This window comes from Schistocerca piceifrons, chromosome 5 (assembly GCF_021461385.2).
Source record: "Schistocerca piceifrons isolate TAMUIC-IGC-003096 chromosome 5, iqSchPice1.1, whole genome shotgun sequence".
NCBI classification, from domain to species: Eukaryota; Metazoa; Arthropoda; class Insecta; order Orthoptera; family Acrididae; genus Schistocerca; species Schistocerca piceifrons.
The window spans coordinates 134665222-134807228 of record NC_060142.1 but is presented as its reverse complement, the minus strand read 5'-3'; the positions used below and the strand labels follow the sequence as shown (position 1 = coordinate 134807228).

Below are 142007 nucleotides of genomic sequence, written 5' to 3'. Positions count from 1 at the left end.
TACTGCCTACAGGAAAATTAAAGAGACCTTTGGAGATAAGAGAACGACTTGTATGAATATCAAGAGCTCAGATGGAAACCCAGTTCTAAGCAAAAAGGGAAAGCAGAAAGGTGGAAGGAGTATATAGAGGGTCTATACAAGGGCGATGTACTTGAGGACGATATTATGGAAATGGAAGAGGATGTAGATGAAGATGAAATGGGAGATATGATACTGCGTGAAGAGTTTGACAGAGCACTGAAAGACCTGAGTCGAAACAAGGCCCCCGGACTAGACAACATTCCATTGGAACTACTGACGGCCTTGGGAGAGCCAGTCCTGACAAAACTCTACCATGTGGTGATCAAGATGTATGAAACAGGCGAAATACCCTCAGACTTCAAGAAGAATATAATAATTCCAATCCCAAAGAAAGCAGGTGTTGACAGATGTGAAAATTACCGAACTATCAGTTTAATAAGTCACAGCTGCAAAATACTAACACGAATTCTTTACAGACGAATGGAAAAACTAGTAGAATCCAACCTCGGGGAAGATCAGTTTGGATTCCGTAGAAACACGGTTGGGAAGGGAGTAAGACAGGGTTTGGAGAAGAAATAAAAACTTTGAGGTTCGCCGATGACATTGTAATTCTGTCCGAGACAGCAAAGGACTTGGAAGAGCAGTTGAATGGAATGGACAGTGTCTTGAAAGGAGGATATAAGATGAACATCAACAAAAGCAAAACAAGGATAATGGAATGTAGTCTAATTAAGTCGGGTGATGCTGAAGGAATTAGATTACGAAATGAGGCACTTAAAGTAGTAAAGGAGTTTTGCTATTTGGGGAGCAAAATAACTGATGATGGTCGAAGTAGAGAGGATATAAAATGTAGACTGGCAATGGCAAGGAAAGTGTTTCTGAAGAAGAGAAATTTGTTAACATCGAGTATTGATTTAAGTGTCAGGAAGTCATTTCTGAAAGTATTCGTATGGAGTGTAGCCATGTATGGAAGTGAAACATGGACGATAAATAGTTTGGACAAGAAGAGAATAGAAGCTTTCGAAATGTGGTGCTACAGAAGAATGCTGAAGATTAGATGGGTAATCACATAACTAATGAGGAAGTATTGAATAGGATTGGGGAGAAGAGAAGTTTGTGGCACAACTCGACCAGAAGAAGGGATCGGTTGGTAGGACATGTTCTGAGGCATCAAGGGATCACCAATTTAGTATTGGAGGGCAGCGTGGAGGGTAAAAATCGTAGAGGGAGACCAAGAGATGAATACACTAAGCAGATTCAGAAGGATGTAGGTTGCAGTAGGTACTGGGAGATGAAAAAGCTTGCTCAGGATAGAGTAGCATGGAGAGCTGCATCAAACCAGTCTCAGGACTGAAGACCACAACAACATATTAGGAATTGAAAGAAAACTCGTCAAAATTTCTTGATTACTTCAGAATGTCTGTGACGTCCTTTGGTGGCATGTCTTGTGCTGAGGGCTAATCTAACAAAGGCAAGCACTCAGGTACGTAGTGGACCACCAGAGGAAAGACTGATGATTACTTTAAGCGAAATATTGTTTTAGATAATTATTTTGAAAGTAAATTTCTTAAAAGTAATTTGTTCAGATGATTATAATATTACAATACAATTAACTAACTCTTTAACAATAAGCTATTCAGAGAATAATATAATCATCACCGACAAATAGGACGGTATAAGTGAAAATGTAGCACGGCTGTTTCATGTACTTGGGCTTGGACTGGATGCAAGTCCATGGGATGAATTGAATATACAGGATCCGTTGAAGTGAACTGGGAATTACAGTTTTCTAGTAATCAGTATTACTTTCTGTACTTCCTCAAAACTGGCATTATTTCAAATTTAGTGTCTGTCTTCAAATGCTGTGGCACAGATTTCAAATCTTCTTATAACGACAATAGAAAATGCTTGTCAGGCTCATCTGATTCATGCTTTGACGAATTTTTTCTCGATGTTTGTCTGCAACTACCTACAACAATTTCTCTTCCTTTTTCATTGGTTGTTTCTTACCAAACTTGGAGGCAACTTCTTCACGAATGTCAGAATAATATTCTCACCCACATGAGCAAGCGCTACTTCCAACTCTGCTGATTTAGTGGCAGTTACAGGTGATAGAAATTTAGGATATAAAAATATACACATATTTGTGTGGTTGTGAAGGAGAAAGACTTTTTCAGGATTTCCTCTTGTTGAGTTCTCATGTGTAACAGCCACGAATGTTCTTCCACTTCTTATGTAACTGTGTAGCTACAATAGAACAACAGTCTCTTATTTCAGCTACTCGCTACAGGCTTTACGTTTACAGACCTGCATTATTCCTTCAAATGTGATGTTTCCACCGTATTCAACATCATTTGAGACCTTTCTCAGGAAATACTGGATAGGTACAAAAGATTTTTATTTATTTATTTATTTATATATTGATTTGTTTATTTATTTATTGGCTTAAGCTTACATGATCATACAGCCAACCACAGTTTACACATTTTTGTATCCCGCCTGGATGGTGGCGCGTGGGTCTGCTCTTGTAAACTGACGGGTAGTCCGAATGTAGTAAGCGAATAGGAGCAGGAAAAGGTGTAATGCTTCGGTACTGCGTGTGAATATAAACCACCTTTACTTTAGGAAGAATATGAATACATAACCGAGCCGTGGTAAAAACTGCTGTTTTGAAAAGTGTGCCGCAGCGCGTAGTGTGAAGTAGTCGCCCTCCGTTTGTGGCGGTGGCGCCGCTGTGGTAATCGCAGCTTTGGTGTCTCCCTCTGGTGGGAAAGGGGAAAGGTTGCCTGTTCACATGCATTTAAGGAGCGCTATGAGCTCGCCAGTCGGTCAATCTGGGTCAGTCTGTCGTCCACAGCTTGCTAGTCTGTCTCTCGTCCGCATTTGTTAGGCAGTTAGTGTATGTCTGTCGTTTGGATCAACCTTTAAAGCCGGCAAAATGAGAGTCTGCGAGTGATCGCCCGGTCGGCGCTTATTTCCTGCACCTGACTCTGCGCGTTAGGCCGCCAGTCTGCTGGAGTTTGCTCAGGCAGTGGTCATTGGCGGTTGGATCGATCAGTTGGTCGGTCGCGCACCGAGACACAAGATGACTTGTCCGTCTTGAGCGTCGGCATATGTGAGGTCGCCACGTGAGTCCAGTGGGCCGCGGCGTATAGCGAGGGGTAGTGGCTTCGCGGCCGACACGAGAGCAACAGGAGTCAACCCTCGACATCGGTCTGGCCGGTGCGAGCTGCGACGCCGTGAGACGGGAGATCGGCGTGCCTTCCTGCGTCCGTTGAAGCGGACGTTTCGGGAAGGCGATTTGGGGGTGCTGCGCCAGGTCTTCTCGAGAAATCGCAGTTTATTAGAAGTGATTGGTGATATGTTGTTTGATTTACTCTTGTTAAATTCTACTTGTTTTCTTGGTGAGGTCACCAGCCGTTTAGCTTTGGGGTCGTCCCACCATTCTTCTCCGTTTGCCCACCTGCGGGAAGGTGGTTGTTTATAAATTGGGTAGGCGACTAATGACCTCATAAGTTAAGTCACATAGTGCTCAGAGCCATTTTTATAAATTGGGTGGTCCGTTTTTCCCTTGTAGAGTAGGGGCAGGTTAGAGCAACCTGCGGTTCGGGTTGTTCGGTAATCTCCCTATCAATCTACCGTACGTTAGTAGCTGCCTCTGTCATGTTTGTCGGATTTGGTGTGTTAACGAATTTATTGCTTGGAATGTAATGGCCTAATACCTGAAATATGTTTTGATCTTTGGAAACTTTGATCTTCTTGCCTATGATCTTGAGAGGTGGTATCTGTGTACTGTAGAGCATCTTAACTATTGTTTGACCAACCTTGTAGAATTTTATATAAGATTGCAAAATGGTTCAAATGGCTCTGAGCACTATGGGACTTAACATCTTAGGTCATAAGTCCCCTAGAACTTAGAACTACTTAAACCTAACTAACCTAAGGACATCACACACATCCATGCCCGAGGCGGGATTCGAACCTGCGACCGTAGCAGTCCCGCGGTTCCGGACTGCAGCGCCTAGAACCGCAAGACCACCGCGGCCGGCTATAAGATTGCATTTCATGGGCTTTTATTTAAATGATCATAAGACTTTTCTTAGAAGTTAAAATCAAGTTGAACCTTCGGTGGCAAGGTTAATATTTTAACTGTTAGTGTTTTGTAATATTTCTATCCCTCCTACGGGGGGGGGGGGGTGCATAGTTTGTGTGCTTGTGTAAATTATTAAAACTCATAGTTTAAAGTAATCTGGTGTGTTGCAGATTTGCACCAGTGTAATCTTTCAGAGGCTGTTGTGAGCGGTCGTAACTACGGCCGTGTCAAAAGGGAGCGGCAAGGTTCTCTGCCCGAAAGCTCATACAGTCTGCCTCTGAATAAATTGTAACTTTGATATTTAGAGTGTGCTTTCTGATTATAATTTTAAATCTGTTTCTTTTAAAAATGCTTTTAGGCACTATTAAAGTGAATAAAATTCCCGTTTGTTAAAAGGAATTTGGTTGTGATTTCATTAGTTACTCCCTGGCAACAACTTCCATGCTTACATAGTGTGATTGAATGTGTTAATGTTCTTGATGAATCGCTGGTAAATAAAATAAATTCTTAAGGATACTCTTTGAAAATAAATCACGGTTAAATAACTTTGCACTGAGGAGCACGTAGGTATGAAGCTGGATGGCTCAAAGCTCACAAAAGTTATACAGGCAAAATCTGTACTGGCTGGCCCACTATGAAATAGAACCAATGTTGATTGGTCGTCTGTTCGGAATCAAATGGGCAGAATCTGGAGCGGCGCTCGTAGAGCTGCACAGCGCCGGCTAGAGGTGGCGTCGGTGTCGTAGTGCCAACCTAAGAACTTGTCCTACGCCGTGGCATCGTAGCTATCGATACCACTGTTAGTTTTGACTATTACCTAAGGAGAAATTAAAACCTAGTTACAGCAAAAGAATTAAAATTTTAGTAGAACTGGTATGTATACATTACGTTTATCTCCCTACAAAATTTAAATTAAAGTAAATAACAACATAAGGTCTATTATATTTAACTAAATAAATGTGTACAAATTCACTTCGCTTTACATGTACGATTTGTCTTTTGATTCAGTGTGTATTTGGAGCCTGCCCTTCAGGCAATGCAGTTCTGGTTTCTGTTCTGCGCCCTCGGAGTGTGTGGTCACACGTACAGTACTGCGTTGCCAATCTCCTCCTCCCCCTGCTGTACTCACGGGACTTAGATTTTTACGTGGTTGATTATATGCACACTCCTAACTCGTTGACAACGGTGTTAATGAATATGTGTACTCTAACGTCTGTTGTTCCTAAAAGAGTGATAACACAGTGGGGGCCATTATACCTAAAAGCACTCGCATGATCTAGTTTGCCATCTGTCCTGCCTGTCTTTTCACGATATCCTAATATTATGTGGTTCATGTATTCTTCTCATCGACAAGTACAAAGAGGTTGTCGATAAATTCCACGTGATGTAAACGTTTTTTGAAACGACCATGACTGAATTTCGTTCGTGAAATGATTATATAAAAACCTCTTGGCATCATGTGCTTCAACACCAGAGGATTGACTCCATAACTTTCCCTTTGTCGTCGGTTCGTATGCTCCACTCCTCATCCCACCACATTCGCATCATTCTTTTAAACATTGTATGACGTCGAAGATGAAGAGATAGAGAATGTATATTGAAGAGGTAATTCAGTTTGTATAGGAAGATAAGAATCTAATAGTCAAGGCGAAATAGAATGTGGTTGTATGGGAAGGAGCAGGAGAAAGGGTTACGGTAGAAAATGGGCTTTGCACTAAGACTGAGAGAAGGGAAAGACCAATTGAGTTCTGCAACAAATTTCATCTAGCAATAGCGAATACTCTGTTCAAGAATTATGAGATGAGGAGGTAGACATGGAAAATGCCGGGAAAAATGGGTAGGCCTCAGTTAGGTTACATCATGGTCAGACTGATTCCGAAACCAGATAGTGCATTGCAAGATGTACCCAAGAGCAGATATAGACTCAGATCATAACTTAATTGTGAAGGAGAGGAGCCTTAATTTAAAGAGATCAGTCAGGAAGAACCAATGAGCGAAGAAATCGGTTAAGGAAGCACTAAGGAATGAAAAGATACATGCGAAGTTCTGTGATAGTATAGACCCTGCAATAAGGAATAACTCAAGAGGCAGTTCTGTTGAAAAGGAATGGACAGCCCCGTAAAGGGCAGCCACTGAAGTTGGAAAGAAAGACGTACGTACAAAGAAAGCAACTGCAAAGAAACTGTGTAACGGAAGATATACTTAAGTTGAGCAATGAAAGAAGGAAGTACAAAAATGTTCAGGGAAATTCGGGAATGCAGAAATTAAGGTCACATGGGAGTTACATAAATAGGAAGTGCAGAGAAGCTAAGGCGAAATGGATGCATGAATAACGTGAAAAAATCGAAAAAAATTCAGTGTATGGAAGAGTCAAAGCAGCGTTCTCTGATGATTAAAAGCGATAGCATTAAGAGTGCAATAGGAATTCGTCAAAAGCACAGGAGATTGCAGATAGGGGACAAGAGTACATTGAAGGTCTGCATGAAGGGCGAAGAGCTGTCTGATGACGTGACTGAAGAAAAGAGTCGATATGAAAGAGATAGGGGATCCAGTATTAGAATCAGAAATTAAATGGCTTTGGAAGACCTAAGATTGAATAAGGCATTGGCGAGCATATGTGGCCACATTGTATTTTTGACAACAACATCCCCACTCCTGCTCTCTCCCCTCTCTAACTTGTGAATTGGTGAAAATAAGACTCAGTCTGTACTGAGCTGCTGGATAAGAAGGGTGTAACGTACAGTCTTTTTTATATACAGGGTGGTCCATTGATAGTGACCGGGCTAAATATCTCACGATATACGCATCAAACGAAAAAACTACAAAGAACGAAACTCGTCTAGCTTGAAGGGGGAAACCAGATGGCGCTATGGGTGGCCCGCTAGATGGCGCTGCCATTGGTCAAGCGGATATCAATAGCGTTTTTTTAAATAGGAACATCTTGTAGTAACGTCGGTAGAACATTACATAAGATATCAGCATACATTGCACCATTTAGATTGCCATCGATAAATTGGGGACCAATTATCCTTCCTCCCATAATGCCGCACCATACATTAACCCGCCAAGTTCGCTGATGTTCCACTTGTCGCAGCCATCGTAGATTTTTCCGTTGCCCAATATTGCATATTATGCCGGTTTACGTTACCGCTGTTGGTGACTGACGCTTCGTCGCTAAATGGAACGCGTGCAAAAAATCTGCCATCGTCCCGTAATTTCTCTTGTGCCCAGTGGCAGAACTGTACACGACGTTCTAAGTCGTCACCACGCAATTCCTGGTGCATGAAAATATGGTACGGGTGCAATCTCAAACCTACGTTTTTGAGATTCCCGATTCTCGCGCAATTTGTCTGCTACCAATGTGCGGATTAGCCGCGACAGCAGCTAAAACATCTACTTGGGCATCATCATTTGTTGCAGGTCGTGGCTGACGTTTCACATATGGCTGAACAGTTCCTGTTTCCTTAAATAACGTAACTATCCGGCAAACGGTCCGGACATTTGGATGATGTCGTCCAGGATACCGAGCAGCATACATAGCACACGCCCGTTGGGCATTTTGATCACAATAGCCATACATTAACACTGATATGAACCTTCTCTGCAATTGGTAAACGGTCCATTTTAACACGGGTAGTGTATCACGAAGCAAATACCGTCCGCACTGGCGGAATGTTACGTGATAACACCTACTTATACGTTTGTGACTATTACAGCGCCACCTATCACAAAGCGAAAAAAGTGGTCCAACTAACACATTTATATTTCTTTACGTACTACACGAATATGTAGTAGAAATGTGGGTTCCTATTTTTTAAAAAAACGCAGTTGATATCCGTTTGACCTATGGCAGCGCCATCTAGCGGGCCAACCATAGCGCCATCTGATTTCCCCCTTCAATCTATTCTTTGTAGTTTTTTCGTTTGATGTTTATTTCGTGAGATATTTGGCCCGGTCACTATCAATGGACCACCCTGTATATGCAGACTGTCCTACAGCTACCTATCCTCCCTCACTTGTGAATTGCTGAGAAAGGTTCAGTCTGCGTTGAGCTCTTGGTGAAGAAAGTACTGTGTGTGTGTGTGTGTGTGTGCTCAGTGTGATAATTGACGACATGAGGGCACTGACCATATTGGCGTTTAATAACCACATTACAAGAAAACATACAGTCGAGGACTGTGATCATAGCTTCACACTTGATGGTTAGAAAGATTAGGTTATGGAGGAGCAAAAAAAAAAAAAAAAAAAAGCTTTTCGCTATATAATCGCTATGCGGCAGGGTGGCATGAAGACGCATTTCGCAACTCACATAGACAGTAGCTGGTGCTCGAACTATCGTCTTCCTCCCTTGAAATGGCTAGTCAACCTGTCTCTTCCACTGTGCAAGGGGCGATTGCCACCACCAGCAGGTATGTAATATTATTCTTACATGCAAATTTTTTTGCAGATGGTAGCACACACGCAGTAGTAATATGCTGCACTAATAATGATTCTCTCTGTAACCAAAGAGACGGGTCTTCAGCAGTCTGCCCTCATCAACAGCCCCAGACCAGCTAGCCTAGTTGACAATGCAGGAGCCTGAGGGTGATCGAGATTGTGATATCATGGGTGAAAAGAAGGCGGGAACCAGGGGCACGACGTCGGGGATATGAGTGCGGCACCTCACTGGTCTCATTCAGTCAGTTGAAGGACCTTGAGGCATCAGCAACGACTTAGATCGTCATCAGCCTCCGCCTCACAGAAGAAGCGCAAAAGTAAGAACATGTGGTTTAGTGACATGTCTTCGTTCAACTCCGTCTTTGTCTGTAGATTGTTATTGTTTCTTCTTCTTCGTTCAGCGACCTCTGGCTTGTCCAGAAGGGGAGCAACCTTCAGCTTGCAAAGTCCTGCAGCTACCTCCAGCATGTCCGAGCCAGCAGTAGCCATTGTTGGCTCGTCGGGACCTGTAGTGACCTCCAGTCGCTCTGGGGCAGCAGCGACAGCAGGACCATTCGGATCTAATAGTGAACATGATCAGCATGTTGGAACAGGAGAAAGAGCTGATATTATCCATCCCACTCGTAGAGTTGTGTAATGAAGATAATCTGCCAATCCCGACTCTCAGAAGAACTGTTAAGGAGGGCCTACATAATACAGTGCAGGTCAGTACTAGTCTCTGACATATGCACCATCCCAGAAGATTCCAGCGTTACTGCAAGGTCAGACTGTTGATGTGGTCGATGAGAGCTGCCGGTTCTTCCCAGTGCTCCACTGCTTTTCACTTCAACTTATAATTTAGCAACTAGCGGTTCAAAGCGTATAATGTTGGTATAGAAGCATCAGCGGACAGTAACTGGCATATTGTATTAGAGATTGAAAATTGCTTCCAGAAGTGTTATCATGTTCGGCTTATGGAATTGGATGGGATGAACTGTGTCATGTAGAAAATCAATAGATGACATCTGAGTATCGTCCATTTCATTCACCACGGGACATTTACTGGACTGACCTGACACTATCTGTAACATCACCATACGATGGCATCGCACTCATGATGAGATATGGAGGTCGATCCACTTATCTGCAACACTCGACCGTTACAAACTTGTTTGGGCTGTAAATGGTGCTATCCGTTGTGTCAGAAAGACGGAACAGATGGCTGCCTTGTGTTCAAACTTCGTATAAAGACACTGTGAACTACCTCTGTACACATAGTGTACACACAGATGCTTTCGAACACTGCATCAATACGATGTCAAAAGAAGAGGCTACAGGAACACCCATCAGTTTGATGGAAATACGCGCTAAATTCTGTGCAGAGAAGAAAGCATTTGCTAAAGTCTGTACAGGTGTGAAGATAAAGAAACAACCAACTGATTATTTTGATGTAGTGACCCAAGTGTATGGTTGTTGAATAAAAATATTGTGTATTACTGCACACAGTGTTTTATTTTATTCGTATCTCTTATAATAATGTTACCGCTACCAGTATTTTCACAACAACTTCTACAATACCACAGCAGCACTAAGCTATCTCAATCACCTCACCAGTTTCAGCGTCTTCAGTCTTCGTTAAACTGAGTAACTGACAAACTTTCATGTGTGTGTGTATTCCCTGCGACCATTGCAGCTCAGAGCTCAGTTGGTGACACACACACACACACACACACACACACACACACACAAACACGCGCGCGCGCGCAGATGGAGTCCACTTTAACCATGTATGTGCATTTTCAGAAACGCTGTTCCCGCTGCAAACAATACTGCAAAGAGTTGATGGTGTAACATACACGTCATTGTCAGAGCCGTGAAATACCCCTGCCAGAAAAAGTAATGCCAAACATCGTGTTCATACTTGACGATGTTGCTGTGGAAAACTAGATCAGTTTCTATGATATTTCTGTTTTAGTCGTCATATGGATGTCGACGTATTGTATTTGACTCAAACATATAAACATATTCTAGAATCCTGAACCAGTTGGTGGGGGATAATGGGAACCTCATTATAGCCTCCAAACAAGACAATTTGAATTCAAAGCACATTCACCAAGCTCATATAGGAACTGATATCTGATTCAAGGAATTTGTAATGAAACGTGAACATTAATAAAGTGAATATATATCGCGATGTGGCACATTTCGTCTGAGCGAGTGAAATATTTATTCTGTGACTTAGAGTTGCTCCATGGTGAGCGAAGAAAAGTTAGAAAATCGGACTGTCACTGCACTGTGTTACGAGACAGGATAACGAGAGGAGGTGAAGGAAGTTTGTGCAATGGAACAGTTATTGTTAGCCGCCATATTGTATAATTTGTGTTTTTTGAGATTCATAAGCGATATGTAATATTAATGTGGAGTTTAGTAGCTGTCATAATACTGTCTATTGCTTTTCAAAGGTAATTGCGCGTATTTTTGATCAAAGGGTTCTGTGATGAACTTTCATGTACTACAAGCTTGTTTAGGACTTCTAACATTTGGTGGTCGATGTTTGTTGTAGAACCAGCTTCAATAACACAGTCAAAAGCATAGAGAAAGTTTTCTCTGCTAAGACAAACTCATTCCACTCGCAGACAATCATCAAATGACGAAATGCGAATGGCAGTGTTCCAATTCGGGAAGTTCCTATAGAAGTTTTCTTTCTCTTACATTTCAAGAATTTTACAGGCAACCATCGAAGTCGGCAGGTGTTTCTCCACCGCGAGAGTGTCTGAAACTACGTACGTTGTGGGGGTCGTTGACGCCGCACGGAACACTACGTGACAGACATACAAACAGAGACACTACACATACTAGTTTAATAACAACTAGTTTAATATTACCAGCTTCAAAAACATTAATTTCTTCTTTTGAGTAGCATCCCCTATTTCACGCCCGCAAGAGAGGAATTTCCGACAATCCTTTCTTGAACAATGCCTACGGTATAAGATCCACCCTATCCGAATTTCAGATTGCTATCCTTAGCGGTTAGAGCTGGGCGATAATGAGCCAGTGCATCAGTCTGACCCTATTTCACTCCTTAGGGGTGAAGAACACATTTTTTTAAAATTTATAACTCAGGGGCCAAATTTAAGCTTTCACAGATTTAGCTTTAAAAATGCTTTCATATAAAAATACTTTCACAAAAAAGTCTCTATCCCTTAGGGATTCAGTTTCCGGAAATGTTGAAACAAGTATTTGTTTATTTCTGACCAAGAAACCAAATACCAATTATCGTAGGTCTAGCTTCAAAACTACCTTAGTGCCGACACTTTTCAAAATAACGTTTATCCTCTATTTCACTCCTTTATGGTTGGAAATTCGAAAAATCCGTTCTTAAACGACGCCTACAGCATAAGATCCACACCTTCACCAAATTTCAAGTTTCTATCCTTAGCAGTTTGGGCTGAGCGATGAGTCAGCCAGTCACTACATTGCCTTTTATATACGGAGTTTTAAGATGCTCGTTGATACACACTCTAAATTCTCATGTGCATTACCCGTTGAAATGAAAATGGTGTGAGATATCTCAGAGATGTTTGAGCATTTGTTGCAGACAGAGGCGAATCGATGCCCACACAACCTCCAAACCAATCACGGTCGAGAGTTTTACAATAGATATTTCAAGAACATGATGTGGCTGCGTGGAATACAGCACTACGCAACATTCACCCATCTGAAGGTTAATATCATGCAACGTCTGAACAGAGCAATAAAAACTCAAATGTGACTGCATTTTAATCTTCGTGGTTCATACAAATGGATGGATATTCTCCCACAAATTATTGCACAGCATAATCGAACCAAACATAGCACAATAAAAATGAGACCAGTCAATGTGCATGATAACGGACTCATTGTTATGGTATTAAAATATTTGCTCAACATAAACAGAAATTTTATGTGACCGATTTGGTGCGTATCTCAAAACACAAGACGGAATTTGAGAAGTCATACCTCACAAATTGATTTAGTGAGATATTCACAGTTTCTAGAGTGCAGAGAACAAGTCACAGAACCTACATCATAAAGGATAGCAGTGGCACTGAAATTTCAGGGTGATTTTACACGGGGAAATTGCAGAGGAGCTCCTAACCACATGTGTTGCTCATAGAACCGCATCGTAAGATGTCGAGGGAATAGAGCACTTGTTAAATGGCTTGGTTTTGCTGCAACGCAAAACAACTGGATTGACGCTGACGATTTGCTGTATAATGGAATGCACAGAGCACAACCAGCACAGTGGCATAACATGCACGATAGGAGATACATTGTAGGAGGTGAGGGTATTCTCGACAAATTTCCAGCTGAATTGCACATTCCATGGTTTAATTACCGCAGACCTGATAGAAAGCTTCAGAAACTATTTTGGCTCTTGTTGATAAGGGGATTAGCCTGCTTGATGAGGCGCGTTTGCAACACGACATTGCATACGCAAAACCTAAAGATCTTCCAGGACGTCACGCTGCCAATCGATTTTGACAAAGCCAAGGGAACATGTTCAAGGAAGGATACTGATATCGGGCTGAGCACTGCAGCATTTATAGTTGATAAAACCATGAATGCTAAAATTAAGTTGGGCTTGGGTGTTAATTTCAAGCAAGTTACAAATGCCCCACGTCGCGCACTGAAGAAGAAACAGAGAAAGAAAAATAAGGAGCCATGGCAGGGGTGTTTAAAAATCTACATCCTGACAGCGATATATGCAGCTAAAAGCGCCCAGAAGCATGAAGGACTCGTTAAAGCACCCCAGGTTTTGCCAATGTCCAAGACGTTAGGTGGAATCATCACCTTCCTCATTCCCGCCTCGTAGGTCTCTCAGCAATGGGCTCAGTGGGTGGTGGTGCATCGACTATTGCCGGATCAGCCAAGGGCACACAGAAATCCCTGGAGCAACTTCAGAGGGCAGGGAGACATAACCGTATTGCTCTCCAGTATCAAAATTCCCTGGAGACAACAGGACTCATAAAATTAAGCGGCATAATGATTTACACAAGAGCTAAATATCAATTTCGTTGTATTGTAGCCTCTAATACAATAAGCACGTGCTTAATATTTTTCATTTTTTTCGGAGAGAATGTTCAATATAATTTCTTATCCTTCTAAACTACTTTACCGCGAATTGTTCTCCATGTAGTTGTTATTATGTCCCACAGTCCTTCATATTTCCGATAAATGACAAACATTTTGATATTGCTTGCCTGACTCTTGCACACATTTCATTCCTGGTTTTTCATCATGACGACAAGGATACACAAACAAAACAAAACAAATGAAAAGATCAAAAAGTTGTGCGCCAAGCCTAATGAGACGAAAGCGGCTAGCGCGTTTGCTGTCACACAAGGCGACAACAGCGCTGCGTGGCGGTGGCAATGTCATATCACCGTTACACGCGGCTACTAGAACTAACGTGCTAAAAACAGTCGCCGCCAGTGGCACATTTAAAATTTTTGCGCCTCTGTGTACGCCACAATATAAGTTTTAAACAATGACTGCATACTTTGTATATCACAATGTATGCGCTCTAAGATGTTAAAAAAATCACTTTATAACGTGAAATTTTTAAAACTAATGTAAGCAATAAACAAAACACACACAGTCAGCAATGTTTGTGTCCGGCTTTGATGGCGGTAGAGTCGTTACTCATATATTCATTGTTGATACGATCATCTATTAGGGGGTCAGCTTCGCTGTGAAAACTGGACAAGGCATCACTCAACATGTTCTGTGTTCGACAGCAGGAAAATGCTGCTTATATCTGTGTCGCTGGAACTTTCAGATGACTTACCGATCGCATTAATTAATTCGTAAAAACTATCTTCCAATACATATTCGTTCTTCCTTGCACCCTGAATAAAACTTTTTGTATTTGCCGCAACACTGCTCTAGTTTTCCACAGTTACTTCAGAAACAGCGTAATATAAAGGCCTTTCCAATCCTGAAAGCGTGAATTTCTTGTTTTCTAGTGCTATGTACGCCTTGATTTTGGCCCATATGAACTCTGTAGCATCGAAGTGACAACGATAGGGCGATAATCTAATTACAGAATGTCCGTGCCTGTTGGCAACTTCGTCTACAACTTACTCGAAGTGTCGTGGTTACGTTGTGGCACAAGTTCTAATAGTTCCATTTTCCTCATTCCGTCAACTAATTTTATATCATTTTGCCTTAACCACTATGTCATTTCTTAGTTTCTAGAAGATACCGTTGGGGCTTTGTCCTTTACAACAGTGTGGTATGACGCATTATTCAGTTTTTCATTTTGTTCATGTTTGCTCTTAATGCGGCCACAGTCCTCTCAACTACCTTATTAACTGAAACAACAGGCCCTCCATTCTCCCTTTCCATCTCAGAATATTGTCTTACGCTGCAGACGTATTGACGTGATCATCCTCGCAATAGTATTATTTGTTCGAGATGGTTCTGAACTTGGTTCCACAGTGGCTATTTCGTTTATCACCATCTGTGGAGTGTGTGTTTTAAGTGGTTTTCATGCAAATTTGAACTTGTCTTAGGACATATTGACCGCTTTGGGACTGGTTGCGGTTGTGTACGCGCGCGGCAGCCGTAGAGTTAATGGTTTAATCATTAGTTACGGCAGGATTTGGTATGTTTATTTAAAGTGCCTTAAGGCAACTGGAAGTAATCTCTAAGTTTCCTACTAATTTACTGGGAGACGGGTAATGTTAGAGTATTGCTCCATAAGAATTTGGGGACATGCTTATTATATATTTCAGTGTGGCTGTGATTTGACTTTGTTTTCGTTGTGCCGGCCGGAGTGGCCGTGCGGTTCTAGGCGCTACAGTCTGGAGCCGAGCGACCGCTACGGTCGCAGGTTCGAATCCTGCCTCGGGCATGGATGTGTGTGATGTCCTTAGGTTAGTTAGGTTTAATTAGTTGTAAGTTCTAGGCGACTGATGACCTCAGAAGTGAAGTCGCATAGTGCTCAGAGCAATTTGAACCATTTTTTTTGTTTGTTTTCATTGCAATCTATTTGTGCTGCAGGCCATTTGTTAAGTCAGCTCATTTCCTGGCGTCGGTGTATGAAATAGCCGCCAATAGTAGCACTGACCATCCAGATATACGCTGTTGGTATACAATAACGATTGTCATTGTTGAATCATCAAATACAACTTTTCCCTTTATTGTCACACTAAATATTTATCACAAATTGAAACATACGTCTTTATCATTGTTAGCTACTTTAAATTATTGATCGTACACGGCCAGTATTGTGATGTAATTGGATATTTATGTTTCAGTCCGTTAATAATATACTACTGCCACCTGCTAAAACAAGAAGTGAAAGTAGGAGAAGAATTATTTCATAATTACTTGCAAGTACGTAAATCAGTTAAAAGGCTTGACAATATTGCTTGGACAATACATGAATGTAGTCAGTCTCGTGAAATCTAAGTGTTACGGACTTTTCCACTTAACTCTAACGTCCTTCGAATGAATTACGTTATCATCTCAAAAGAACCCATTTCTGTTATCAGGTGACTACCAAGTTTGTTCGTTCACTTATCACAAAAGTAAGAATAAAGTTATCAGAAGCAGTGCACTGAGATCCGAGATGTATGACGGAGTTCAATGTATTTGTTTTCAGGCATGTGCACGTACAGGACAGAGTTTAAGAAGCGTTTCCTGAAATCGATAGCAGAACACAGTGTTTCAGGTAGGATGCAACACATTGCAGTAGACACGTATGTACTGTTCTCTCCATGTTGTGCTTGTGAACAGCAGCTCAAAAAGGTTTTGCTGTGATTAATATGGGTTTCAATACGTTTTCAGCTCATAAATCGATAGGAAAACCATCAAAACAGCCACAAAGGGTTGGTTTTTCCGAAGGTAGTACTGTGTCCGTCCGGATAGTGCGGAACATCTGCATAACGTGAGGAGACGCTTACTTCAGCAACAAAACAGGTATCGCCATCTTAATCCTGTGTGGAAATACAGGTTGATCTTGGGCTTTTTAATAGCAAGTCACTTCATAGTTGACAGTTTAACAGTCTGTGGTTGCAGCATGTCTTCGACACAATTCTCTGCCTATAACACAGCGGCAACTTTAGACGTTTTGTAAACACAAAATAGCTCTAGTTGCAATTTTGTTTATTTTCACGGCAATTTTTGAGCAGCGACTGTTTGTCAACAGATTTATTGAAAATTGTACCTACTGAAAATACAGAACTATTTACGGTCATACAAAAAAGGAACAATTGCTTATACATGTGTGACCTGTGAATCTAAAACCTAACTATTGCGTTTAGTGAAATACATTTCCTCATGGACTGCTTTTATTTAAATATTGTTTTTTTTGTTGTTATGGTGATGTATGTACTATTTATGTTTTGTGTTATACGTATGATTATTTTAAAAGATATGGATGCGCAGCTGTTAGTATCCTGCAGGCTTACAGGGAATCTGCTAGTTGTGGGAAGTAGTTAAATTACGTCTTTGGTCGGTATTGGGTTGTTTCAGCGATTTTAACTGTTGCGCCAAATGTGATTAGCCATTAAGATTATCCCAAATTGTCGACGTATAAAATCAGCAGTTGTGAAGGCCCTGTTGATATTGAGTTGTATTACTTTTTTTCTTTTCTTTTCTCATTTTACACCACAGAAATATAGGTACATTACACTTTTCTTAGCCGGTTTACGTGTTCGTGTTGTAATAAAGAGTACTATTAACAATTCATCACTTTTATTATGTTAGGCCATATATTGATTATTAACATGTTTACTTTTGGCTGGGAAATACTTTGATTGCATTAAATATTTGTGGTATCTATATTAAGTGCAATGAATAAAATGAACTGTCATAGGAGATGGAGAGAGCGAGTACTAAATCGACAGTCGGAGAGTTGAACAGTAAGTGTATGTGTGAGAGAGAGGGTTCGCGTGAACGCGCAGAGACAGTAGCATGTCGAAGTCGTGTCGGAATGAACCGTATGCCAAGTAGAGCCCAACATCTACATTCTGAATACAGGATGGACTTAATATTGCCATGAACATTGTATGAAGAAAATATCAGATAGCTTCAAATCGTATGAAAGGCTAAAAGCTAAGCTAACAATTTATATGCGGGGTTGCATTCGCTGTTGTGACGTAAGTGACGAAATACTGATGTTATGTATTTTTCATTTATAAGCTAATGCGGTTTCGCTCGCTTAAGACCATAAAAGTAGTTATTTAAAGGGTGTTCTCAATGTGAGTTCACGGAAGTGACCTGTGAGGAAAAACGAGACGCAATACATTTTCATATCCGGCAAGTTGCCGTGGTTCTGCATACTTTAAAAACTGTAAACCTGACATGTGGCGGACGAATCTATATCCTTCGTACATCCATAGTTGAAATGGAGGACAGTGGGACGTCAGCTGGTATAAATTTATATTAAAAAAATGAAGAAATTCCTCCAGCTGTATTTAAGGTGTCGATTTTATTTTGGCAACTAGTTTCAACGTTGTAACAACGTCATCTTCAGGCCTATACACTTGTTGACGTCAACTGCGTGCGGCTGATACTAGAGGTCAGTGGTGAGAGTACGGACGTGCTCCGTGTGGAAGGTGGTTAGTAACTAGTATGAAGTTTCACTTCACTGACTTCTAATATCAGCCGCACGCTGTTGACGTCAACAAATGTATGGGCCTGAAGATGACGTTGTTACAATGCTGAAACTAGTTGCCAAAATAAAATCGACGCCTTAAATACAACTGGAGGAATTTCTTCATTTTTAATATGAATCTATATCCAGCGCGAGTCAGAGGAGGAATATTATATCCACCGTATGGATTAGGCATACGTCAAGGTGCACATATATATGTTCATATTAACGAACAATTTACAACTTCGCCAAATGGCCTAGCTCAGACGACGCAGGAAGGCATCATCCAGCAAGCACAAATAAGCAACATTATATTTTCGCGTCACTATATAGCTCTCTCTCCGCAAAAGCTCTGCAAACCGACCAAGTAACTGTTAACGTAATTTTAGTTACACTGACTTAATGAAATACGTGCCGTTCAATAAATGTAGTTACATACTAACTAAGTTCAAGTATTTATCTTCACTTAAAACTTCCGGGCTGATAGGCCGTGGTCAAAGTATAAAACTCTCCCCTGATGTTTCGTCTCTGACTGCGGGAGAGATCCTCGGAGATACAGCGGCGAACTGTTAGCCACATAGTTCCCTACCACTACTATTTGTAATCTTTGCCTGTTTTTCATTTGTTTGGCATTATATGTGCCTCTACGTGTTTTTCTGGGGTATGTGCACCGGCATGTACGTGTTGGATAATGAGGGAGAATTTTACGTGTTTGCAAGTTGCTTTTTATGAAACTTGCGCGAGTTGTGGGTCCGCCATTAGGTTTCTGGCTCCGATCAATCAGTATAAAGTGTGTTATTTCTAACTGATCCAATTGACAATGTTACGATGATAGGAACTTACGTTTACGATCTGACCCTCGTTTTATTGCAACATTCCCCAAGGCATGAGTTTACTTAGATTTTGAATTATCTAGGGGCTATGTTACGATCTACTTATTTTATCAAAGGATTACGATTGCAATATTTTTTGGATTTTGCTTATTACTTGTGAACATAACTTTTACAGTATCTGGTACCAAAACGGGCTTTCCCTGTTCTCCAGTGCTCAAATGTTACTTCATTAGAGTTCTGAGATAAATACTTTGGCTTACTCATGCTATAAATTCGGTAGTTTACTCACCATAAAGTTTCTTTACATAAGACTCTGGAATAACCAGGTTTGAAGTTGAATATCGTCAGAGCCAGTTCCGTTACACAGTCTTACAATGAATGACAATAAGAAGTAATACAATAACCACTGGTATAAACTATTAATTAGGTATTATGATATTCTGAGATTACCTTTTTTAGCAAAAATGTATCTGATTTGTTTTACATGAGCTTTTGCCATCAGTTCAAGAACCTTTGCGTCCATAATTCGAACCACATCGCAAGTGGGATTGATTCTGTCGACCGAAGGAAACAAGAGTTAAAATTTTAAGCCGAGCCTCGATGGGTTTCAGTTCTAATGCGGACACAACTTTTATACGATGATTACTCACTAGTCGAACTACTTGTGGAAATAAACCAAACTGAAAGTCCAAAAATAATCGCCCACCAAACAACTACAGTGTTATTTAACGTTTAAAGGCCATCTTCACGGCCTCTGCCACAGTTAGCTGCAGCAAGAAACGAAACGGAAGACTGAAAACAACGCCAACAACGCCCGCAATAAGTCACGAGGAAAGTAAATATAGTTCATGAAAGCTCACAATATTACTAATTATTAACTTTATTTATCTCTTTTAATAAGTAAATTGTTGCGTGTCACTTTCAGTCTCCTGCGCTGATTTTTACCTAATGTCTATAAAAATGGAATCATTTTGTAAGAAAATATGAAAAACTTTCTTCAGTTACAGGCACATCTTATACACACTCCGCGTCGAAGTTCTGAGAACGAATGAAGTTACGTAACTCTCTCCTGTTTTGTGTAGAGTTGCGATATAAATGGTTTTCTACTCTTAAATGCATAGTTTCCTTTGTTAGTTGTTTATTTATCCAGTTATCATTTTACATTAATAGTAGGCGTGTCAGCTGAACACAGTAATGAAATGTAATTAACAAGTTGCACGTACCGTTGCAGTTATCTATTGAAATTAATGTTAAGCTATTTACCGACATCTCACCAAGAGTTGTCATCATTGGACAACACTTTAGACACTTGATTTGGGACTGACATAAGGTCCACAATAATATTCCTGCCTCACCATTTAAATATTTTTGTAGTCAAACTTGTCTGAAGAACTGAGGCACCGTTGCTCTATATTGAACAAGTTTTTAATAGATCGATCTTAACTGCAATCGACAATTTGCACTTTCGTGTACCTGTTGCATACAATACGTCATCTTCAGTGAGTTTCACAATTAGAAGGCACTGAAATGTAATTTTAAACGCGTGAATACTTACTTTCACACGCACGTAATTATTAAGAACGAACTTCTGTCAACAGCAATCATCTGAAGCCACATTCCGTGTCGGTGGACGCTACTGTTATCGCGCGAAATGGCTCCCAAACACTCATGAGTGCGTTGCATATGGCGGCTAGCGCATGGCGTTGTTTATTTCACCTCGCAAGATTTCGTCGAAATTCATGGTGTTTTAAAAGAGTGCCGCATTTCCCTACGAGTGTCACGTTCGTTTAGAGCGTTGTTGCTTCTCGTGTAACACAGTGACAGTGCTCTACCGTCGTCTACAGCGCAAAACTGTCTAAAAACAGCTGTGTGGCCAGCTGGCAACGCGCCGAGATCGTAGCAGACCTTGGATGACGTCACTAGCTGTGGCAACGGTTCCCGCCACAGTGGACGCGCCGGGATCTGGGTAAGTGCGGCGTTATGAGATCCACAAATGTCTGCGTAACCCTCTGAGTACTAATGATTACTACAGTTGTTTCCGCCTGAAACCACCATTTTATTACTTTGTAGTTTGAAGTACCAGTGCCTTTCGTATGAAACCGCCGATGCTATTGCAAGACAGAGACATCTAACGGTACCCTGATGCACTTCTGCGAATGCAGCGCATTGTAGCAGCAACTTGGAGTGTTCAAAACAACAGTGTGCGCGGAGCTACGTTGTTATAGGAAATTATGAGGTGCTTTTTTTTCTTTTTGTAGTGATCATATTGAGGAGATGATAAGTATATGTAAAGTTAAACAGTGAGTCCAAAACGTATTCGTCTAGCTGCATATCTTTTAGAAAACAAAGTCTGTGTAACATGAAAAGAAATGTATACAAAATCTAAAGAGCCAGTCATGTAAGAAATACCTCAGTAAGTCACTTTTGTTGAAAAGCAAGGAAAGAAATACTTCTACATCGACAGCAAGGTTAACAAATTGGAGATGTAATACAAAAGCTAGTTCATAAAGTATTCGTCCACCATCTGGACATGTCGAAATTCTGCGCGCTGTGATTAAACTATAACGCTGAACCACGGCACACACTAGAGTCAACCATGCTCGGCCCAATTTTATCGCCTGTTGTGGTTCTGAAAGGCGCCGATACAGTGCAATTACCGCTATGGGACGTAAGGGTAGTGAGACAACGCTGACCGAAGGGAAACTTATTCTGCGCTTACATAATGAGTTTGAATCTTCTTACCAGATTGGTAAAGTAGTCAATAAACCTAGGTCGACGGTTCAGTCGATAATAGGTCGATTTTAAGCAAATCATTAAGAAACCAACCACGTACCGGACGCCCTCACACTTTGACTGATGCAGACGTGAGATTTATCATGAGGGAAATGAAGAAGAAATCTAAAATCAGCTTTCCTAAGTTAGCTAGGAAGTTAGAGGCTAGGGAAAGAAGGTATGTGCCAACGCAATCAGAAATATCAGGGCCGGGTAGCGGGCAGGAAACTTTGGGTTAGAGAACAGAATCGAAAGAAATTTCATTTTGCGGTGGAACATAGAGTCTAAACGGAAGACTTCTGGAATAGAGTAATATTTTCTGATGAGAGTAAATATAACGTATTCGGGTCGGATGGCAGGCGAATGGTGTGGCATAAGAAAAATGTGCCAACGCTTAAACACAGTGGTGGCTCCCTGATGGCGTGGGGCTGTATGAGTGCTGCAGGTGTTGGAAAATTACATTTCGTAGAAGGTAAAATGAATCACCATATATATATATATATATATATATATATATATATATATATATATATATATACACATGGTGATTCATTTTACCTTCTACGAAATGTAATTATATACATATAAAAATCAACATTTTAGTCAAAATTCCAGCCTCTCTGACGGCAGCCTAGATCAAGTCGATGCCCAGACGACTACAAGCAGTGATAGCTGCATGGGGAAACTCCACTAAATATTAAGTTCGTAATTGAAATCATATTTTCAGATTGTAAAATTTTTATAAATATGAATGAGCGATTACTTTTTGTAGTAGCCTTTGAATAAATTCTCCATTTTGTCGAATTTGTTATCGCTATGGGTGTTCAAATGATTCAAATGGCTCTGAGCACTATGGCACTTAACGTCTGAGGTCACCAACCCCCTAAACTTAGAACTACTTAAACCTAACTAACCTAAGGACATCACACACATCCATGCCCGAGGCAGGATTCGAACCTGCGACCGTAGCGGTCTCGCGGTTCCAGACTGAAACGCCTATAACCACTCGACCACTCCGGCCGGCGCTATGGATGTATTTATTTCGTTGTCCATCAATAAAAATTACTTACTAAGGTTCGTTGCATGTGACTGGATGTTCACATTTTATGTTCCCTTCCTTTCACGTGACATATAGTTTTTTTAAAAAAATTACATTGAAATGAGTACTTTTTGGACTCACTGTAAGTCCTGGAAGGCTTTCGCAATGTTATGCTCTAGTTAAATCTTCTTGGTTTACAAGCCGCGTCGCTTCAAATAAAGCGCTCTAGCTTCCGATAGCTGTCTATGCCATTGTCCTCTCAATGACTGCCACGGCTGGCAGGTTGTTCTGCTTATAAAGATGCAATGTCAATGTCGGGACCTTCCAGAGAGGAGCCGGAGTCATACGTGCGCAGAAGGCAAGTTGGACAGTTAGTAGCGGATCAGTGCCGAGCCGAGCGGTCTAGGCGCTGCAGTCATGGACTGTGCGGCTGGTCCCGGCGGAGGTTCGAGTCCTCCCTCGGGCATGGGTGTGTGTGTGTTTGTCATTAGGATAATTTAGGTTAAGTAGTGTGTAAGCTTAGGGACTGATGACCTTAGCAGTTAAGTCCAATAAGATTTCACACACATTTGAACATTCAGTGCCGTCGCGGCACCGTCTGACGTCACATACCGCGAGGGGCCGGCGACACGTTTGAAACTTCCGCTCTTGCCTCCCTACAAGCGTCAAGCCTACGTCTTTGCTTTCGCTCAATGTCCAGAGCCAGTCCCCATGGCCTGCTAAGTGCGTACTCCTGGTATCTGTTAAAACAGTTGCTGTTGATTCTTATTCGGACCGCTTCTTTTATAACAGAATCCAAATATAATGGCGTTTGGACAAAAACTCTCCGTTTTCGAGTAGTATTTTAGCCCAGTTTCTAGACAATATTCAGCCGCGGCCGACTTGTCAAGTTCCCTTTGTCTGATATGTCACGAATGTTCTGCACAACGCTCAGGTACAGTGCGAATAGTTTAACGTATGTAAATGCTACCACATTCACAGGGGCACTATACAGGGTGTAAATTTTAATTTGACAAACCAAATAACTCGAAAAATAAGCTTCTCACGAAAATATGTTTAGAATTCAAAGTTGACTACTTTCGAGTGGGACATCCGCTGGTGCTAAGATTAGCCCCCTGGGGATGGGGCTGCAGGCAACTTTAAACTTACAAATGGGAACCCCCACTTTTTTATTGCAGAATATGCCAGGAACTCGAAAACCTATGTTGTCTTTAACGGGATGTAACATACCTCTTATTTTGGAGACGGGTCCGAACACTGGTCTCTGCACATGTATCTTCAGCACGTATCCTGTCTTGCTAGCAGTTCCTCCGCAGTATGGAGGGAATGCAGCTAGCTTGGTCCCTTCCGCCGATTCAAGAGATGTCTTTCGGCAGTGGCACCCGAAAACTCGGTTGTTTTGTTCGAAGTGACGCGGCTTGTAAACCGATAAGATTTAATTATATCTGAAGTTATTGTAACTTAAATCTGAGTGTGTACAGCAGCTTTTGTGAGTGGTTTCGAAATTAAATCATTGGAACAACACGTACTTTTGATACAGATTTATTAAATTTTAGGTCAAATTTTTGCTTATTATTTACAACTGCAATTTGTTTTATGAATTATAAGTTCATGGAAGTTTCGAGATGGGGATTGTGTCTAGGACTAATCCGAAATTACTTTCAAATATATCTCATGAAATGATGGGTGGGTGAAAACTGTAAATGCCAAATGTATCAAAGTGAAATCACCTTGTTAAAAAAATTAATTGTTAATTTTTTGCCAGTTTCTTCTTGAATCGATTAATTTCGTGAAAAATTTTTTAATTAGCTATTTTTTTGTTTATTAGTGGGGCTCGAAGGGTTAACATCTGCAGGAACACTCTGCAAACCCACATAGGGTTCACGTCACTTTATTACATAGTTCACTTTATTGTCTCCAGGATCGCACTGTACTCAAAACATCTTGCCAGGAAAAACATTGCACGTGGTCCTGTATGCAGAGGCCTTCAAATACACAGAAACAAATTTCGCGTGTGCCTTAGCGGTGATCGATAGTGCAACAACCTTGCATGATCCGCAGCACATGGTAGCGCACTTAAGATTTTAGCCTCGTATATCCTTTCACCCAGTCTGAAGACTAGTTTGATCCATCTCTCCACGCTAATTTGTGCAAGACCGACCGACTCATCATAGCTGCTACAGCCTGCATACGTTTGAACATGCTTACTGTGGTCAAAGCTTGACGTTCCTTCACAGTTTTAACCTCCTACGACCCTGCACTTCACTTCGTTATTTATTTCACTGATTATGTAGGATGCGTCCTATCAGCCGATTCCTTCTTTTAAACAAGTTGTGCCATAAACTTCTTTTCTCTCCAGTTCGATGCAGTACCTCTTCACTAGCTACAGAATTGACCCAGCTAAGCGTCAGCGGTCTTATGTAACATCACTTTTCATACGTTTCTTTACTCGTGTTGTGTTAAATGTACAAAGCTATGTTTCAGGCAAGTACCTTGAGAAAAGACGCTCCCTATCTGTTTTCACCTGGGTGAATAGCAACAAGAATATTATGAAATAACGACAAACAAGAATCCGCAATCTTATCAACCACTCAGATTAAGACGACAGTGATGTGTCATCAAAGGTAGGTACTGTCTTATTGACAGTAGCACTTCTCATACACGATTTTCTGCAAAATATTTTTTTCATTCATTCTCTTGTATAGACATGATCCCACGCCACGATGCCATCTATATTTTATTTCTCGAAGTGCAAGAGTTAAAAAAAATTGTTATGTTGTTCTGAAGTACATAGACTGATAGCATGTTATCTTTCGAGTCATATTATGCTTCGTTAGTTTGTTTTGTTTGATAAACTCTTACAAGGAGATCCCGCCATAAAGCGTTCTCTGATGCAAACGGAATTTAGCAGGATGAAAGAAGGATGAAAATAACGACACACATATTTCGACTTTGGGGCCAACACTCAAGACTTTCCGAGGAAATGACGGTGAAAGTTTCGATGCCACTGCGTCAGCCATTTTGCGCAGTGTAAGTGCAAGTGAGCTTCTAGCACAGTGGCTAGGAGCCTAGCTGTGAATTGTTGCGCTCCCTGTTCAAATTCAACCTTATGTTGTTTATTCTCTCATTTCTTGCCGCGGAGATATGACATCAATATTATTATGACATAGCAAATACAGAGGAATTGTTGACAAAAGAAGTAAGCATTTCAAATATTATTAAAAATAGCTTCTATAATCCGAATTCAGGCGGGTTAACAGTCTAAAGAAAACTCTTACCAACAGTAGTTGTTTCTGTCTAAGAAGTCGTTGGCAACTTCGGTCCTCGAGAAACAGCCACAAAGTCAGGGGAGCTCACAAAATAAACTCACACAATATTGGAATGGTTAAAATGGCTCTGATCACTATAGGACTTAACATCTGAGGTCATCAGTCCCCTAGAACTTAGAACTACTTGAACCTAACTAAGGACATCACACACATCCATGCCCGAGGCAGGATTCGAACCTGCGACCGTAGCGGTCGAGCGGTTCCAGACTGAAGTGCCTTGTAGACATGAACAGTAAAGCTGTATAATGTTAATAACGTTTGATTTGTTTAACAAGCTTTAGACAAGTTAAACTCTAGGGAAAAGAAAAAAAAACGATAGGTATAGACTGGGACGGGAGACTACTGCCTGGGCAAGGAAGGGAAGTTCTTGGTCACCCTACTTGTTCACCACGTGTATTGAAATGCCAGAAAAGCCTTTGAATCAGAAACACCACTGCAATAGTTGCTGAGAACGAAAGTAACATGCATAAAATGGTGAGTAAATTGTCAAATATTATAGAAGAATATGAGTAGAGATTATAAAAGGAAATGTTTTGGCTAAAAGAGCATTTGCAAACAAGAAAGAGTATTGAACAAATAAATTTTTAAGCAAGTTGGAAAAGATATTTGTCAAAATATATATCTGAGCTACGTTATTGAATGGCTGCGAAAGTTGAATAATTATAGAGGATGTTATAAACGTATAGAAACAATGGATATATGGCTACGGATGAGGATTAACCAAACTAGTTTCGATGGTATTAAAAGGGTTAAGTGTACAGTAAAACCACGTCAAAACAATCGGAAAAAGTAAATAATTTCGGCTGTACCGTCGTTTAGTCAGCAAATGTCCGACACTGTGATCTGGTTAACTGGCACAAACAGCGGTACTGCTTGAGCTACGCATAAATGCTGGCGTCAGATAAGCCAGTAGTATCCGGTTTCCTAATGATATCGGTTACTCTTAGGCTCAATTAGAATGAATGTGAGTAGAAAAACAAGGAGAAGCGCGCACTATACCTTCTGTACCAATTCCTCCGTTCACAGACTGTTCAGTACCTATCACTACATACAAGATATGTTACCATTATTGTAATGCCGTGCATACATTCGATGACGGTGGCTGACGCCAGACGTGGCCTATACTCAGATAACATTGAGAAGCAATGGCTAGTGTTTGTCAACAGGTACACTTACCTAGTGGACTTCCCTTTAATTGAAGAAATTAGTTCAGTAAATGGGTAACGAAGATCAGAGGGTCCATTGAGAGAAAGTAGATAAACCGCTGGCAGAGACTGTGGTTGACTCTGACTCTGAGAACGTCAAATACACATACAATAAATAGAGATGCTTGTTTACAATGCGCTTAAATATAAACGTAGGCTTCTGCGGCCATTGTCACAGTCAATAAACACCCTGAAGAGGGTCACTTAGTGACTGAAACGCCGGTAACTTTACATGCTGACAATGCGGTCACAAACCCAGAAAAGTTTTCTTGACTACAGTGCGATTGTTTGCTTAATTACACACGAGAAACTTTATACAGATGGAAGGAGTGGTCATTTGTCCCAGACAAAATATTTCATGCAAGAGTACCGATATTCTGAAATTTGTGTTGGACGAACATTTAAAGGCATTCTAAGGTACTTTCAATTTTTCAAGGATTGAAGCTCAGTTATGGTCCTCTATAGCTGTGCCAGATTATTCTGTAATAACTCCAGGTTTCTCTTTGCGCTTAGCCCAGCCTTTGAGAAAGACATTTTAAGATACCCCTTCTGTTGAAGCCACAAAAATGTTCAAATGTGTGTGAATTTTTAAGGGACCAAACTGTTGAGGTCATCGCTCCCTAAACCTAGACACTGCTTAACCTAACTTGAACTAACTTACGCTAAGGATAACACACACACCCATGCCCGAAGGTGGACTCGAACCTCCGACGGGGGCTGTTGAAACCACATTTTATTTCCTTATCTTCCAGTTTCACAATTTCTTATCGCCTTTGCAGATATCGCGTAGCATTCAGTGAGTAAAGCGGCACTGCAGAATGCACACAGTCGGGACTAAGATTTCAGTTCACACGCTGGGTGAGGGAACTGGTGGATCAGAAGGCTTTGCCAGTGGACGGTAGTGTGAGGCGCTGAGGCTAGACATGAGAACACCTGTTACGTCAGCAGCGAGGTACGAGGGAAAAGCACAGTTATTCTGGCGTGAAGCAATTACATTAACCTTGCTTAATAAGTATTTTCTAATAAAAGTCGTTTTTTCCATTACGGTTGCTAGGAGGAGCCCTGAGGTAATAACTACATTCTTACAACAACATTAGAACACCAGGAATCGATCTCTTAATAAAAAAATTAATAATGTTTAAGGTAAGGAAAACGTACGAACGGCTACGAAATATCACGAGTGTAAGCCGCGCGCCATAATTGCCAGTCGCCAATAGGACGCCTTCAAATCAAGTGGCTCTAACCACTATGGGACTTAACATCTGAGGAATCAGTCCTCTTAGACTTAGAACTACTTAAAACTAACTAAACTAAGGACATCACACACATCCATGCCCGAGGCAAGAGTCGAACCTGCGACCGCTGCAACAACGCGGTTCCGGACTAAAGCGCCTAGAACCGCTCGGCCACAGCTGCCGGCTAGGACGCCTTTCGATCTAGTTTTGTCGTAAGACCATGCTCTCAGGAAATTGTTAGTTTTCAGTTACTAATTATTAATATGACGATATTATCACTTTAAGGTGTTTTGTTAATAAATAAATACATCATTATGGTGTCACTTTCGAACGTTATTCCCTATAATATAGCTACACGGTTCATTCCTTAGAATCACAGAAAGTAGAATTGCACTTGCACTTTACAGACGATGCTGATTCTGCAAGACACACAACGTAGAAAACATAGGAAGAATCTCACATGGCGACTCACTAAGATAGTCCAAGAACGGATTGTCTTAACCCCCGCAAGACTCGGATGGAGAAACACGGCCAGTCATACTGTACACCTCTTGTACCATCCTCTACGGACTCACTGGCTAAACTGAGAAATTTCTGGAGATTTAGTGCTAATGGGGGGTTCCTGCAACATCAAGTTAACTTTGTGCGTTGACCTCATTTTAACTTTTTTACTGATTCTCGTGAAAAAGGATGATTACTGAATCAAACTGAGTCGTAAAGTGCTATACAAAATTTTATTTTCTATCTTATAGACAGAAATCAGTAGCACTTAAATGACAAGTAGCATACATCTGGGAATGAAAACTCAGCACACCTAGAATGAAGACAGATTTTTTTTACACATTTATTCGTTTCAGCTGAATTTAAGCAATATTGACAATAAAGAACAACTGAATTTCTGAGAAGATAATGGAAGAGCGATCGTTAAGTTACTAATGAATCTTTTATTAATTTTACAAACAGTGTGAGACTTGATATTAACAGGGTTTACAAGTATCACGTGGCCGGCCAATGTGACCGACCTGTTCTAGGCGCTTCAGTCTCGAACCGCGCGACCGATACGGTCGCAGGTTCGAATCCTGCCTCGAGCATGGATGTGTGGGATGTCCTTAGGTTAGTTAGGTTTAAGTAGTTCTAAGTTCTTGGGGACTGATGACCTCAGATGTAAAGTTCCATAGTGTTCAGAGCCATTTACAGGTATCACAAAAATTTTCCTATTTTCAGTAGATGAGTGAAATACCAGTGTTAAATCACAGTTCAAGAAAATGAAAACAAATGTATTTGCTTAATAATCAGGCACTGACATAAGGTTGTGGCGTTAATGCCACATCCCGCCCACGTTTATTACATTTTTGTTGTTACGTTTTTAATGCACAATATAGGAAAATCTTGTTACGGGAGGATATCGAGTACGTGGGATCACAAGGCAGACTCACAGAACGACGCGCCAGATGGTCATATGGAGTGGGAACGGCCGGGCGAAAAAAATCAGAATCGCAGTGGAGCAGAGAAAGACTGTAAGATTCACCTACAACGCTGAGCGCCAAGTAGCGAATATTAATACACATCTACAATCGTTCTGATAATGCTACTTGCACAGACAACTTGATCATAATAATTTCAGTATCACTCAGTTCGTCACCAAATGCTAATTACGAATTTTAGTTATCGTAAGTGCTTATTGATGGAAAGGATGGAGCAATCACAAATGCACCCTAGCAGGGCAGGCGCCAAACTGCCAAGATAGCTCACTACTGGACTACGATCGGTTTCCGAACAGGTAATACATGAATTCGTGTACAAAATCTGCTCTCATGTAAAGACGGAACAGTTTGCTGAAAAATCGCTTCTGATGACGTACTTGTGTGATGTATTAATCAAAGGCAGTCTACGACCGGTTTTCAAGGTGGCAACACGCGAATTAGTGTGTGGTGCAACTCCGCGCATAGACGAAATTAATTGTTAAAGTTGCCTAAGGAAACATATTTGTGCCGCGTGGGATTAGCCGAACGGTCTTAGGCGCTGCAGTCATGGGCTGTGCGGCTGGTCCCGGCGGAGGTTCGAGTTCTCCCTCGGGCATGGGTGTGTGTGTTTGTCCTTAGGATAATTTAAGTCGTGCGTAAGCTTAGGGACTGATGACCTTAGCAGTTAAGTCCCATAAGATTTCACACACATTTCAACATTTTTTGAAAACATATTTGTGCGATCTGATGTTGATTCTAAGATAACGTGGGAGATTTTTACGGTGTCTTTTGCGAGTGATTATCATGCGGAAAGTTTGCCATGTGTAATGATTCACCGTCTCTCATAATTTTACTTCTTTTTTTTTTTCGTTCTGTAAACTGAAATTAAATCCATACGCGTCAGAGCATGCGGCCAGCGGAGAAGAAACCAACTGGGACGATAGCTACATCTTTACAAGACGCGAGGTGAGCAAATTGCGTCTTGCTATGCTAGGGATAGTGCATGCTGACACTGTTGGCAGTAATCGCCGTATTTGTTAATCTTGGCATATCATTTTTGTGGGAACTGTTATCTATGTCTACTTCTATATCTATATTGGTACTCTGAAAATCACAATTTAGTGCTTGGCAGAGGGTTTATCGAAACACCTTTACAATAATTCTATTATTCGACTCCCGGAAAAGCGCGGAAAACACGAACACCTACATCTTTCCGTGCAAGCTCTGATTTCCCTTATTTTATAATTATGGTCCTTTCTTCCTAAGTAAGTCAGTTTCAAGGAAATATTTTCGCATTCGGAGGAGAAAGTTGGTGATTGGCATTTCTTGAGATGATTCCGCCGCAACGAAAAACACCTTTGTTTAATGGTGTCCGTTCAAAATCCTGCATGATGCCCGCGTCACGCTCTCCTCTATTTCCCGATAATATAAAACATGCTGCGAAACAAAGTTTCGTTGTGGAAACTGCTATGCGCACCTCGCATTGATGTCCGCGCTAAATTTCGAGCTTCTGTAAAAGATTACCAATCTTGGAGATTTTGCGTTCGTTTGAATTTGAACCCAGTGTGTAGTATTTGAGGATGACAATTTACATCTTTTGGGGATTATACCTGACGTACACTCGTGAATATTTTGCAAGGCCAGCAGCATGAGCTTAGTCCAGACATCGCTCGGTTCCTTCATTCAGCTCAGATTACGTATTCTAAAACACGCACAAGGTAATATTTAAAAGCACGTAGCTACAAGGCAAAAACAATAGAAACAAACTGCAGATCGGGCGCCGAAAGATCTCATAAGGTCCTCTCAGATTTTAGCCGTCAACAATATAACTTTTTATGTGTCGGCTCAGGAATCTTGGAAATAATTGTGGCAGTTTAACACATAACTATTTGAAATGAGTCAGACACTTAAAAAAGCAGTTTTAACAGGTTGATCTTTAAAAGAAAACAAGCAGTCAAAAAATATTAATTTCTTATTGCCCAGCCATGACTGCACCAAACAGTAAAAGCTTTTGAAGTAAAACTATTGCCTTTTACAAGTAGGATTAAAATAACTCAGGCATACGCTACCAACTTGAAATGCTGATCCATATTGAGGACTCAGACCAATACGACTGTCACTAATCTAAGTTAGACAGCATTACGCGCAAGAACCAAAATTAAATCCGAATGACATAGCATCGCTCAAAGAACAAGTGTTTCGCAGATCACAACCAGTGCTTTACTCACACATATTAAAGGTTCTTACAGTATCTTTCTGCTCCGGTCCTTGGCTGCATCCACAAACCAAAGCAGTAGAAGTAAGAAATGTGGCAACTCTAAAGACGAATACGAGGGCAGAGGAAAGCGGTAATTTTTCAAAAGTAGCTCTCACACTTTCCGTAGTTGAAGATCTCCATCCATAATACGAGGAACCGTACTTTCAGATCTCGGCGAGCAACTCCCAATTACCTTGTGAAACAGCAAGCAACGAGCGAGCTCAGGATAGAGCAAGCGTACGCTTAAATACACTCACCATGCGACTACGTAGATTCTGGCGGGACACGACGAATCCGTCACTATAACATAACGTATAGAGAAGTTTAATGACAAGCAGATATGAAGCACAGGGGAAGACATTTTCATCATTATATTGTGCTCTAATTGAGGCAGACAATCTGAGTAGTTAGCTTGTGAGTGGCCCGTCAGATCGTAAAGCACACATAATAACACTGAAAATAGTGAAGAATGTCGTATTGAAGAAAAGGACTTACAGACATGAATGAACTTGGAATTCAGCTATTCGAAGAGAATATCAAAACACATCCGAGTGCAGACACCCATTAAAGTTAGAGACTAAGATAATGTAGATGCTTACACATAAATATCGTTGTACCAGTGTTATTGAAGCTTTTTTGGGGGAGGGGGGGGGGGGGCGGAGAGCTGCGTTCAAGGCAGTTGTAACACATGATACGCGTTAGAGATTCGCGATTTGGCTTCAAAAAGGAATTGAACGGAAAATACAAATTGCTCTGTTGGCCCAATATAGGGCTACATGAAAATTTCAGATCAGGTTTTATTCATTTATTTATTTTGATTGTGTTGACTACACTATATACGAGTACTCTTACAAAGGTTAGAGGTTAAGGAATTGGCGGAAACGTTCCTCCCATATCTGTAAAAGAGAACGAAAGTTTATATCCACTGTCATCAGAAAAAAATCCCGTTCCACTCTTTATCTTACTGGGATTCTACAGAAAAAAAAAATTGAAATTCGCATGTGGACCAGTGCAAACAAAGAAACAGTGGGAACAATTTTAAATGACTCTGGAGACGGGCACAAGAGACAGAACACTCACAAGCAGCAGAAATGAATAACTAAATACCAAATGCAGTCTCACCCATCTACTCCTCAATTCCAACCCAGATGAGTAGGTGCAGGGTAGCAGCACTTCCTCCTTCGCCTTTGCTTATTTCCTGCATATTTGGATGTGATTAAGTTGTGTATATCGACCCCCAGGAAAGTTCTTGCGCTCAAATCATTCTCGAAACCGAATGCTGGATGAAAACCGAAGTAGAAAGCTCCGAAATGTTTAACGATACCTCGAACGTATAACAGAAAGACGCCATAGAAGGGGAAGTGTTCGGGCATGGGTGTGTGTGTTTGTCCTTGGGATAATTTAAGTCGTGCGTAAGCTTAGGGACTGATGACCTTAGCAGTTAAGTCCCATATTATTTCACACACATTTGAACATTTTTTGGGGAAGTGTTCCTTGCAGTCGACAAGAATATTGTCTCCACTGTGTTGAAATTAGGTCTAACTCTGAAATTATCTGGACATGAGTAACCGGCGTAGATAAACTCAAGATAACCTACAGGTGTTTGTACCGGCCACTCGATTCCGCCGTAACAGTTGTAGAATCAGTCAAAGAAATTCTGTGCTCAGTAGCGCGGATGTAATATTAGTTGAAGGCGACTTTAAACTACCGATTGTAACCTGGGACATCTATGGATTCACTGCAGGTGTTGTATACAGACAGTCTTGTGAGGTGTTTTCCGAAAAAGTCTTGAGCAACTAGTTCAACAACCAACACTAAATGGAATATTTTAGACCTTGTACCTAAAAACGGATCTGACCTCATCAACATTGTCTGTATAGAGACGGGGATTAGTGATCATGATATTATTGTAGCGACACTCATTACTACAGTCAATAAATCCACTGGGGTGGCTAGGAGAGTATTTATGCTGGAAACAGTAGATAAGCAGATGTTGCCATCCTACTTAGACAATGAGTAGGGCATCATTTTGTGATCATGATTAGTGCTTATGATATTATTCTAACGACGCTGATTACTACAGTTAATAAACCCACTAAGATGGTCAGGAGAGTATTTAAGATGGAAATGGCAGGAAATCAGTTGCTGGCATTCTACTTAGACAATGAATGGGCACCATTTTGTTCCGGGACAACGAACCTTAAGGAGTTACCAGTAAGGTTTAAACTGATTGTAAAGCTGGGATTAGCTCGGTGGTCAGGCCAACACTGTAGGTTTAGAAGATCTGCTGGCACACATATAACGCTGTAGAGGTCATAGCTTCTCAGTATACTTGTAGAGTAGATCAGTAGCAAATACTAACCTTGTCCATAGTATTAGCCATTAAGAAAGTATATAGCTGCAATTGCTAATGTAGTAATTTAAGACCCACTAATTAGCTTAGGCAGTAGGTTATGCTGTATGATTGTTATGTTTGGAACTTCAATTTAACTTCAACAAAACTCATTGGGAATGCCCGGCTTGGGAGTGTGAAATTCCTCCATTGAAAGAGGGTGACGAAAAAGAGGCCGGACACGCCGAGGAGCTGGTGGGATCAGTAGTTAGAGCTGTGAACGATGCTGTACCAACCAGGAGCAGAGCCACTGCGGCCCCTCTATCCCCATGGTCTGCCGAACTTGGACGTGTGCATCAGGCTGTAAGAAGGGCGAGGAGGTACTTCCAGCGAAGTGTCATCTGGCATGAAAAACAGTACTGGCCACAAAGGTACCGAGATGCCAAGGAATTGTTCCTGAAGGAACTAAAGGCAGTGAGAATGAAGAGCTGGGAAAAGTAGGTGGTGCACCAGCTAGACACTGAGCCCTGGGGAGTTCCTTACAAGCTAGTAAGGGAAAAGATAAGATCTCCCATGGTTTTGTCGACTATCACGGACGGCGGCCGCGTGACAGAGCTCTGGCAGCAGACTGCTGAGGTCCTCCTTCGGACCCTGCTGCCAAATGACGACGAGCTAGAGGACACAGAGGTGCAGCGCCTCATCCGCAGGGGCAATCTTGTTGAGTACACAAAGAACACCGTGATGTACTGATCCTCTGTGGAGGAGATGGCGATTCACATAAAATCCATGAAAAGAGGGAAAGCGTTGTAGCGAAGATCGGGTAGTTCCTCGCCCCTCAGCTAATCGCACCTGTTACTGGGCTGTATAAGGAATGCCTGAGACTTGGCAAGTTTCTTAAGTTTGGAAGCAGGTAAATGTTGTTATCATAAAGAAAGGCAAAGACCCAATGGAAGCCAAGTCCTGTAGGCCTATATATATTTTTAGACGTTTTGGGGAAAATATGCCAGAGGCTATTGGCTGACAGACTGGGGGCACACAAGGTACTGTATGGGATGACTGACAGGCAGTTTGGCTTTAGGCCTGGGCGATCGGCGACTGACGCAATCGCCCTGGTGGCAGAGTTTGCAGCTCAAACCCGCAGACGTATGTGGTGGGCATCATGGTGAACATCACTGGCGCCTTTGACAACCTGTGGTGGCCTTTCGCTCTCCTCCTGCTTGCGGGAGAAGCAATGTCCAGGGCTGCTATACGGCTGCCGGAGGAGCTATTGTGATGAATGGAAGGTCTGGTTATCATCCTCTGGCGGAAAACAAAAGAATCACCAAGTGGTGTCCACAGGGCTCTGTCCTGAGGCCACTGTTTTGGGACGTGAATATGGAGCCCTTGTTTAAAAATCTATAACATATCAATGACGTGCCAGAGGTGACAGCGTACGCGGACGACCTCTTCCTGCTGGTTGGTGGCCGTAGCCGCGAAGACTTGAACCAAAAGTGGAAAGGCCCGTGATTTTACTTGCTGAATAGTGCCATAAAAAAAAAAGACCGCGAAGACAATAGAAGAGAAATTAGTGTTCGTACGGAGGCTTATAAGCAGTCGTTTTTCCCTCGCATCATTTGTGAGTGGAATAGTAAAGAAAGTGACTAGTAGTGGAGTATGGTACCTTCCGCTGTACACCACAAAGTGGCTTGCGGACTATGTATGTAGATGTACAATTGGGACTTGCAAGTGGACATATGCCTTCTGCCTTTTGTCGACAGTGATCAATGATTTGCCGTTAAATACACAAATTTAAATCCTTTTTCTATTTCCAGATGCCACAAATAATGTGGATTGCAATGTAAACTATATGGGAATAAGGTATAGTGTCACATGACTGCATTGATGTTTCACTAATAAGACACATTCAGATAGTCGGTGGAGGAAAACATTTACATTTTTGTGACTGTAGATAAATCAAAAGCTTCTTGTAAATTCCACCTTAAGAGTCGTGCACAGAAATTAATTTCTGTTCTCTTGATCTCAAGGATAAGGTCCAATGACACTGAAACGCCCACGTGTTGTGCTTTGACACTTCTATTGTTTTGTAACCTATGGTGTCATTTTTTTGTAGGACACAGTACATCCAAAGACCGATAACAATTCGCGAATTTCATGTTGGTCGTCTTTTAGGTATCTCTGCGAAGCACAGTGGTTACGACAGTGGACACCTTTTAGAGAGACGCAGGGATCAAGTCTCAGTAATTTGCCATCCTGATATACGTTTGCCTAAATCGATTAAGATGAATGCTGAGAGGATTCTTCCAAAGGACGCAGTCGATTCCTTCCCCATCATTGCCCAATTCAAGCTTCTTCTCTAATGACCTCGGACATGCTGGAAAGAACAGACTGCACATTTATAATTAAGACGATGACGGCTAATGAGCCCTTCAGTGGAGATACACAGTGCCGCAAGTAATGAGGCTACTGAGTAGAAGCACTAGGTCAGTGGTGTGTGGTATAGTTTGTGAATTCGGGTCTGACTGGAGGCGTGCTAGGGCAATCCATGCTGTTGTGTGGACCACTGTGTCCGGATGGCGTAGTGCTCACAGCATCTGCCTAATATCAAATCCCAGGTTGGCACAACTTTTCTACTTGCTCCACTGATATGAATCAATGTCATCTGTTAATTCCTTTGGGTCTTACTTCTAATTGTCCAAGCTGAAGCACATTGAATATAAATCAGGTATGAAATTGAGGACTGTTGCTTATGGGTGTACTGATGGACTAGACAAGCACACATAATCTCTTAATACCCCTCTACTTCATGAGAGGGCATACGTCACTGGTAGGGCTCCAATAACGACAAAAAAGTGAATAATCTGAAAAACTTACACTAATCATTCCTCCAGGATACAGCGAGTTTTAGGAGACACTTTTCAAACGACCCACTTCGTAAACAGAAGAAGAGGACTGTGAGTGATAAGGAAAGGTGTCTGTAATCACTCTACATATGTTTTTCTGAAGATTGTTGACAGTTTTGCTCACTTATTAATTTTATGTCATGTGAAATATAGATAAAAAAGTTTTTCAGGCAATTTATTTCATTACAGTTTCTAAACTTCTCGTGACTGGAAAATTCACGCTTTGCGAGAAGGGCATATGTACCAGTTTCCTTATATGTCACATGTCGAAGCAGTTTTCCTTTCACTACTAACACAGAAGATGATTGCAAAGCTCCAGAAACTTTTCCTGTTCAAACTTTGTGTTTGAAACGGTTTATGAGTTTTTTTGTGTCTGCTGAACATTTTAATTTATGTTATTTATGTGCTTTCTTCATCTTGGAGTTTATGTGGGAAATACTTTATCAGAATGAAGGGGATGCTGACTTCGTCGAACTCAGGTAAACATAGAGAATTAACGTTAGTGAAAGAATGTGTAACTACATAACAGCTTCGTCAGTATACATCGCGTAGTGTTATTGAGATTTTCTGTCGCTTAAGGAACCGTAAATACAGCAATTATTCCCTCTCTCCATGCAGGCGATGGGTAATGCTTGTACAAAGTATCCTATCCCGTGTGCTGCACAGTGGCTATCGCACTATACATGTAGATGTAAATATTCTGTGAATTCAGTTCCATGATTTTATGTTCATTTTATCCGATAATATGGAGTATTTTGTAGGAGAAGCATAGTACTTGTGTCCTAGAACTGGCAACTTTTTTCCTATTTCAGACACAAAGATGGTGCCAAGAGCTGCAGAATATGAACTTGTTCCACCAGATGGAGGATGGGGCTGGATGGTCGTCTTAGGAGTAGCACTCAGTAATGTAAGTATAAACAAAGCGCCCAGTACCGCCGAGCAGTATTTTGTCGTGAAAAAAGCGACGCTGAATCTTGTAATCTGCAACTATTTTGACCTGTAGATGGCATCTATGAAAGAGAATCTTGAAAGGCAGAAAGCGGTTTCGGAACAGCTACAGCTGCATTCCTGTACTGCAATATAATATAGGTGAGGGAGGAAGAAATATGAGTCCTACCTCACAAGATGAAACCCCCAAGTGACAGGCCATCTCGCCTGCCATTCTTACCGTCAGACACACCAAAGTACGATGGTATCGTACATTAACAGTCGCCCGAAAGCGACACTTGTGTGCAGCATACACTGAAGAGCCAAAGCATTACGACCACCTGCTTAATATGAAACTTCCTGGCAAATTAAAACTGTGTGCCGGACCGAGACTCGAACTCTGGAATTTTGCCTTTAGTGGACAAGAACTCTGCCGACTGAGCTACCCAACCACGACTAACGACCCGTCCTCAAAGCTCCAATTCCGCCAGTATCTCGTCTCCTACCTTCCAAACATCACAGAAGCTCTTCTGCGAACTTGCAGAACTAGCACTCCTGGAAGAAAGGATACGGTGGACACATGGCTTAGCCACAACCTAGGCGATGTGTCTAGAATGAAATTTTCACTCCTCAGCACGGCACTTCGTGTTCGTCGAACAAGAACTGTATGTGTAAAGACGGGCTGTGTATAGATTAGTCATAATCACAATGTGCAGGGGATCTTTTTTTTTCAAGCTCCTATCGGTCGCCAAATCGAAGCCACAAGGAAAAGCAAAAATGTTATATTGCCAGCATTTAACTACTGCACCCAGTTGATTCTCTGTATAGTCCCCGCTCAGATTTAGACGTTTATCGTAACGCAGTACCAACTTTCCAGTACCCTCGTCATAACAAACAATCGCCTATGCCATCCAGCAAATCCCTATGCTGGTCTGCAGCTAGCTGTTTGTACAAAAATGCTGTCATAGCCTGCTGTTCATGCGAGCAAAGAGATGAAAATCTCAGGGAACCAAGTCCCAGATGCGTGGCAGGTGATTCAGACCCTCCCTTTAGAAATCGCTGCAGAGTCATCTTTGATGCAACAGCAGTGTGCGACTGAGCATTGCCATAGACACGCATGACAGTTACGTTATGTGGGCTGGATGTGAGCAGGGCTTCACACTTGATAAGAGGTACTGTTGTTCTAGGTGTCTCTACGCCATCAATGTACGCGATCGAGGGGCATACTGTACAACATATCTGTGCAAAGCTTCATTGGATTTTCACTTCGTATCCTGGATCATGATCACGGTAACCTGAATGGGTAGTCCCAAGTCAAGTTACAAAAAAAAAAAAAAAAAAAAAAAAAAAAAACACCCCACATCAAAGAACCACTTTCGCCTGAACTACACACTCCATACGCTACAGATACGTACCATAGTCGCAACTGTCTAGTTTCTGTGTTGTTTGGTCAATTGAAAAGGTGCATCTTTTTTGTGACTGTGAGCCATCGCCTTTTACTAGGTATCTGACGCACCGTTCCCTTAGGCCAATATGGAACTGCATTCAGTGACAATGGTAATTCCTGTCGGATATGGAACCAGTTGATACGGAGAAGCAGTAACTGCCCCTTTCCGTTAAGATCTTTTTACTACCAGTGTTTTTACCCCCTTTTACGGGGATGACAATGGTACGAGGCGTGTCCATGAAATAAGTATTCAGTACAGCGCTCTAGGAATCCTGAGGCTGCTCCACCACGTTGCCAGTTAAGATCTTCGGTGAATATGTTGGGAACCTACCTCACACACGCGTTGCAATAATGCAAGCGTTGGGTCAAAATATTGTCAATCATACTTTTACTGATTTTCAGGGACCAATCTGCACAGCTCACCAATAGTCACACGCCGATCTTCGGGCATTTCTTTCAACATTTTTGCAGTTGTTTCGGTCGAAACCGAAGGCCGACCAGAACGCAGTTCTCATGGACGTCTGTACGTTAGTTCTAGAACTGTCTGACCCACTTCCGCACGTTTTTGACGTCCATGTACTGTTGCCCATAGACTTCGCATATCTGACAATGAATGTCAGTGGGGAGAGTGCCTTTCGCACTCGAAAAACGGACCAAGCGCCTGCACCTGGCGGGAAAAGCGATGCGGAGCTCGATCGCGAACGTCTGTCCAGTCAAGACTGAACGTCGCAGTGGGCTGGGGATTTGAAGAGGGCGAGCCAAGTTACACGAAAACGCTGCCGGATCTCAGGTGAAAGGTTCCTCGCGGCTCCAGCGTTTTGGAGACGTTATTTTATAGACGAGTCTCATACACCATTCCTGGTAGACATGTAGGAAGGTCTACATTGAGACACAAGCAAATAAAGACACCTTCACTGACAGTGTGGTCAATCAACAAGTTGAAACATAACAGGTCCTTTCTAACTTTCTCTCAGACCTATACATCGCTGATTCCATACACCCAACGGACATATACACACCACTTCACTGCCATGAGTTACGTCACCGGTGGATGGTCACATGACCGCTATTGCCCAGTTCTACACCATTTACAGCGCTCCAAGAATAACCAGTGTATTTTTTTAAGGGTGGGAGCGAATGTTGACCTTACTACCCACGTAAATGGAAAAAGCTGTAGACTTAGGCGCCTCCGCATTATGCCTTACCCGCTTCAGAGTCGGTAGTCTCTCACTGTTATCATTCAGGCAAATGGTAACCTCAAAATGGGCTCACCCTGCTGCCTATCAACATATCCTTCGATGACACTGATGCAATATTTTTTGCTATCGGAATAGAATCAGTCACAAACCCTTACATAGCTTGGTTGTCCTATGCAGGAACCAATATAGGTTCCGCAAACAACGATCGTGTGGAACGCAGCTCGCCCTCTTCGTCCACAAGACCTAGAAACCACTAGGTACAGGCACCCAGGCAGATGCCACTTCCTTCACGTCTGGAAGCCATTCGACAGAGTTTCACACTGCTGCCTAATGAAAAAATACGAGCGTTCGGAATACCAGACCAAATGTGTAATTGACTGAAGAGTTTTTAGCAAACATAATATGTCATTCTGAACAGAGAGGTCTTCCGACGTAAGTTACTTCGGGTTTTCCCCCGGGGAATGTTATATTATCATTACTTTTATGAATATATGTAAATGACATAGCAGATAGTGCCTGAATTTACATAATGTTTTTCGCAGATGATGCTGCCGTACACAGAGAAGTCGCAACGCTAGAAAATTGAAATGAAATGCAGGAAGGGCTGGAGAGGATCGACGCTTGCTGCAGGCATCTATGTCAGTGGAAGTTGAAAAAAAAAAACCAAAGACACATGCGTAGAGTTTTTTTGTTTGGGAAAGCAAATAAAAGGTCATTAATGAATATCTTTATAGTGAGCTCCAAGCATTCATCGCGGAACACAAAGATATTGAGCATCTTTGGTCGGAATTTAAACGTATTGTCCACCATAAACTAGTTAAATGTGCCTAGCAAAAGTACAGGGGAGGGGAAGGATCCACCTTGGTACAACAAACATTTTAGGAAGTTGCTGAGAAAGCAGAGTATTTTGCACAGCCGTTTTAAACGTAGTCGCTGCCCTCTGACAAACAGAGATTATGCGAAACGAAATCGGCTGTCAAAAGGGCAATGAGAGATTCTTTTAACGAATTTGAAAGCAATGTTTTATCTGCATATTCTAAAAATAACCCCAAAAAATTTTGGTCGCACGTAAAATCTATGAACGCTGCAAATAGTTCAAAACCTTCTCTTACTGACAGTACGGGTAATGTAACTGATGATGATAAACAGAAGGCCGAAATTCTAAACCTAGACTTCAAAAACTCGTTTACGGTAGAGGACTGCAGCACCATTCCCCCCTTCAATTATCGAAAAAATGAAAGCATGGCTGACATAGTGTTTAGTGTATCTGGGATTGTAAGACAGTTAAGATTCTTAGACACCAGGAAGGCATCTGGCCCAGACAGTTTCCCCGTAAGATTTTATGTTGACTATGCTACAAATATAGCACCATTCTTATCCATCATCTATCAGAGATCATTGTAACAGCGGAAAGTTCCAGGGGGCTGGTAGAAGGCTCAGGTCTCAGCCATCTATAAAAGGGGTAGAAAATCGGATGCACATAATTACCGGGCAATTTCACTGACATCGATTTGTTGTAGAATCATGGAACATATTTTGTGTTCAGACATAGTGACCTTTCTAGACTCTGAGAAGCTCATCTGCAGAAACCAGCACGGTTTTAGGAAATAGCGGTCATGCGAGACACAACTGGCCCTCTTTGTACATGATTACAACAGGCTCTAGATAACGGCTCCCAGGTTGATGCCATATTTCTCGACTTTCGAAAGGCGTTCGACTCAGTTCCGGACTGTTGCTTGCTACAAAAAGTGCGCGCTTACGGTCTATCCGATGACATATGCGGTTGGATAGAAAGTTTTCTAACAGACAGGAAGCAGTATGTCGTCCTGAACGATGTGACTTCAACAGAAACAAGCGTAACTTCTGGTGTGCCCCAGGGCAGCGTAATAGGTCCTCTGCTTTTTACGTTTTACGTAAACGATCTGGTTGATGGTGTTGACAGCGACCTTAGACTGTTTGCCGATGACGCTGTATGCCACAGGAAAGTAGTATCACACGAAAGTTGTGAACAAATCAGTGAGGATTTGCAGACAATAAATACGTGGTGTAATGACTGGCAGTTATCTTTCAATATTAGTAAGTGTAACCTACTACGTATAACAAGGCGAAAATCCCCATTAATGTACGAGTACAAAATAAATGCCCTGTCTTCGGAAGCGGTAACGTCCGTCAAGTATCTGGGTGTTACTACCCGAAATGATCTCAAATGGAATGATCAGATTACACAAGTAACGGGTAAGGCGAAGTATAGATTGCGGTTTATTGGTAGAATCCAGAAGCGAAGCAGTCCTTCAACAAAGGAAATAGCTTAAAATACTTTAGTTCGTCCAGTCTTGGAGTATTGTTCGTCTGTGTGGGACCCTTACCAGTTGGGTCTGATTCAAGAGACTGAGAAGGTCCAAAGAAGAGCGGCAAGATTCGTGACTGGTACATTTAGCCATCGCGAGAGCGTTACAAATCTCATAGAAAGTTTGAAGGGGGACACTCTTGCAGATAGACGGCGCGCTAAACAGAAGGGGCTGCTCACTAAATTCCGAAATCCTATCTTCACCGAGGATGTAGAGCATATACTATTACCACCAACTTTCAAATCGCGCAGTGGTCACCATTCAAAGATAAGGGAAATAAGACCTCGTACTGAGGCGTTCAGACAGTCGTTTTTCCATCGCGCGATTCGCAAGTGGAACAGAGGGGGGGGGGGGGGGGGGGGAAATATGACTTTGGCGCGAATTGTGCCCTCCGCCACACACCGCTTGGTGGCTAGCGGAGTATATACGTAGATATAGATGTAGAGGGAGTCACAATTGACTCTGAACATAAGCAAATGTAACGTATTGCGAATACATAAAAGAAAGATCCTTTATTGTAAGGTCAAAGACTGGGAGCATTTAGTTTCATAAAGTACCTAGGACTACGCTTCCGAAGCCAATTGTAGTGCAACGACCATATAAAAGTAATCGCTAAGGCAGGTGCCGGACTAAAATTCATTGAAAGAATCCTCTGAGAATGTAGTCCATCGACAAAGGAAGTACCTTGCAAAACACTCGTTCCTCCAATACTTGAATGTTGTTTGTCAGTATGGGAACCGTACCAGATGGGACTGATAGAGGAAACAGAGAAGCTCCAAAGAAGAGCAGCGCCCTGCGTTACAGGTTCATTTAGTGAGCACGTCACGTAGATGATCAAACAGATCCAGTGGCAGACGCTGCGAGAGAGCTGTACTGCATCACAGTGTCGTTTACTGTTACGCTTCCGAGATCGTGCCATCCTATACATTGCTTCCTTCTACGTACATCTCGCAGAAAGACAATCAAGATAAAATTAGAGAGATTCGAACCGACGCGGAGGCTTATCGCCACTTTTTCCAGCGACCCATACACGACCGGAACAGGTAGGGGCGATGAGACACTGAAACGCAAAGTACCCTCCGTCACACATCGTAAGGTGGCTTGTGGACTATAACTGTAAATGTTCGCGGCACCCACGCACTTTCGTGACATCGCGCTAATGAAGCGGGTAGAAGATGGCTGTTAAAATCTATGGTAACGTCATTTAGGAATTTTCACGAGGGTTATACTGCCTTGTTACGAAGTTTTATATTTTAGGCAAAACATGTACGTATTTCTAATCCACAGACCGTTCCTGTCTCTTCCTCAATATTTTCTGCATTTCCTTGGTAACATGTTTTCCACTGCGGGTGTCTTGCAGTGCCTCGCAGTGTTAAAGTCTACTTTGTTCTTTCACAGAACCGAAAAGATGTAGCGTGGAGGGTGCTAAGTCGAAACTGTAGGATAAACTTCGGGGTGCTGGATGGTTCACTTCCCTGGGACGTTAATTGTGCAATACGCGATAGAGCTTTGAATGTAGGTTTAAAGGACGGCACCTACGTAGTGTCTAGGTACAAAAAAGTAAATCGCAGTGCAACCATCTTCATCCAGCAAGACATAGCCTCCAACGTTCCAAGCGTACTGTCCTTCGTTCTGAAGTAGCCCTTAGAGGATGGTTCTTCTCAGAACTTTGTGGCTTTTGGGCTATAAAATTTACGATACAGTAGTCACAAACTTTTCGATAAACCACGCTTTGAAACACATCCTGCTCTAACGTGTGTCCTACTTCAAGTTTAATAGCGATTTTATTCACAGTGACGCGTCTGTCCCCTCCAGTAAACTCGTCAATTCTTGCGTATCGAGCAGACAGTTCGAGAATGGCTGTTGCGAGCCTCAGCTTGCACGCTCGTTTTCACGCCTTCGAGATGTTTTACCATCTCGTAGAACTGCTGGCACCTATGCACACATCTCCATAGTTAATCAGAAACCTGAATTCAATGTCATCAGCATAGTTTTCCTCATTAACGGGCAATTCAGTGATTGCAAGCTGCCGAAACTAAATATCAGTTTCGTTAGGTCTGTGTTGTTGTCTGGAATTGCTGTTGTAGTTAAGAGTTGCTCATGATTTTCAGTATTTTTGTGCTAGTTACAAAAACCTAATGTCTACCATCGGAGTAAACTACACTCTACAGTTATAAGAGGTTGGCACTGCAGCGTTACTTAATTCATTATTTCGCTGGGCAAAGAACATCATCGTATCAAAACTGTCGTAAATTGTGTTTTACACTTTTGTGTTTCAGACATGTTCCACATTCTCGAAGAACTCATCACTAGATCGCAGAACGGAATATATCTTCTGTCATTTAATATATGGACTAGTGTTAAGTAACTAGTGTTAAGTACTTTAATATACCGGTTGATTCAAAATGAAAGAATACAGACGAATTATAAAAAATTGGATACATTGTCCAAGCGCAACGTGCATTCTGCCGTCGATTCAGCAAGAAGCTGTCGCTACTCAAGCAGATTTGTGACAGACGTGAAAAATCTTGGAAATTGGTTGCATATGCGAAGGAAAGAGCACTGGTCGAGCACACACATCTGATGAAAATGTCGAGTATATCTGAGATTCTTTCGCACGGAGCCCTCGGAAATCCACAGCACGGGCAGGCCAGGAACATCAACTTCCTCAAACAACGAAGTTATGTGTTCTGAAACGATGCCTGCTTATGAAGCCTTACAAATTGCAATTAGTGTAGCAACTGCGATCCGCCGGCCATAATAGAAGGTACGAATTATGCATTTCAGTTCTCCAGGATATTGTAGAGGACACTTTTCTCAAACGATTCATCTCTAATCGTCGTTCCATCTATCGGATAAAGTAAACCGCCACACACATAGACAGAAAGATCCTTTGTTGTATGATTACACAATAGCAGAACAATGACTGTGAGCATTTAGTTTCCTGCCATGTGGACCTTTTTTGTGGAGTTAACTGTGACATAAAAGTCGTACTTGGACATACTGCAAAATGGGTTGTTTCACGGTCTTCGCCAAGATTCCAGTGATTTCAGTTTTATACGTGACGGCATCCCGCCTCAGTTTTAACACTGAGAAGCGGCGTTATCTTAACAACACCATCCCACAATGATGGATTGGAAGAGGTGAACAAGCTCTCGTTCATTGCTTTCGTCCTCGCAGGTCACTAGACCTCCCACCTTGCTTTTTTTTATGGCGTACGTAAAGGACAGAGCTTTTGTCTCATTTGTGGCAGCTACTCTTCAAGAGCTGAGTAATTGAATTGTTGAACCTGTCGATGCAATAAGCAGGGACCTGTTGATTCGTGTGACGAATGAAACGGAGTACTGTATCGATGGATCGATGTTTCTACAGCAACGCATGGGTCTCATGCGGAGTGTATGATATAATGTCTGAGCGAACATAAAAGGTTCAGCCTTCTTCTACCCGGTGACATTTGCAACGTGTTTCTGTCTTTCATCGTCTGACTGCAATAAACGTTTGAATTCTGTTCTTTCTTTTTTAAATCACCCTGTATTTCTAAATTATTTGAATAGAGACTATGATGGACTGTTGCTTATGGCCGAGTCGGTCAACGGCAAATGAGGGGACCTTAGTCACCGGTGTAAGAAGCAATTATTGATGACGATATGGTGACGAGAAGAGAAATCTTTGTCACAAAGGCGCCGGCCGCTGGTGGCCGAGCGGTTCTGGCGCTACAATCTAGAACCGCGCGACCGCTACGGTCGCAGGTTCGAATCCTGCCTCGGGCATGGATGTGTGTGTTGTCCTTAGGTTAGTTAGGTTTAAGTAGTTCTAAGTTCTAGGGGACTTATGACCTCAGCAGTTGAATCCCATAGTGCTCAGAGCCATTTGAACCATTTTTTTGTCACAAAGGCACTGCAAATCATTCAAGCACAAGTCGACTGTAACCGCTAGCAGTTATTGGTCGGATTAACACTACAAGCATCATACGGAATAGAGAAAAGAAACAGGTGTCACAGAAGGAGCACTGTTTCTTGGTTCATGAGGCGCTTCAACTATTGTGATATAAAGTTTATTTTCCACTCTATGTTTAGGCTGAGAGAACACGTGATCTTAGGGCCTACTCTTGGCCGGTACTGTGTTTAGACCACTATATGTATTTGTTAGTTTTAGTTAGTATTGAAGATCGTCCTATCCTCCACTGCAGATTGTGTTACATGTGGTTTCAAAGGTTTTAGTTTTCCTTTTCTGTGTATTTTGCCCATGTACAAAGTAGGACTAACTTACAGACAAAATGAGTTTGTAGAGTATTGAGTGAAATGTTTTAATCACTTAACATGCCTCACAACTCTCTGATTGCCAACTGTTTACGTATTGATACTTCATAAAACCTCTCAATCCATCCGCGTGGGTTAAGTTTGTCAACATTCTGCTGAGTGTATGGTACGGGGCACTAAACCTCCTGACCTCGTAACAGCTCAAAAAAGGGTTCAAATGGCTCTAAGCACCACGGGGATTAACATCTGAGGTCATCAGTCCCCTAGACTTAGGTCTACTTAAACCTAACTAACCTAAGGACATCACACACATCCATGCTCGAGGCAGAATTTGAACTTGCGGCCGTAGCAGCAGCGTGGTTCCGGACTGAAGGGCCTAGAACCACTCGGCCACAGCGGCCGGCCTCGTAACAGCATTACATGCAGTGTGTAAAATACTTGTAGACAAAAACGATGTTTCTTTCATACTGTAGTGTCGTTTTTATGTTATTGATGATGGAAGACAAGGGAGACAGTGGAACCAGATGCCACCGCATAGTGCCACCATTAGAATATGCTTTGTAGTTTGTATCACACATCCGCCACAGTAAAATTGTGACATCTGCTTAAACGTCTCATGAAAATGTCTTCTGCAAGTTGCAGATAGTTCCCACAATAGGCCAGATTTGATAAATCTGGTCATTATTGTCTTCCCAACAAGAAACAAACTGACAGCATAACACAATAGTAACTATGTAAAGGTTACTACACTGCTGCAAAGCCTACATATTATCATTTTTTCTAATTGGTTGAAGAGGTCAGACACAAAATATATCCGCATCCATTACCAGTACCACATGCCCTCAGTGCAAGTGACAGTGCGGAAAGGTTTGGGATGTAATCCATGCCATTGACATCAACGTCTGGTAGGGCAAAGTTGTGTACAAGTATGTGGTGTCTGAGAGTATGAATGCTTATAACCGGTTAGGATATTTCATTGTGACTATTAGCAATTGTTGGCGGAACCGTCCGTACGCTGACGGCAGCTACTAGAAGGGAAAAGACGCATTTCTAACTCTCTGCTCCTAATATTGTAGTTATTAGTGGAACAAATGCATATTTGATTGTCTGATTTTTTCTTTCAGTGTTATGCAGATTTAACAAAGAGTGACTGTGAATGACTGTTATATCCTTTGTACGTAGCAGGAAGAGGAATTTCTTCTGAACACCACTACATAACCTTCAAAAGCATGCATTGTGAGGAGGGCTAATGGTGTTGCGAACTGTTAAAATTTACACTCGAAGCAAAGAGTACGCCCCGAAGAGTTCGAATATGTAGTGTTGGACACGTGTATCTTGTCACACATCATAAGAATTTCTGTTCGTAAATGTTTTAAGGAATGGGAAAGGTTACGTACTTTATGGCATTCATACACTTAAATAAAATAAGGAACAATTTGTATAGACCGTTTAAACGTCAACTATTTACAAAAATTGTTTGCTTCTTTACACACAAAGAAATCATTGCAGACAAATTTACTAGATATTTACCAAATCTATTGGAAAGTTAAGGGTTATTCATAGTGTAGCTTGGATGTTTATTTAGAGTGTTTTGTATATCAGTACACTCTTCAATATGGAAAGGTACAAAAGAAAATCTGATAGGAATCTGGTATTTCAAGGAGATATGGTGGCAGAAATTAAGGATAGGTTGCTGCAGGCTGAAAGTAAATCAACCGCCCGTCTGTATGGGATGAATAAGGCTACGCTCAGGAAGAGATTTGGAATGTGTTACTGTTCTTGGTTCACTAGGCAGCTGCTACTCAGTGTTTCCTTAGGAAACGAAAGAGGAAGTAGCTAAATATTATGTTGAACTACAGCAGCCACTGTGTGGATTAGTACTTAAAGATCTACGAGGGTGAGTCAAATGAAAACCTTAAATATTTTTTTAAATATTATTTGTTGTGCAGAAGTGGTAAAAAGCTGTATCACTTTTCAACATAATCTCCCCCACGCTCAATGCAAGTCCTCCAGCGCTTCCTTAAAAAAAAAAATTCTTTTGGTAGTCCACGCAACCGGTCATGGACCGCATGGCGTACCTCTTCATCAGAACGGAACTTCTTTCCTCCCATTGCGTCTTTGAGTGGTCCAAACATATGGAAATCACTTGGTGATGAGGAATGACGTCATTCCTTGCTCGCTCTCATCGTTGCCGGTTGGTGGAAGTGAACCCAGGTTTCGTCCCCAGTAACGATTCTTGCAAGGAAGCCATCACCTCGTTCAAAGCGCCGAAGAAGTTCTTCACAAGCGTCAATACGTCGTTCTCACATTTCAGGAGTCAGCTGCCGTGGCACCCATCCTGCAGACACTTTGTGAAACTGGAGCACATGATGCACAAAGTGGTGTGCTTACCCATAACTAATCTGTAAACATGCTGCAATGTCATTCAGTGTCACTCGGCGGTTTTCCTCCACTATGGCTTCAACTGCTGCAATGTTCTGTGGAGTCACAACTCGTTGTGCCTGACCTGGACGAGGAGCATCTTCCACTGAAGTCACACCATATGCGAACTTCCTACTCCATTCATAGACTTGCTGCTGTGACAAACATGCACCACCGTATTGAACCTTCATTCGTCGATAAATTTCAATAGGTTTCACACCTTCACTACGCAAAAACCGAATAACAGAACGCTGTTCTTTCCTGGTGCAAGTCTCAAGTGGGGCGGCCATTTTTATACTGATACTGCGACGGTATGTGTGCATCTGCACTATACTGCCACCTACAGGCCATTCTGCACGCTGTTTGTAGCACGCTTACCAACTTACAGGATAACGGTGCGAAATTTCGATTTGTTATAAGAAATTTAAGGCTTTCATTTGACTCACCCTCGTATGTGAGCTTGCATAAACCTGTACAGAAAGAAATAGTGTTGAACACGGGTTTAATAAGCACATACAAATAGCTGCCAAGAACTGGGCTAGGGAATTCTGCTAACACAGAAATCTTTCGTTACAGGAGTCAGAAAAAACTGATCTTGCAAGAGCCGCAGGATTCAGTAAAATCAAGTTGGAAGATTTTTCAAGAACCTGGAGAAACCGTTTCAGCTAGTTCAAAGACCATCTTCAAATCTGCAACAGTCTACAACTAGATGTAGGTCAATACATCTTACCTGAACCAAAAATGTTCTAATACAATTAAGTAAAGTACATAATGTTGTGGACTGGCAAGACAGCCAATCCACAGTGACGGGTAGCCGAAAGGCACGCGTTTAAGCTCACGCAGGCTGGCGTGAGGTCTGGAATAGGACACGGAAATGAACGAGCAAAAACAGGACGTAGCTGTGGAATACTTAACTTTAATCCATAATTGGTGAACATCGGTCTGACGGTACATGCATCACAAGATAAATAGCAATTGATAATGGCGCCTTGCTAGGTCGTAGCAAATGACGTAGCTGAAAGCTATGCTAACTATAGTCTCGGCAAATGAGAGCGTATTTTGTCAGTGAACCATCGCTAGCAAAGTCGGCTGTACAACTGGGGCGACTGCTAGGAAGTCTCTCTAGACCTGCCGTGTGGCGGCGCTCGGTCTGCAATCACTGACAGTGGCGACACGCGGGTCCGACATATACCAACGGACCGCGGCCGATTTAAAGGCTACCACCTAGCAAGTGTGGTGTCTGGCGGTGACACCACACATAACGTATACAGTAATATTAATGACGTTAAGTACCTAATACTATGATTGCGTGCAACACGTAAAAATGATAATTTACGGAACTGATCCGACGTCATCATAATAACTACATCATTGTCCTATATGTACATTACTTACTCATCCCATAATCAGAGAACTTGCAACATATTATACACCATAAATAGTGCTGAGCACTCTCACTTGCCGAAAAAAAAATCCGACGCGGGATCCCATGTGTTTGATCATCTTATACTTTCTGAGATAATAACCGTAAGCAATATAACACGCCATCCGTCATGCCATGAGAAACAGTTGAAGTAGTCCCGCCATGGAAACAGGCAAACTAACTGTCGCAAATCATTAAACCTTAACTCATAGCTATTCTCACCAGGTGACAGTACAGTATGGTACATCTAACATATGAAGTTACACCAGTGCATATTCCTTTACGAATTAAATAAAATGCACCAGTTACCTAAAATCTATTAGTAACCATTAGACTATATGTCAAACATAACAGTGTATAATAGAACATAATGGATCTTGTTAGAAACGTTTAAATAGTTAACGCACAAAGCTGCAGGGATATTTAAGATTCCAACTACTTTATCAAATTTTGTTATATAAAAACGTTAAAATACTTAAGTGGCTAGCACTCTATACAATGTGTAATATGTTGCAAGTTCTGATTTCTGATCATTTCCGTAAATTATTATTTTTTACGTGTTGTACACGCACAAAATGCGGTTATTTACTTAACAGCAGCGATGTTACCATGTATGTCATACACTCTACTTAACTGTGTTACAATAATTTTGGTTTTGGTAAGATGTATTGACCAGTATTTCATTGTAAACCTCTGCAGATCTGAAGATAGCCATTGAACTGACTGAAACTGGTTACCTGTGTAGCAGTACTTTCGATCTGGGAAACAATATGTTCTAAAAGGATACTAGACTCACAGCCTGTAGAAAATTTATGAAGATAACAATTTCCCTGTTAAGTAACTAATCGCATGTCTGTGACAACACGTAAAAAATTATAATTTATGGAAATGATCAGAAATTAGAACTCGAAACGTATTACACATTGTATAGAGTGCAAGTATTGGATCGGACTCACGCCCTAACTTGGATTAAGTTACCCGATTTGTCGGTGTATCAACACAGACTGTCCGAAGGGTCTACAACGAATGGTATACCACTCCGACCCATTTAAGACTGCTTAATAACAGTGGTTGTAAAAATATCCTGACCGACGGGAGACGATGTCACACCTCGTCAATGACAAAAAATTTCAAAGTCGTCGGGAATTGCTGCAGAAAGGTGGTCCGAATCTCGCAAAATTCCATTGGTCACACAGCGCCTCATAGTGCCGCACATCTTGAAAGTGGCTGTAACTGACTGGAGGCATGTTGTCTTACTGGACGGGTCGCAATTTCGCCTCAAATGATGCAAGGCGCCGAGGGCGTCGAGGGCTTATTGAAGTATTTACCCCGCATTGTGCGCAGCAGTAGTTCCAAACCTTTCTCAAACCATTACCCCTGAGTGGCATCAAATATTAGCTGCAGTCAGCGACAGCGTTAATGGCCTGTGGTCGCGTAGCTGACAAGCTCGGCTGGAAGTGCATAGACAGCAACTACGTTACGTTCCTGCACCTTGGCAACATCGCAGACCGGCTCGCCTGAATCTGCCTCGCGTTTGACGAACCAGTACACTTTAGCCCATAGCTTCTCAAGTAATTGTTTTCTCACACCCCGTCCTAGATGCGGTCTGACAGATCGCTATGGTTAAAAAGACACAAAAATTGCGTTCGGTGTTTCTGTGTAACAGTTCAATCTTTTATGTGAAACGTTACATTAATAACCCACGAAAAAGTACATTTAAATAAATTTTAAAATTTATTTCTATGATTAAAACTCGTTTAAACAAAAACTGAACAAAATGAACATAATACTACATGATAATGGTAATACTGTGAAAACTGAAATACCCTGTACTCTATATTTTACTTTTTGCTGTTTTTTTATTGGTCTTATACATGTAATAATAAAAACATAAAAACTCCCATAAAACATTCAAAAAATGAAAACTACACTAGTAGTTTTCAGGTTTTTTCTTCTCAGAGGTTTTCTTTGCACTCACTTCAGATTTCTGTAGAGAAATCAAGCTAGACTGGTTTCTTGCATCAATGACAAATGTAAAAAGTCTTTCTCTTTTTTTTTTGGGCCACAGGTGGGGCATGTTTTGCTTTTTTCCAATCGTTCTTCAACGCCTCCTACTCTTGGTTCTGCTACATCCAAAACACAGTGAGTGGATGCACGGAGTTCTCGGGCTGTGTGATAATTGTTGACAAGCTTTTTATCTGTGGCGTCACGATCAAGTGTCCAAGCTTCTTCAAAAAATTCAAAATGTGTATTCAAAAGTGTGTGAAATCTTATGGGACTTAACTGCTAAGGTTATCAGTTCCTAAGCTTACACACTACTTAACCTAAATTATCGTAAGGACAAACACACACACCCATGCCCGAGGGAGGACTCGAACCTACGCCGGGACCAGCCACACAGTCCATGACTGCAGCGCCTTAGACCGCTCAGCTAATCTCGCGCTGCAAAAAATGAAAGGAGCTCATCATAGTATCGCTTTTGTAGGAATTGTGAAGGACAAACGGATTCAATCCACTTGGTCCAATATGCGGAAAGATAATGCCCTTGGCCAATGTTGGAAGAGCCTTCGACGACCTTCTTAGCACGACGTGGGCACATTCATGCAAGTTATTGTGTGAACACGTGTCAGGATGTTTACTTCAGCTTTCTCGGTGATCTGGAACACGATCGTGACGGGTATGCTGTGGAGCTTTCCGTCGTTCGATGGCAGCAGCCATGTTTACTGGCCTGCACGTATACCTTCCTGGTTTGGTGGCACCTCAGATATCCTGTCGCATCTACACTGCCCGGTAAGTAAGAAGATCGTCATCCCATAGAAAGTCTCTGCGATTATTTGGAATTGAGGGTGAAACGTAGCAAATAACCAAATAGCATAACCGAAAAACACCGATGTGATGCCTCAGCTGCATATTGCATACATGAAGAAAGCTCCAACTTTCTTCGTTGGCGGGTTCAGTCCATCATCAATGCTAGAGGCGTTGTTACATGGTATTAGCTCGGCGACTCATGTGGGTGTCTAAATTTTTGTCCTGTGAGCTTATCACATGCTTCTTGTATCTGGTTCCATAGAAGATAAGTTGAAGAGTAGCATTGTTGTACAGACTGAAATGCTTGATTCCAAATGCAATTACTTCTAATTTTGCTTTCTGGTATAAAAGTCGGTGTGAATGGAAGCAGCCTGACTGTGTGCAGCTATCACGTCTGGTGAGCTTTCTGTATTTTCAATTTTAGTCGCATCGGTAAAATGTACGAATGAAAGCAATTGCTCTAGATAAGTTTAGGAGAACAGCGTTAATAAACCAGAGAAATACATTTTGGAAACATGGTTCACTACTGCAAGAGCGATCATGATAATTGTTGCTATCATGGAACGTTATGGAAAGTGACACTTCTAACGTTATTGTGAACACTAACGCCCGGAGGTTCGAGTCCTCCCGTGGGCATGGGTGTGTGTGTTGTTCTTAGCATAGGTTAGTTTAAGTTAGTTTAAGTAGTGTGTAGGTCTAGGGACCGATGACCTAAACAGTTTGGTCCCTTCGGAATTCACACACATTTGAACATTTTTGGCCTCTAACGTCGACTAAGTTAAAGAAAATAGTCAGCAACTTTACGTAGGGAACACTTACTCGTCAGTTGTCGGAATCAGTAACGTAGTTTTGTTAACAGTTACAGTGAAAGTTACACAATGCATTTTTTCACAGTGAAGATAATGAGTAACCAGAAAAAATTACAAACTCTGAAGGAAAATAAGTGCAATAAAAAACATTAAAAACTATAAAACGCACAGCATATGGTAACAAGAAAGAAAATAAAAGCCCACTGATGATGCCGAAATTTCAGCGAAACATGTCTCGGAAATAGAAGAAAAGATACAACTGTTTTGCTCAAGGCGGACACCCTCTAAGAAACGTAGTGTATATTGTGTTTGTAACTGAAAAAGATTTTTTTATTGACAATACATATTCTTGTATTGCACAAAGCTACACATGTACACTGCATCTGTATTCCATAGAATATCGCGCTGTGTGCAACATTATTATTTCTATGCGTCCCATTGCTATGAAACGTGCGAACAGATTAACGACTGTCATTACACATAGGAATACTGTTTTAATTCTTTAATTTCATCATCATGGATATCACGTGAAACTATGAGAGGAAGTAATATGTTGTATCGCCTTCAGCTTCTGATTTCGAAAGTTATTGACCAAGTCTAGCTATGATACCTACAGCGCCACCTGCTAGATTTTGTGTAGTCCTTCAGCGACTACCCTTCGGATGCAAGACCTCTGCAATCCATCTGCTTTTCTTTTTAGTTCGAAATAATGTCAAGCTGGAACGTGAATCTCTTAATCCTACTCCAGTCCGTCACATCCAGTAAAATTTTTGTGATTTAATTGTTATTGCTTTGTCGAGTTGCACGTCTTTTTCTCCCACAAAGCGTAACGGGCAATGAAGTCTCAGCAGCTACCCTCAACTGGCGTTTCTTGTTTTTACGACAGATGACCAACCAGTGTCTCAACACGATATTCAGCATGCTGTTCGGCGACAAGTTGCTGTCCTTGGGTCTGGAGACAACAAGCGCAGCCGTCATCATGAATTCGATGCAGGCAGTGATGCAGTTCTCCGGTGAGTACTTCAAAATCGACGTAACCGTGCAGTTATACCTAAGTGATTAAGCGATAGTTAGGGTAGGGACAGGGACCAGGTAGTCAATCTACTCAAGGGTCACTACCTAGAGGAATGAAAATAAAATAAAGATATTCGGTCAGATAAATTTGATGGTAACATCGACAGCGGCAGAAAATGGCAGAAAGTAAGCTACTGTAAAGGGCGCAGTGACAGGATTCTTCACTTCAGAAGCGACAGTAAACGAACGCCAACAAGAGTAATTCAGATATAAATGCTCACATCACAAGCAAAACATGAAGTGTGTGTATGTACAGGGTGTTTCAAAAATGACCGGTATATTTGAAACGGCAATAAAAACTAAACGAGCAGCGATAGAAATACACCGTTTGTTGCAATATGCTTGGGACAACAGTACATTTTCAGGCAGACAAACTTTCGAAATTACAGTAGTTACAATTTTCAACAACAGATGACGCTGCGGTCTGGGAAACTCTATAGTACGATATTTTCCACATATCCACCATGCGTAGCAATAATATGGCGTAGTCTCTGAATGAAATTACCCGAAACCTTTGACAACGTGTCTGGCGGAATGGCTTCACATGCAGATGAGATGTACTGCTTCAGCTGTTCAGTTGTTTCTGGATTCTGGCGGTACACCTGGTCTTTCAAGTGTCCCCACAGAAAGAAGTCACAGGGGTTCTTGTCTGGCGAATAGGGAGGCCAATCCACGCCGCCTCCTGTATGTTTCGGATAGCCCAAAGCAATCACACGATCATCGAAATATTCATTCAGGAAATTAAAGACGTCGGCCGTGCAATGTGGCCGGGCACCATCTTGCATAAACCACGAGGTGTTCGCAGTGTCGTCTAAGGCAGTTTGTACCGCCACAAATTCACGAAGAATGTCCAGATATCGTGATGCAGTAATCGTTTCGGATCTGAAAAATGGGCCAATGATTCCTTTGGAAGAAAATGCGGCCCAGACCAGTACTTTTTGAGGATGCAGGGACGATGAGACTGCAACATGGGGTTTTTCGGTTCCCCATATGCACCAGTTCTGTTTATTGACGAAGCCGTCCAGGTAAAAATAAGCTTCGTCAGTAAACCAAATGCTGCCCACATGCATATCGTCGTCATCAATCCTGTGCACTATATCGTTAGCGAATGTCTCTCGTGCAGCAATGGTAGCGGCGCTGAGGGGTTGCCGCGTTTGAATTTTGTATGGATAGAGGTGTAAACTCCGGCGCATGAGACGATACGTGGACGTTGGCGTCATTTGGACCGCAGCTGCAACACGGTGAACGGAAACCTGAGGCCGCTGTTGGATCACCTGCTGCACTAGCTGCGCGTTGCCCTCTGTGGTTGCCGTACGCGGTCGCCCTACCTTTCCAGCACGTTCATCCGTCACGTTCCCAGTCTGTTGAAATTTTTCAAACAGATCCTTTATTGTATCGCTTTTCGGTCCTTTGGTTACATTAAACCTCCGTTGAAAACTTCGTCTTGTTGCAACAACACTGTGTTTTAGGCGGTGGAATTCCAACACCAGAAAAATCCTCTGTTCTAAGGAATAAACCATGTTGTCTACAGCACACTTGCACGTTGTGAACAGCACACGCTTACAGCAGAAAGACGACATACAGAATGGCGCACCCACAGACTGCGTTGTCTTCTATATCTTTCACATCACTTGCAGCGCCATCTGTTGTTGAAAATTGTAACTACTGTAATTTCGAAAGTTTGTCCGCCTGAAAATGTACTGTTGTCCCAAGCATATTGCAACAAACGGTGTATTTCTATCGCTGCTCGTTTAGTTTTTATTGCCGTTTCAAATATACCGGTCATTTTTGAAACACCCTGTATGTATGTGTGTGTGTGTGTGTGTGTGTGTGTGTGTGTGTGTGTGTGAGAGAGAGAGAGAGAGAGAGAGAGAGAGAGAGAGAGAGAAAGAGATAACATATAAGAGTATCTGAACAAATTACTCAGTACGTACAGGAAGCTGGAAATGTAACATCCATGAGGGATTAGAATGATACAGTAGAGGAAAATATGGGATTGTAAGCAGTATCCAGAAATATATGTAGATTCATATCAAAATTTACTCATGACGAAGAGAATGTTGAAATTTAAGAGAATCGTGAGGAGCCCAATGTGTAAATAACAGAGACGTTGAGATACTGTGGAATCTGAGCATTCTAAGTTCTCTGTGACTGTAAATTTTGCAGTTCAGTTGAACAGATCAGTCATAGAAGCTGGAGATTCAAATATATTTATTTATTGATTGGTTATGTAGCCTGACCAGGTTAGGCCTTAAGGTCGTCTCTTACATCCGACCAGGAACACCACATGCAAGAAACATTACATAACAATCACAATACTAATAATAACTAATAATAATCTGCATTATTAAGGAAAATAATAACTGACAATAATAATAATAACTCTAATTGTGATGATAAGTTAAGGAAGGAATTAGGAATAATATTGCTTGGTTATTATGTAGCAAACGCAATAATAATAATTTGTATTATTAATAAAGTAATAACTGGTGATAATAATAATAATATTAATAATAAGAAGTGGAAAAAGAAAACACTACATGGCAAGCACCCATATCATCTAACACAGCCACACATCGATCAAGACGCATCCAACACATGGCTAAGAAAAGGCAATATATACAGTGATGATTGCAATACAGGATCAAACAATAAACACCAGATATTACAGCAAGCATATTATTGAAGATCCTAATACCACAACAGATAAATGCAGACTTTGCAAACAACAAATAGAAACAGTATATCACATCACAAGCTGATGTACAATACTAGCAAATACAGAATATCCCAGAAGAGATGACAATGTAGGAAAACTAATACATCAACAACTTGCCATATAACATAAACCAATAAAACAACACGTTCCCACATACAAGTATGCACCACAAAATGTACTGGAGAATGATGAATGCAAATTATACTGGAACAGAACCATTATAACAGATAAAACAACACCACATAACAAACTTGACGTCATACTCACCAATAAAAAGAAGAAATTAAGACAACTAATCGAAATATCAATACCCAATACAACAAATATACAGAAGAAAACAGGAGAAAAAATTGAAAAATACAGCCAATTGGTTGAGGAAGTAATGGACATGTGGCATCAGGATATAGTTGACATTATACCAATTATATTATTAACTACCACACAATATCCACCAGTACATCAACGCAATACAGCTACATCCAAAGGTACATATACAACTACAGAAATCTGTAATTATTGATACATTTTCATTTACCCGAAAGTTCCTAAATGCAATGTAACATATACCGTACAGTTAAAAGGAAGTCAGGCTTGTTCAATGTCCGCGTCACTTTCCATTTTTAACCAGACATAACGTCTGAGACAGGAAAGAAATAATAACGATAACAGTAACATTAATGATAGTACTAAAACAGTAGAAGAATTAGGAATGATACTGATTAGTTCAGCACTTCTGAAGCCTTGTTTGGTATCAGAAAAACTAGAAGGGTTAATAAAAGATGGTAAGACTGAAATGAAAGAGACAATAGCTGCTAGGAAAGAAGAGAATTTAGGTGGAGAAGTCTGCAGAGAAGGGGAGGGAATGGCGGTAGGAGAGGGAGGGCTGACGAGAGTTAGCTGCAGAGAAGACAGCTATTGTGATAGGAAGTGGGCCATTAGCTGTCTTTTGAAGTCTCGAAAGACTTTAATTTCGGTAATATTTTGAGGAAGATTGTTACAAAGTCGGGTTCCTCATACAGAAAATACTTTACAGAAGATGACAGTGTTGTGTAGTGGTACAGAGAGGATTTTACTTTGTTGAGAATGTGTATTTCTTCTGTATTGTTCAGGCAGTAGTGTGAGGGTTGAAGATAAATGGAAAGGAGTGTAATGATTGAGAAGACGATAGGGCAAATGCTTACAATCGCTACGCTAGCCATGATAGTTATTAATAGGCAGGAGCGATATGGTCGAAGTAGACTACATCACAAATGTGTCATACACAAGCATTCATTGCCAGTTCCAGCCGACGTTCTCATACAAAAGTCTCTGGAAAATGAGATTAAAGTAGTCAAGGATGGGGAGTATTAGTGACTCAACAAGCTTCTTTTTAAGCTCGAAATGCTTTTTATATTTCTTTTGTCAATGAAATGATGGTGACACCTTCTTACAGACTGCAGTTGTGTGTTCAGTCCAGCCAAAATGAGAGTCCAGAATTATCCCCAAATTCTTAGCAGAAGAAGAAAAGATTATTTCTGTGCTGTTTAGAATTAAGGGTGAAAGAGAGTCTCTGAACTGAGGAGTCATAAGGCTTTTGTGAGAGACTAAAATCGCTTGCGTTTTAGAAGAGGTAAGTTTCAAACCTACGTTCTGCTCCCATTCTGATAAAGCAAGTAAATCAGCATTTACGTTGTGGATGGCTGCGCGCAGATTTCTTGCGCTTGCGCTAAGTTATAACTGGAGGCAATCAGTCTATAAATGATATTTACAAAGGGAGATAATAGTCGACACATCATAAACAAATAATATGAAAAGCAATGGACCGAACACTGAACACTACTGAGGATATGTAATGGATGAGTGAATCCATTGTACTGCACTTGAAGAAAAGTTTTGCCTTTTGAGTTTAGTAAGCTCAATTACAAAGTCGACACAGTGGGACGCTTTGTTGAAATTCAATTGTCACATAATAACGGCCTCTTGTTTGTTCATAGCTTGTTTCAGTTCGTCTGTCAATTTTATAAGAGCAATCGTCATGGTGCTATTTTTACAGAAACCAGACTGGTAGTCTTCCAGAAGGCTACTTCACTGATAATCTGATCGTCAACTATGTATTCTAAAGCCTTATATAATGCTTCTAGAATGCAAGGTTCGCTAGCAGATTCCTCTTTGGGTAAAGGTTTTATGAGCCCCTTTTTCCAGGTTGTTGGGAAGAGATTAGAGGTCAGAGAATGGTTAGAAATATCCATAATTATAGGCAGTAGTGTAACTACTGTAATATTGGCGTGACCTGCAGCTACCTGACTGTGTTAAACTTACCGCCTGCAGAAAAATTTTTCGTTTGTACCAACCAGTGATACTTCAAAGGAAGTAAGCGTGGCGAAATATTCATTGCGATCCTCAACAGGAACTGGAGGTTCAGCTGCAGATTATTGAGGTTTACCTATCCCTAGACCTCGTAGATTTTTCCACAAGACGGAAGGCTGTGAAAGTCCTCAGTTAACCAGTGGGCGTACCTTTCTCGCAGACTCACTAACACGGATCCCTAGTCGCTTTTAGGTGAGATACTTCTTAGAGGTCTGGTACCGTTTATATCTTCTGTGTGCAGCGTCTCTGATGTTGTTATATGCGTCACTGATCCTCATATCCTTGTGAGGAAGGTAGCTACGAAGAAACTTCGGGTAACGAAACAAATAATTCAATTCATCGATGAACGCAGGAAATATGGAAATTTTCAGGAAAACAAAGATATACAGCGATATCAGGCAGTTAGGAATGGCATCAAGAGGAAATGCAGGGAAATTTAAGTGAATTTTTTAAGGAAAAAGGAAAAAAATATCGAAAACAAAACGGTAGAAGGAACGACAGGTTCAGCATATGGGGAAGTCAACAACTTTCACTGAAAATGAAGTCAAAGCTGTCAACTTAAGAGTGCAAAATGGATTCCACTATTGAACGCTGAAGAGAGAGCGGGTAGGTGGGAAGAGTTTATTAGGGACCTCTGTGAGGGAGAGGAACTGTCTGATGACGTGGTAAAATGTGAACTGAGTGTATATTTGGAAAGCAAAGGGAATCGGAAAGTGAATGAGATTATGAAGACTTGAGATCAAGCTAGCTAAAAGTAGCAGATAGCAGTCCGGAATTTCTAAAATCGTTGGGAAAGTGACAACCATACGGTTATTGAAGTTACAATGTGGGCTTAGTGGAGACACACCATCGTACGTTTGGGAGAATAGCGTCCCGACAACCATGAAAATTTCAACGACAGATCAATTTCCATACTATCGCAAAATTGCTTTAATAGTTTATGCATCCATTTTTCTGACAAGAGGAATATCTGTAGAAGAATGGATTGTATAAGTGAAGGTCTTTTAAATGAATATGGGTTTGGATTTAGTAAAGGTAAAGACATCAGGGATGCAGTTCTGACGTCGCCTGTTTGCGTTTATGTGTGTGTATGGAGTCAAAACTAATGAAATAACGAGACATTAGCATAAGAATTGTTGACTTGAAGAAATGACCGACAACGTAAAATAGTGCAAAATATTCAAAATTATCATAATAAAGGAAAAGGGAAAGACAGCAAGTATACAATACGTGCAAGCATCAAGAGCCAAAAACTAGAATGAAAGACCAAGAGATAAGTGCTCTGATTAAAAACATCATTAAAAAAAAGATGTAGTCTTTCTAGTCTAATCTTATATGGTTGTACATCGAGGAAACAATGGCGAAATAAGAGAAAGTTTTAGGAGTGGAATGAAAATTCAGTTAAAATGGTTCTCAATGATCAGAATACTCTCGTCAGTGTATGAGGAAGCTTCACTGGACCTGTTGAATGGAATGAAAAGTCTATTGCAAACTGAATTTGGTCTGAGAATAAACCAAAGGAAGAGGAAAGTAATGAGTAACAATAAGAGTTTAACAATGAACTTAAACATCGAAATCAGAGCAGCGTAGTGGAAGTGAAGGAATACTTACATTGCAAGCAAAGTGAGACAAAGAGAGCACTCTTCGCTCAATGAAGTCTATTTGTTTAAAAAAATAGCTTACTATGAGGAAGAGATTACTGAGAATGTTCGTGTGGAGCACAGAATTGCATGTAAGCGAATCATGGACGGTGAGAAAATGAAATAGAAGTGAATCATAGGTTTGACATGCGGTGTTATGGAAATATATTTAAAATTAAGTGACTGATAAAATAAGAATGGAGAGATTCTCTGCAGAATCAGCGAGAGAGGAAGAGAGATCGAAATAAATGAGGACGTTGTGCGACTCTGTTATGAGACAGTAAGATCATGAAAGGAAGTCGTGACTGGTTAGTCAGAATACTGATGACCTAAAAAAAGAGGACAACAAATCATAAAGTGGTACGTTCTTTATTTCTACAGTTTCTACCCTTCTCTTACGCCTTATTTTACTCGAAGTGACTTAATAGACAAGGAACTGGTTTTGTATACAGTAGCACAGGATTTAAATGTCGAGTTGCTCATCCAAGATTCCGTTTTCTGTGTTTTCTGCCACTGACTTATATTGCTGGTGGCTACACTTAGCTCACCTCAAAAGCATAAGAAGGAATTTATATATGAAATGTCTGGACTACTGCCTCTAAACTGTAGTCCAAACCGAGCAGTCCACAGTGAGTAGGCGCCAAGGCGTCGAGCATTTAGTTTATACACTGTGGCAAGCCAGTGCACTGCAGAAAATGTGACGGCCAACATCTCAGAAAAGCTGTGTATGAGAGGGGAAACCAAAAGTGCCAACTGTCGTCAGTAGCGCTTTGCGATCTACACTGATGCGCCAAAACATTCACCTTTGAAACGCAATATGGCAGCGACTCTTCGTGGCTTGGATTCGATGAGGCCTTCGTAGGTTTACTTAGATGTCTACGCAAAAGTCACGTAACTCGCGTAAATTAAGGCCGGTGGTTTATAGGTGCGCAACAGGCACCCGATAGCGTCCAGGCTGTGTGCTGGTTTCACGTCAAGAGGATCTGGTGGCCAAGACATCAACGTGAGTTCAATACTATGCTCTTGAAACCACTGTAGCACTGCTCTGAAAAAAAAGGTTGGAAATTTATGGTAAGATCTTATGGAACCAAACTGCTGAGGGCATCGGTCCCTAAATTACACATTACTTAATCTAACTTAAACTAACGCTAAGGTCAACACACAAACACCCATGCCTGAGAGAGGACTCGAACCTCTTACGGGGAGAGCCGCGCGAACCGTGACAGAACGCCCAAGACCACGCGGCTACCTCGCTCGGCACTGCTCTGACCTTGCGACGCAGTTGTCCCGCTGGGTGACACCATCACCGTCAGGGAAGCCATCAAGCACGAAGGTGTGCAAGTAGTGCCGAATAATAACCACGTAGGCCGTAGTGTCTTCAATTACCACCTCATGTCAAATGGAAACCCAGGCGAATGTCCCTCAGAGTCTAATACTGTTACCCCGCCGTCGTCCGTAGCTCGGTGCGTTATTTCGAGGAGCTTGAATGACGGCGTATCTGATTCATCCAATCAGGCAAGTTTCCATTGATCTGCAGTTCAACGACGATGGCTCACTGCCAGCCACAATTGTAACTGATGATGTCATTAGGTCAACATGAGAATACGCAGGGGTCGATTACTGCAGAGTCATACGTTCAACAAGTGCGTTGAACGGCGTGCTCGAAACACTTGTGCCTGCATCTACATTGTCCTGTGTTGTCAGAGCTGCCTTCAACCACTTTCCACAGATACGACAGTAGTATACGGACAGTGACGAGCATCACCGTTTCCCAGATACTCGTTTCATGTGTCGACCATTAGCAATCTGCCCTTTACCAGAGTCGCATATGACAGTGTATTTCCACAGTTGCAGGCCATTTCGTCGCTAGAATAATTTCTTATTCGACTCGGCCCCTCTTGTATACTACATACGTGCCCACAACGTCACCAGCCCCAGGTGGCATTCAGTCCGATATATATATATATATATATATATATATATATATATATATATATATATATATATGTGTGCCGTGTGGCTAGGGCCTCCCGTCAGATAGACCGTTCGCCTGGTGCAAGTCTTTCGAGTTGACGCAACTTCGGCGACTTACGTGTCGGTGGGGATGAAATGATGATGATAAGGAAAACACAACACCCAGTCCCTGAGCGGAGAAAATCTCCGACCCAGTCGGGAATCGAACCCCGGCCTTAGCTATGACATTCGGTCACGCTGACCACACAGCTACAAGGGGCGGACCATATATCATCAAAAGTATCCAGGCACTTCTGGGGAAACTTTCAGTGAATGCTGAATGCTGTGGTGGAGTGACAGCTCATTCTTCCTCAAGACCCGAAACTAGAGAAGGTGAAAATGGCTCTGAGCACTGTGGGACTTAGCTTCAGAGGTCATCAGTCCCCTAGAACTTAGAACTACTTAAACCAAACTAACCTAAGGACATCAGACACATCCCTGCCCGAGGCAGGATTCGAACCTGAGACCGTAGTGGTCGCGCGGTTCCAGACTGTAGCGCCTAGAACCGATCGGCCACCCCGGCCGGCAATATGGAGCGATGTTGACGCTCTAATTCATCCCAGAGGTCTTCCATTGCGTTCAGGTGTAGACCCTGGGCAGGCCAGTCGATTTCAGGAATATTATTGTCCATAAACCATTGCCTCACAGTTTGTGCTTAATGAGAAGATACACTGTCATTCTGACACAGTCATCGTTTGAGAAACTGATCCTCTACACATTACAGAAGGCTGTAAAATGGTTTCCCATCCTTGAACATTTAACGTTTCCTTAAGCGCAATAAGGGTACCATACTTTAACCGCGAAAAAAAACTAACACTACCCTCTTTGTACTTTGCTGTTGGCGTTATGGCAGGTAAATTCCTCTGTATTTTGCGACAAGCATTATGTAACCTCTTCTCATCTGCGCCTGCTATGCTAGAACATTATTGATCGGACGCTAGCAGCAGCCAGACCAGGGAATTACCGTTCCATGGGTAGGCCGCTGTTAACACCACGACACCAAACGGCTGCGTTTGGAATGGTTCCGTAATTGGGAAACATGGACTGCTGATGAATGGTGTCGCATTGTTTTCAGTAATGAATCACAGTTCTGCGCTACCCTGGATGACCATCATCGTCCAGTATGGCAGCTAACTGGGAGAGGTCCCATTCCTACAATGTTCTGGAGAGCCATGGCATTCTTACTGTCGTCATGGGTGTGGGGGGTCATCAGTGACAGCTCCTAGTGATAGAAGGAACTCTAATGGTACAACGGTATGTCACAGACACCCTAAGTAGCCATGTGTTATCCCTCACGTAACGGCATCATGATGACATTTTCCAATAGAACAACGCTCGTCCACAAATGGTGCATGTGCTTATGAACTGCCCACAGGGAGTTGAGGTGCTCCCTTGGCCAACACCACCATCAGATTCATACTCAATAGAACATGTGTGGGACCAGCTTGGATCTCATCTTCGCTCCACTGTTGGTATTCAGGATATCAATCATCATTTACAGCAGTAGTGGGCCAATCAGGAGAGGATACAGTCGTTTTATGATGCCCTTCCCAACCGAATCAATGTATGCGTCCAGCCCAGCGCGGGTGCATTGTCATACTAGTAAGTGGGTAAATATATTCCGGACGACGCAGCTGTCTAAGCTGTATGGACAACCGTTGCATGGTACTAAAACTGCTAAAAAATTCAAGAACAAGGGTTCGTGCATAGAGTAGTGGGTGTCCCTGAAAAATACTGAATGAAACAAATTAGTGCAAAACAGTGAAAATACTGCTTTTTGACCCGCCAGGTTAGTCGAGAGCACTAATGCGCTGCTTCCTGGACTTGGGTAGGCGCGCTGGCCCCAGATCGACTCCACCCGGCGGCTTAACGACGGAGGCCTGCGTGCTGGCCAGCCTGGATATGGTTTTTAGGCGGTTTTTCACATCCCCTAGGTGAATACTGGGCTGGTCCCCACGTTCCGCCTCAGTTACACGGCTCGCAGACATCTGCACACATTCGCACTGTTCGATGGGTTGCACTAGACGAAGACAGTTGGGCTACACTAATTCTGTCCTGGGGGGTACGGGGTGGTGGCAGGAAGGGCATCCGGCCACTCCTCCTTAAATTAACCTTGCCAATTCCGATTAACCATGCCGACCCTGCGTCATTGCGGGAAAAAGGCACAAGCAAAAGAAAGAAAGAAAGAGTGAGAATACTGCTTTTTGAAGCGCACCGTCGCTTATGAAACAATGGAACCTGTGTCCTACGTTAATATAGTTGTGACAAAGACTGATGCCATGTCAATAGTTACTATAGGAAACTCGAAGAATTGTAATTCAGTCATGACAGCGGTTGTCCACAGAACTGTGCGATAATCTTTTTTGTAACTGTCCCTTGCCAGGTTCGTATGGTGTAATAGAAGTCGGAGATATGGTTAAGAAATGAACTGTACTATTTGTCAGTGCAACAGTGGCGTATCTGCAGTCAAAGATGTTAAAAGAAAGACGTCATGCATCACGAAAAAGAATGGTCTTGAGTTCTTAGAAGGTGTGTTCCGAGTCTACATATTCTTTCTCCCACACACATATAGGTAATGATCATGGCGATTGAGTTAAGGATTTTCTCACGTATTTGGAGGCGAACCGACAGAGATTTATAACCAGTCACTACCGGCGAATGGAATCTGGCTGGAGTTTACTTTTCGATACACTATACACACCTCCGTTAAAAGCCTAATATGGGGTTCAAAGACGGAAACTAGCTAATGGATTTCGGTCATAAATACATACGACAGTAATTTGTGCCAGGAAGAAAACTGCATTACTGTATTTATATTGAAACGTCCCCTTAGAAAAATTATACATGTCTGTGCTTAAACTGACACACAATATTTTTAGCGCAACGCAATATGACTTTCAAAAATCCCTACAAAAGAATGGCCCTGACTAACATTAACCTATACGTTTCACAAATCACTTACCTCACAAAAATCTTCGTTACTCGAACTACTGCAATATAGCGAGCGCCACTACTGCCAGCTAAATAAAATATTCAAACTACTGAAGGCACTAACTACTGATAGGCACAGTTAGCAAAAGAAAGATTTTGATAGAGAACAAACAATGTATTTACCTTAATATTGTTCAAAAGTCATATTATATATATCAGTTCATGACGTCCAGTCTTACAAATGTACTCTCTCTGATGGACACACGTCCACATCATCCGCTCTCAAAACTCCGCCATCTCACTTCCACACATCCACCACTGCTGGCGGCTCACCTCCAACTGCGCAACGCTACGCACTGTTAACAGCCAACTGCCCAACACTACAATAGCGAATATTGCAACAATGCCGACCAGCCTCAGACTGCACACAGCACAGTCAGTGATTTTTCATATAGAGCGCTACGTGGCGTTACCAATAAAGAAACCTAAACAGCCTACTTACAATATGTTATTAATATCTTAAAGCTAAACGTCATTTCTGTGTGACAGCGTATGTTGCCTTATTAGATTACTATTTCCACTGTGTTTGCAGGTCTCCTCACCGGACCGTTGCTGAAGAAGTTCTCCATTCGTCAAGTGTCCATCGTCGGCAGTCTGTTTACTGCGGGAGGCATGTTCCTCACGAGTTTCGCCAACTCATTCACCCACATAATCATTACTTACAGCATGTTAATAGGTCAGTTAATTGTTTCTGTTTGTGAATATATTTTATGTAGTTTTTTCTTGCGCCTTTTCTTTCCCTCTCCCTCTCCAATTTCTCTCTCTCCCTGTCTCCCCTTTACGATTCCAGACTCTCCGGGACTGTCCCTGAGCTTTTCTCCAAACTCCCTTACATTCTTTCTGCACTTTTGCTATGTCTTGTATCTCATTTCGTTTGTTTGTCTCTTCGAATGTATGCAGCGTGGATCTGCACAATCAGTTCATGATCTTGAATAAAAATCTCTCGGTGTACATGCCGCGTCAATTCAGGATAAAACTCCAAGCTTTCGACCACTACCTCCACGTGACTGACTGTCGTGAACTAGCGAGGCTCCCACTTTTATATGCAAAGCACGGCTTTTGATTGGCTGGAATACGTCATAGCAACAGCGATATGGCGCGTAGGGAAGCGGTGCCCTCTACTTCCATAGATATAGTTTCTATCCCGCGTTGCTTGCAGAGCCATCCCTTGAATCAGGAGGTAAAGTGCGGGAAGTTTTTCTCTGCGATTTTTCTTTATCCAGTGCACTCTTCCAAGTGTTTCTAAGTGCATAGCCGTTGTCTCTGTTAAAGTTATTATCGGCAAGTCTAATTTCGACTGCTTCCCGGATCACAGAGTCCCAGTAATTCGATGCGTGGGCTATTACTCTGGTTTCTTCAAATAAAATCTTATGCTTGTTAAGCAGGCTATGTTCAGCCACCGCTGATTTTTCAAAATACCTGTATTTCAGGTGCCGCTGGTGCTCGATGCAGCGGTCGGTAACGGTTCTTACAGACTGGCCCACGTAATTCTTGCCGCATTCGCAAGGAATAGTATAAATTCCCGGCACTCTTAAGCCGAGACTATCTTTGACTGGTCTCAACATTTCCTTAATTTTCCTAGGTGGTCGGAAAACTGGTTTTATTCTTTGCCTCTTTAGGACTCTGCCTATCTTGCTTGTTGTAGCACCGCAAAACGGAAACCGCGCTATGTGTTGGTCCTCTTCTTGTATATGGCCGGCGTCGTGTCTTACTTTCTTGGGCAATACTGATTTAATTTCACCGGCAGAATAACCGTTCCTCTTGAAAACAGTCGTCAAATGGTTAATCTCAGGACCGAGGTGGTCCTTGTCGGAAATAGTCCTGGCTCTGTGTACTAAAGTATTCAGCATAGCTCTCTTCTGAGACGGATGATGGAAGCTGTGGCTATGCAGATATAAGTCTGTATGGGTTGGCTTCCTGTACACAGAATGGCCCAGTCGTCCATCCGGCTTTCGCTCCACCAACACATCTAAAAACGTAACTTCCCTTCCTGTTCTATCTCCAATGTAAAATTTATGTTTGGATGTACACCATTTAAATGTTCGACGAACTGCTGCAGCGTGTCACTGCCGTGTGGCCAGATTAAAAAAGTATCGTCGACGTATCTGTAGAAGCATGATGGGTGGAGGTGAGCACTGCTCAACGCTCGTTCTTCAAAATCCTCCATGAAAAAATTCGCTACTGCTGGTGACAGTGGCGAACCCATGGCTGTTCCATCCGTCATTTCATAATAATTTCCACTGTATAAAAAGTAAGTGGTCGTCAAGGTACGCCGGAATAACTTCAAAATTTCAGAGCAAAAATGAGCCGCCAACAGTTGTAATGTGTCATCCACAGGTACTTTGGTGAACAGAGAAACCACGTCGAGGCTGACCATGATATCATTTGGGCCAATCTTCATTTGTTTTATGATATCAACAAACATTTTTGAATTCTACACATCATAACTGTGAATTGTTTATTGTGTGTTCAACAAGAAATTTGTTTCTTTCTTTTCGTAACCATATTAGTTCATGATCTTGTTAGTGATATAACTACAGATTATAAACATTCACTCTGCTTCCAACTTGGCTCTGAGATAGACTCTGGACAGGCCTCTCCTTGTGTCCAGGCCCGTCTGCAGCTCATTGTCGCTGCAATTGATGCCGGTTTGATCATTGATCTCCCGTCGGGTACCAGCGCTCTACCAGTGTGGCACCAGCCAGCCTGTGGCCAACATGACGTCGAATAGGAAACTGTTATTTGGCTAACCCAGTTTATCGGTCTTGCGTTTCCCCATTGGTTTGAGTACTGGAATCCCATCAGTAGCCAGCGCTCTGCTAATATGCCACGAGCCAGCATGTACATCGACTGAGGGGGACTCTGTTAGGACATCGTTAGGACTGACTAATGATGCCAAGCTGTACTCCAGTTGAGAGACTTTATCAATGCCCCTGAAGTGACTACTGTTTTCTTTTTCACATCATAACTGTGAATTATTTATTATGTGTTCACGAAGAAATTTGTTTCTTTCATTATATCCTGAAGCCGAGTTGATTACATACTGTCCTTGCCACCACTTAGGGACAAAAGACATAAATTTGACATTGAATCTAATAGATGTAGTCCAATAGTAGCCCCATGTTTTATTCATTCAAAAAAGAAATTTGTTTCAGTTACGCATAATACTCGTTTAGAGGACCGATAAATATTTTATTCGACGAAAGTTTCTTCTCACCGTGCCTTTTGTTTAGGCTAAAAAGAAACAAAAGCATCCTATCAGGCTATATGTGTGAAGCAGGGTGAATGAAGCAATATTTGGATGCTGATTTCCAGCACCTTTTAGGTCAGAATACATTTCTGAGAAGGCGACGTTTCTCCATGCAAGAATACTCCTAACGCACTGAACCGTGTCCAGATGCATCAGTAACGCTGCTTAATGAGAGAAAATCACTGTTTTTCTCTTTTTCGCTCAGGATGAGACCATGTAAATCGCAAAACACAGTCACGATTTGTCCGCAAACACGAAGATATTAATGTTTTTCAGTGCCTAATTCCCTTCGCTCTCCGACTGATAGAGGATACAGTTATTTTTCTACTGTTGTGCACCGACAACACAGATCCATCGTATTATGCTCCACCTATTAAAAACACAAAACTTTGTCTTCTCCTCTTTGGAGCCTTTTATTATGTAGCCAACGAGCATGGCACTTGTTTTGCAGTAAGTGTTTTCATCTGGAGCACTTCATGCAGCGTTTCACGTACTTGTGTAATTTACATTCCTACCTCCTTTTCATTTATGTCTCTTTTCGTCTTCCAAATATTCGGTACAGACTTTCGCTGACTGAGGTAAGAGCACCTAGTGAAGATTATCTAGCTGGGCTTTTGGCACGGGAACAGTTGACATGGAAACAGTTGGCTCACGGTTTGAAAGACAAATACGAGTATTTAGCATTAAACATTGTTGCTACGGCATGGAAATGGTGAGTCTCTGAACACGAATTCATATTCAAAACATTCTCTGTCCACTGGCCTCTACATGCTAGAGAAGTTTGCAATGGAAGCACATCAACCTGCCCCCACCCTTCCCCTCCCCCCTGCTTGCCTTATAATAATGATCCTTACTACCAACGCCCAACATATGCCCATTCCTTCTCGAAACATTTTCATGAAGCAAAGTTTCTTTTGTAGGCGAACAATAAGCCACATTTTAGCGCATCGGATTCGCCTGTACGATGCACAGGTCTCGGTAGCGGCCTCGTCGAACCGTCCGGTTTCCTGGCCGTCAAGAACTACTTTCTCAAGAAACGGGGCAGCGCCGTCGGCATGTCTACAGCGGGCGGCAACGTGAGCCTGATGGTGATGCCGTACCTGGTCTGGGTGCTGCTGGAGACCTACGGCTTCGGCGGCGCCATGCTGGTCATGAGTGGCGTGTCAGCGCACGGGCTGGTGGGCAGCCTGCTCTTCCATCCGCTCGAGTGGCACGCCGCGCGCCGACCAGTCGCCAGCGAGCTGAAGCCGCTCAAGGGTGAAGCCGAGGGTGGCGCTCTCCGCTTCCCAGCTGAAGTTGGAAGACCTCAGGAAAAGCGATCGAGGCAGGGCGCCTCTGACCCATCGCTAGCTACCTGTGAACTAAGCAACACAAATGGTGCTGCACCCAGCCACCTTGGTAAGTGGTGATTCTACTAACAGTACATCCACCAGAGAAAGTTATGATGCTATGTTATACAGCTGTGACCTGGTTATCAATAGAGTCTTGCTTTCTGTGCTTAAGTGTCATATATGCGTATCCCTTTCCTCCAGACCGCACCCGCCCCTACAGGGATGATATACGCACAAGTATTAATCTTTGAAATATAATGATGAACAGTTGAACCAGAGGTAGATAGGATTTTTGCCACTTTAGCAAATGAAATAGTTAGGAAGAATACACGATGTAGGCACTTCGCTGCCTGTTCAGTTCCCACATTTGACTGAGGGATTTGGGATTGCTGCCTTCTTAGACTAGTGTGTGCATCAGTAGTATTGGCATGTAGGTAACTACAGTCAATGGCACCTAGTCAGAGCAGCAATTGACGTTGTATCATCTGATCGCCTCTGTTTTGCAAGATTGAAATGCAAGATTTGTGTGTGCTTGTGTCATGTGAAATACATAATAAGTTCTGAATCTGTGAATTTTCATGATCTGTTACTGTTGCTGTTTCACTTGTTACCAGTCCATGAAAAAAAGGTAACACATTTTAGTCTTCAGACGTAAACACTGCCTGTATTTGTAGCAGGTACTTACAGGATAGACATCATATGACATACTTTCACAATTGATCTGAGCGAGTTCAAAATGGTTCAAATGGCTCTGAGCACTATGGGACTTAACATCTATGGTCATCAGTCCCCTAGAACTTAGAACTACTTAAACCTAACTAACCTAAGGACATCACACAACACCCAGTCATCACGAGGCAGAGAAAATCCCTGACCACGCCGGGAATCGAACCCGCGAACCCGGGCGATCTGAGCGAGTTCATAGGGATCACATGACCTTTTAAGTTGTACATACTTTGGGTCTTTCACAGCCCATTCTGACTGGGACCTACTGAGAGTATCTGACACCAATAAATTAGATATTCTCAAGTTTAGTACTCATGAGCAAAAATGTGCACCTCCCAACTGTCACTATTAGTGAGCTCAAATGGTAACAATGAATCGAGTGCTCACACATGTTCATATTATTTAGCTTAAGAGTAGTGCAATAATGGTTTATTAGCAAATTACTGTCCTATCCCACGTCCTCAATTTGAAATACAGAGACCACTATCTCTGAAGTTTGCCTATGTAGACCTCAGGACCTAAGCTAAATATCAGATTTTGCTGAGCAACAAAACTGCTACCCTCTGGACTCCTGACAACGAGTAGGAGCACCCACCTTGGACCACCGACATCAACACTGAAGCATAGCGAACATATCTGGTCCAATATAAAGGGCAGTTCTTCTGTGAAGGACATTGAAAGGACTTGAATACATAATCTTCTAGTGTCCAGATTATGCACATGTTACCTAGAGTCCGCAATTCGTGGTCTTGCCACGGGGTCCCGGCTTCGACTCCCGGCGGGTCAAGGATTTTTTCTGCCTCGAGATGAGTGGGTGTTGTTTTGTCGTCTTGATCATCGTCATTCATCTCCATTACGGTTGGAGGAAGACAATGGCAAACCACCTCCGCTGGGAGCTTGCCTAGTACAGCGGTGTGGGTCTCCTGCATCGTCCCCTACGCTCCTCGGAGAATGGGACCTCACCATCATCATTACCTATGAGAGGCACCTTCTTTGTCGTATTTGAGCACAATAATTAAAGATCAGATTCAGACGAATATACTTGAGAGACTTGTGGAAAATTTGACAAGGAGAACTCAAAAAGAGTAGTATGAACAGAAAGTACAAAATGTATGATATGTTAATAGATGCTAATATGGTATGAAATACATGGAGAAATACAATCTGGAAACGTGTTGGTTACTAGGTTCAACATTATAATTTAGGTGTCGCAAAGCCCTGTCTAATTCTGATGGATGAAATGTTAGAGAATACCAGAATTCTTTATTTACTTCCCGGCATTTCAATCAATGTATTGTCTGTCTGATAAACACCGACTCAGCTCTCCTAGAAAATTCATCTCCAGGAAATTACTACTTAACTATTTGTGTATTCGATTATTCCAAGCCGGCCGGGTTGCCCGAGCGATTCTAGGTAGTACAGTCTGGAACCGCGCGACCGCTATAGTCGCAGGTTCGAATCCTGCCTCGGGCATGGATGTGTGTGATGTCCTTAGGTTAGTTAGGCTTAATTAGTTCTAAGTTCTAGGCGACTGATGACCTCAGATGTTAAGTCGCATAGTGCTCAGAACCATTTGAACCATTGTTCCAGAAATATTGCAGATTGTTATTTAGTATTTGCTATTCACTTATCGGCGAAAGAGAGAAAGCAACTGCTATGAGATAGCCATTGCAGAAATGAAAGCTGGATCAAGCTCAGTGCTTATTGTCAGATTGTGAGAAGTGCGAGGCTTAGGACAGACGACGATGACACGAGCTTCGGTATTGGACAATCCCAACTTCCGATTGAAGGTGAAGATATAAAACTGTATTTCACCTGCAACCCTCTTGCAGGGTTTTGTTCGGGTCCTTACATATAGGTACCATTAGTTGCACTAAATTTAATGGAACGTATTGATGCTACCGAAGTAAGGATGTTGTTTATTTTATTTACGATTATTTATGTTATTTTTTAAATTATTGTACCCCATTAGTCCTGAAGGCAGTGTGGCCATCGCTGAGTGAGCTAGGCACTCGCCTTTGTTGCCCAGGTTTCGGATGTGTATATTTCAGAACTGCCTCACAATTTCTCGATATCATACTTTCAGTCACAGCACATCAGTCAATCTGTGCAGTTCTCGCAAAGTACAGTCCCAAGGAAAGTGAAGAGCCAGTCGCTGTATCCTGTTCTGAATTTGTTGCAGTAATCGGATGTGGGCGTCGGCAGCATTGGCCCAAGCAACTGCTGTGTGTCCGAGGAGAGCTTGTATGAGGCACTTATAGATAGCGAGAACGGTGTGGGCTGGGAGCGTAGAGTGTCAGTTGAGTACTGGATATAGATCCCTGAGTCGTGAAAGGACCGTGCCACGGCTGTTTCCTTCACGATGACGGATAGCAGAACTGCTGGCACTATCCTCTTCGTTGTGCTGATGGCCTGACTCTTATTTAGGTAGAAAGTTAGCCATAGTTTTGTCTCCCAGTGGCCAAGTTGACTATCGCTGTCAGAAGTCTCTGCTGTAGTATCCGTGCAATAAGGCTTTTGGTGCACAAGGCTCTCCATCAGCTTCACACATTATGTGTGGGGGTGTCCGTGGTATACAATGCATGTAGGAGCAATCCAAACACCAACCTCTAATGTACCCTGGTGGCGATGGGATGACGTGATGACACTGTCGGCTGCACATACATGGAAGGTACATCCATCCAAGTAGTAGCACAGAAGTAGCACGTGCAGTGCTGGGACTCCACGTGTTAGCGTCTTATACAGTTGACCCTTATGCCAAGGAGTCGAAAGCCATGGTGACAGAGAGCAGCAGGGCTCCAGAGACCTAGTGACGGTTAGCGGACTCCACTGCATCCTCCACCAAAAGCAGAAATTTGTGAGTTGTAGAATGGCCATTCCGGAATTCGAACTGGATATCAGGTAAAAGGTTTTTTGACATCTACATGGTCCAACAGACATCGCAGGAAGAGACGCTCAAACATCTTTGGTCCTCCAGAGAGTAGATTTATCATTTAATAGCTTGTTGTGCAATTGTCATTTTTTCCAGGCTTGTGGATGGCCACGGTCTGTGCATAAATCTGTACTGCAGGAAAGTCTCCAGCCCTCATTTCTGTGTTAAAAAGGGCCACCAAGTGATCAACAGTTTGCGGTGGCAGGTGTAGAAGGATCTGGTCCATCTTTCCAGCCTTCCTTGCTGTTAGGCAGTGAATCTGGCAGTGGATCTCTTTACCAGCAGTTGGTTCTAATGCTTCAATTACCTGTGGTTCACCGAGCGAGGTGGCGCAGTGGTTAGACACTGGACTCGCATTCGGGAGGACGACGGTTCAATCCCGCGTCCGGCCATCCTGATTTAGGTTTTCCGTGATTTCCCTAAATCACTCCAGGCAAATGCCGGGATGGTTCTTCTGAAAGGGCACGGCCGACTTCCTTCCCCATCCTTCCCTAATCCGATGAGACCGATGACCACGCTGTCTGGTCTCCTTCCCCAAACCAACCAACCAACCAACCTGTGGTTCAAGGATCTTGGCAGCATTTCGTGAACCAGATATCCATCTGCTTGGTCCATCAGTTCGTCTATTGGCTGGAAATTGGTTGCTAAGACGTCCGTCAAGACTCGCTGACTACCGTATTTCCAATTTGAAATGGAGGAATCCCTGTTGTTTTGCGTAGGAAGCACCATGCCTCCTTCCAGGCGGAACCATCACTGAGATTTAGGGTGACCACTCTGTTCACTATTTGGTTCTTGTGCTCGTCGATCTCCTTATGTATTTCTCGCCTATGTGGTTGAGCAGACGCTTCGTTGCGGGATTTCTAGTAAGCTACCATTCCCGAAAAGCCCTGTTCTTTTCGTAACAGCGACTCACAGCTGTGGTCGTAGCCGATGACTACGTAGTTGCTGTCTTGCCTCTTCCAGTGGTGAGTCCTCTCTGGCTGCGTGCACAACACTGCTTGAAAAATGTTACAGTGCAGTACCAATTCCTTCTCGTGATGGGCCGGGAAAATTTACGTCGCCCGCCGGAGACGTACTGGAAAAATGTCCCAGACGGTTTTATTCGTGGCAGTGCCCCTGCTTGGGATGAACATGGCCTCGGCGTCGAGCGTGAGGTGGACAACTCTGCTATTAGCTGCGGACATGTGCTTGCTGCCGGAACTCCCAACCCGCTGCTAAGCAGTTGAATGTAGTACGACATGTTCTCACCTATACGATTTGCGAATGGCCACTAATGCAGAAATTGGAAAGTCGTACGAACGAAATGCCATAAAGAAGGGTAACCGACAACCGAGGTAGAACCATTACATCGTCCTCTCTAATTAAACGAGGGGCGTTCATTAAGTAATGCACTTCTCGGCCACTTTCGGTAGAAAAAATGGGGAATTTGTTCTGGGACGTCGTGGAATATTCTCGCTTCCGCCACTATACTTTCGTGAAGTTCTGAAAGGCAGCGACGCTATACGTGCCTTCAAAATGGCGTATGTAACGAAGGTGGATTCCAAGCAGAGAGCTGTCATTGAATTTTTTTGCGGTAAACCAGAGCGTTTCAGATATTCCTAGGCGCTTGCAGAATATCTACAGAGACCTGGCAGTGGACAAAAGCACGGTGAGTCGTTGGGTGAAGCATCAGTCATCATCGCAACAAGGTCTCTCAGACATGTCTGATTTCCCACGTGCCAGCCGGCCGCACACAGCTAAGACTCCTAAAGTATTGGAACGCGTACATATTCTCATTGGAGGTAACGGACGGATCACAATCCGATATCTCGCTGCATAACAGGGCGTCTCTATTGGTCCACCAGCTGGGGTACTGAAAGGTGTATGCCACTGTGTTTCTCACCGCTTAATGTAAGACCATAAAGAGCAACGAAGGACCATCTGTGCCGAATTGCGTGCGCGTCGCGAGGCTGATGTTTTGTCTAACATCGTCACAGGTGATGAAACGTTGGTTCATCACTTCGAACAAGAAACAAAACGGCAGCCAGTGGAGTGCTGCCACACCACACCACATTACGCTCGGGAAACTGAAGAAACGACGTCAGTGTGTTCGTCTCCACATAAATGTAAACAAACTTCTTCATGACAATGTAAGACCTCACACAAGTCTGCGCACACGAGAAGAGCTCACAGAACTTCATTGGGCTGTTCTTCCTCATCCGCATCTCGCACCTTCCGACACTCATCTGTTTGGTCCAATTAGTATGCATACTGTGGGAAGCAGTACGTGTATGATGGAGAGGTTATTGTTGCAACAAGGCGTTGTTCCGACATCGATTAGTAGAGCGGTACCACGCAAGTATATAGGGCAGTGAGGTTGTGAAAGGCGGTCGCATTGAATGGAGTTGTGGACAAATGACTAGGGCATAAAATGATTTAGTGGAATCCTGAGTAAAACCAAAGACATATTGAACGCCACTTGTATTATTGTAAAACTTGTTTCACTGTTATCCAAAAGTGGCACCCATTGGTTTATTTACCTATAGATCCCGGTAGTCGCAAATTTTATATTCACAAAGACTGTGAGAGCACATATTGGGTGACAAAAAAGTGTGTCACCTAGAAGATATGGTCGGATTGCAATGAAACTTCACATACATGTACAACAACAGCGGATAAAGAGACGATTATATTTCTAATTATATGTCACAAATAGAACGACCGCCAGAGTGCATTAGTGTTGTTCGTGTTCAGAGCTTCTCACCAGGTCTGGAAGGATATGTAAGGGGCGAGAACATCCTCAACACCGTCGTCTGTATATAGTATATGAAAGGCTACTGATGCTGTTTAGCGTTCTCACCCAGGAATCGTCAGCAGCAGCAGCACAGTCAGATGTAGAGTGATCATTGTGAACGACACAAAGATCCCGTGTACTTGTGTGAGTCCTGTCGGAGTTTTAAAGAGAATTAATTGTAGGTCTCCATTCGGTCGTCTTGTAGAACTTTGCAATATCCTGATTTGTGGGGAATTTGGATATGAATGGAGGCCTGTTGTTGGACGGCATGGCAACGTCAGGGCAGTATACTCGTCGACAAGGTTCTGGTCAACTACAAATGACCATCACAATGGAGGATCGAGGTGTTGTGCACCAAGCATATAGTAATTTCTTCATATCTGCCATACTATAACAAGTAACGGATCTCTGCTACATTATGGGTCATCCCGCACCAATGGTCAGAGACCATTAGTAGCCAGACTAGCGAATTATCGTCCCTTCTGTCGTTACACCACAATACAGCTGCACTGGGAATGGCGCCATGGCCAGGACACAGGGACTGCTGATGAATGCTGTCATATTGCGTTCAGCTGGATTATCATCGTCAGCGAGTACGGCAACGAACTTGGGACAATCCCCATTTCTCCACGACTTTGGAGAGACCCAGCGGTGTTACTCCTGGTATCAAGGTTTGAAGAGGCACCGGTATGACTTCAAGTTGTGGCTGGTAGTGCCTCTGATGGCAGGCTATGTCCTTTTTGAACAGAATAACATCCATCCACACGTAGCATATATGTCCATGGTTTGCATGATGGTAAAGTACTCTCATGGGCAGCGATTTCCCCAGATATGTCTCTGATAGGAAATGTGTGGGACCAACTCGGATGTTAACTTCGTCTCGGTGCCTATATCCGGAATAACGAGGATTAGTTCGTCCAATAACTTTTGTATCTGGGGATCAGAACATCCTGATGAAGCTCCACAATATCAAATAGATTCTCCAAGATTAAACATCTTCTGGACTGTGTCCCAAAGTCAAGTGCATGACCCACTATATTTCACTGACACTATGGTAACATTTGTGGGCCACCATGCCACAGGAGAGGATACAACTGCTTCATATACCCTTCCCAACCGAATCAATACTTATTTTCAGGCCAACACATTTTCAGGCCAACGTCATACCGATAAGAGGCCTCATGCAGCCAAGTCATGCATAAATATGACTCGATTTTGTAAGCGCTGAAATTACATCGCATACCCTGTCATCCCGTGGTGTTTCATATCGTTTCCAATTCGCCTTCTGGGCGCTTCATTTATCAGGCGGTCTATATCCCTCGAATACCTGGACAGAGGAGTACATTCCTATATATGAGCAATTGTTTAGAAATTCACATTGTTTTTAATGATTTATGTTTTGTTAGTGGACGTTTGGAAGCAAAGTGAAGAAGACTTATAGTGTGGATGATGAATAAGAATAGCATGTCTCCTAACGGCAGTGACATTTTGAACTCACTGGGACTGTTACAATGAGGACAGCTTGCTCTTAGTTTTAATTAAATGAGATTTTTATATTGATTTTGAATGTTACTGGAAGTGTGGGAAAGTGGTGGATTGGTCCAGTTTAATTGATTCATACCGAACCATACGGTAAAAACAGATTAAAACGTAAGTTTTCAGCATTATGTGTAATGTAACCAAATTCCGCTATTTACCAGAGCAACTGAGGGGCGATTTGTTTGTGTCAGATGCAGAGAAACGGCCCCTTTGGCGTCGCGCCGTAGCCTTCATGGACCTGGACCTGCTGCGGAGTGGCGTCTACCTGAACGTTATTGTCGGGACAGCAGCCATGGTGACCGGCACCATCAACTACGGCATGCTGCTACCCTTCTACCTGCAGCGGCACGTCGGGCTGACGCTTTCAGACACGGCGCTCGTCCTCACCATGAGGGCGGTCGGCGACTGCCTGGCGCGCTTCGGCGTCAACTACTTCACGGACCGGTTCCACATCCGGCCGCGTGTCACCTTCCTCGTGGGTTCCGTCCTCAGTAGCCTCTGTCGCTCAGGTGAGTCACTCCTCCTTACTCGCCGTAGTGGGTCAACTGCTTGCATGACTCTTAAGGGTGCCTGTGCTATGCAGTGTTGTGCTTACCGTCTTCTGATAGCACTCTGCTCTCAGTTCAAGAGACACTGTTGAGCAACTGTGGATTTAGTCTAAAAATGGTTCTAATGGCTCTCAGCACTATGGGACTTAACTTCTAAGGTCATCAGTCCCCTAGAACTTAGAACTACTTAAACCTAACTAACCTAAGGACATCACACACATCCATGCCCGAGGCAGGATTCGAACCTGTGACCGCAGCGGCCTCACGGTTCCAGACTGTAGCGACTAGAACCGCTCGGCCACCCTGGCCAGCCGATTTAGTCTACTCGTTTGAAGAACTATAGACTACCAACTCGGTTTACATACAATACTATGAAAATCCTGGTATTCAATCATTGAGGATATACATTATCGAAAAAAAATAGTGCACCCTTTAAGAGGTTTCCAATTCACTCAAGATTTATTGCGGCAGCAGTGCATATGAAAGTATATGAAATGATTACGTTTAGAGTTCAGTTGCACAAGTGGTTCTGAGGTTCCAGATATCGACCGATGCTGAGATACCAATATTAGCCCGTGGTGTTGCCTCTATGGGCGACAATGCAGGTGCTGAATTTGGCATCCAGTCGATCTTACAGATGGTGAATACTGTCCTGGGATACGTTATTGGATGCTTGTTCGACCTGTTCACGTTATACTGTACGAGTTGGTTGACGAGTTGCACGAGTCACTTCTCGTCCCTTTATATCCCACACGTGCTCGACTGGAGACAAGTGCGGAGATTGTGCTGACTGGGGAAGGTTCTGCCCGTCTTTCAGAGCACATTGAGTTCCACGGGCAGTGCGTGGAAGAGCATTATCCTGTTGGAACAACACATTGCCGTCTTGTTGCAACAATTGCGAAGCAATGGGTCTAACAACGTTTTGCACCTAACGAGTGGTGATTAGTGTCCCTTTCAGGAACACCAGAGTGAGCGAGAGTTGTAGCTTATCGCATCCCAGACCATAAGATCTAGGGCGGGGACAGTGTCTCTAGGACGAATGCTCTCTACGAGACATTGCTTACTAGGTCAACGTCGTACATGTAGACGACCACCGCTTCCGTGCAGGCAAAATTTATTTTTATCGCCGAAGACCATGGCACGCCGTTCCATCTTCCAAGTGCACCACGGACGGCACTAGTCGAGCCGGGCATTTTTGTGCTGTGGCGTGAGTAGAAAACGGACTAGAAGTGTGCGACCCCGTAGTCCTGCTGGTAGCAACCGATGCGCAACAGTTGTGTTTCACGTCTGGGTCCACACGCCCTCTTATCTGTTCTGTGGAAGCTGTACGGTCTGCTACTGCTGCCCTTGCAATACGACAATCCTGGCGGGCGGCTGTTCGGCGTTGACATTTGGAACCTCTTCTGCGTGCGTAAGAATCTTCACGTGAACACTCATACCAGCATCGTTGCACAACTGACGCAGCACGTCTAACCTGTGTGGCAGTTCGCCGAAAGGACCATCTCGCCACTTCGAAGGTGACAATTCAACTCCTTTCATCCCGCTCCAATGGCCGCAGGAAGGACGTATGGGTCTCCGTGGCACAGTTGCCTGCTTGTCTCACACGTCTGCACTGCACTGAGCCTTCTGGCTGTGAACATTCCCTATTGAAGGGTAGACACAGATGGCGCTCTGGTAACTACGCCACTCTGCTGTCTGTTGACGGACGACATTGAAACCACTGTCATTACATCTACTATTCCCCAGGTGGCATATGTCGTCATCATATCAAAATCGTGTACTTATCTTCCAGCAGTGTATAAATATTTCTTTTATTTACAATATGGTTCACAGCCATCAAACTTCGATGGAAAGGAAACTGATTTCCATATGTGCTGAGCAGCATTTTTGATAGTGTGTCCGAGAGTCAATGGCACATTACAATGATTTCATTTAGACTTCTTACAACAAATCAAACTAAAGGTAAACTGTCCTAGTTTTTCTTAGATATATTGTATGGCTCATGTACAGCCTAAACTCCAAATCTTCTCATACTTTAGCCCGTAAGTGTGGAGTAATGGAAGCAACAGCCTCTTAAATTCTGTATCTCTGGCAAATAATTAGGTAGAGGTGGAACGTAGGCAAAATCTTTTATATATCCCAAATGGGAAAAAATCGCACAGCGTTATGTCAGGTGAACGTGGTGGCCATCGGAACAGCGCTCTGCCATACTAGGAATTACGACCAGTCCAACGGTCACGGACGTCGATGATAAATCACTCTCGTACACAGAGATGCCATTGGGGAGGGGTGCCATTTTGTTGCGAAATAAAGTTCACAGGTTCACTTCGAATTGGGGAGGGCACTTTTCTGCAACATATGTAGTTGAGCTACCCCTGTTACCGTAACTTCAGCGAAATAAAATGGTCCGCACATATACTGTCGGGACACAGCGCGGAAAATGTTTAATTTTGGAGAATGTCTTTGATATTGTGCACGTTCATAAGGATGATGTGACCACCACATACGAACACTATGGGTGTTTACCTTCCCACTTAGATGAAAAGGTGTTTCATCACATAACACCACATGATCAAGAACGTCATCCTCCCGCCTCAACACTTCACTTGTAATGTTATAACATACATTATAGTCATCTTGCTTTAAAGCATATACCAACTGTAACCTGGTTTGAACTGATGTTTGAACGTTTTCTTGGAACTTTCCACACTGTTGTCTTTGGCAGCTGAAGTTCACGACCTGATTTCCGAACCGACGTTTTAGGACTATAGAGGTAAGATGCTTTGACGCGGTCAACATACTCTTCAGACACTTTTGGTCATGCCGTGCTCTCTCTTTACAAGCGTACGATCGTTTAGAAACCACTTCACCACAGACGGATGTTTTAGTCACATGTAGGACCATAACTAAGCTTTAAACGAAACGTGCGTTGAACTGAAATTATATATTCACCCTTAGAAAACTGCAGAACGCCAAACGCTTTAAGCCCAGGTGTCGCCATTTTGCGTATATGGCGTTGCAAGGTGGATAATACAATACTCGCGCATGCTATTATTTAAAACTGTTTGAGTTCCTCCCTAATTGTGACCAGGAACCAACACTCTACAGTGCTTACAGTTGATACTATTTATAGATACCTTGTATTTCAGACAGTGTTAAGCATATGGGTAAGGTAGACACCTGATTTTATGTCTTTTATGTTGATCTAAAACTAGAAGACGTCTTCATGAACACAGAGTACTGACACCTGATTTTATGTCTTTTATGTTGATCTAAAACTAGAAGGCGTCTTCATGAACACAGAGTACTCTTAAGGAGTAAATTTTTGAAGACATATATTCCTACAACCTCGTCTGAACTCGTTGTTTTCTGGCTATTTGAAACAAGCTGCACACGAGCTGATAATTGCGGCCAGCGAATTATGTGTTTTGTACTAGGCGCCAGATGTCCACACATTAGAATTATGATAAGTACTCTTGGTCGAAGCGGTGCAGTCAGTAAATACAAATGACTGTCTGGCCGTTAGGGCTACACTGCGCAAAGAAAAGTATCACGTTTTCGAAACTGCGTAAATGTCTTCCATTGCGACGCATAAGCTTGAACGTGATCCGAAGTAGCAGAAGGGTTTTTGGTTTTTCAGCCATCTTATTTCACAGAGGGGTGCAACATTGACACATGTTTAAATAAAACGGCAAAATGTCTAAGACACTACAGTTCGGCAAAAGTGTCGGTGCCAATCAAGCACTTTTGTTATTCACGTTAAAAAAGTGCTGGTCAGAGACTTCAAGCCCATTTAACTGAGTACTGCTCCACTGATGCTCTAGCGCCTGAGGGCAGACAACACCAACGACATTTCTTAGGTGGGGTTGCCTGCCCTCAGGCGCTAGAGCGGCAGTGAAGAAGCAGCACTCAGCTAGATGGATCTTGAAGTCTCTGACATGCACATTTTTCATGTGGTCAACAAACTTGCGCGGCATGCACTGTGGGTGTCGCCGAGCTGTTTGTGGGCCTCCTCGCTGTTTTATTCACACATATGTCAATGTTGCCTCCATCCCCCTTCCCCCATGATCACTCCACAGAAGGGCGCGAAACAGGAGGGCTGAAATAGCATAAACACCCTTTGCCCCTTCGGACCACATTCAAATTCCTTCGAAGGGGTTTGGTCTGTAGTGGTTCCACCTTGTTTACCAGAGCAAAATTGCTGTCTCAGTACACTCCAGTGGGTTAAGATCAAGTTCAGTGGAGTTGCAGCACCATGATGTCCTTAGAGTGGGGTTGCCACAGTGGCAGCAACGTCGAACGTTGGCAAAAGCTTCGTCCTGCTGCTCGTCGCTCTACGAACTGTCGTTTTCGACCGCAGAATGTGTGGGAATGACTGCCCTAAGCGAAGGAGTTGTTTGATTGACGCTCTTTATAGGTCCACCTGAAGATATTTTATGTCGATCCTGAGCGACTGTGTATCTGAAATGATTTCAACGGCCACCCACAGAAGAACTGCGTGATTTGAATGTTGGTGTCGCGGTTCTGACCTACGTCGCAGAGGCGTCGAAGGAAGGGGTGCAATGTGGATAAGAGGGGGTGCGACGACTTTCCCATCATGTGACACGTCGACGGTGGAAGTGAGCAGAATTGTGATGAAATTTGGTGCCATTGTGATATCATGAACCAACCTTACACCCCTCATGAACTTCTAGGATGTGGTGCTCTTTTTTATATTTTTTTTTTTTTTTTTTTTTCGTGTGTCAACACCTTTCGGTGTAAAGCATCGTCGAACCCAAAGTGATGTCGCAGGGCGCCACTCTTCTACTCTTCTGTACTAATACAGAGGAAGGTAGTGTCACAAATTTATTCGTCGAAAAAGGTGAGCCGGCCGAAGTGGCCGTGCGGTTAAAGGCGCTGGAGTCTGGAACCGCAAGACCGCTACGGTCGCAGGTTCGAATCCTGCCTCGGGCATGGATGTTTGTGATGTCCTTAGGTTAGTTAGGTTTAACTAGTTCTAAGTTCTAGGGGACTAATGACCACTGCAGTTGAGTCCCATAGTGCTCAGAGCCATTTGAACCATTTTTGAAAAAGGTGACTACTGAGTTTCGAAAATGTGATATTTTATTTTGCTTCGTGTATGTGTTTCTCCAAGAGAAAAGTGTGGTGAGATATAAGAAGTAAGCAAATACGTTCCATAATTCACTGTACGTGTCCATATTAAACACCTATCTGTTTATTCGTATTCACAAATAAAAAATTACATTACGTACTAGAGGTGCAGTTCTTTTGAAGGAATTGGAGAGCGACGTGGCAAACTTTCCAATCGGTGTAATGAATGACAGTTTCTTGAAAATGTGGATACATGTGAAGCCTGTAAAAAAGAGAACCCAGTTGCATCTGATTACTAGATTAGAGGTGAACATCAACAGCGCGGCCGCGCGAAGAGAGCGCGCGGTTAGAGGCGCCATGTCATGGATTGCGCGGTCCTTCCCGCCGAGGTTGGAGTCCTCCCTCGGACATGGGTGTGTGTGTTGTCCTTATTGTAAGGCAGTTTAAGTAGTGTCTAAGTCTAGCGAGCGATGACCTCAGCTGTTTGATCCCTTAGGAATTCACACATATTCTCTTCAGCGCGCCACATCATCTACGTACTTACTACTAAATCCAAGCAAGGGCCTGAAATGTTGCGGTCACTTAAAAATATTGACAGGAAGGACTAACGGAGGGCTTACGTTTCTTGGAATTGGTTGGGGAAAGTGCAGTGTTTCTGCAAAGGAAATAGTATGCAAGACGCTAGTCAAATCAACTCTGGAGTGTTGTTCCAGTATATGGGGGGCCTCATGAAGCAGGCAAGAACACAGACATGATGCGAATTCAGAGACTCGCTGATAGGGTCCTAATGGTGGTTACAGCCATTCGCGACTGTAACAAAAGTACTCAGAGAAGCTAAATAGAAATCTCTGTAAGATAAATGATGTAGTTCTCTTCGTGTATGTCACGTAGCGATCAGCAGAATAATTATGGCGCGGAATAGGAGCAAATAGACTATCATTTTTGCCTCTCTCAATTATCGAATAGATTATGAAAGAAAAGTCACAGTACTGGTACGATGTACTGTCCACCATTCTCTGTACAATAACTGGCGGAATATACTGGGTACAGCCTGTAAAAGTGCAGATTTTTTTGTTGTACTGATGACTGAGATGATTGTACCGAACAACAATTTATCAGTATTCACTTCATTTGCAGATTAATATTTGTAGCTATCAGGAGTGATATTCTTTTAGGTTGGTTAGTACCTCAAAGTATATGTGGCAGGAACAAGACATTAATGCATATCTTCTTTTGAGCAGCAGGTCAGGTGTTGAAGTGTGGACGCGTGGACGCAAACCGGTTAGCCCATTCTGACAGGTATAGACCACTTAGCGGTGCAGTTACGACCGTGCAGAGGACATGAGGTAGTAAACTATATTATGCGTTTGCGGAAAGACTGTTTGACGCAGATAAAATAGAACCAACGCACTGATGTGTCTACATGAAGGTACCACATCTAACAATACACTCATGTTCAGAAAAAAAAACAGAACACCTTCACTGATTAGAGACAGGACGTTCATATTCATAGGACATGTACATAAATATAGTCCAGAGAAATAATTAGCGTTTGAATGATGACGGCTCCCGTGTTCAGGATCAACATCGATACTGCGGCGCAACACCATCGACCGGTAAAGTGTGCCCGCGGCTCTCGTTGTCGCTTTAAACCTAAGTGTGACTGGAGCAGACCTGCAGGCTGCGACGCCGTATGTGCGAACCGTACCGTCAAGTCAGTGAGTCTGAGAGAGGCCGCCTTGTAATTTAATAGTTGCTCCTTGCTACTGTAGTGTTATGTTGAAGCTATGAGAAAGGAGGACAGGCGCTCCAAGGCGCGGAAGCAGAGATGATGCTGAGGGCAGACGAAACTAGGTGAGATATTGTTACATGAAGTAAACGGTAAGGGGAGAGCCTTGTGAAAATGCAGACGCCCCCAGACGAGGTCCCAGGGTGCTAGTTACTCTTCAAGGGATTAACATGTAACTTCATATGTCGTCTAGACGCTGTGGTAGGTTGGCACCATAGAACTTTGTAACCAACAGGCACGTACTAGCGTATAAAGCCAGCTTGATACCAGCTCTGAGAACAGCAACGTCAGCAGGCTCACAAGGGTTAGAAAGAGAGCGAAAACGCCAAAAACTGTTGACCTAGCAGTCCCTGCTCTGGGGAGCCTCAGGGGCGGGGCTAAATGACGTATAACAATAATGTTGCAAGCCTTATTTGGCAGAGCAGTTACGTTTAGCTTTCAGCTGAACAGTGTTGATACCAAATACGGATTTACTTAGTGCAACTGCATTAACATCCCCGCCGTAGGAGCAGTAGCGAGGACCTAACTAAAGCGTGATTGGCAGGCACCTGCAAGGGAACTGAGGGATTTGCTGGGTGGCTTTAAGTGGGAAAAAAGTTCCCTCACGTGACTCTTTAAAACCCCTAGATTCCGCATTTTGGCGGAGTTCTTAGTCAGATGATCTGGGCGCCGAATCCGCGTCCGCCGACTCCAGCCTCGGTCCAGCTCCGCCTAGGCACGCTCTCTCACTTGGAGTGCCTCAGTGAACAGTGTCACATTCAGTATTTTTTGTTTTGCAACTAAGTTGTTGCTTTAAGATGCTGCTAGTGTTTACTACTCTGCTTAGCATCCACTCCTGGGACTTCTGCACAGGCTTCTGTTGTAACGGTGTTATTCATGCTTTTTCTAACCCTAGAACTAGCCTCCAGTGTATTTATTGATCCTGTCTGGAATAAACAACTATTTCAAAATCCTGTTTGTCCAAGAGACTCCACAACGAGTTTCCTACCAAGTCTCACCACCTACATTTCTAGTAAATGCCTATACCAGTGTTGGCTCAGATAGAAGAAAACAATCAAATGCCTTCACTATGAATTGTTCTTCTGCCTTCTGCTCTGTACCGCTCGGGAGCGCAGACTGACCAGTAACCCCTTTTCTCCCTCTCCCACCTATGTCAGGACACGACAGAATTATTGGCATGAAAGAATGTAATACATACATCTGGGAAATTGCTACTCGTGTGGGACGAAGTGTTCCAGCATTGTAACGGGTTTGTGCAGAACGGTTGACTGAAGGCCGTAGAAAACGACGAGATGGATCACGTCGAACGACCTAGAATATCCCCGGTAAGATCAACACCTCATCCGAATGGCACTGCAGGACATATCTGACGCAACGGTGAAACACTCTAATACTTCTTACACTATTAAGGGTGATAGTCTGTCACCATTATTACGCTGTGGGTAACGTGCACGTCTTCCATTTCTCCGCCTACCTTTGAAGAATATCCTGAAACGTGCTAGACCTCAGCGGTGTATGGAACGACGGCACTGGGGACTCGAATGGCATCAGATGGTGTCTTCGGACGAATTCAGGTTCCGCTTGTTTCAAAATGGTGGCCGTATTTTGGTTCACCGCAGATAGGGGGAGCTGCATCGCAGTGACTGCATTAGCGTAAGACATACAGCATCAGCACAAGCCCTTATGGTATGTGATGCTATTGTTTACAACCACAAATCACAGATGGTTCGTGCCTAGGGCACAGTGACTAGTGTGACCTACGTGAATGACATCATGCGACCTGTTGCCATAACCTTTATGCACAACATCCCAGAAGCCATTTTTCAGGAAGACAATGCGCGACCACATGTTTCTGGACGTACACGTGCCTTCTTGGTGTCATAGGATGTCAGCCTTTGGCCCTGGCTCGCCAGATCACCAGATTAGTCGCCAATCGGAAATGTGTGGGATATGGTGAAATGACGTTTGGAGCATTGTGACCCAATGCCAACCACCACAGATGAACTTCGGAAACAGGTGAACGCAGCATGGATGGTTATACCACAGGTCACCACTCGCACCTTATACACATCGATAATAATACGCACGGAATAAGTTACCAGGGCCATGGTGAACCTTGTGCCTACTAGGCAACAGGACACACGCTAGTCCGAGATGGCCATACTAATGTACATGTCATGTGAATATCAGTGTCCTATTTTTAGTCGTTCAAGACGTTCTGCTTTCTCTGAACATGAATGTATCTGCAATTCTACATCTACATTTATACTCCGCAAGCCACCCAACGGTGTGTGGCGGAGGGCGCTTTACGAGCCACTGTCATTACCTCCCTTTCCTGTTCCAGTCGCGTATGGTTCGCGGGAAGAACGATTGCCGGAAAGCCTCCGTGCGCGCTCGAATCTCTCTAATTTTAAATTCGTGATCTCGTCGGGAGGTATAAGTAGGAGGAAGCAATGTATTCGATACCTCATCCAGAAACGCACCCTCTCGAAACCTGTACAGCAAGCTACATCGCGACGCAGAGCGCCTCTCTTGCAAAGTCTGCCACTTGAGTTTGCTAAACATATCGGTAACGCTATCACACTTACCAAATAACCCTGTGACGAAACGCACCGTTCTTCTTTGGATCTTCTCTATCTCCTCTGTCAACACGACCTGGTACGGATCCCACACTGATGAGCAATACTCAAGTACAAGTCGAACGAGTGTTTTGTAAGCCACCTCCATTCTTGATGGACTACATTTTCTAAGGACTCTCCCAATGAACCTCAATCTGGCACCCGCCTTACCAACAATTACTTTTATATGATCATTCCACTTCAAATCGTTCCGCACGCATACTCCCAGATATTTTACAGAAGTAACTGCTGCCAGTGTTGGTTCTGCTATCATATAATCATACAATAAAGAATCCTTCTTTCTATGTATCCGCAATACATTAAATTTGTCTATGTTAAGGGTCAGTTGCCACTCCCTGCACCAAGTGCCTATCCGCTGCAGATCTTCCTGCATTTCGCTGCAGTTTTCTAATGCGGCGACTTCTCTGTGTACTATAGCATCATCCACGAAAAGCCGCATGGAACTTCCAACACTACACCGGTTACAACCTGTATGTGCGCCTGTAGAGTTAATTGCGATGTAGTGTCACTAACAGCCAGAAAAGAGGTCACGTGAGAAGGTTTATAGCCCATTTAGCGTCATCTGTTATGTTACATTGATACTCAGGGAACTATCTGTTGAGACAGCCATTGCCAAGCCGGCCGAAGTGGCCGTGCGGTTAAAGGCGCTGCGGTTTGGAACCACAAGACCGCTACGGTCGCAGGTTCGAATCCTGCCTCGGGCATGGATGTTTGTGATGTCCTTAGATTAGTTAGGTTTAACTAGTTCTCTGTTCTAGGGGACTAATGACCTCAGCAGTTGAGTCCCATAGTGCTCAGAGCCATTTGAACAGCCATTGCCGGCCGCTGTGGCCGAGCGGTTCTAACGCTTCAGTCCGGAACCGCGTGACCGCTACGGTAGCAGGTTCGAATCCTGCCTCGGGCATGAATGTATGTGATGTCCTTAGGTTAGTTAGGTTTAAGTAGTTCTAAGTTCTAGGTGACTGATGACCTCAGATGTTAAGTCTCATAGTGCTCAGAGCCATTTTTTGGACAGCCATTCACACGCACTAATAATTTTCATTGGGTTTAACCGCATTTCCAGCGGTGGCCATGTCTTCTGGATTGGTGGCGCTGTGCGTGTGCAGTGGCTTGTGCGGCTTCTTTCGGGGCGCCGCCGTCGTAAACATAAACCTGTGCGTCGCCGAGGTCTGCCCCGAGCACAAGCTGCCAGGCGGTGTTGGCCTCAACATGGTCATCTGCGGCATCATGCTTCTAGCAGTTGGCCCCATTATAGGTAAGCAGCTCAGCCGCTTATTACTTTGAATCAAAATTGGCTTTGCACACATTGTATATTTTTACTCTTCTCGCAGTTTATGTATCGTATGTTAACCGGAGACCTAGAAACGACGGAGAGGCTCTGTCTCCGCTGCAACCGCAGTGGTCCACAACCCCACGACAACTTCCGCAGTCCACTTCACCCCTCCGTCGCCCCATACCGAACCACTTTTTCGGGGTTATTGTTCGGTTCGGCCCCTGGTGGACACCCCCCACCCCCGGGGAACGTCTCACAGCAGACGAGTGTAACTCCTATGCTTGCGTGGTAGAGTTATGGTGGTGTACGCGTAGATTGAGAACTGTGTAGCTGAGGCGGAATAAAGGGAACCAGCCTGCATTCACCGAGGCAGATGGAAATCCGCCTAAAAACCATCCACAGACTGGCCGGCTCACTGGACCTCGACACAAGGCCGCCGGGCGGATTCGTGCCTGGGACCAGGAGCTCCTTCCCGCTCCGGAAAGCCGTACATTAGACCGCTCGGCTAACCGTCCAGGCGAATCTAAGTATGCACCTCGTTTGTTTTACTCAAATAAGTTTCAGCGAGATTTCGCTGTTATCAGGAGGATTTCAATTCTGAAAGGACACATGAAATACAGATAGAAATAAAATTTAATTAACATCGCTTTCGAAGTTACTTGTTACTAATTTCTGTATTTGAAATAGTTTGGTGACATAATAATATAAACAGGAAAGGCATTTTTAATATCCCCGCCAGTGGACAATACCGATAGCGACTCGGAGGTTTTATCAGTTTAGGAATGAAGAGCGTCACCAGAAGCGCAAAGGGTGTGTCACATGGGCTCAGCCGCTCACAGCAGCAGGCTAGGCAAGCAGCTGCAGCTGAGTCTTAAGCAGTCTGCTATATGATCTCTTTGAGATGTCGTCTAGCCCCTATTTGGAAATTGAGCTTCCTGTGAACCTGGATATCTTGGTTATCATTATTGGCATTTCTTCCGTGTTCTGCTAACGACTATCTTTTTAGTTTAAGGATTACTCATGTATATCAGGAGAGGACACAAAAGCGCTGAAACAATTCACCATATAATAAATGGGCAACAACTTTGAATGTGAAATAAATTTCTGTTTACATTTCTCAGTATTTGATTTCTGTTTAAAAAAAGAGATTAAATAATGCATCCACAACAGAGAAATCTCTGCAACACGCTTGTTATGACAACATCTTTCTACCCATAAAAGATGAGCAACTAATCCCATAATTCATTAAACGCACTCTCAAGAGTTGAGAAATTCAAACTAGTGTTCCATATCATGCCTCGAAAGGTTAAAATATAAATTCAAAGGACGTCTAAAATCAAATGGTATACATTAATAAATAGACGAGTAGACGTCAATTATTCAACAAAGAATGTGTACTGAATGCCAAGTGACTGTGACGCTATAACCATTGACGGTAGTTTTGTATTCCACATTATTTCTTACGTGGCCCTCCGTTGCTTCGCATAATGACCGAAGCTGACTGAACGTATTGCATCGTGGGCTACCTGCTGATATAGCAAGAACAGCCCTCCTACACCACGCAGATACTACAGCCACAGTGGAAATATCGACGATGCAGCAGGAAATCGGATCTATTGCGGCTACGATGGCTCAGTTACTTCACGTATGAGCCACGGACTTGTTATGGCTTATGTGGCCAGAACTGATGCAATAGCAAAACAAGTGCGCACCAAGACGATACAAATATCATTCGTTTTCAGTCAAAAGTATCGCAATCTGCTGGCTATCATTCTCATGTAGTGACCTACACTACTGGCCATTAAAATTGCTACACCACGAAGATGACGTGCTACAGACGCGAAATTTAACCGACGAGAAGAAGATGCTCTGATATGCAAATGATTAGGTTTTCAGAGCATTCACACAAGGTTGGCGCCGGTGGCGACACCTACAACGTGCTGACATGAGGAAAGTTTGCAACCGATTTCTCACACACAAACCAGTTGACCGGCGCTGCCTGGTGAAACGTTGTTGTGATGCCTCGTGTAAGGAGGAGAAATGCGTACCGTCACGTTTCCGACTTTGATAAAGTTCGGATTGTAGGCTATCGCGATTGCGGTTTATATATCGCGACATTGCTGCTCGCGTTGGTCGAGATCCAATGACTGTTAGCAGGATATGGAATCGGTGGGTTCAGGAGGGTAATACGGAACGCCGTTCTGGATCCCAACGGTGTTGTATCACTAGCAGTCGAGATGAAAGGCATCTTAACCGCATAGCTGTAACGGATCGTGCAGCCACGTCTCGATCCCTGAGTCAACAGATGGGGACGTTTGCAAGACAACAACCATCTAAACGAACAGTTCGGCGACGTTTGCAGCAGCATGGACTATCAGCTCGGAGACCATGGCTGCAGTTACCCTTGACGCTGCATCACAGACAGGAGCACCTGCGATGGTGCACTCAGCGACGAACCTGGGTACACGAATGGCAAAACGTAATTTTTTCGGATGAATCCAGGTTCTGTTTACAGCATCATGATGGTCGCATCCGTGTTTGGTGACATCACGGTAAACACACACTGGAAGCGTGTATTCGTCATCGCCATACTGGCGTATCACCCAGCTTGATGGTATTGGGTGCCTTTGGTTACACGTCTCGGTCACCTCTTGTTCTCATTGACGGCATTTTGAACAGTGGACGTTACATTTTAGATGTGTTACGACCCGTGGCTCTACCCTTCATTCGATCCCTGCGAAACCCTACGTTTCAACAGGATAATGCACTACCGTATGTTTCAGGTCCTGTACGGGCCTTTCTGGAAACAGAAAATGTTCGACTGCTGCCCTGGCCAGCACATTCTCCAGATCTCTCACCAATTGAAAACGTCTGGTACATGGTGGCCGAGCTACTGGCTCGTCACAATAGCCAGTCACTACTCTTTAGGAACTGTGGTATCGTGTTGAAGCTGCATGGGGAGCCGTACCTGTACACACCATCCAAGCTCTGTTTGACTCAATTCCCAGGCGTATCAAGGCCGTTATTACGGCCAGAGGCGGTTTTTCTGGGTACTGATTTCTCAGGATCTATGCACCCAAACTGCGTGAAAATGTAATCACATGTCAGTTCTAGTATAATATATTTATCCAATGAATACCCGTTTATCATCTGCATTTCTTTTTGGTATAGCAATTTTAATGACCAGTAGTGTATATTCCACATTATCTCTTACGTAACCCTCTAATGCTTCGCATAATGACCGAAGCTAACTGAACGTATTGCATCGTGGGCTACCTGATGATCCAGCAAGAACTGCCCTCCTACACCACGCAGATACTACAGACACAGTGGAAATATCAACGATGCAGCAGGAAACAGGATGTATTGCAGCTACGATGGCCCAGTTACTTCAAATCTCAGACACGGAATTGTTATGGCTTATGTGACCAGAACTGAAGCAATAGCAAAACAAGTACGCACCAAGCCGATATAAACATCATTCGTTTTCAGTCAAAAGCATCGCAGTCTGCTGACCACCATTCTCATGTAGGGGTTTGTGTTCGTCCCACGAGTCTACTAGTCTGCAGTTCCACGTGGCTCAACCAGTCATCTTCTTCCGATGCTGCGGTATTAGTGCTATCCGACCGGGAGGCTGCCAGGAGAGCCTACTACAGCATTTGCCATCTTCCATACTGGAGGTCGCTGGTTACCATCTGTGGATTTGCAGCCACTCATCCACCATCGCCAGTGTGGACAAAATTCTTGCTGGTTCCTCTTCTCTAGACAGAATCTGCTTTTAGGAGCTGCCACTTGCTGGCTTTAGAGACGTGCTCACACAGCCACTTCAGGAGTGGAGTGTCTACTATGACGATACGAACGGGAGAACAACATAACATCCAAACCTCGAGCGGAGGCACTAGTGTGATTATACAAGCCTTGGCCGCACTCACCCTGCGCTGCTAACGGCCCTTAATTAGCGTGGTTGATGCAGTGTTCCTCTCCTGCTGGGTCAGCTGACTTGCCATTCCACACTGCCGCGTGGTGAGTGCCGTACGCACCTCGAGTGGACTTGCACTTATTATGTCCAGTGGCCGCTGGCATTCTCGGACAAAGACACAGTGGATGTAATCTGAGTAAGATTCGAATGGTTCTCCAGTGTTGTTTCTCTGACGTCTGTTTCGGCGTCTAAGAGTTTCCCAGTCACCATACCACTGCAACCCACTTCTGGGGTTGTGGTATTCTATCATCCTGACCGCAACCCACCAAGACCACCATCCGCCATAGCGGTCAATCTAGACCACCTTTATAACGCATTGAAATTTTTAACGCCAATTTGAAGATACCTTGAAACAAGAACAACTGGTAGTCGTGACCATAGTAGGAGATGAAACTTCCTGGCATATTAAAACTGTGTGCCCGACCGAGACTCGAACTCGGGACCTTTGCCTTTCGCGGGCAAGTGCTCTACCAACTGAGCTACCGAAACAAGACTCACGCCCGGTACTCACAGCTTTACTTCTGCCAGTATCTCGTCTCCTACCTTCCAAACTTTACAGAAGCTCTCCTGCGAACCTTGCAGAACTAGCACGCCTGAAATAAAGGATATAGCGGAGACATGGCTTAGCCACAGCCTGGGGGATATTTCCAGAATGAGATTTTCACTCTGCAGTGGAGTGTGCGCTGATATGAAACTTCCTGGCAGATTAAAACTGTGTGCCCGACCGAGACTCGAACTCGGGACCTTTGCCTTTCGCGGGCAAGTGCTCTACCAACTCAGCTACTGAAGCACGACTCACGTCCGGTACTCACAGCTTTACTTCTGCCAGTATCTCGTCTCCTACCTTCCAAACTTTACAGAAGCTCTCCTGCGAACCTTGCAGAATTAGCACTCCTGAAAGAAAGGATATAGCGGAGACATGGCTTAGCCACAGCCTGGGGGATGTTTCCAGAATGAGATTTTCACTCTGCAGCGGAGTGTGCGCTGATATGAAACTTCCTGGCAGATTAAAACTGTGTGCCCGACCGACCGAGACTCGAACTCAGGACCTTTGCCTTTCGCGGGCAAGTGCTCTACCAACTGAGCTACCGAAGCACGACTCACGTCCGGTACTCACAGCTTTACTTCTGCCACTATCTCGTCTCCTACCTTCCAAACTTTACAGAAGCTCTCCTGTGAACCTTGCAGAACTAGCACTCCTGAAAGAAAGGATATAGCGGAGACATGGCTTAGCCACAGCCTGGGGGATGTTTCCAGAATGGAACATTGGTGGTAGAAGGGTCTGGCTTATGTTCTCCACATATCCACTCAAACAGCCCAACGGATGTGAAATGCTAAAAAAGTGGCTTATTTAAATGTTCACTTGCTATCCACGACACCAGACCACCCGTATACATTGAGGCGACGAAAATGATGGGATAGCAATATGCACATACATATACATATTGAGGTAGTTTCGCGTATACAAGGTATAAAAGGGCAGTGCGTTGGCGGAGATGTCAATTGTACTCTGGTGATTTATATGAAAAGGTTCCAGACGTGATTATGGCCGCGCCGGCCTTGGGGCCGAGCGGTTCTAGGCGCTTCAGTTTGGAACCGCGCTGCTGCTACGGTTACAGGTTCGAATCCTGCCTCGGGCACGGATGTGTGTGATGTCCTTAGGTTAGTTAGGTTTAAGTAGTTCTAAGTCTAGGAGACTGACGACCTCAGATGTTAAGTCCCATAGTGCTCAGAGCCATTTGAATCTTTTGATTATGGCCGTACGACGTGAATTAACAGACTTTCAACACGGGATGGCAGTTGGAGCTAAACCCATGGCACAGTTGTAGGTAATTACTTTTGAATACATTATGGGAGTGACAGTGATCAATATGTTACAAATATTTACTATTAGAAACAGTCTTGATCACTATTTATTTAGTACGGTGACCGGTTTCGACCACTACTGTGGTCATCTTCAGACCAATGAGCAAGAACCTCCTTCTGCTAGAGATCACTGCTGATCACTACTGATTCTCTAGCAGATGGAGGTTGTTCCGCATTGGTCTGAAGATGACAACAGTAGTGGTCGAAACCGGTCACCGTACTAAATAAATTGTGATCAATACTGTTTTTAATAGTAAATAGTTGTAGGTAACTCAATATGTCGAATTCCACAGTGTCAAGAGCCTGACGAGAATACAAATTTCAGGCATCACCTCTCATCACGGACAACGCAGTAGCCTTCACTTGACATCGGGACCAAAGGCGTTTTGTGTATAGTTGTCAGTGCTAAGAGACAAGCAACGCTGTATTAATAAATCCAGAAGGCAATGTGGGACGCAGGACGAATGTATCTGTATCCCTTAGGACAGTGCAGTGAAATCTGGAGTCAATCGCCTATGGCAGCAAACGACCGACGCGAGTGCGTTTGCCAACACTACGACTTCGCCTGCAGCGCCTGGCCTGGGCTGCATGGACCGATCAGATGAGTACAGATTTCAGTCGGTAAGAGCTGATGCTGATGAAAGCATTCGTTGTCTAGGCGTAGCGTCTTTGGGTAGTAATCAAAAAACGATCTCGGTACCGCATTCGAACGTGGTAGGGAGGTTAGAAACTCTCAAAAGGAAAATGCAAAGGCCCAATCTAGATATAGTGGGGATCCATGAAGTGAAATGGAAAGAAGACAAGAATTTCTGGTCAGATGAGTATAGGGTAATATCAACAGCAGCAGAATATTTTAAAACGGGTGCAGGATTCGTTACGAATAGCAAGGTAGGGCAGAAGTGTTTCACTGTGAACAATTCAGTGATAAAGTTGTTCTCATCAGAAACGACAGCAAACCAATACCAACAACGATAGATCAGGTATACATGCCGACATTACAAGCTGAAGATGAAGAGACAGAGATAGTACATGAGGACGGTGAACGGGAAATTCAGTACAAAAGAGGGGATGAAAATCTAATAGTTATTGGGGAGGGGGGGCTGGAATGCGGTTGTAAGGGAAGGGGTAGAAGAAAGGATTACGCCAGAATATGGGCTTGGCAGAATGAATGAGAGAGGAGAAAGACTAATTGAGTTCTGCAGTAAATTTCAACTAGTAATAGCGAATACAGTGTTCAAGAGGAGGAGGTATACTTGGAAAAGACGGGGACATACAGGAAGATTTTATTTAGATTACTTCATGATCAGATACTGGATTGTAAGGCGCATCAAGGAGCAGATGTAGACACAGACAGACTGATGAAGAGTGGGCTGAAGTTTAAGAGATTGGTCAGGAAGAATCAATATGCAAATAAATGGGATACAGAAGTACTAAGGAATGACGAGATACGCAAGAAGTTATCTACGGCTATAGATACTGCAGTAAATAATAGCTCAGTAGGCAGTACAGTTGAAGAGAAAGGACAATCTCTAAAAGGGCAATCACAAAGGCTGAAAACAAAGACATAAGTACAAGAAGTTAAATGCGAAGAAATAAAGTGTAACACGAGAAATACTTCAAGTGATCGATGAAAGGAGGAAGTACAAAAATGTTCGGGGAAATTCAGGAATACAACATACAAATCGCTGAGGAATGAAATAAATAGGAATCACAGGGAAGCTAAGACGAAATGGCTGCATGAAAAATGTGAAGAAATGGAAAAAGAATTGATTGTCGGAGGGACTAACTCAGTATATAAGAAAGTCACAGGAACCTTCGATGAAATTAAAAGCAAGCGTAGTGACATAAAGCGTGCAATGGGATTCCACTGTTAAATACAGAGGAGAGAGTGCATAGGCGGAAAAAGTACATTGAAGGCCTCAGAGAGGAGAAAGATTTGACAAAAGAAGAAACAGGGGTCGAAATTGAACACATATGGGATCCAGTAGTAGAATTAGAATTTAAAAGAGCTTTATAAGACTTAAGGTCAAATAAGGCAAAAGGGATAGATAACGTTCATTCAGAATTCCAAAAATCATTGGGGGAAATGGCAACAAAACGATTATTCATTGCGGTGTTTATATTTGTGAGTCTGGCGATGTACTATCTAACTTCCGGAAAAATATCATTCACACAACTTTCAAGATTGCAAGAGCTCAAGTGCGAGAATTATCGCACACTCAACTTGACAGGTTGCTGACAAGAATAACGTACAGAAGAATGGAAAAGAAAATTGAGAATGCGTTAGATGATGATCGGGTAAAGGTACCAGAGAGGCAGTTCTGATGTTGCAGTTGATAGGGGAAAGCTGTAGGGAAAGACATGTAATATACAATATGTACAAGAACCAAGAGGCAACAATAAGACTAGGATACCAAGAAAGAAGTGATCGAACGAAAAAGACAGGGATTTAGTCTGTTTGATCTATACATAGAAAAAAATGATGGAAATAAAATAACGGTTCAACAAAGGAATTGAAATTCAAGGTGGAAGGATATCAATGATAACTCGCTGATGGCATTGCTATCTTCAGTGAAGATAAGGAATTACAGCATCTGCTGAATGGAATGAACATTCTTATGACTAAGGAATGTGGATTAAGAGTAAATCGAAGAAAGACGAAAGTAATGAGAAGAAGCAGAAACGAGAACAGCGAGAAACTTAATATCAGCAATGATGGTCACGATATAGATGAGGTTAGGGAATTCCACTACCTAGCCAGCAAAATAACCAATGACAGATGGAGCAAGGAGGACATGTCAAAAGCAGACTAGCACTGCCAAAATGGACATTCCTGGCCAGGAGAAGTCTATTAGTATCAATCATAGTGCTTAATTTGAAGAAGAAAAATTTCTGATAACATACGTTTGGAGTACGGCACTGTAAGTTAGTGAAACATGGACTGTGGGAAAACCGGAATACAAGAGAATCGAAGCATTTGAGATGTGGTGCTACAAACGAATGTTGATAATTAGGAGGACTGCAAGGTAAGGAGTGAGGAGGTTCTGTGCAGAACCGAAGAGGAAAGGAATATACAGAAAACACCGACAAAAAGAAGGAACATTTTGACATCAGGGAATAACTTCCATGGTACTAGAGGGAGCTGTAGGGGGCAAAAACTGTAGGGTAGGACATAGATTAGAATACATCCAGCATATAATTGAGGTCATAGGTTGCAAGTGCTACTCTGAGATGAAGAGATTTGTACAGGAGAGGAATTCGTGATGGGCCGTATCAAACCAGTCATAAGACTGATCCGATGACTCAAAAAAAAAAAAAAAAGTTATAGCGTTAGCACTACGGAACAAATATACGCACCAGCTATTTTCAAACTTTTGACGGTTGGAGGCTTGAGCTGTGGCAGGTGGAGGCCACACCCCTCTAACATCACAATCCAACATGGCCACAGCCACACATCTATCACATGACATTTCACACACACCATTATCTGTGTGTGTGTGTGTGTGTGTGTGTGTGTGTGTGTGTGTGTGTATTTGTATGTGTGTGTGTGTGTGTGTGTGTGTGTGTGTGTGTGCGTGTGTGTGTGTTTGCGTGTGTGTGAGTGAGTTGATGGGTTTTTGTGTGTGGGTGAGAAATGACAGTGTTGCACTTCATGTAAACATTATACTTTGTATGTTGCTAACGTATTCTTGAAGACATGCTCCTCCACCCAGTAACGTCATTAACGTTCCAAGAAGGCACACTTAATTCGTTTTAGTGGTGGCAGCTATTACTACGAAATAGCAAATCGCATACCAGTACTTTCCAGGGCATTAAAATGATACAATTTATCATACTGAAGCTCTGAGCAGACGTCTTGACTTGTGCTCAAAAGTATCCAAATGAGCTCATTGTTGAATGTTTGAAAGTTTTTGTATTTAAAATTACCTAATGGATATGGGTTGCAGTACTTCTACGATTGAAGTACCTTGCTAACACACATTCATATACATACACACACGCACAGACACACGCACTCTCCCCCTTCCTCTCCCTCTGTCTCTCTCTCTCTCTCTCTTTCTCTCTGCCTTTCACACACACAAACACACTTGAAAAAAATACGTAGCCTTCCACTGAATTGTGTAGAAGGCACCACATTACGAAAAACTGGTAAGGTCAAATACTGTTCCATCTGTCCAGTAAATGTCCATCTCACATCTGCAAATTTCGTTGGAGGCTACATAGCATTCACTGTGACATAAGAGAACGAGTATAAATGGTACTCACCATAAATAGTTAAAAACCAACATTCGCTTTTGCATTGTAAGTAAAGAATTACAAAAACATTGTTACTAAAAATTAGTTTTACTTTAACTACTATTCCTCAAAACTTGAAACTGCGAAATAAACTCAACTGCTGTTTAATGTTCTGTAGCTTGTCATTGCCAACAACATTTATATTTTGATGATTGTACCATGTATAGTGGAAGGAACAACAGTCCGTCAAATTGATTCATCATCATCAGTTATCTGCTATATTAGCAGGTCCTTTGCCTCTCCATTTTCTGCGATCCATTGCTTCCTTCTTAAGGCTGATGTATGTTGTACCGTCCATCATGTCATCCAGTATCTGGAATCCCTTCCTCGCTTCCTTTTCCCTTCTACATAACCTTCTAAAACTGTTTTTATCAGCCCGTCATTCTTTCTTAATATATGCCCAATCCAATTTCTTTTTCTTCTCTTTATTACATCTAGTAACTGCCTTTTCTCTCCCACTCTTCTCAGTACCTCTTCATTTTTTACTCTGTCCATCCAACTTATTCTTTCCATCTTCCGCCATGTCCAGATCTCAAAAGCCTCCAGCCTTTCTCTGTCTTTTTTCCTCATAGCCCATGTTTCAGCGCCATATAGAAGAACACTCCATACAAGACATTTTATGAGTCTCTTTCTGAGTTCTCTTTCCAGACCGCTGCAGAAGATTCTCCTTTTCTTATAAAACGCGTCTTTTGCCATTGCTATCCTTGTTTTAATTTCTGTGGTGCACTTCCAGTCGGTGTCTATCCTGCTTCCAAGATACTTAAAATTTTGCACCTGTTCTAGTGTTTCTCCATTCAGCACAATTTTTATTTCCTTATTTCCTCCTATTGCCAATACTTTTGTTTTATTTGTGTTAATTTTCATTCCATATTTTTTTCCGTTAGTTGCAATGGTGTCCACCAAATCCTGTAATTCTTTTTCCCCTGTGGCTAGAAGGACCATGTCATCAGCAAATCTCAAGCACCCTACTCTTCTTCCTCCTTTGTCATCTAATGAGCATTGGTCAATCATATTTTCCAAGTACAGGTTGAAAAGAGTAGGTGATAAACAGCATCCTTGCCTTACTCCTTTCCCTAGTCTGATCCAGTTTGTACTTTCTCCTCTCACTTTAACTGAAACTTTTTGATTAAGGTACAATGAGTTTGTCTTCTGGTTTTCCAGTCCACTCTCTTTTCCCTCATAATAGTCGCCAGCTTGTCCCAAACCACATTTTCAAATGTCTTTTCTAAATCGATGAAGCACATATATAGGTCTCTTCCTTTTTCAATAAACCGTTCTCCCAAGATTCGTAGGAGCCCTATTGCATCTCTGGTGCCCGTATTCCGTCTAAAGCCAAACTGCTCCTCGCCGAGATTCTCCTCTATTACTTTTTCAAGTCTTTTATTAATTATTCTTAACATCACTTTGGCTGCATGTGAAATGAGGCTGATTGTCCTGTGCTCGCTGCATTTCTTGGTTCCTTGTTTTTTCGGTAATGGAATCATTACTGTTGTCAAAAAGTCCTCAGGCCATTCACCACCGTCATATATTTTATTACATAACCTCAATATTTCTCTTATTCCATTGTGGTTCAAGCATTTTAGTATTTCTCCCGGTATTGTATCTGTACCTATTGCTTTGCCATTTTTCATTGCAGCAATGGCAGACTTTACTTCTTCCATTATGATGGTCAGTCCTTTCTCTTCATCACTTACACTGTTGTGTGATTCAAGTTCCAGAGTTTCTGGTTTGCTATTTGTGTCATATAGCTCTTTTATATATTCTTCCCATCTCTGGAGGACATCGTCACGATCTTTGTACACTACCTCTTCGTCTTTACTCAAAATTTCCATAGTAGCACTTCCTGCTCTGTTTTGTTCCCATGTAATAGTCTTTACTCTGTTGTATAGTAAGTCGTATCTTCTCCTCCTGTCCAGTTCTTCAATTTCATCACATTCCTCTTTTAGCCATTTTTTCCCAGCCTGCTCTGTTTCTCTTCGCAGTTCGTTATTTAACCTTCGGTATATCTTTCTTGCATCTTCAGTGTTCTTGTTTTTCAATTTTCTTCTCTCCTCCATCTTGGAAATCATTTCTTGTGTGACCCATGGTTTTTTTGACCTTTTCCCTTTTACATATCCTATATTTTGCTGTCCTGCTTTAATTATTCCTTCTTTCAGCATATTCCAGTACTCGTTGGCATTATCAGGTGCTTCTTTGTCTCGTAATGTGTTTAGAAAGTCCCGAGACAGCATTTCTGTAATTTGTTCTTTGTTGGACCTTATCTTCTCTAGATCCCACTTCTTCACCATTGTCGCCTTTTTCAGTTTTTTCATTCTTATTTCTATTTCTGCCATAAGTAAGTTGTGGTCACTATTAATATCTGCACCTGGTAATGTGTGCACCTTCTTGATTCCATTCCTGTATCTTTCTTCTACCAGTATAAAATCGATTTGGTTTCTATATTTATCCCCTGGTGATTTCCAAGTGTAGAGCCTCCTCTTACGGTTCTTGAACCATGTGTTTGCCGCTATCAGCTGCCTTTCCCTGCAGAAGTCAATTAACCATTCACCTCTGTCATTTCTCTTTCCAAGACCATGACTGCCTACTATGTTACCCTCTTTCCCTTCTCCCACAATGGCGTTCCAGTCTCCCATTACTACTTTGCAGCATTTTTTATTTTCGTCCATTATTCTCTCTATTACATTGTACGTTTCCTCTACAATTTGGTCATCATGTTCTGAAGTTGGCATGTGCACCTGGACAATCAGTAACTCTTTTTGTGCTCCTTTCAGCCTTACACCAATAACCCGGTCATTTGCATAGTCTACATATTCCACACATTTAGTCATTTCCTTTGTCATAATCATTCCTACTCCATTAATTCCTTTTACTTCTCTTCGTGAGTAGTAGAATACATATTTATCTGACTGCAACTCTCCATCTCCATTCCATCTTACCTCAGCAACTCCTACGAGGTCCATATAATTCTTTTCCATCTCTCTTTTAAGGTTTTATAGTTTTCCTGCTTGTAGCAGAGCTCTGACGTTCCAGGTACCAATTCTCGCTTTGATTTTTTGCCTCCTTTCAAGTTGTCCCCCCCGGAGATCCGAATGGGGGACTATTTTACCTCCGGACACTGATTTAACATGAGAGGAAGCCATTTTTTTGCATAAATGGAGATTGCATTATGCAGGGAACATAATCTGCGGTGGTATTCCGTTGCCTTCCGCAGTTCTGGAGACCGCCCCTAACATGGGATACAGACGCCTTTTGCAGCCGCCCGCTCCGGGTCAGACGCTGCATGAGAAGTATAGGTTGGAAAATGAAAGACCCCTAGCCCTCGAAACCTAATAGCGTCAGGGTCGGAAAAGAACAAGAGCTGGCCGAGGGTGGCCAGATAGGAAAGATAAAAGTCAGGAACCTGGCATAAGTAAGTGGAAGCAATGCCAGGACTCAGCTCGGGGCCCCGTGGTCGCCAGCCACGTATCACTAGGTGTGACTCCCTGAGGCTTACTTGATTATTTTCCACATATACGTGGCTGTGGGACGATTGTCAAGTGTCAGAACGTCCTTTGTACATCTAAAGTGTCTGCAAGAATAAAAAATACAATTTTTGCATTAAGTACAAAACAGTCATTTCCCACATATATACAAAAACTCATCACACACACACACACACACACACACACACACACACACACACACACACACATCCGTGAAATAGGTGCATAAAGTATGATTGAGAACTCTAAACTAAGTGCCTTAGTGCTATTTCTGTGCTTATATAATTACAAATAACATACTTCTCAGACAGTTAGCATTTCAAATTTGACATAAAAGGGTAATGCAGAAAATATACGTCAGCTTACATTTAACGCTAAGCAAGCGAACACATCAACCAACACAGTCTAAAAACTGCCAGGTACTGGAAGAATGTAATTAATTACATTATTTGGGCCCACTTTGGTGCAAGTCACATGATACACCCTCAGATTAAATATTTTCATATCTGGAATGTTCCATGATGCTTTTCAAATGTTACAATAGTAACATATCTAAAATACATAATGATTGTTGTCACTTCCAGCTGAAGAAATGTTACTAGTGGTTTGTAGCATGTACTGACGTCGTCCGTGGTTTTTACAAGTTTTTCGTTAATCCTTCATCTCCACAAGCACCATTTTAGGTAGGACTAAGATGATGCATCATGTTTTACGTTAGAAAATATGATCCATGTTATTTATAGCATAATAATGCCTTTTACATGGTATAGTCAAGGTTATGTACAATAACAGCTTTCGACGAAGACAGGAATATTTAGTAACCCAACCATGGTGACAAAGTACTTTGAAACGTTTACAGACTGTATTTCTTAAAGTAAAGAACTATGTAATACCAAAGCCGAGTCAAAATACGTTCTATGAAACACACACTCACAGACAACATAGCCAAGTGAAAGAACAGGAACTGCGCGGACACCATTGTAGGAAGGAAGGAAGAAAGGGTTTTGACGAGATTTTGTTTATGTGTCACTTTAAACTGCTAATTCCGTAATACCCAAAAAGAACTTCTGCTGTATTTACGTATTTCAAAACATGACCAAACACAGTGCTAGAAGAAGACAGAGGTGACGCATAGTCAGAGATGATGGTGCATACAGACAGAGATGGGGGTCGATATCCCAAAAATAAACACTTTACCAAACTAAAATAATTTATTGTTTATCAAGTACAAAACACATTCAGGTTGCTTATCATAACATGCAAATTCCCTTACAGATATAAAAATTCTAACTTTGCACCAAACCATAATGGTGTCCAATTTTGAACATAGTGTGAACAGCAACTGTGAGTACCTCCATGCGATAAAATAAACAGCTAGCCAGGGCCAGAAGTTTATTTACTTAAACTTGGCCTAGCTTTTGGTAATAACATGAGTATCTTCTTCAAGAGTACATGATTTTACCTAAAACATTTATCACAAAACCAAACAAGAATTTCTAGAAGTCAGTTATGATGTAAAGTAACTAAAATCTCCAACTGGAAAATGAAACCGTTACTTAGATTGGTTAAATTAAAACATGTTACATGAAGCATGAGCTAACCAGCTCAAGTTACATACCGTGACTGAAATCAAAATAACCTTTGAAACTGTGTACCTGGGATATTAGTTATGGCAGTTCAACAGGGCAAAAGTCGAACTGTACATGTAGCTTCAGATACAATGCGCAGATTAACTACTGTGGGTTGTGCCACGTGCCACATGTTGTCAGCTGATGTTGGGATGAAAAGCTCACTTATGTAAAATCTATTTTTTTGCACTGACCTGCCATCATACAAACAAATAATAAAATATTTCGCTATCAGAGTAAACAGTGTAACAGTGCTGATGCAGTGCCACGCAATTAAAATCTCAGAAATGTCAAGAAATCCAAAAGTGCACTAGCTGCTACATTTTTTCACAGTACACACGTGTTTAAATATTCATTACATGAAATAATACATTACCAGCTTCTCTGATGAAGAAATGGTAGGAGAAATTAAAACGCTGAATAAAACATAGTAAAAAAAATACATAGGCGTGCAGCTCTGTAAAAGTACATAGCAGTGCCCTATTTTAATAAACAAAGCTATCAAAGAGTAAGCCCATCTAGTGAGCTAATGAAAGTAGTACGTCACTTTGTGTGAGGATAGTAACGCTTTCTGACAGGAAGTACTGTTGACAACAATTTACCCTGGCAATATATTTATGCAGTCATTACTGCTGGCTTGAAACGTTTAAAGAAACCTTTTTTTCCTCACTTGAACTACTCTTTTAAAAACAGGCCATTGATCTTCATTGTGTGTCTAAAAATCTCTAGTACCTCTACAACATATAATCACCACTATTTCTTTGCTTTTTGGGCGATCTCTATTTCTTTGGTTCTTTTCAGATTATGAACTGACATCAGCAAGTGGCCTGTGAATGTAGCATTATGGACAGTAGTATCTTTTCACCTAAACGATGTCCTTTATACCCAGTATTTAATGCCCTTTCAGTTTCACCGTTGTAGAATATTGAAAATCCGTTTCATGTGATCTTATTAACACCTCAACTTCATTAACGGTCATTTGCGGCTTTAATATTATGAATTAAATTTTTCTTTGGGCAATTGTCGGTGGAGAATACTACTTTGCAACCATATATTTCAACAAACAATCGTTTAATCGTACGTGATATATCGCCTGTAAAAGGCATTGAAGTGTACCTTTCTTTTCCACTATTCCTGGTTTTAAAGTCTAAGGTGGTGCCTCCATTTCTTGTTTCCTTCTCAAAAATTTTGTTTACTGTAGACTGTTTTTATCCATTAATATGAGCTACAGTTTTCATTAAATACACCTCTTTCTCTATTTTTATCTTGAATTAAAGGTGCTACTACTGAACAATGAATGGTTGATAGATAAAAGCCATCTTTTGGCATTGAGGGTGCATTAAGTCAAACGGTAAAGTATAATCTGTGTAAGTTGCAGTACGAAAAAAAATCAAAACTTAATATGCCACCTGTAATGACGACTTTCTATATAAAAAGCTTAGTTCCTGGTTTTATTTTGTATCTAAATCGTTAATTTAATTTTTTCATGAAGACTGTCAAATATCTTCAACAGCTGATCAGTTTCATCTATTGTCCCATTAAAAACGATCGAAGTTTAAGAGAGGCTGTGCTAAGACGTGTATTTATGGTTACCTGAGGTTGTAGAATATAATTGAGTTCAGAATGCTTATTTGTTAGTGTCAGCCACCACTGCTTTGCGCGCTTAGTATTATCAGCATAACATGACAGAAGTTTTCCACTGCTTTATAAAATTAATACCCTAGCATGAAGTTGTTATAATGTTGGGGTGACATTGAAGGCACAGGAACATTTGTTTCTTCACTACAAGAATGTGTGGCTCTGAGCACTATGGTACTTAACTTCTGAGGTCATCAGTCCCCTAGAACTTAGAACTACTTAAACCTAACTAACCTAAGCACATCACACACATCCATGCCCGAGGCAGGATTCGATCCTGCGACCGTAGCAGTCGCGTGGTTCCAGACTGTAGCGCCTAGAACCGGCCGGCCCAAGAATGTGTATCACTACTAGTGCTCAGCATACTATTTCATCCGAGTGTCATGTATCTTCCACATTGTAATATCAGACAGTGATGGCATTTTAATTACAAGATGAAGTTAGTACCCTAGCACAGGGTCACTATAATGTTTGACTGACTTTGATAACAGATGAGTTTTTGGCGTGGGGATAATATTGTTTTCTTTGCTGATTCTCGTCGACAAGTGCACTTCAGGCTGTAAGTTGGATCAGCCAGTAGTGGTCATGTGTGTTCTCCGATGTTATAGAACCATTTTTTAAGGATTTTGATAAATTTAATGCCTGGTACTTAGCTTGACCAACACTCCTCGAGTAATTTGTTATTCCAGTAGTGATGTCACAGAGTGATGTACTTCGGGCAAGTGAGAGACTGTTTGTTTACTCTTAGGACAATGTATCTTTGACTTGTTGTATTATATGTTCTGTGACTATGTAATAAAGTGTTGTTAGACTGTTAATCGCTGCTCTACTGTGATTCACGACATAAAAATTTGGTGCCGAAACCCGGGATAGACTTTGCCCGAGACAATTTACACGATTGCCGTCGTGGAACCACGAATTCTGGACGCACATCACGCGGCAATACTACGAGGGGGTCTTATTGCAGCGATTTGTCACACCGCGCAACAAGCTCTTCGACGACAACCGCCTGCATACACAGCTAAGTTCAACTGAATTGCCGGCCGCGATGGTCTAGCGGTTAAGGCGCTCAGTACGGAACCGCGCGACTGCTACGGTCGCAGGTTCGAATCCTGCCTCGGGCATGGATGTGTGTGATGTCCTTAGGTTAGTTAGGTTTAAGTAGTTCTAAGTTCTAGGGGACTGATGACCACAGCAGTTGAGTCCCATAGTGCTCAGAGCCATTTGAACCAATTTGAACCGTATTTGCAGTTTTACTTGTGTATTATGATAAGCAGCCTGCATGTGTCTTGTACTCGATAAATGATAAATAGAACTTTTTTGGTGGCAGATTATTTACTTTCCAAATATTGGCCTTCACTGTTGACGATATTTCATCTCTGTCTTTTTCCAGCACTGTGCTTTTCAGTATGTAAATCTAACAGAAGTTCTCTTTGCGTATTACGAAAAAAAGCTGGATAAGTGATGTATTTCAATAACATTTCATCAAAACACCTCCTTCCTTCCTAAAGTTTTACTCAGTTGTTTGGTTATGTTGTGTGCGAGTGTGTTTTACATTACATATTTTCATTAGATTTTGATGTTATTTAGTAGTTGATTGTAGGAAATGTTGTCTGTACTCGTTTTAGAGAGCCTTGCTACCATAGTTCCATTTGGTAAATATAGCAGCCTGTGTCGAAATTGTTGTTAGTAGAAGGTATGATGTAGACTATTGCTAGCTGTGTCCCAATTTTCGTTATATTCCAGAAGTACAGAATGATCCACACAATCAAATGACTACATTGTTCTGTATCGTATAGCTGATGGTAAAACAGTTGCTTGTCTTTTACTTTTCACTTCACAGCTTTGACATGTCTGTACAATGTTGCTTTCACGGTAGACTAGCAAATCTGGCAATGATTAACAGTTACTAAATGCGTGTGGGAAGTGGATGCACAAGGAGCGATTCAGAAGTTTCAAGACTGATTCATTTCTGAGTATAGGTGAGCGCGCTGACCAGTTCCGCCGGGTGGGGGAAGTAGTGGGAGTTCTCAGGGAGTGAATTGATACTGCGGTAGTTGCCTCCGGAACCCAGGAGAGTGCGCATCGCTTCCAGCGTGAGTGCATGTCATTGACCTCGGTCGGAAAGCGGGAGTGGTGGAAATGGAGCAGCACTTGGAGCAGCGTTAGGCGTTTAAGTTTTGCGTGCGACTGAACAAAACCGCCACGGAGACTCTCGGTACGATTCAAGAGGCCTTTAAGGAAGAAGCCATGTCCCATGCAATGGTTTTCATGTAGCACAAACGTTTCAAAGATGTTAGAGGGGCTCTTGAAGACGACGACCGCTCTGGGAGGCCATCATCAAGCCGAACGGATCAAAATGTGGAGAGAGTGCGGGAACGTTTAAACAATGACCGTCGTCTTAGTGTGAGTATTCTGCTGCTTGAGGGATCGAGTTCGCCGCGTCCGAATGGCGATCAAGGGCGATTGGATTCTCCACCACGACAACGCGCCCGTTCACATGTCGCGGGCCGTCGCCGAAGTTTTGGTCATGTTCGACGTGACAACACTGCCGCAGCCACCCTACAGCCCTGACTTGACTCCAAGTGGCTTTTTCCTCTTCTCCCGAATCGAGACAGGCCTAAAAAGGAAGCGATTCGACTCCATCGACGCCATCCACCAGGCTTCGACGAGAGCCCTTGACAGCATGACCCACGAGGCCTTCCAGAAGGGCTACGAAAAGTGGAAGACGTGCTGGCAGCTCTGTGTTGATGTTCACGGTTCATATTCTGAAGAATTTTAGTCCGCTGTACTTAAATGTCCAATAAATTTCTAGGTCTAAGTCTTGAAACTTTTGAATCACACCCTGTAGTTCTCAATATTCTTTGTCTATTTCATCCTCCCCCTGTCTTTGTCCATCACCTCCTCCTCCTTCCTCACTCTGTCCATCTCCTCATCTGCTTCTCTATTTCCCCTTAACCTTCTCTCTGTCTATCTCTTCCTCTCCCTCTCTCTCCATCTCCTCGTGTCTCCTCTTCCTGTCCATTTCCTCTCCCCTCTCCGACTGCCTCCTCTTTGTCTCTAACCTTGAAACTTACTGTTATTGCAAACGAAACCTTGATTGGGAACTAAAGGCTCTTAAAATGGTAGGGGAAAATCTGTTGGGATTATTGTTATATGGGGTATGAGAGAGACGTTTCCAGCTGCTGGATTTGTGAGAACAGTAGCTTCAATGACAGTATTTCTAGAAGTATTAATCTGTGAATGGGTCGGCTTACAAAGTTTCGGTCGATTCAGATTCTGTAGTAGTATCCTAATGATAAGCTGATAAGCCATAAGTACAAGTTTCCTGTTTTCTGTTAAAACCAGCAGTGAGGGGAAAAAACTGCACATTTTTGTGCACACAGCTTTTGTTTGAAACTACGTACAAGAAGAAAGACTATCTATAGAAGAAACAGTTTTTCTAATGGTTTCAATGTCCTGCTATCGTAGTTAAGACTGACTACAGAGAAAGGAAACTACACATTTTCACAGTGCAGCACAGCTTCTTCTTTTTCACGGTTGGTTTTAACAGATAACCATAACACTGTTAGTTAAAAAACATATAAAACTTATGCACATATGAAGGCAAAGGCCCTGCCGCAGTGGTTACACCGGTTCCTGTGAGATCACCGAAGTTAAGCGCTGTCGGGCGTGGTCGGCACTTGTTGCCATTTTTTGGGGTGCACTCAGCCTCGTGATGCCACTTGAGCTACTCGACCGAATAGTAGCGGGTTCGGTCAAGAATACCATCGTAACGACCGGGAGAGCGGTGTACTGACCACACGCCCCTCCTATCCACATCCTCCACTGAGGATGACACGGCGGTCGGATGGCCCGGTAGGCCACTCGTGGCTTGAAGACGGAGTGCTTTTTTATGTACATCTGAATGTTTGTTGGGGCATCAGGTAAAAGTTGAAGTAAATGAGTCATGAACTGTTCGAGATTTTTGCTATCAAAGTGTGCGTAGCAGAGTTGTCTTCAGTGATGATTATCACCTCGAACTGAGGCGTCATGATCGGTGAAGACGTGTCTGGAGACGCTCTGGACAGCGGTGGGATACCAACCTGAATGTCGCCCGTCTTACGGCACGACTACCAGCTGTGATGGTGTGGGATGCCATTTATTTTCGTAGCAGGACTTCGTTGGTTGGCAGCCACAGCAAAGTAAAGCGGTACGTCTATGATATTCAACAGGCTGTTTCATTCTCTTTCGTGGTAAGACGTCCTGGGTTTACATTTCACCAAGATAATGCCTACCAGTACACGGCGAGAGTTTCCACTATTTGTCTCTATCTTAAATTTTCGCTGTAACATTGCAGTTTCTAACTTATCTACGATAACGTTGGAAGCTGAAGAAGTGAATTAAAATTGGTACTGTGGCTGGGACTCGAACCCTGCTCTTCTTTCTTAGTAGACAGATATGCTGACCATTACACCACCACAACATTATGGTCAACACAGCTACATGAACTACTCAAGTCAAGTACCCTCCCCAACACAAACTCCAATTCATATCTCCCCTTATATTTTCACTATTACCAGGGCTCTCCAACATTGGACAACAGCTATGTTGACCATAATGGTGTAATGGTCAGCACATAAAAAGTTGTCTTTATGCTTGTCAAACCCTACCTTAGCCAGAAAAGTCACCACGTATCCCCGTGAATGAGACCCATTGGAGCATTGTGGGCAAGGCCCTCCAGTCAGCTCGGGATTTTCACGATATAACGTACCAATTAGGGTTTGGTACGATAACCCTCAGGAGGACATCCAGCACTCTATCACCCAATGTCAAGGCGAATAACAGCGTAGGTAGTGGCCAGAGGTGGACGAACATGTGCTGACTTCCTCAGTTTCAGAAGCACATTCTCTTCTGTAAATCATCCATTTTTCGGAAATCATAATGATTTGTTTGCCTTTCCACATACATCACATTTACTGGTTTCCATCCCATTCGAATAATTCCTTTGTTTTTTGTCTTGGAGTATATATATATATATATATATAATTCCATTGTTTTTTTGTCTTAGAGTGTAAATCTAAACGTTATTTAGCGTATCGTGCACCAAATTTGAAGGTAATCGATCAAGAACTTTTGCACTTTTTTCCTAACAAAGTTTCCCTGTATATATATATTGTGTGTCCGTCTGTAACACGATAGCTGTTTGATGTTGTTGAATGTAAATCCTAAATCTTGACTAATCACGTTATTTGTTGTATAAACAGCACTTACTGGTCATTATTTAATTTCCTGCAATTGAAAGTAAGATTCGTCTAATTTAATCATTCACAAAAATGACCAAAATAGGTTAGGACAAGTTACAGATCGGAATTTCTATCTGTGTTTCAGGCTACGTCCGTGACGAGACGGGAGACTACCCGTTGTGTATACACCTCCTCACCGGACTGGTGGCTTTCTGTATGCTGATGTGGCTTGCTGAGGGCATCTGGCGATGGTACCGTCAGAAGAAATGACATTTCGCCCTCCGTCAACCACCGAGTGTGAATGAAACATTCAGCGTGGAATCTCCGTTCGCATTGTGGCCACTGAAAAATCTGGCAGAGTTATTTTCCGTTGTAATCACTTTGCACAGCGAAGGCATCCGGTTGCTATTTGCTCCCATCACCATAAATGTCTCTGGATACAGTCGCTGTTTATGGTTTATGAGTACTGTTCATTCGCAAGATTTCAATTGTGTTATCACAAAGATAAGGTACGAACACTACGAACTTTGTAATGTGCATAATTGTGACGAAAGAATACCATGCACAGCTAACTGCTGGAGACAGAAAGACTGTGAAATTTCTTCAAGGTTCATTCAGTTACTATATTTTCTGTGTAGCTGAAAATGGAAAAAAAGACCTATTTCTCACATTCACACGTTATGTGAGTTTGGATAGAGAAGATAGAACTTAATTCTACGACTTACAATTTTTCTGTTAATAACTATAACGAATATATACATTTTAAGACGACATTTTGTACAAATGCATGAATATAATATGTAGAACAATTTAAAAGAAGTAACATTATTTGACAAACTGCCTATTGGCTTCTGGCTATTGGCGTCAGAAAAATCATTATATGAACGTCGGCCGAAGAACCCGAGACAGAAGCCAATAGGCAGTTTGTCAACAAGTGGCCACGAAAGCCTTAACAATTTTGTAACATTATTTAAACACACAATCTCTAATTGTCATCTAGGAGGTGGCAGGATTTTCACACGAACTCCCCTCGGGTCAAACCCTTACTACCAAAAGTAATACCTTTCATAGAATAAGTATCTTACACCTACACATTTTCAGAAAATTTGTAGGAGTGTTGACGCCACAATAAGCTTGTAGTACTAGGATGAAATCAAATACAACGTATCTCATAGGTTTAGAATCAAAATTTTGATGATGGTATGGATCCTGTAAGTAGAGAACCATTTATCAAACACAAATAATTCAGACATTGGGAACTCTTGGTTTAGCAATGCGAGTAAGTCACTTGTTTATTTTTCTAAAAAAAGCCACTTCCTGCCACATAGAGGTCGGTGGCGCTAGCATGGAAAATGAAGCGCAACCGACTGTAATGTGACCACGATGAAGTTTAATGCTGTTTTCTCCTTTCCGACAACTTTTTTACGGAGATGTGGCGAAGTCAGTGGGTATAATGAAGTTGAAGTACAGCGAAACTGAGTGATATTTGACACACGAATTATGTCGTTTAAACTTTAGCACAGTAATTAGCAAAGTATAAGCGAAACCGGGTGATATTTGATACAAAAACTGCGTGAGTTAAGCCCGCGCTCGAATATCTATAAGGTACTTAACACATAAGTAAGGCTTGCTTCCACTTGTCTTACACCAGATGCATGAGCTATTCAGAACCTGTCGGAGAAGAAATGTTTGTTTACACGAAGTTACATCTTAGATGAACGGAATATAGCTGCCTGCAGGATGTCCCAGGAGAAATGCTCAGCATTCACTAACGTGACAGGAAGGATTAGGTGTGTAAGAAAAGACCACTATACATGGGTTCTAAAATACGTACTTTAAGAGCTATGAGCATTTCTTCATGTCTTGTACTGCAAACTCTTTGCTTTCCATATTCTGAGAGGTGGTAGTAAGGACCAGAAGACGAAAAAAAGTCCAGTTCACATGGGCTATATTGTGCATACCTTAGGAAGAATGAGTACTTGCACATCCTCGATAACGTGAAAGACATCTGTGCTACTGAACAAGTGCTCGTAGTACGTAAGGCATGTATCTGAGAGTCCATGTTTACCAGACCTTTTTGCTTCGAATCGTCGTTTCCGCCATGTCTCTGAGTATTTACCATTCCTCATGGGCCACGCTATAAAAGCACATCCATTAACAACTCCAACAATATTATCAATCAGCCACAGAAGCTTACTCTGGAACTGGTGTTTATTAGCGCAGCAGATCACATCTACCGAAACTTCAAAGCAGCAAAGGTACTGGCTCGAATGGGAAATAGATATATATCCCTTCACTTTTTCTTGTTCCTTGCTCGAAGATCACGTATCGCTTTTCCTCAGGAGGCAGAATTCGGCAAAAACAGGCCTTCGGTCAAATTGCACATTACTTTTAGCACCCGCGCGCCGACCTCCGAGACCCTACAATTGCGTAGCGAAACGGCACGAAGAACTGCATTGTTGTCGTGGGCAACCTGTGTGGGCCGTGCAGATGTGTGAACAGAATGCACTGTTCCCATACAAACCATTTTGAGGAGCCTACGACGTGCGAAAATAAAGTAATGAGACTGATTTACTTTGCAAGATGTGTCAACCCGGCAGGCTTGCGTAGGGACAATATATTTGACCTTGGTCTATATAGTCCAAGAGGCACATCGATGCAACTGCTCAGTCGTGAGTTGTGCTGTGATAAGTTAACATGTACCGAGCGAGGTGGCGCAGTGGTTAGACACTGGACTCGCATTCGGGAGGACGACGGTTCAATGCCGCGTCCGGCCATCCTGAATTAGGTTTTCCGTGATTTCCCTAAATCGCTCCAGGCAACTGCCGGGATGGTTCCTTTCAAAGGGCACGGCCGACTTCCTTCCCCGTCCTTCCCTAATCCGATGAGACTGATGACCTCGCTGTCTGGTCTCCTTCTCCAAAACAACCCAACCCAACCCAGTTAACATGTGTTTGTGTCTCTCGTCACGGAAATGGAACCGCATAATATTGCGCAACGGTACGCCATTTCTTTTTGAGTTAAATTGGGTGAAAACGCGACAACCTATGGTAAGCTTCAGAAGACTTTTGGAGAGGAGGTTATGTCAAGAGCTCAAGTTTTTCATTGGCATAAAATGATTTGTGATGGCAGAATGCATGTTGAAGAAGACCGCAGTGGACGACCATCAACCTCACAGACCACACCTCAACTTGGTCAGGGTGCCTCCTAGACAAACAGTTAACCAATATTACTACAAAGAAATTTTAGAAAAACTTCGTAAAAGAGTTCTTCGTGTCTGTGCCAACATTGCTGATAATTGGATTCTGCATTACGATAATGCGCCATCCCATACTGTTCTGTCTGTACAGCAATTTTTAACCTCAAAACTAATTTCAGTACTACCGCAGCCACCTTATTCGCCAGATATCGATCTGTGCGACTTTTTTATATTTCCAAGAGTCAAAACGGTGGTCAAGGGACACCTTTTCCAAACAACACAAGATGTTCAAAAACCTGTGGCGAGGGTCTTGGAGGATATTAGAGAAGATGAGTTCCAGAAATGTTACTATCAATGACAGAGGCGCTGGAAAAAGTGTGTACAATCAGAAGGGAACTACGTCAAAGGAGACAACACTAAACTTGACTAAAACGGTAAGCAAAATTTTTTTCCCATCAGTCTCATTACTTTATTGTCGCACATCGTATATCATAACATGTCGAGTTATTTAAAATCATTCCTAACAGCTAAGAGTGTCTTTAATCACAGTGACTATGTTGCAGTTACATATGGTTTCGCCGAGGTAGAAGTTTAAAGTAATCGCCGCCCACTGACAATGTTTTGAAAAAAGTCTGAGTGCTATTGCTGAGTGCCAGTGCTGGGCAGCTGTTGGCAGTCTGCAGTCAGCAGGCAGTTTGGTGTCGCGTGAGGAATGTAGCCGGGTTGAGAGTACTTACGGGCCGGCGATGTTTGGTTAGAGTCGCTAATTTGTTTGGTCTATGACTTTTCTCGCTGCGTTATTTCAGTTTGAAATAATAGAAATCGTATCGTGGCACGCAGAATATTAATTAATTGTAGTTTCAAAGTACACTGAAGTGACAAAACTCAGGGAAAGCCTCCTGACATCATGTCAGACCTTCTCTTGCCTGGCGTAGTGCAGCAATTCGACGTGGTATAGACTCAGCAGGTCGGTTGAAGTCCCATGCAGAAATATTGAACCATCCTTAATTGCGAATGTGTTGCTGGTACAGGATTTTGGCAAGAAACTTAATTCTCAATTATGTCCCATAAATGTCCGATAGGATTCTTGTCAGGCAGTCATTTGCTTGAATTGTCCGGGATGTTCTTCAAACCAGTCACGAACAATTGTGGCCCGTTGACATGGCGCACTGTCATCCATAAAAATTGCATCGTTGTTCAGGACCATGATGTCTATGAGTGGCTGAAAATGGTCTCCAAGTAACTGAACATCCAGAGGACACAGTCCATTCCATGTAAACGAAGCACAAACCATTATGGAGCCACCACTAGCTTGTACGGTGCCTTATTGACAACTTGGGTCCATGATATCGTGGGATCTGCGCCCTACCATCAGCTCTTACCAACTGAAATCGGGGCTTATCTGACAGCCTCACGGTTGTCTATTTGTCTACGGTCCAACCGAAATGGGCGCGAGTCCTGGGTGTCATAGCCCATTAACGCCAAACTTCACTGCACTGTCCTAACAGGCAAGTGCGTCGTATGCCCCACATTTATTTCTGCTGTTATTTAACACAGTATTTCTTGGCTGTTAGCACTGCCAACTCTACGCAAATGCCGCTCCTCTCGGTGGTTAAGTGAAGGCCGTCTGCCATTGCGTTGTCCGTGGTGAGAGGCAACGCGTGAAATTTGGTATTCTCAAACACCATTGACACTATGGACCTCGGAATATTGAATTCTGTTTCTCAAAATAGAGGAACGTGAAGGGTGGAAGAACAGACGTACCTCTCTCGGTTAATTTTCAACACAACTTTCATTTACGTTTTCTTTGTTCAGCCAGTTTTTGCGCCCTCTCCACCTTTGAAGATTGGCTATCTCTCCACCCCCTTGGTTCAGCAATGCGTCCAAAATGAAAGACATGTATCGCCGAGAAAATTTGTCATTCAGGACACAGAGATTTTCGACAGAGAATTCTTCCCACAGTAGAAATTGCTGAGTGTTGGGTCTCGTGGGTGAGGGTTTATCAAATAGCATCCGTCAATATAAGTGAACTTCCAGTTCAAAACCACACTTAGAGAGTCAAAAGAGAAGAGTACAGGAGCACCATTTACATCCTCGTCTTAAACTAGTTGTGCAACCATTGAGGTCAAATGATTTCGAATCCAGAGCACAGTTCTGTTGATGAACTGTGTTTTAATAAGACTCGGCGTCGTCGCTTTTGACGAGTTGCTGCGAGCGGAAGTTGTTGCAATACCCTATAAGTACTTGAAGTAAACAAAAAACCGAAATATTAGAATCGAGTTATTAGTTTCTCATCTCGAAGTACTCAGCCTAGGATTCTCTACCATCGGTATAATTTTGACCAGAGGCCTTTTGGGGCTGCATGTATGTTTTTATAGTAAGCTGTTAACATACCTGTACGACGTGTGCCCGGACACGTCTGGTTTTCTGCTCCAGCGGCTTTGGGAATGCAGTGAATAGATGGGGATGGCGCACTTAACAGCAATTATATGTTATTCATTCGATAAGGATCGTTCAAAAAGAAACGAGACGGAGGCATGACTACAGAAACCAGCACCTGTATGTTAGAAGTATTGACCTTGGCTGTTGAGACACTTATCCCACTGTGACACAAGGCGGTGAATGGCAGTCTCATAAAATTACCGGGGCTGCGATGTTAAGCAGTTCGGCACATGCAGCTGGACGTCGTCGTCCTAGGTGAATCGTTTACCCTCAGAGCCTTTTTAAGGGGACCAAAAATGGCGTAATCACAAGTAGAGAGGTCCGGACTGTATGGAGGGTGGCCGAGAACCTCCCATTTGAATTTCTGCAAGAGTTCCGCCAACGTGTCGGACGTATGACGCTTGGCATTGTCGTGGAGCAGAATGACGCCAAGGGTGGGATTGCCTGGTCGATTTGATTTGATGGCTTGGCGAAGGGTGATCAAGGTTTTCAAGTAGCGCTGGGCGTTCACTGTTGTCCCGTGCTGCAGGGAGTGAATAAGAAGGGGGCTATCTGGGCCAAAGAAGAACGTTAGCATAACCTTTTCTACACTTGTGTGGATGGCCTTGGCTTTTTTTGGTGGTGGTGGTGGCCCTGGATACTTCCACAGGAGACTTTGTTGTTCTGATTCTGGTTCGAAGTGATGATACCATAACTCATATCCAGCCACCACTTGTGCCAGGAACGCATTTCTTTCCCGAACATAGCGCTGCAGGTGAGCAAGACAATGGACTATTCTACATGCTTTCTGGTATGGTTGAAGGCTGAGGGGTACCCATTGGTCACCCACTTTGCGTATGTGCAGTCGTTCCTTCATGATGGTGTGAACACTTGTGACATTCAGTCGGACAGCGGCGGCTATGGCTTTCACTGTCACTCGGCGGTCCGGGGTAATGAGTGTATCTACCAGTTGGACGATGTCATCAGTAATGCAGTGTGGTGCTGCAGATCGTGCATTATCAGCTAACGACACCTGTCCTTCCCTGAAGCGCTTATGCCATTCCTTGACCCTTGCAAGGGACATGCAGTGTTTGCTGTACACTTGTGACATTCGTCGATGAATATTCGTTCCTTCTACTCCTTCTGCTGCAGCGTGGAAGTTCACAGCACGCCGCTAGAGGGCACTCGTGACTATACAGAGCTAGCAGCAGCCTGGTTTCACAAGCCACGAGGTGTGGTTCCGACCAGAACGTGTGCCACGATTTTACCCTCCTGACACCGGTTTGAGCATTACAGACTCAGGCTCGTTTCTTTTTGAACGCCCCTTATATTTCCACTCGAGATCGTCATTTAATGTGTTATTGGTCATTTTGACAAAATATTATGTGACACAGTTTCATCCGAAAAATGCATCACAAGAGCAAAATTTTTGTCATGTACGTTGTGGTGAATCCTTGTGATATGTTAGAATTGTGTGCGGGACTGGGACTCGAATCCAGATTCCAGTTTTCTAACAGCCTGTCACTCCCAATTGCGCTATCTGCGGAACATCGTGATTAACACAAGGTTTGAAGCTGTAACTTCTTTCTCTCCGTGCTGTACAAGCTGTGGAGAGTCTCTCCTGCTAGGCTGCAGGAATGGAACCTCAGAGAGAAAAGATACAGTGAGAGTGTTACACAGGTGACGTTTCCTGGAGATACTTATTCTACCTCACGTCTTCTGTTTTCTTTTTCTTTGCTGATTAACTCGTACATGCTGTTTTCTTCTTTTAATGCTGCCGACTTCAAGGCCTGCATGTTCATGCTCATTACAGGAGTACAGAAATCCTTCTACAATAGCAGCATATGTCATCAACTGACAGAGAGCTTGAGGAAAATGCTATCCATTTACCAAGAAGCTGGTGAACGTGGAAAACAGTTTGTTGAAGCTGTCTACTAGAAGGTGATATATCGTGGACGTAGATTACTGCATCTATGTAAGGCGTCGGTAACAAGTAGCGCTGAAAAAAAAGAAAAAAAAAGAAAAAGAAATAAACGCTTGTTGTTGCCTTGCAAAAGTCCCTATCTGTTCACTCAGGTATCGAGACGTGGCTGCACGATCCGTTACAGCTATGCGGATAAGATGTTTGTCATGTCGACTGCTAGTGATACGAGGCCGTTGGGATCCAGCACGGCGTTCCGTATTACCCTCCTGAACCCACCAAACTCATATTCTGCTGACACTCATTGGATCTCGAGCAACGCGAGCAGCAATGTCGCGATACGATAAACCGCAATCGCGATAGGCTGCAATCCGACCTTTATCAAAGTCGGAAACGTGATGGTACGCATTTCTTCTCCTTACACGAGGCATCACAACAACGTTTCACCAGGCAACGCCAGTCAACTGCTGTTTGTGTATGAGAAATCGGCTAGAAACTTTCCTCATGTCAGCACGTTGTAGGTGTCGCCACCGGCGCCAACCTTGTGTGAATGCTCTGAAAAGCTAATCATTTGCATAACATAGCATCTTCTTCCTGTCGGTTAAATTTCGCGTCTGTAGCACGTCATCTTAGTGGTGTAGCAATTTTAATGGCCAGTAGTGTAATATTAAACAGGTGGTCATGATGTTTTGGCTCATCGTTGCACTTCATCTACATTTTTGCTGTACCATGCCCTAGATAAAAAACCATAATTCACTTTAAGTCTGCAGGCGTTCGTGGCCGCTGTCACTGAAGGTAAAATCTTCGTACGTTGTGGGAGATAAATGTTATGAGTACAAAGACATTAGATTAAGAAACAATAAGCTGGACCATCTTGCCGGAATTTATGGCTGTAGTGTTTTGGAAGCAAAGAAGAAAAAAGAATTTAGCGAGAACATTCCATCGCGAACGTGGAAAACTGCAACAGTCAAAGAAACGTGGTACGAGGGATGATCAGCAACTAAGGATACAAGGCCGATATACCTGGAGTTTCGTCTGCTACAGAGAAATTAATGGGCTGTGGTAATTCAGCTGCTGCAACTGGGGTTCACCTGTCCGCCACTTACAGCAATGATTGTAGGTAAACAGAAAGGGCGGCTCGTTCGGAAAAGTAGCGGGTAAAAGGCCGATGATTCGCTTCAGACGAGGAGGTGAAACGCTTAGCGACAACGTAGCAGAACAGGCCAGCTTAGGATTTTTACCAGGAGGGTATATTCAAACTCATCGCACCAAGCGACAAGTATCTAAACCAACATGGAGACTATGTCGAAAAATAACCTAATGTATGTAATATCAGTTGGCTGTGTTGCTTGTATGAAATAAAACGTACACGTTTCAATGCAGGCTTTGTAATTTTAATTTCTGATTATCCCTCGAACATCACCTAAGCAAGAAGAAAAATGCGGAACAGTCCATCTGCTGACCATAGATATCATTGCATTATTCGTAATATGTGAAAACTGCATGGCTCCATGTACATAGAGGCAAGTGTTTTGAGTTCTGCAGTTTCTACTTATTACAAAGCAGCCTCCGGACTGAAGCACACAACGGCGACACCAGTATGAATACTGTAATGATATTCATGGTCTGCAGATGTGCTATGGCTAAAATCAGTTGCCTAGAATTACTAAAGAGAGATTATGGCAGCAATAAACAAATAAGAAAACAGAAATGAAGTATGCCATTCTTCATTGCTCAGTATGATGTCTCTACTCACATGGCAGAAGAACTTGAAGAGAATTCTGCTCTTGGAGAGCTGACTGATTTTTTTTTTTAATTTGAGACAGCATCATCATGAATTTAATAAATTCAAATATGCTACAATGTAATTTGAATAATATAAAAATTAGAAACTATACATGTACTGCATTTCAGAATGAATACTTGCTCTGTTCGTGATGTTTCGATATCAGGAGTTTATTATCTGCAAGCAACGATTTCGAACGACCGTACTGTCTTAGTAATCCGCACTAAACTATGCTGAGCACATATTATAGTGCTTTGTAGTTGTGGGATAATTCGTGAAATACTTGGTTCTGGAAATCCGGAGCATGTTCAGCAATGAAGGATGGCTATCATGTGAAGGTAAATAACTCAAAGTCGTTAACGGTCTCACATCAGCCGGTGCTGGCTCATGATACTTGGTGTCCGATTTGCTTGTCGTTGGCATGATTTTATGCAACAAGCACTTTATGTCTTCTAAATTCATTCATGTTTCATTGCCACTCACCAACTTCCAAAAAAAAAAAATAATTGAGAGATTCTTGGTCATCAAGAAGTAGTTATATTCTACACCACGTTGGTTTCCTTACTTTTCTTCAAGCTTACGACCAAGAACAAAACTGATGCCACTGTCTGTATTGTTTTGGTGGCGCTTCTATAGAATTGAGTGAGGGGCGTGCTTGAAACACAGGCAACTCGCAGCATACGGCACCAGACAAGAGAAGCTTCTTAGTATGGTTTCATGTCGCGCACTGAAAGTTGCAACATCTGGCTCCATGTAGCATGCAACTTGAGGCAATGTATCGCCTGGTGTTGCCTTGGTGGAATTCAGCCTTAAGGCACTAATTATACCGACATGACCACCAAGCGATATCACTGAACCACTAAACGAAATCATCCACTGCTCTTCTTCAGTGCAGGGCTTGTTTTTTGTAAGAACAGCGCAACGAATAAACATCGTGCCAATGACGTCCTCACAACACAGTAGTGAGAGAACAGGCAGCACGCAACTGTTAATAGACAACCTTGACTCGGTGTTCGAAGTTCTTAATTTAGCGTTCAGTTTAGCGAGACAGCATGAGAAGTGCGCCATGCGTATGTAAATTGCCCGTCTTACGCTTGTTTGACGAGCAATTGATAACTCCGTGTCTGAGAGCGACCAATTTACAGTGGCGGACTGAGCCCTGCGAAGTACCACGCAGCGCCATGACGAAGAAAGTTTCACCATAGCGTTCAGAAACATTCGCACAAAATTAAAGCAATGTGTGGTCATATGCAGTAGCAAATGTAAGAATGAAATGTGAAATTATAATTTAATGTGTGACAGATCAATGGATACGAACTAGGAGAGAGAGAAAGATTACATAGACTGTAAGTACTAAAAGTAAAGAAGCCTACACGGAAAGAAGGGCTTAACTCAAAATTTGACAAAACTGAGCTATTCGTATAACTGTAAAACTCGTAAGACAGACTTTCAGTTGCGTCAAGTGACCTGAATGTAATGGTTTAATCTCAGAGTTATAGCTAGATAAAAACATGGTATACAGTGAGAAAACGGGTCAAGACCATCCAAAACACGGACAGAACGACTGATGTCCTGCAAGGTGTGAATTTCTCAGCTTCATTGATTATTTTATCTGGTTTTATAGAAATTTCGGTGTTGACGTTATTAAATGCAATACTATTGTTGACTTTTCTTTTGTGCGGTCGAAGAGGGTGATTTTTCCAAGCATAGAGCAGACTTGAGCTTACCTTCTTTGATTTGCGGTGTGGTGGAATTGAATTTCGTATATAGGTCAGTTGCGGTCTATTTTTCGATTCATTCCGGAATATCTTGAATTAACCAGCAGTGGTAAGTCTAGAAAAAGACAAAGCTGTGGTAGACAATCTGAGTATCTAAAAAACTAAGGACTAAGTCAACTAAATAAGAGGGTACTGTAAATGCGAGAAGAATTACATTGATATGCTAATTGATGCAGAGAAATCTAGCCCCATATCTCATTTCACTCCCCCCATGAACCATGGACCTTGCCGTTGGTGGGGGGGCTTGCGTGCCTCAGCGATACAGATGGCCGTACCGTAGGTGCAACCACAACGGAGGGGTATCTGTTGAGAGGTCAGACAAACATGTGGTTCCTGAAGAGGGGCAGCAGCCTTTTCAGTAGTTGCAGGGGCAACAGTCTGGATGATTGACTGATCTGGCCTTGTAACATTAACCAAAACGGCCTTGCTGTGCTGGTACTGCGAACGGCTGAAAGCAAGGGGAAACTACAGCCGTAATTTTTCCCGAGGACATGCAGCTTTACTGTATGATTAAATGATGATGGTGTCCTCTTGCGTAAAATATTCCGGAGGTAAAATAGTCCCCCATCCGGATCTCCGGGCGGGGACTACAAAGGAGGACGTCGTTATCTGGAGAAAGAAAACTGGTGTTCTACGGATCGGAGCGTGGAATGTCAGATCCCTTAATCGGGCAGGTAGGTTAGAAAATTTAAAAAGGGAAATGGATAGGTTAAAGTTAGATATAGTGGGAATTAGTGAAGTTCGGTGGCAGGAGGAACAAGACTTTTGGTCAGGTGATTACAGGGTTATAAATACAAAATCAAATAGGGGTAATGCAGGAGTAGGTTTAATAATGAATAAAAAAAATAGGAGTGCGGGTTAGCTACTACAAACAGCATAGTGAACGCATAATTGTGGCCAAGATAGACACAAAGCCCATGCCTACTACAGTAGTACAAGTTTATATGCCAACTAGCTCCGCAGATGATGAAGAAATAGATGGAATGTATGACGAGATAAAAGAAACTATTCAGGTAGTGAAGGGAGACGAAAATTTAATAGTCATGGGTGACTGGAATTCGTCAGTAGGAAAAGGGAGAGAAGGAAACATAGTAGGTGAATATGGATTGGGGGGAAGGAATGAAAGAGGAAGCCGCCTTGTAGAATTTTGCACAGAGCATAACTTAATCATAGCTAACACTTGGTTCAAGAATCATAAAAGAAGGTTGTACACCTGGAAGAATCCTGGAGATACTAAAAGGTATCAGATAGATTATATAATGGTAAGACAGAGATTTAGGAACCAGGTTTTAAATTGTAAGGCATTTCCTGGGGCAGATGTGGTTTCTGACCACAATCTATTGGTTATGAACTGCAGATTGAAACTGAAGAAACTGCAAAAAGGTGGGAATTTAAGGAGATGGGACCTGGATAAACTGAAAGAACCAGAGGTTGTAGAGAGTTTCAGGGAGAGCATAAGGGAACAATTGACAGGAATGGGGGAAAGAAATACAGTAGAAGATGAATGGGTAGCTCTGAGGCATGAAGTAGTGAAGGCAGCAGACGATCAAGTAGGTAAAGAGACGAGGGCTAATAGAAATCCTTGGGTAACAGAAGAAATATTGAATTTAATTGATGAAAGGAGAAAATATAAAAATGCAGTAAATGAAGTAGGCAAAAAGGAATACAAACGTCTCAAAAATGATATCGACAGGAAGTGCAAAATGGCTAAGCAGGGATGGCTAGAGGACAAATGTAAGGATGTAGAGGCTTGTCTCACTAGGGGTAAGATAGATACTGCCTACAGGAAAATCAAAGAGACCTTCGGAGAGAAGAGATCCACTTTTATGAATATCAAGAGCTCAGATGGCAACCCAGTTCTACACAAAGAAGGGAAAGCAGAAAGGTGGAAGGAGTATATAGAGGGTTTATACAAGGGCGATGTACTTGAGGACAATATTATAGGAATGGAAGAGAATGTAGATGAAGACGAAATGGGAGATAAGATACTGCGTTAAGAGTTTGACAGAGCACTGAAAGACCTGAGTCGAAACAAGGCCGCGGGAGTAGACAACATTCCATTAGAACTACTGATGGCCTCGGGAGAGCCAGTCATGACAAAACTCTACCATCTGGTGAGCACGATGTATGAGACAGGCGAAACACTCTCAGACTTCAAGAAGAATATAATAATTCCAATCCCAAAGAAAGCAGGTGTTGACAGATGTGAAAATTACCGAACTATCAGTTTAATAAGTCACAGCTGCAAAATACTAACGCGAATTCTTTACAGACGAATGGAAAAACTGGTAGAAGCGGACTTCGGGGAAGATCAGTTTGGATTCCGTAGAAATGTTGGAACACGTGAGGCAATACTGACCTTACGACTTATCTTAGAAGAAAGATTAAAAAAGGCAAACCTACGTTTCTAGCATTTGTAGACTTAGAGAAAGCTTTTGACAATGTTAACTGGAATACTCTCTTTCAAATTCTGAAGGTGGCAGGGGTAAAATACAGGGAGCGAAAGGCTATTTACAATTTGTACAGAAATCAGATGGCAGTTATAAGAGTCGAGGGGCATGAAAGGGAAGCAATGGTTGGGAAAGGAGTGAGACAGGGCTGTAGCCTCTCCCCGATGTTATTCAATCTGTATATTGAGCAAGCAGTAAAGGAAACAAAAGAAAAATTCGGAGTAGGTATTAAAATTCATGGAGAAGAAGTAAAAACTTTGAGGTTCGCCGATGACATTGTAATTCTGTCAGAGACAGCAAAGGACTTGGAAGAGCAGTTGAACGGAATGGACAGTGTCTTGAAAGGAGGATATACACTCCTGGAAATTGAAATAAGAACACCGTGAATTCATTGTCCCAGGAAGGGGAAACTTTATTGACACATTCCTGGGGTCAGATACATCACATGATCACACTGACAGAACCACAGGCACATAGAACAGGCAACAGAGCATGCACAATGTCGGCACTAGTACAGTGTATATCCACCTTTCGCAGCAATGCAGGCTGCTATTCTCCCATGGAGACGATCGTAGAGATGCTGGATGTAGTCCTGTGGAACGGCTTGCCATGCCATTTCCACCTGGCGCCTCAGTTGGACCAGCGCTCGTGCTGGACGTGCAGACCGCGTGAGACGACGCTTCATCCAGTCCCAAACATGCTCAATGGGGGACAGATCCGGAGATCTTGCTGGCCAGGGTAGTTGACTTACACCTTCTAGAGCACGTTGGGTGGCACAGGATACATGCGGACGTGCATTGTCCTGTTGGAACAGCAAGTTCCCTTGCCGGTCTAGGAATGGTAGAACGATGGGTTCGATGACGGTTTTGATGTACCGTGCACTATTCAGTGTCCCCTCGACGATCACCAGTGGTGTACGGCCAGTGTAGGTGATCGCTCCCCACACCATGATGCCGGGTGTTGGCCCTGTGTGCCTCGGTCGTATGCAGTCCTGATTGTGGCGCTCACCTGCACGGCGCCAAACACGCATACGACCATCATTGGCACCAAGGCAGAAGCGACTCTCATCGCTGAAGACGACACGTCTCCATTCGTCCCTCCATTCACGCCTGTCGCGACACCACTGGAGGCGGGCTGCACGATGTTGGGGCGTGAGCGGAAGACGGCCTAACGGTTTGCGGGACCGTAGCCCAGCTTCATGGAGACGGTTGCGAATGATCCTCGCCGATACCCCAGGAGCAACAGTGTCCCTAATTTGCTGGGAAGTGGCGGTGCGGTCCCCTACGGCACTGCGTAGGATCCTACGGTCTTGGCGTGCATCCGTGCGTCACTGCGGTCCGGTGCCAGGTCGACGGGCACGTGAACCTTCCGCCGACCACTGGCGACAACATCGATGTACTGTGGAGACCTCACGCCCCACGTGTTGAGCAATTCGGCGGTACGTCCACCCGGCCTCCTGCATGCCCACTATACGCCCTCGCTCAAAGTCCGTCAACTGCACATACGGTTCACGTCCACGCTGTCGCGGCATGCTACCAGTGTTAAAGACTGCGATGGAGCTCCGTATGCCACGGCAAACTGGCTGACACTGACGGCGGCGGTGCACAAATGCTGCGCAGCTAGCGCCATTCGACGGCCAACACCGTGGTTCCTGGTGTGTCCGCTGTGCCGTGCGTGTGATCATTGCTTGTACAGCCCTCTCGCAGTGTCCGGAGCAAGTATGGTGGGTCTGACACACCGGTGTCAATGTGTTCTTTTTTCCATTTCCAGGAGTGTGAGATGAACATCAACAAAAGCAAAACGAGGATAATGGAATGTAGTCAAATTAAGTCGGGTGATGCTGAGGGAATTAGATTAGGAAATGAGACACTTAAAGTAGTAAAGGAGTTTTGCTATTTAGGGAGTAAAATAACTGATGATGGTCGAAGTAGAGAGGATATAAAATGTAGACTGGCAATGGCAAGGAAAGCGTTTCTCAAGAAGAGAAATTTGTTAACATCGAGTATAGATTTAAGTGTCAGGAAGTCGTTTCTGACAGTATTTGTATAGAGTGTAGCCATGTATGGAAGTGAAACATGGACGATAACTAGTTTGGAGAAGAAGAGAATAGAAGCTTTCGAAATGTGGTGCTACAGAAAAATGCTGAAGATAAGGTGGGTAGATCACGTAACTAATGAGGAGGTATTGAGTAGGATTGGGGAGAAGAGAAGTTTGTGGCACAACTTGACTAGAAGAAGGGATCGGTTGGTAGGACATGTTTTGAGGCATCAAGGGATCACAAATGTAGCATTGGAGGGCACCGTGGAGGATAAAAATCGTAGAGGGAGACCAAGAGATGAATACACTAAGCAGATTCAGAAGGATGTAGGTGGCAGTAGGTACTGGGAGATGAAGAAGCTTGCACAGGATAGAGTAGCATGGAGAGCTGCATCAAACCAGTCTCAGGACTGAAGACCACAACAACAACATCTCATTTCAGTCTACTGAAGGACTGGAATGAGCAAAGTTGTCACCGAACAGAACTGATCTCTACTGATAACATTCAACGCTGGAGGCGTCGCCGAGATGAGACAGTAGCTACTTTTCAGGATTGTGCATTTCATTGTAAGGTAAGGGTAATGAGCGGTAATGCTGTGGCAGAAATGACTACTTGTCAAAAGGCATTTATATGCCTTTTCAAGGAAATATTAGAAACTATTAGGGCTCCTTAAAAATGAAGGCACGACTCAAGTTGACAAACGAGGGAAACACAGAAACAAAGCTCATAAAGTTTCAGCAGACACAGAGCAATACATCTTCAGTTACATCATTAATATAACACAGAAAATGTATTTTCTTTAAGAATTAACTATAAATAAAATGTTTAAGATTTTTCAAGAGACATCTCCTACATATTCGGCATTATTTGATACCTACAGCAAAATATTTAACACAAAATTTACTCACTCTTTAGGTTTCCCTCAAACTGATACACGCAGTACTTGCGTTTCAAAGCTCTAGAGGCACAACTCACATATGCAGTGGATGGAAGTGAAAGATCAGAAATTCAAAATAATATTAAGAAGATTAAATGTGAATTGTATCGCCGAAAAGCTGATCCATTCTATCAGCAAAAACGATACTCTCGAGAGGGAAGCAGAAATTTTACGAGTACAACAACTGAATTCATATTTATGGATACCCAATGGAATATTCCATGTCGAAACATCAGCACCATCTGTTATAAGCGTCATCTTTCTCTGTACATACATCGATTCTTAGACAAATATGCAGTATTTTATGTTTATCATGAAGCAATAGGGAAGAAAGGTTCAAATGAAGTAGTTTCTTTGCTGCATCATTATGTCACTACTAGCCTGAATTCAGACGTTAAAAAGTTGGAAACCGCACAAAGTGGCCGCGTGTTTTCAGGCGTCATGTCAGGGACTGCGCGGCCCCTCCCACCGGAGGTTCGAGTCCTCCCTTGGGCATGGATGTGTGTGTTGTTCTTAGCATAACATAGTTTATGTAGTGTGTAAGTCTAGGGACCGATGAGCTAAGCAGTTTGGTCCTTTAGAAATTCACACACATTTGAACATTTTTGAAAAGTTGGAAATCTTTTGCGGATCATGTGGGGGTAAAAAAAACTACAACCTTTTGAGGTTCAATACCAACTAGACCATCATGCAAAGCGTTTTGAATCTACAAGTATTTGTATGACATTCCCAGTTACAAAACATTTATATTTAGAAAGCGACAGAGGTTTGACCCTAACCAGACGTAAAACACAAGCTGAGTTTCCGAAGGACTAAATGGACATAATTTGAGATGCACATGTGAAACCCACCCTTTTAACATTGTTAAAGTTGATGGTTCAGTGATAGGTGAGAGGATTGATTTCTTGCAACCAAGATACCGACTAAAATGCCCATTTTCATGTCGAATTATTTAGGTAGGACGTCATCATCGAAGGCTTAACACATGTCGTGATACTTATAATGGAACATGTATCACATCAGTTATCACTGCTCCTGCAGGACGAATAGTAGAGAAACCAGATCTTGCAGACATAGAGCTTTTCTTCCCAGCATCCTGTGATGAGGATAATCTATTAAAGAATTTAGTCACAAATAATTTAATTAAAATAGATCGTATCATTTTCTGAAACAGCAGTTCCTACTTTCTAATAACAAACCTCTTGAGATACCATGCTGGGAGTCATGTGTCCAATGTTTCAGGACCCATACCCATTGCCAAAGAAAAGTATCGTGATCTGCAGGAACTGAAGGGGTTCTGTTATGCAGAGGTTCAAGAGTACTTTACGAACATCCTTTTCTGGCAGTGAATCTATTGCTTTACCAATCCCATTATGAATTACGTGTTTTGTTATAAGCGGAAAGTAAAATATGAAGATTGCGGTGTATAAAAACCGTGATTAATCCTGAATGACTGAACTTCTGTTGCATTAACTATATTTTTATTGTATATGTTGTAATCACAGACTGAAAGATTATTGGAAGTAATACACAAGCTTATTTAATAAATATACAAAAGCTAACCCACCAAAGTGTCACATTTACTTAGTAATCATTATCATATGCTCAAGTTGATTAAAAAAAGAACAAAAAAATTTAGAAACAATATTATTCTGAAAACCCAGTTATTCATGAACACCCATTATGATAGGTGACTAGACTCACACATGAATAGATTTTTATTGTGCGAGTTGCATGGAGGTTATAAAATGAAATATGTTCTCAGTATTAAATTAGATTCCGAATCTCATTGCCCGATTTGAGCGTCGTACTAAGAAACTGAAAAATAGACATTCAGACAGATAGATACATAGGGCCTAATTTTAAAAAATGTTTTTAATACTTTTAAGTAATATTAAAGAATGATCATTCAATGCACTGAATAAATTACAGGAGGATATTTCAATAAACACTGAAACTGTAACGTTTCAAACTTTAAAATTAATCCCTGAAAATGTATAAAATGGACTTAGCCCTTGTAACCTCCCAACAAAAAATATAATTACATATTATTTGGTTAGTGATTCTAATTTTAGTGTAACCTCAGAACAAAACTGGTTCCCATTTAACGTACCCACAAAATTCTTTTCTCATTTAAAATAAGCTCGAAACAGAAAAATTCCTAAACCTCATAATAAAAAATAAATTCAGTAACCTGGTAAAATTTGGACGACAGCAGTGCTGCGTCATGGCCCTGTAATATCATTCTGAATAAAAAAGCAAAAATTCTTACCTCAATAAAAACTGCGAATATATCTGCTCTTACCTAAAATTTTTTTGGCACAGCTCTGTGCAATCCTGGCCTATACATTTATTATTTATGAAAGGAAGCAAATGGTTTTTCTTTTGCAACAATCAGAATGATCATGCATTGAAAAAAAATATTAAATTCTTTGAATTGAAATGAATGCTTGTTATTATTAGGACATTTTTAAAAGATATACATGGGAGTTTACATAATATTACTAGATACGCGTGAGGCTGCTTTTTTTTAACTTATACAATAATACTCAGGTTCCGGCATCGCTGCACCGCGACTGGCCCAGCCAGCATGATACACCAGACCAGACCAGAGCAGACACACACACTGGCAACAACTTACTGCTACTGCTACACAGTTCGTACAGTCAACACTGCTCTCTGGTCAGCGATTCTCTTATACGTTGCATATCGCAGGCAGTGCATGAGCAATACATCGAAATTACATCTGTTGGGACCTCTTACATAAAATTACGTCTGTATTACATCTGCTCGGACCTCTTACATAACCCTCCACTGGGGGGGGGGGGGGCAAAAATTTGGCAGCGATGGTGAGTCAATTGGACTTGCCATGAGCAACAAATTTTTCTTAATTAACTAAGTTTACAGTCACAGAGTATATATATATATATATATATATATATATATATATATATAAGTGCAGAACATGAAATGAAATAGAGTGCGCATGCACTGAGTACAGAACATATCAAGAAATCACAAAATGTATACGCAATGAGTACAAATCATATTAACAAATGACATAAAGTGCATATGTGCTGTGGTACAGAACATACCTAGCAATGACAAAATGTATACGCTTTGAGTTCAAAACATATTAACAAATGACATAAAGTGCGTAAGCACTGTAGTATTTTTTACCATTTTACAAAAACTAGGATAGGAAAGGGAAGGATTGCATTATGGTTGTAGCACAGTAGGTTGCACATAGCTGCACTGAAAGTCCATATCTTTCTACAGAAGCACTACACCAAGTGAGACAATCTGAAGTTCTCTTCCCTGATGTATTAATCAGTGTAGCCAAGACACTGAAATGTCGTATGAATATTCAATGTTATCATTTTGGTAGTACATTAGGTACACCAAACAGTGGAACCATAATAACATCTCCATTGTTCAAGGTTGTGGACACCGTGATGTGTCAACACCATACTCTTTCACCAACGTAGAATTAGTGCAGAAACCAAATATAGTGCTCCATGATCATAAGGATAGACAGGACAAACGTATATTGCAGTAATTTCTGGTAATTAGGTCAGAAGATGAAGGACATTAAGTCTTATGCTAGTCATCATTGAGAATTACACTAGTCTATCAACCGATTTGAGTAATTGGTGGCACTCATTGCCTAGTTACTAAATATTTCTGTACTATGTATGGAGTATTACAGAATATTATTCATAAGTCATCTGATGACAGTAAATATTAGCACTCATTGGCCAGTTACAAACTATTTAAAAGTGATCATTCAAAGCAAGAGTTAATTAATGGCATACCATTTACATAATTCATCTAATTATAGTAATAATTGGCACTCTTTGGCCAGTTACAAACCATCAGAAGTCATCCTTCAAAACAGGAGTTAATGAGTGTAGCATCAAACTACTGGTATTAATATATAATAGCATGTAGGTGACATAATACAAAATTAAAATAAGAAACAGTGGCATTCATTGGCCAGTTACTAAACATATAGCAAGTATTGAATATTACAAAACATTTTTCATCAATCAAGTGACATATGACATATTTAAAATAATTATTGGCACTCATCGGCCAGTTACAAAGTATTCTTATATTTTTATAAAATCTTATTCAGTATTATTCAGAAGTTATCATTCAAAATGAGAGTTAATTATTGGCATAGTATTTACAGAGTATAACAAAAATATTATTTACAGAAATTATTGGCGTAGTATTTATGCATTATTACAAAACATCATTCAGTATTACTTAGAACTCATCATTCAAGTGACATAGGACATATTGAAAATGTAACACACTGTAACTATTACTCAAGGTCTGTGATTAGAAAACATCGTTCAGCATTACTCAGAACTGATCATTCCAGTGACATAAGACAAATTTAAAATGTAACACACTGTAGCTATTATTGAATGCCTATTTTTTTTTTTTGAGCTAGCAATGCATTGCGTTGAGATCAGTAATTAATTGCTGCGGTATGAAAATATTTGCTTTTGACTTGTTGCTGCAAATGAGGATAGGTAACATCATTTGTCATGAGTCAGCTGTAGCAAGGTTATGAAACAAGTAGAGTATATGTGATCACATTCATGAATGACACACACAAATGGGTAAAAAAAATGCAAGTATGACTAACTGCTTACAGCACATTAATTTCATGAATAGCTTCTCCTAGAAAAAAATACAAAATGGATTATTAAGCTGAAAGAAGAAACGCATATTATGATGAAAAGTAGTGAACTTCGAATTAACAGGTAATGAAATATGTACTCAATATATATGTACTCTAGCTGTCCTTTCCAAAACCTTCAGTCATTATACCATGCGACATAAGACATACTGTCAAAACAAACTCCAACAAATACCTAAATAACTACATAGCATTTCTTAACTAACAGTAAATATATAAACTTCATCATTATCCTCATCTCCAAAAAAAAACCTTAAAAGTGGTGCGTTTAGTGGCCATATAAAATTTATCAATATCATCACCTGTAAACAAAAACTTCATTATTCGTATCACCATAACTTCATTATTATCATCACCTGCAAAGAAAAACTTCATTATTCATATTACCATACTCTTCATCACTATTCATCATCATTCACTATCATCTGCAAAAAGACACTTCATTATTCATTATTCATATTACCATTTACTTCATACAACTATTCATAGTATAGAGTTCCTTATTTCTAGCATATTTCATCACTAAAACTAAGATGTGTAGTTCTGTTTGACAGCCTGCATCAATCGCCTCATATTCTGAAAGAAAAATAATTAGTTAAGACTGCTATCATACGATGTGTATAGTATATTTATGTTAATGTTTGTTAATTCTGATCCATTTACTCTTCGTGACGAGATATTGCATCTTCTTTCGTTCATTCCGAAAGTGAAATTCCCATTTCATAGTATTCCACTGTGGTTTGTTTCATTTATTTCATTTACACTTTATTGCTTTCTGAAAATGATGAACAATGATTAATGTCTTGCATTTAAATCATATACCCATTAAATAAAAACTGGTTTCTAGTGATATAATTAAGCATACAGCATAGCATGACGGAAAACGTAATACGTCAAAAATATAGACAGTGTCCAGGTGCAAAAATGTACACAGAGTATCATAATGTAGTAGCAGAAAAAAAAGTAAAATAGTCACGATGTTGAGATATCATAAGGCAAAAATGTCAAAGTCAACTGGTGTTTGTTATTCTTAAAGATTTCATAGTGCATACAAACAAACAGGAAAACTATCATACATACATGAAAAATGGAAAATATGCACGGTCTGATATATAACGACAAGAAATGACTTTTTTTGTGTTCAGCTTGTATGTTGTGTATAGAGGCGAGAGTTGAAGACTTTAATGGAGAAAGAATTTGATAAAATTAGTATGCCACTAGATATAAATGTATAATTGTTCATAAAATATGAAAGTTTATCTGGAAAATGTGCATGGTCTGATGTGTAACGACAAGAAAAGCGACCTGCTAACCTTACCTTGCCGGGCACTTGCCAAGAAAAAATATAATAATCATCAGTAAGCATTCATATAAATAATTGCATCATTGGTCATATAAAAATCAGGAAAAGGCATTGCAGTGTGATAAATCATAAAGTATGTTAATTCAATAAAGGCTTTAATACTGGAGACATGGTGATTGCCTTTACTTTTTCTGGTTCTCAGAGTTTCGACGTGTACTACATTGGGGTGACGAATGCTGCGAATTCTGTATGGACCTGCATACAGAAGCTCAAATTTACTACATCTATTCTTTCCTCTGTTAGATAAATAGCGTGTACGTACTAATATCTTCTGTCCAATGTGGAAGTCACGGCGTGTACAAACCTGTTTTTGCTGTCTTCTCCGGCGCTCTGCGGCACGTTTGATGTTGTTCAGCGCAATGTCAATTATTTCATGGTGTCGTAGTCGACGAGATGTAGGAAAGGATACTAATTCTTTAATTTTGTTAGGTGGTTCAACATTTTTCAGTATAACAGTCGGAGATAGCATAGTAGATTCATTTGGTATGGAATTAACTACATCCTGGAATGAGAGTATTTGTGTGTCCCAATCAATATGTTTTTTATGGCAATATATTCTACACAGTTTACCAATTTCTTTCATTAGTCGTTCACAAGGGTTCGAAGAAGCGTGATACTTGGATATATAGATCGGAGAAATGTTTCTAGCTCGTAGCATACGTGTCCATATAGCAGATCGAAACTGTGGTCCATTGTCGGAAATTACTTTCAATACATGCCCTACATGAAATAAAAAATGTTTTACTTACGTTTTCGAAACAGATTTAGCAGTAGCTTTGCGTAACGGAGTGAAGGTAACAAATTTTGAAGTGAGTTCAACAGCGACAAAGATGTAGCAAAAACCTCTATTAGTTCTGGGAATCGGACCAAAAATGTCTACAGCGGCCATGTGTCTCAATTTAACAGGTACAATGGAATGTAACGGAGGAATATGTGAAGTCGTGTCTAACTTAGCTTTCTGGCAATTTTACATGACGCTAAAACTCGTCGAATACGTTTCTCCATGTTGGTAAAATAACAGTTCTGTCTCAGTATTAGAAAACATTTTCTGGCTCCATAATGTGCGTAACTTAAATGAGTATACCGAATTAATTTGTTAACAAGCTCGTCAGGAATGCATAGTAACCAGTTGTTGCTGTCAGGGTGAGAGCGGCGAAGCAGAATATTATTGCGTACAGTGTAATGGTTTCTAATGGTAACATTATTCCTATCTTGCCAAAGATGTTTAATTTCTTTCCATACCTTGTCTTTACTCTGCTCTTGCGCTATGTCTCGTAACGACGACGAAATGAAATTTTCAAATGCAACTTGTTGAATATACATGACGCTGAAATTTGCTTTGCAGAAGTTGGTTGCGATGTCTTGCTGATTGTTGCTGAGAGAACGGGATAGTGCGTCTGCTACAATATTTTGTGTACCTGGAATGTGAACAATTGTAAAATTAAATTCCTGTAAATAAAGTTTCCATCTGATTAATCTGTCGTGTGTAAATTTAGCGGAAAGTAAAAACTGTATAGCTCTATGATCTGTGTAAACGGTAGTGTGTCTTCCATAAAGAAGATGCCTAAATCTCGTTCGTAAATGCCCATACAACACATAATGTTTCAATTTCTGTAAGAGAATAATTGCGTTCAGCAGGTGACAGAATGCGACTCGCAAAGGTGATGTTTTTAATTACTGTAGTACCATCTTCTTCAATTTCCTGAAAAATGTGTACGCCTAAGGCGGTGTTAGAACTGTCGGTAGCAACGGAAAAATTTCTAGTAAGATCTGGATGTGATAAAAGTGGTGCGTTCAACAAAGCTTCTTTCAGATTCACAAATTCAGAATGTGCTTGGCTATCCCAGGACCAAATAGTGTTTTTACCCGTCAATTGACATAATCTAGGGGTGTCTGAAGCAGAGTAATGAATAAATTTACGAAAAAAGTTAATTAAACCCAAAAAGTTGCGTAGTTGTTTCTTCGTCGTAGGAACAGTAATGTCACGTAACGCTTGAAGTTTTTCCGGGTCAGGCGCAATGCCTTCTGCTGAAATTAAATGTCCAAGAAATTTTATAGAAGTTTTGCCAAAGTGCGATTTTCTAAGATTAACTGTGAGTCCTTGTGCACGAAAATTTCGTAACAGTTGTTCAAGAATCAGACTGTGTTCGGACCAGTTAGCTTCTGCAATAAGAATGTTGTCTACATACGTTGTGATTCTGTCTTTAAGTTCTGTCGGAAGTATAGTATTCAAACCGAGAATAAATGCTGCTGAAGAAATAGTTAAACCGAACGGTAATTTACAAAATTGATAACAGTCACCAAAACAGAGAAAAGCCGTGTACTTTCTGCAGTTCGGATGGAGCAGAATTTTCCAAAATCCCGATTTCAAATCTAATGTGGAATAAATAGCAGTACCATGAAATTTCTGTAGAAGTTCTTCTAGTGTCTGTGGGCGATCTGTTTCATTAATAATAATGTCGTTGATGTGACGCGAATCAAGTACGAGACGAGGTGAACCATCCTTTTTCTTAACAATATGGAGTGGGTTTATGTACGGACTAACTGCCGGTTCAATAATTCCTTGGTCACGCATAGCTTGCAATTCTTTCTTAACTTGTTCTCTTTGAATATACGGAATGGGATAATGTTTGGCTTTAAATGTGTCGTGCTGTTTAACTTGATATTCATACATAAAACCGGACATAGTACCAGGGACGTTGTCAAAAACTGGAGCTTGCTGTAAAAGAATTTTGCGCAGTTGCGTGCGTTCGTCGTCTGTATTTGCACTGCTCTGTTTAACTTTATCTGAAATCATTTGCATAACGTCATAGCCGGCTTCGTCTGGAGTATTATAGTTGTGTACGTACATATCTGTGAACAATGTGGAATGACAGTCCATGTTACGTGATGCGGAAATGACCTCTATACAATTAATTGTTTGTTCTTCTGCAGATAAAGAGTGCTGAAATTCTAATGCCAGTTGTACATTTTCATCCTTTAACATTAAACAGGAATTTTGAAAGTCAATAAATGCGTCGTGTTGTACCAGAACATTCGTACCTAAAATAACGTCTGTTGTCAATAAGGGAACAATCCTAAAATTTGAGTGAAATGTATGACCTGCAATACAAAATGATAAATGTGTCTGTAATTTTACATCTACTCCTTTACCAGATACTGCTCCTTTTACTTTAGTTTTGACTAATGGTAACGTAGGATAGGTATTCTCTTGTTACATTCGTTGAAAGTTTCCTCATTTGTAACTGACATAGGTGATCCAGAATCGATTACTGGTGAAAATTTGGATGATCCAATCTTTACTTCAATGACAGGGTGTGAAACGGTTTTTTGAATAACTGGTCTTTCCTGCAAAAGAGTGTCTCGGATGTCGTCAAAAGTAATAACATTTTCGTGAACAAGATTCTGCGTGTCACAAGTATTGCTTGCGTTGCTGGAAGATGCAACCTGTACTGTATCAAGCAAATTCTATCTGACGTGCTATTATTTTCGGGAGGATGCTGTGGCATTTCCACTATTTGAACTGTTCTGATACTTCGTCCTGACGTATTACGTTCGGGATGACATCTACTGTCTGGTTCATTCATGATAATCTGTTGTTGCGGATGATTTTGCTGCGGGTAAGACCGACTATTATTAAACGTACGCTGAAAATTGTGCTCATTACTTTTACGTCTGTCATGATAGTCATTCCTATACGGTGCATTCCGATATGAGTTGAAATGGTGTGTTTTCTGTACGTACTGATTTCCTTGTTGCTGTGTGTTGCTGTTTGGTGGAGCCGACGCTATACGTGCACGCGGCGGAACATTAAAGCCTGGTTGACCTTGTATATTACATTGTTGGTTAGGTATGCTAACCGGCTGGCTTTCATGCTGTTGCGGTGAAAAGCGTCTATTGTTACCAAAATGTGGTTCCTGTTGCTGATAATTTTGACGATACTGATAATTAAAATTTTGTCTGTTATTAAAGTTCTGGTGGTTGTCGTTCCTGAAGCGTCTATTAGCTTTGCAATTGAAATAGCGTGGCTGATCGTAATTGCTGTATCCTTGTTGACCTTGGTTATTATGTGAAAAATTTTTGTTTATAAAGGAATAATCTGATTGCTGAACTTCCAAAAGCTGTAACAGAGCTCTGAATGCCGAAATATTTTCTTTCTGCTGACCTGTTAAAAGTGATACTCTTAATGATCGTGGTAATTTAGAAATACACAATTGGATAAGTGCAGATTCACTGTATGGCTCACTTAAGTACTGGTTTTGTTGGACCATGTGTTCAAAAAATTGCGTGACAGTGGAAAAATTTGAGTTCTCATAATTTGGTAAACTAATTAATTGATCCTTGATTCCGCACTGTGTCGTCTTCGACCAATACGCTGATAGAAAAGCATTCTGAAATTCTTCCACCGAATAGCTTTGTCTCGCGATCGGTCTCATACGAGTTGCCGGTTCGCCTTCCAAAAAACTGCAAATAAATTCAAGTTTGTGTGTTACAGGCCAAGTCGGTGGACAAGCAAAGCTAAATTGTTGTATCCAATCCAAGGGGTGAATCTGTGTTCTGTCATTTTTAAATACTTTAAATTTTCTCACTGATAGAAAGTGCTTGTAATCAAAATTATCGTCTCTGTATGTCTTAGCAGGTTCAGGATTGCATGAGAATCTGTTTGACTGTGTCTCTTCGGATTCTAAGTCGTGTGGTCTCTGTAAATTACCTAAATGATACTGGCTATGTGAGTCTGACAAATGTTCGCAAAGTGGGGTATGCTGTGATGTGTTAAAGGCTGAAACATTTTTCATCTCTGTTACTTCTTGTTGTAAAGTTGACAATTTTCTACGTTAATGTATTATTGGACGAACCTATCTCACTGATTGTCTGCTGTAAATTTTGGAATTCGGGTGTTTGATTAAACGAAACTGGTGACGTATCGTCTGATTTGGTGTCATTATTACCTTCGATAACATCAATACGACTGGCCAATTCATCATATTTTTCAGTCAGTATTTTTACCTGATCATTGTTTTTAGTATCGCAAGCATTAATTTGTTCTTGTATTTTACGTGTGGTTTTGTTTAACTTCTTAACGTCTGCTTTGATGGCATCGGGATCCTGTATTAGTTCTAATTGTTCAAGTCTGTCGGTCACTGTCTGAAAGTCTACTATGTGTGGGTCTGTTTTTGTTTTAAGATCAGACATTTCATCATGTAATTCGGTGTTCAACTGTTTAATAGTATTAATTTCGCCTGATACTGTAGCAATATTGTTGTCTGTGTATGTTTTTGCTTTCGTAAACAATTTACGCTTATCTTCCTGTCTCTGTGCAGTAATTGTTTCCATGACTTGTCGCTTTACTTTATTCTGTTCCTGTATAAATTTACGGTAACGCGTTTCACTGTTTTGTAGGTGGTGATTAAAACGTTCGTCGATTTGGCT

The 142007-nt window shown here is 42.2% G+C and overlaps 1 protein-coding gene across 2 annotated transcripts; it reads left to right on the top strand.

Moving 5' to 3' along the window:
* The first annotated feature begins 20569 nt into the window (after positions 1 to 20569).
* On the top strand, positions 20570 to 114711 carry LOC124798558 (monocarboxylate transporter 1-like). 2 transcript variants are annotated; one of them, XM_047262017.1, is made up of 8 exons: positions 20570 to 20975; positions 38354 to 38448; positions 56069 to 56195; positions 68498 to 68641; positions 72188 to 72613; positions 80708 to 81025; positions 91647 to 91838; positions 114116 to 114711. In XM_047262017.1, the coding sequence occupies exons 2-8, from the start codon at positions 38362 to 38364 to the stop codon at positions 114238 to 114240; spliced, it is 1419 nt and encodes a 472-aa protein (XP_047117973.1). In that variant the 5' UTR covers positions 20570 to 20975; positions 38354 to 38361; the 3' UTR covers positions 114241 to 114711. The 2 variants fall into 2 exon arrangements, with proteins under 2 accessions (XP_047117973.1, XP_047117974.1); XM_047262018.1 differs by lacking the exons at positions 20570 to 20975; positions 38354 to 38448 and adding an exon at positions 50731 to 50853.
* The last annotated feature ends 27296 nt before the right edge of the window (positions 114712 to 142007 follow it).

Bases quoted from the DNA above. Each gene is read 5' to 3' on its own strand.
- LOC124798558 (XM_047262017.1), top strand. From the start codon at position 38,362: ATGGTGCCAAGAGCTGCAGAATATGAACTTGTTCCACCAGATGGAGGA. The intron at 56,196-68,497 runs GTGAGTACTTCA...CTGTGTTTGCAG, and splicing joins GGCAGTGATGCAGTTCTCCG to GTCTCCTCACCGGACCGTTG. The intron at 91,839-114,115 runs GTAAGCAGCTCA...TCTGTGTTTCAG, and splicing joins AGCAGTTGGCCCCATTATAG to GCTACGTCCGTGACGAGACG.